At 53.3% G+C, this 140,492-nt stretch overlaps 1 pseudogene; it reads left to right on the forward strand.

Annotated features, from left to right (window-relative positions):
* Window positions 1-16,106: 16,106 nt before the first annotated feature.
* LOC132372478 (E3 ubiquitin-protein ligase KCMF1-like) lies at window positions 16,107-17,256 on the forward strand (annotated as a pseudogene).
* Window positions 17,257-140,492: the final 123,236 nt, after the last annotated feature.

Genomic DNA, 140,492 nt, shown 5'->3' on the forward strand with positions numbered 1-140,492 from the left:
TACTCCCGGAGTCTTACGTGTCTTCATGAAAGGGTCCAGTGTGTCCCACATCACTCCAGTAGTCAGGCAGAGTGCGACGCTATTTGCGCTGTTGGTTCAAGTTGGTAATTGGAGAATGTCGGGAATCCCGCATTTCCCCCTTTGGAAAACGACATGGTCTTAGCTTCCAAGCTGCCTGTAAAACACACTGCCTATCTCCTCTTCACTCCACAAATGGTTCTGTGAGGAACAGTGACTTTTCCTGATAGAAATCAGGTGTTTTCTATTCCTTTCTGTGTGCTCATCCCATAGTATTTTGTAGCTAAAGTGCCAAATAAATGTGACCTCTAGTCTCTAGGTAGGGTGCATATTTTCCCATCACCAAAGATAGGGTTTAGCAGTTTCCAGGAAGTATTACTCAATGGACTGCTTTAGCTCTAGTATGCCTCACAGCACTCAGGTCTCTCGTGTATACACTTCTTTCCATAGAAGTACACTGTGTACCAAAAACGTTCTGAGCATCATCATGGGAAACACAACTCTGGGAACAACACTTTCTATGCAGTTTGAAGGGCCACAACCGGCTTTCTTCATTGTATGGCTAGCATTCCACAGCTTTCAAAGAACCTCAGGAAGATGGTTCTAGGCAGGCTTTCTTTCAATGCAGGTCTGCCAAAGTAAGGAAAGCTGAGCTGCACTGCAGAAAGCCACCGGGCCTCCAATTCATTTTGGTGACTCATGCCTGACATCTCTCTAATTGAAACAGGAACTAAACTTTAGGTCTCACCCAAAATAAAGTAGACATTTACCATGAGAATTGCTAGGCCTATAGAACATCAAAAGTCACCTAGGCCTACCAAGGGCATTCAGCTGGTTATGCATTTCACCACACGCAGAACATGCCGTGTCATAAAGTTTCATCGTGGAAGGGCAAGGTGTGTTCCTAGGTTCTCTTTTAGCTAGTCAGAAAAGATAAGTAAATGTGTGTGACCCTCTTTGTAATTGGGAACACTCAGAAAGATGGTATTTTCCCCATTTGAAAGCTAGATAAAGGAGGCCTCAAGGCTGCCTGATAACCATTGATGTTGCCCATCTTTTATTCACTTATAGGAATGCACCTGTGAAGAAAAGTGAGTTTTCTCGTACGAAGCTGGAAGGTCTCCAGTGCTTGATAGGAGCTCATCCCACAGCCCGCCCTATCTAATGTGAGAAATAAACATGACCCCTAGCATCAAGATAAGCACCAGTGTTTCTCATCAGAATAGTTTGGTGTGCAGCCCTCTTCATGAACCCTGAGACAATCGAGTGCTTAACTCCTCTATTTCTTTTCCTTGGCTTAAGACATTCGAGTATGAATACAATTCCCAGGGAGAACGTGTGTCCTGTGATTCCCTTCTGTGTCTTCCAAGAAGCATCGTGAAATAGACTGTTGGGATCAACTCTTTCTATGCAGCGGGAAGGCTAATGAAGTGCGTTCTTACATAGCTGTCTTTCTACAGCTTAAAACAGCCCCGTGACAAAGTTCTAGCCAGTCTTATGTTCAATGTGGCTCTCCCTTTGTGAGGGCCTCTGAGCTACACTGAAACAATCCCTGTGACTGAAGAACATCTTGGGAAGTATACCTGTTTTCTCTCTACCATGACATGAAGGTATTCTTTTGGCCAAGCCTGAAAAAATGTACCAAAATACCGGTAACACTGCGAGTCATTTGGACAAACGAAAGTCACCTAAGCCTGAATACGTCATTAAATGGGTAATGCTATTCGCCGCATGAAATACTCCCGGCATCCAAGTTGTCATCATGGAATGTGTCTCAAAAGGCTGCAGTAGTCAGGTAGAGAGTGAATGTAAATGCGCGTTGTGATCAAGTTGGTTATTGGAGAATGTCAGGAATCCAGCATTTCTCCTTTTGGAAAGCGACATGGTCTTGGCTTCCAAGCTGCCTATAAAACACACTGTCCATCTACTATTCACTCCACAAATGGCTCTGTGAGGAACAGTGAGTTTTCCCAATAGAAACCAGGTGCTATCCATTCTTTTCTGGATGTTCATCCCACAGAATTTTGTAGCTCAAGTGCCAACTAAATGTGACCTCTACTCTCCAGGTAAGGTGCATATTTTCCCAGAAGCCTTAGTCAAGGGAATGCCTTAGCTCTTTTATGCCTCACAGCACTAAGGAATCTCACATGTGCACTTCTTTCCCTGGAAGTACACTGTGTTCCAAAAGCCTTCTGAGCACCATCATGGAACACACAGCTCTGGGAACAAATTTCTCTATGCAGTTTAAAGAGCCAGGACTGGCTTTCTTCATTAGATGGCTAGTGTTCCACAGCTTTCAAACAATCTCAGGAAGATGGCTCTAGGCAGGCTTTATTTCAATGCAGGTCTGCCAAAGAGAGGACATCTGAGCTGCATTGTAGAAAACCATCACGTCTCCAATTCATTTTGGGTACTTATGCACGACATCTCTCTAATTGAAGCAGAAACTAGATTTTAGGTCCCACCTGAAATAAGTAGAGTTTCATTGCTAGGCATATGGAACATCCATAGTCACCTAGGTCTACTGAGGGCATTCAGCCAATTATGCAACTCACCACACGTAGAACATGCTGCATCATAAAATTTCATCATGGAAGTGCGTAGTGTGTTCCCAGGGTCCCTTTTAGCTAGTCAGAAAATATAGTAAAAGTGCTGCGTGATCCACGTGGTATTTGGGAAGACTCGGAAAGGTGGTATTATCCCAATTTGAAAGCTAGATATAGGAGTCCCCAAGGCTGACTGAAAAACACTGAAGTTTCCCATCTTTTATTCACTTCTCAGAATGCCTAGGTGAAGAAAGTGAGTTTTCTTGTAAGAAACCGGGAGGTGTCCACTGCTGCTAGGAGCTCATCCCATGGCCCGCCCTAGGTAATATGAGAAGTAAAGGTGACCCCTAGCCTCAAGGTAAGCCCCAGTGTTTCCCATATGCAAAGTTTGGTGTACAGCAATCTCCATGAACCTTGAGTCAATCGAGTGCTTTAGCTCCTCTGTGCCTTTTCGTTGGCTTAAGACACTTGGGTATGAATTCACTTCTGAGGTAGAACATGTGTCCTATGAGTCCCTTGTGTGTCCTCCAATCAACATATCGTGTAACACACTTTTGGGATCAACTTCTTCTATGCAGAGAGATGGGCAATGAAGTTCTTACTTGCTTGCACATCTACCTTTCTCCATCTTAAAACAACCCTGGGGACACAGTACTAGCCAGTTTTATGTTCAACTTGCGCTGCCTTTGTGAGGGTCTCTAAGCTGAACTGAAACAGTCCCTGTGACTAACGAACATCCTGGGAACTCATACCGGTCACCTCTCTACCATGAAGGGAAGGTAGTCTTTTGACCCAGCCTGAAAAAATGTACAGAAATACGGGTAACACTGGAAATAATTTGGTCGATACAAAGTCAACTAGGCCTGACTAGGTCATTAAATGGGTAATGCTATTCACCACATGCAGAACTTCTGGCGTCCTAAGTGTTTTCATGAAAGGATCCAGTGTGTCCCCAAAGGCTCCAGTAGTCAGGCAGTGTGTGATGGTAGATGCGCTGTGGGTTCCAGTTGGTAATAGGAGAACGTCGGGAATCCCGCTTTTCCCTATTTGGAAAGCGACATGGTTTTGGCTTCCCAGCTGCCTGTAAAACACACTGCCCATCTACTATTCACTCCACAAATGGCTCTGTGAGGAACAGTGAGTTCTCCCAAAAGAAACCAGGTGCTTTCGATTCCTTTCTGGATGTTCTTCCCACAGAATTCTGTAGTCAAGTGCCAACTAAATGTGACCGCTAGTCTCCAGTTAAGGTGCATATTTTCCCATCACTAAAGATAGGGTGCAGCAGTTTCCCAGAAGCCTTAGTCAATGGAATATTTAGATCTTGTATGTCTCACAGCGCTCAAGACTCTCACATGTGCACTTCTTTCCGTGAAAGTTCACTGTACCAATAGCCTTCTGAGCACCATCATGGGAAACACAGCACTGTAAACGAACTTTTCTATGCAGGTAGATGGGCCAGGACCGGCTTTCTTCATTGGATGGCTAGCATTCCACAGCCTTCAAAAAAAACTCAGGAAGGCGGTTCTATGCAAGCTTTATTTCAATACAGGTCTGCCAATGTGAGGACATCTAAGCTGCTCTGCAGAAAACCACCAGGTCTCCAATTCATTTTTGTGACTCATGCCCAACATCGCTCTAATTGAAGCAGAAGCTAGACTTTAAGTCCTGCCTGAAATAAAGATGATTTTCAACCTGAGCATTGCTAGGCATATGGAACTTCCATAGTCACCTAGGCCTACTGAGAGCATTCAGGCGATTATGCAATTCACCACACACAGAACATTGTAAAATTTCATCATAGAAGTGTGAAGTGTGTTCCAAGGGTCTCTTTTAGCTAGTCAGAAAAGATAGGAAATGTGCTGTGTGATCCACTTTGTATTTGGGAGGACTCGGATAGGTGGTATTATCCCAATTTCAAAGCTAGATAGTGGAGGCCTCAAGGATGCCTGAAAAACATTTAAGTTGCCCGACGTTTATTCACTTCTAGGAATGCTTAGTTGACGAATGGTGAGTTTTCTCTTATGAAGCCAGAAGGTCTCTACTGCTTGCTAAGATCTTATCCCACTGCCCGCCCTAACTAATGTGAGAAGTATATGTGACCCCTAGCATTAAGGTAAACCCCAATGTTTACCATCAGTAAAGTTTGGTGTGCAGCCCTCTCCATGAAACCTAGGACAATCGAGTGCTTAACTCCTCGATTTCTTTTCCTTGGCTTAAGAAAGTCACGTATGAATTCACTTCCAAGGGAGAATGTGTGTACAGTGATTCCCCTGTGTGTCTTCCAAGCAACATAATGTGAAACAGACTGTTGGGATCAACTATTTCTATGCAGACGGAAGGGCAAGGAAGTGCTTTCTGACTTGCATAACTCTCTTTCTAGAGCTTTAAAACAGCCCCAGGACAAAGTTCTAGCCAGTCTTATGTTCAATGTAGCTCTCCCTTTGTGAAGGTCTCTGAGCTGCACAGAAACAATTGCTGTGACTAAAGTACATCCTGGGAAGTTAGACCTGTTGTCTCTCTACTATGACAGGAAGGTAGACTTTCGGCCAAGCCTGAAAAAATGTGCTGAAATACCGGTAACCTTGTGAGTCATTTGGATGATCCAAAGTCATTTAGGCCTGACTAGGTCATTAAATGTGGAATGATATTCATCCCATGAAATAATCCCTGTGTCCAAACTGTCATCATGGCAGGGCCCAGTGTGTCTCAAAAGGCTCCATTAATCAAGTAGAGAGTGAAGATAAAAGCACAGTGAGGTCAAGTGGATAATTGGAGAATGTCGGGAATTCTACATTTCCCTCTTTGGAAAGCGATATAGTCTTGGCTCCCAAGAGGGCTGTAAAACATGCTGCCCATCTACTCCTCACCCCACAAATGGTTTTGTGATGAACAGTGACTTTTCCTGATAGAAACCAGGGGATTTCAATTCCTTTCTGGGTGTTCATCCCACAGCATTCTGTAGCTCAAGTGCCAACTAAATGTGACCTCTGGTCTCGAGGTAAGGTGCACATTTTCCCATAACTAAAGATAGGGTGCAGCAGTTTCTCAGAAGCCTTAGTCAATGGAATGCTTTAGCTCTAGTATGCCTCACAGTGCCCAGGACCTTCACGTGTGCATTTCTTTCCATGGAAGTACACTGTATACCAAAATCCTTCTCAGCACCATCATGGGAAACACAGCTCTGCAAACAAACTTTTCTATCCAGTTTGAAGGGCCAGGACCGGCATTTTTCTTTGGATGGCTAGCATTCCCCAGTTTTCAAACAACCTCAGGAAGACGGTTCTAGACAGGATGTCTTTCAATTGCAGGTCTTCCAAAGTAAGGAAACTTGAACAGCACTGCAGAAAACCACCGGGCCTCCAATTCTTTTGGGGGGTCATGCCCGACATCTCTCTAATTGAAGCAGAAACTAGACTTTAGGTCCCACTCGAAATAAAGAACACATTTACCCTGAGCATTGCTAGGCCTGTGGAACATCCAAAGTCACCTAGGCCTACTGAGGGCATTCAGCCGATTATGCAATTCACCACATGCAGAACGTGCTGCGTGGTAAAGTTTCAGCATGGAAGAGCAAGGTGTGTTTTTAGGGTATCTTTTAGCTAGTCAGAAAAGATAGGTAAATGTGCTGTGTGACCCTCTCTGTAACTGGGAAGACTCGGAAAGGCAGCATTTTCCCCATTTGAAAGCTAGTAAGACGAGGTCTCTAGGCTGCCTAAAAAACATTGATGTTGCCAGTCATTTATTCAGTTCTTGGAATGCATCAGTGAAGCAAACTGAGTTTTCACGTACGGAGCCAAAGGTCTCTACTGCTTGCTAGGAGCTCATCCCACGGCCCCATCCTGCCTAATATGAGAATTAAACGAGAAGCTTAGCCTCCAGGTAAGCCCTAGTGTTTCCCATCAGCAAATTTTAGTGTGCAGTCATCTCCATGAACCCTGAGTCGATCGAGTGCTTAAATCCTAGATTTCTTTTCCTTCACTTAAGACATTTCCAAGGGAGAACGTGTGTCCTGTGATTCTCTTGAGTGTCTTCCAAGCAACATAACGTGAAACAGACTGTTGGCATCAAGTCTTTCTAGGCACAGGGTAGGGCAATGAAGTGCTTTCTTACTGCATATCTCTCTTTCTACAGCTTTAAAACCGCCTGGGGGACATATTTCTAGCCAGTCTTATAGTCAATGTGGCTCTCCCTTTGTGAGGGCCTCTGAGATTCTCTGAAACAATCCCTGTGACTAAAGTACATCCTGGGAAGTTAAACCTGTTGTCTCTCTACCATGACACAAAGGTATACTTTTGGCCAAGCCTGAAAATATTTACCGAAATACCGGTAACTGAGAGGCATTTGGAGGATCCAAAGTCACCTAGGCCTGACTAGGTCATTAAATGGGTAATGCTATTCACTGTCTAAAATACTCCCGGTGTCCAAAGTGTCATCATGGAAGGGCCCAGTGTGTCTCAAAAGGCTCCAGTAGTCAGGTAGAGATGAAGATCAATGTGCGGTGGGGTCAAGTTGGTAATTGGAGTATGTCGGGAATCCCGCATTTCCCCATTTGGAAAGCGACATGGTCTTGGCTTCCAAGCTGCCAGTAAAACACACTGCCCATCGACTCTTCACTCCACAAAAACTTCTGTGATGAACAGTGAGTGTTCCCTATAGAAACCAGGTGTTTTCGATTCATTACTTGGTGCTCATTACACAGTCTTCAGTAGCTAAAGTGACAACTAAATGTGACCTCTAGTCTCCAGGTAAGGTGCACATTTCCCCATCACTAAAGATAGAGTGCAGCAGTTTCCAGGAAGCTTTAGTCAAAGGAATTCTCTAGCTCTAGTATGCCTCACAGCGCTCAGGCCTCTCACGTGTGCACTTCTTTCCGTGGAAGTACACTGTGTAACAAAACCCTTCTGAGCACCATCATGGGAAACATAGCTCTACGAACAAGACTTTCTATGCAGTTTGAAGGGCCAGGACTGGCATTTTTCACTGGATGGCTAGCGTTCCCCAGCTTTCAAACAACCTCAGGAAGACGGTTCTAGACAGGCTTTCTTTCAATGCGGGTCTGCCAAAGTGAGGAAACCTGAGCTGCACTGCAGAAAACCACCGGGCTTCCAATTCTTTTGGGGGGCTCATGCCTGACGTCTCTCTAATTGAAGCAGAAACTAGATTTTAGGTCCCACCCAAAATAAGGTAGACATTTACCTTGAGCAGTGGTAGGCATATGGAACCTCCAAAGTCAACTAGGCCCACTGAGGGCATTCAGCCGATTATGCAATTCCCCACACGCAGAAAATCCTGCATCGTAAAATTTCATCATGGAAGTATGAAGTGTGTTGCAAGGGTATCTTTTAGCTAGTCAGAAAGGATAAGTAAATGTGCTGTGTGACTCACTTTGTAATTGGGAAGACTCGGAAAAGTGGTATTATCCCAATTTGAAAGCTAGATAGTGGAGGACTCAAGGCTGCCTGAAAAACACTGATGTTACCCATCTTTTATTCACTTCTAGGAATGCCTAGGTGAAAAATGTTGAGTTTTCTCGTAAGAAGCCTGGAGGTCTCCACTGCTAGCTGGTAGCCTATCCCACGGCCCACCCTACCTAAAGTGCAAAGTAAACGTGACCCCTAGCCTCAAGGTAAGCCCCAGTGTTTCCCATCTGCACAGTTTGATACGCAGCCACCTCCATGAACCCTGATTTGATCGAGTGCTTTAACTCTTCTATGCCATTTCATAGGCTTATGACAGTTGGGTATGAATTCAATTCTGAGGGAGAACGTGTGTCCTGTGAGTCCTTTGTGTGTCTTCCAAGCAACATAACATGAAACAGACTTTTGGGATCAACTATTTCTATGCAGAGGGAAAGGTAATGAATTTCTTTCTTATTGGCATAGCTACGTTTCTACATCTTAAACAACCCCGGTGACACAGCACTAGCCAGTCTTATGTACAACGTGGTTCTCCTTTTTTGAGGGCCACTAAGCTGAAGTGAAACATTCCCTGTGACTAGCGTACCTCCTGGGAACTCATACCTGTCATCTCGCTACCACAACAGGTAGGTAGACTTTTGGCCCAGCCTAAAAAAATGTACCGAAATACCACTAACATTGCGATCATTTGGACGATTCAAAGTCAACTACACCTGATTAGGTCTTTAAATGGGTAATGCTATTCACCACATACAAAACTCCTGACATCCTAAGTGTCTTCATGAAAGGGCCCAGTGTGTCCCAAAAGGCTCCAGTAATCAGGCACAGTGTGACAGTAAATGGGCTGTTCGTTCAAGACGGTAATTGGAGAATGTCGGGAATCCGGCATTTCCCCTTTGGAAAGTGACATGGTTTGTGCTTTCAAGCTGCCTGTAAAACACACTATCCATCCACTCTTCACTCCACAAATGGTTCTTTGAGGAACAGTGAGTTTTTCCGATAGAAACCAGGTGCTTTCGATTCCTTTCTGGCTGTTGATCCCAAAGAATTCTGTAGCTCAAGTGCCAACAAATGTGACCTCTTGTCCTGAGTTAAGGTGTATATTTTCCCATCTCTAAACATTGGGTGCAGCACTTCCCCAAAAACCTTAGTCAATGGAATGCTTTACCTCAGGTATGCCTCACAGTGCTCATAACTCTCACGTGTGCACTTCTTTCCATGGAAGTATGATGTGTAACAAAAGCCTTTTGAGCACCATCATGGGAAACACAGCACTGGGAACAAACGTTTCTATGCAATTTGAAGGGCCAGAACTGGCTTCCTCATTGGATGGCTAGGGTTCCACAGCTTTCAAACAACCTCAGGAAGACGGTTCTAGGCAGGCTTCCTTTCAATGCAGGTCTGCCAAAGTGTGGAAACAAGAGCTGCACCGCAAAAACCACGGGGCCGCCAATTCTTTTGGGGGACTCATGTCCAACGTCTCTCAAATTGAAGCAGAACCTAGAATTTAGGCCCCACCAGAAATAAAGTAGACATTTACCTGGAGCATTGCTAGTCATATGGAACATCAAATTCCCTTAGGCCTACCGAGGGCATTCAGAAGATTATGCAATTCAACACATGCAGAACACGTTGTGTCGTAAAATTTCATCATGGAAGTGCAAAATGTGTTCCAAGGGTCTCTTTCAGCTAGTCAGAAAAGATAGGTAAATGTGCTGTGTGATCCACTTTGTAATTGGGAAGACTAGGAAAGTCAGTATTTTTTTCCTTTTTAAAGATAGATAGTGGCGACTTCAAGGCTCTCTGACGTTGACCATCTTTTATTCACTTCTAGGAATGCCTCTGAGAATAAAAGTGCATTTTCTCATAAGTAACAGGGAGGTCTTCACTGCTTGCTCAGAGCTCATGCCACTGCCCGCCTTAGTTAAAGTGCAAAGTAAACTTAACCCCTAGTCTGAATGTAAGCCCCCGTGTTGCCCATAAGCAACGTTTGGTGTGCAACAGTCTTCATGAACCCTGAGTTGATCGACTGCTTGAAATCCTCAATGCCTTTTTCCAGGCTTAAAACCGTCATATATGAATTCACGTCTTTGGGAGAAAGTTTTGTCCTGTCAGTTCCTTAGATATCTTGCAAGAAAAATAACACAAGACAGACTGTTGAGATCAACTATTTCTATGAAGTGGGAAGAGAAATTAATTGCATTCTTGCTTACATAGCTCGTTTTCCACAGCTTTAAAACAGACCTGGGGACACAGTTAGACTCATTCTTAAGTTCAACGTTGCTCTCCCTTTTTAAGGGCCACTGAACTGAAATGAACCAATCCCCATGAATAAAGTACATCCTGGAAACTCATACCTGTCATCTCTCTTCCATAACGCTAAGGTAGAACTTGGGTGAAGCCAGATAAACATACCAAAATACCGGTAATGCTGCAAAGCATTTGGAAGATAAAAAGACAACTAGGCTTGCATGGATCATTACATGGGTAATACTATTCACTGTATGCAGGACTCTCAGCGTCCAAAGTGTAAACATAAAAGGTCACAGTGGGTCACAAAAGGCTCCAGTAGTCAGGCAGAGAGTGATGGTAAATGCGCTGTGAGGTCAAGTTTGTAATTGCAGAATGTCAGGAAACCCACATATATATATATATATATATATATATATATATATAAAACAGTCATAAATATATATGCACCCAACATAGGACCACATCAATACATAAGGCAACTGCTAACATATATAAAAGAGGAAATCAACAGTAACACATAATAGTGGGGGAGTTTAACACTTCACTTACACCAATGGACAGATCATCCATACAGAAAATTAATAAGGAAACTCGAGCATTAAATGACACAATAGACCAGATAGATTTAATTGATATTTACAGGACACTCCATCCCAAAACAGCAGATTACACTTTCTTCTCAAGTGCACATGGAACATTCTCTAGGATAGATTACATCTTGGGTCACAAATTAAACCTCAGTAAATTTAAGAAAATTGAAATCACATCAATTATCTTTTGTGACCACAATGCTATGAGATTAGAAATCTATTACAGGGGAAAAAACGTAAGAAACACAAACACATGGAGGCTAAACACTATGTTACTAAATAACCAAGAGATCACTGAAGAAATCAAAGAGGAAATCAAAAAATACCTAGAGACACATGACAAAGAAAACAAGATGATCCTAAAACCATGGGATGCAGCAAAAGCCATTCTAAGAGGAAGTTTATAGCAATAAAAGCCTACCTCAAGAAACAAGAAAAATCACAATAAACAATCTAACCTTACACCTAAAAGAACTAGAGAAAGAAGAACAAATTCCAAAGTGAGTAAAAGGAAAGAAATCATAAAGATCAGAGCAGAAATAAAAGAAATAGAAACAAAGGAAGCAATAACAAAGATCAATAAAACTAAAAGCTGCTTCTTTGCGAAGATAAACAAAATTGATATATCATTAACCAGACTCATCAAGAAAAAGAGAGAGAGGACTCAGATCAATAAAAATAAAAAAGAAAAAGGAGAAATTATGACAGAAAACGCAGAAATACACAGCACCCTAAGAGACTACGATAAGCAAATCTATGCAAATAAAATGGACAACCTGGAAGAAATGGACAAATTCTTAGAAAGCTATCACCTTCCAAGACTGAACCAGTAAGAAACGGAAAACATGAACAGAGAAATCACAAGTAATGAAATTGAAACTGTGATTTAAAAACTTCCAACAAACAAAAGTCCAGGTTCAGATGGCTTCACAGGTGACTTCTATCAAACATTTAGAGAAGACCTAACACCAATCCTTCTCAAACTCTTCCAAAAATTTGCAGAGGAAGGAAGACTCCCAAACACATTCTATGAGGCCACTATCACCCTGATACCAAAACCAGGCAAAGACACAACAAAAAAAGGAAATTACAGACCAATATCACTCCTGAATATAGATGCAAAAATCCTCAACCAAATATTGGCAAACAGAATCCAACAACACATTAATAGGATTATACACCATGATCAAGTGGGATTTATCCCATGGATGCAAGGATTCTTCAATATATGCAAATCAATCAATGTCATACACCAAATTAGCAACTTGAAGAAGAAACATCATATGATCATCTCAGTAGATGTAGAAAAAGCTTTTGACTATTCAACACCCATTTATGAAAAAAACTTTCCAGAGAGTGGGCATAGTGGAAAACTACCTCAACATCATAAACGCCGTATATGAAAAACCCAAAGCAAACATCATTCTCAAAGGTGTAAAACTGAAAGAATTTCCTCTCAGATCAGCAACAAGACAAGGATGTGCACTCTCACCACTATTATTCAACATAATTTTCGAAGTCCCAGCCACGTCCATCAGAGAAGAAAAAGAAATATATGGAGTACAAATTGGAAAAGAAGAAGCAAAACTGTCACTGTTTGCAGACGACATGATACTATACATAGAGAATCCTAAAGATGCCACCAGAAAACTACTAGAGCTAATCAATAAATCTGGTAAAGTTGAAGGATACAAATTTAATGCATAGAAATCTCTTGCATTCCTATATACTACTGATGAAAAATCTGAAAGAGAAATTAAGGAAACACTCCCATTTACCATTGCAACAACAACAAAAAATTACCTAGGAAGAAACCTACATAGGGAGGCAACTATGCAGAAAACTATAAGACACTGATGAAAGAAATTAAAGATGATACCAACAGATGGAGAGATATACCATATTTTTGGATTGGAAGAATCAATATTGTGAAAATGAGTATACTACCCACAGTAATCTAAAGATTCAATGCAATCCCTATCAAATTACCAATGACATTTTATACAGCAGTAGAACAAAAAAATCTTAACATTTCTATGGTGACACAAAAGACCCCAAATAGAGAAAGCAGACTTGTGGGAAAAAATCGGAGGTGGAGGAATCAGACTCCCTGACTTCAGACTATACTACAAAGCTACAGTAATCAAGGCAATATGGTACTGGCAGAAAAACAGAAATAGAGATCAATGGAACATGATAGAAAGACCAGAGATAAACAAACGCACCTGTAGTCAACTAATCTATGACAAAGTAGGCAAGGATATACACTAGAGAAAAGACAGTCTCTTCAATAAGTGGTGCTGGGAAAACTGGACAGCTACATGTAAAAGAAGGAAATTAGAATACTCCATAACACCATACCCAAAAATAAACTCAAATTGGATTAGAGACCTAAATGTAAGACTGGGCAATATCAAAGTCTTAGAGGAAAACATAGGAGAAACACTCTTTGACATAAATCACAGCAAGGTCTTCTTTGATCCACTGCCTAGAGTAATGGAAATAAAACAAAAATAAACAAATGGGACCGAATGAAACATAAAACCTTTTGCACAGCAAAGGAAACCGTAAATAAGACAAAAAGACAACCCTCAGAATGGGAGAAAATATTTCAAATGAATCAGAGGAAAAATGATTAATCTCCAAAACATATAAAAAGCTCATGCAGCTCAATAGTAAAAAAAAAAGAAAACAACCCCAGCAGAAAATGGGCAGAAGAGCTAAATACACATTTTTGGAAAGAAGACATACAGATGGCCAATAAGCACATGAAAAGCTGCTCAACATCACTAATTATTAGACAAGAGCAAATCAAAACTACAATGAGGTATCACCTCACACCACTTACAATGGGGATCATCAGAAAATCTACAAACAACAAATGCTGGAGAGGGTGTGGAGAAAAGGGAACCCGTTTGCACTGTTGGTTGGAATGTAAATTGATACAGCCACTATGGAGAACAGTATGGAGCTTCCTTAAAAAACTAAAAATAGAATTACCATATGACCCAGCAATACCACTAGTGGGCATATACCCTGAGAATACCATAATTCAAAAAGACACATGCACCCCAATATTCCTTGCATCACTACTTACAATAACCAGGTCATGGAAGCAACCTAAATGCCCATCAACAGACGAATAGTTAAAGAAGATGGGGTACATATGTACAATGGGATATTACTCAGCCTTAAAAAGAACGAAATGGTGTCATTTGTAGACAAGTGGATGCATCTAGAGACTGTCATACAGAGTGAAGTAAGTCAGAAAGAGAAAAACAATTATCATATATTAACGCATATATGTGGAACTTAGAAAAATGGTACAGAAGAACGGGTTTTCAGGAGAGAAATAGTGACACAGATGTAGAGAAAAAAAGTATGGACAAAAAGGGGGGAAAGGGGCACGAGGGTGAAGGTGGTGTGATGAATTGGGAGATTGAGATTGACATATATACACTCATATGTATAATTTGGATAACTAATATAATCCTGCTGCATAAAAAAAATTAAAAATTCAAAACTTCAAAAAAAGTAATTAAAATTAAAATTAATGTGACTATTTGAAAAACAAAACAATCAAAAAAACAGCCTCAGGAAGACGGTTCTAGGCAGGCTCTCTTTCCATGTGGGTCTGCCTAAGTGAGGAAAGCGGAGCTGCACTGCAAAAAACCACCGGGCCTCCAATTCATTTTGGGGATTCATGCCAGACGTCTCTCATCTTGATGCAGAGATTAGACTGTAAGACCATCCCGAAATACAGTAGAGATTTACCCTGAGCATTGCTACGCATTTGGAACATCCAATGTCACCTAGGCCTACCGGGGGCATTCAGACGATTATGCAATGCAGCAGACGCAGAACACGCCAAGTCCAAAAGTGGCATCGTGGAAGGGCGAAGTGTGTCCCAAGGGTCATTTTAGCTACTCAGAAAAGATAGGGAAATGTGTTGTGGGATGATTTTGTAATTGGGAAGAATAGGAAGGGCACTGGTTTCCTCGTTTGAAAACTAGATAGTGGCGGCCACAAGGCTGCATGATGTTGCCTATCTTTTTTGCACTTCTAGGAATGAGTCTGTGAAGAAAAATGAGTTTTTTCATAAGAAGCCAGAGATCTCCACTGCTTCCTAGGACTTCATCCTATAGCGCACCTTACCTATACTGCGAAGTAAACGTGACCCATAGCCTCAAGATAAACCCCAGTGTTTCCCATCAGCAAAGTTTGGTGTGCAGCTGTCTCCATGATCCTTGAGTGGATCGAGTGTTTTAAATCCTCTATGCCTTTTCGGAGATTTAAGACAGTGGCATATGAATTCACTTCCGAGGGAGAACGTGTGTCCTGTGGGTCCCTTGTGCGTCTTCCAAGCAACATAAGGCGAAACAGACTTTAGGATGAACTCTTTCTACGCAGAGGGAAGGGCAATTAATTACTTTCTTGCTTGCATAGCTACCTTTCTACAGCTTAAACCAGTCACGGGAACACAGTTCTAGCCAGTCGTGTGTTGCACGTGGCTCTACATTTGTGAGGACCTCTAAACTCCACCGAAACAATCCCTGTGACTAAAGTACATCCTGGGAACTCATACCAGTCATCCCTGTAGCATGGCGGGAAGGTCGACTCTAGGCCAAGCCTGAAAAACAGTACAGAGGTGGTAGTGAGGGGGCGGCCGCCAGGCCGAGGGCGGTTTCGGGCGGTCTCCGGCGCCCGGCGCCCGACCGCTGCCTGCCTGTGGGTGCGCGGAGATGACGTGCCCCGACCCGCTGCCTCCGCGCTGCTCCCACAGTTCCCTCCCGCCCAGGGCACCAGGTGTCTTGACCCGGCACGGCCAGCGAGAGGCGGGGCTGCAGAGCAGGCGGGGGAGTGAGGTGGAGGAGGAGGAAGAAGAGGAGGAGAAGGCGGACGTTGGAGCCCGGGGAGAGTGGCGTTTGGTGGGCCGGATGTAGGGAGGAGCGGGATTTACGGAGCGCGGCGCCACAACCTGGAACCGGCGGGCCCGAGAGTGACCGAGTCAAGGCATGCGCCAGCGGAACCGCGGCGTCGGACCGTCTCCTGGAGGAGCTCAGCCCCGTCCAGGCCCGGCCTCATTCCCAGCCCGCGCTTCCTCCAGCCGCCGCCGCTGCGGTGCCGCCGCCACGGTAGCGCTCTGCTGCCCACCCCGTCCCCGCGGCCGAGCCCTGGATTCCAGTGGAAGAAGGCCGTCCCACGAGTGCAGGACCAGGACACCGCGGGGGACACTGCAGCCTGAGCTCGGTAGGGCCCGCGTCGCCACCCTCTGAAATAGGATGTCCCGACATGACGGTGTCAGCTGTGATGCATGTTTCAAGGGAAATTTTCAAAGTCACAGCTATAAGTGTTTAATATGCAATGGTTACGATTTTTGTGCATTTTGTTATGAGAGTGGTGCAAGAAGAACAAGGCATACAACTGACCATCCAATGCACTGCATGTTAACAAGCAAGTGTAGATGTTGATTTGTACTATGGTTCCTAAGCTTTCTCTGTAGAGCAGCCACAGGGTTTTACTTGTCCCTATTGTGGAAAAATTGGCTATACGGAGACATCTCTTCAAGCACATGTTACTTCTGAACATGCAGAAACATCAACAGAAGTGATGTGCCCAATATTTGCAGCATTACCTGGAGGCAGTCCTAATCATGTCACGGATGACCCTGCAGCTCGTCTTACAGTTGAACACAGAGCCCCTAGAGATTTAGATGAATTGAGCGGTTTTCGACATATACATAGAATGTTTCACCCTGGCTGGGGATTGGGAGGCCCTGGTGTACGTAGATCAAACATTCATTCCAATAGCAGTTCTACTGGCAGACTTTCTTCTTCTCGGACTTCACATTCTCCAAGCAATAGGGAAGCCATGGATCCTCTAGCTGAGCTTTGATCCCAGTTATCAGGAGTGAGACGTTCCGCAGGGGGACAGCTTAATTCCTCTGGCCCTTCCACTTCTCAGTGACAACAACTCCAGATACAGCTGTATCTAGAATGACAGCACGCCCTGGCAGCACGGCCACAACTGGACACTGCACGCAATGCAACCTGGCGTACTAACACAAGGAATGTCACCACTACAATCACACATTCCACAGAAACAAACAACACAACTAACACAGAAAGCAGTCAGCAAACTATCCAGAATTCCCAGTTTCTTCTAACAAGGTTGAACGATCCTAAATTGTTTGAAACAGTGCACCAGTCCATGGAAAGTGAGTGCACAGACCACACTCTCTTTATTTAAGAGCGCCTTCGATCAACTTTAGTTCCTGAAGAGAGCTCGTCCTCAGACGAGGATGAACGGGGCGAATTGGCAGATTTTGGTGCTATGGGCTGTGTAGATATTATGCCTTTAGATGTTGCTTTAGAAAACCTAAATTTAAAAGAGAGTAATATAGGAAATGAACCTCCACCACCTCCTCTTTGATGACACCCCAATTCACAGACCATGTCCTCTGTGCTGTATTTCCCAATGAATGTGGACAACAACTATCTTGGGTTTGATTGGTGATTGTAATTTCAGGTCTGTCACTCTTGTTTTATTGTGTACATTCAAAAGGAAGAGCGAAAATCTATATGAAAATCCTTTCCACTTAACTAATTTTTACCTCTAGCTGGAAAATATAGGTAGCAGTGCAGGGTGATCTCTGCCTCCTGTACCTTGACATGCAAAAGCTTCTCCTAATACTCCACATTCAAACTGAAGAGGAAAATTGAAATATCTAATGAAGCTGCTGTGTATGTTTATGAATATTAATCGATAAAAACTGCTGGGATATTTTACCTCAAAAAAAAAAAAAAAAAAGAGTATCTAAATACCGGTAACACTCCAAGGCATTTGGATAGTCCAAAGTCTCGTAGGCCTGAATAGGTCATTACATGCATAATGCTACTCACCACACGCAGAAATCCCAGCCTCAAACGTGTCATCATGGAAGGGCCCAGTGTGTCCCAAATGTCTCCAGTAGTCAGGAAGCGAGTGCCTGTAAATGACCTGTGGGATCAGGTTGGTAACTGGAGAATGTCGGGAAAGCCCGCATTTCCCCCTTTGGAAAGCGACATGGTTTTGGCGTCCAAGGTGTCTCTAACACACACTGCCCATCTATTCGTCACTCTACAAATATTTATGCGAGGAACAGTGAGTTTTCCCTAAAGAAACCAGGTACTTTCGATTCCTTTCTGGGAGCTCATCCCACAGCATTCTGTAACTAATGTGCCAACCAAATGTGACCTCTAGTTTAGAGGTAAGGTGCACATTTTCCCATCACAAAAGATAGGGTGCAACAGTTTCCAGGAAACCTTAGTCAATGGACTGCTTTAGCTCCAGTATTCCTCACAGCACTCAGGATTCTCGCATGTTTACTTTTCCCGTGGAAGTACACTGTGGCCCAAAAGCCTTCTTAGCACCATCCTGGGAAACACATCTCTGGGCACCATCCTTTCTTTTCAGTTTGAAGGACTAGGACCAGCTTGCTTAATTCAATGGATTGCATTCCTCAGTTTTCAAACAACATCAGGAAGACAGTTCTTGGTAGGCTTTCTTTCAATGTGGGTGTGCCAAAGTGAGGAAACCTGAGCTGCAATGTAAAAACACCGGGTCTCCAATTCATTTTGAGAACTCATGTTGGACGTCTCTCTAATTGAAGAGGAAACCAGACATTAGGTTCAGCCAAAACTAATGTAGAGATTTACTTTGAGCGCTGCTCAGCATTTAGATCATCCAAAGACACCTAGGCCTATTGAGGGCATTTAGAAGATTCTATAGTTAATTGCTCACAGTACACGTAGCATCCAAACGTTTCATCGTGCAAGAGCAATCTTTGTTCCAAGTGTCTCTTTTAGCTAGTCAGAAAAGATAAGTAAATATGCTGTGTGATCTACTTTGTAATTGGGAGGACTAGAAAAGTCAGTATTTTTCCCTTTTAAAGACAGAAAGTGGCGACTTCAAGGCTGTCTGAGGTTAACCATCTTTTATTCACTTCTGGGAATGCCTCTTTGAATAAAAATGCGTTTTCTCATAAGTAGTGGGGAGGTTTCCACTGCTTGCTCAGAGCTCACGTCACTGCCCACTCTAGATGAAGTGCAAAGAGAACGTGACCCCTAGAATCAAGGTAAGCCCCAGTGTTTCCCATAAGCAAAGTTTGGTGTGCAGCAGTATCCATGAACCCTGAGTCGATCGACTGCTTGAACTCCTCGATGCCTTTTCCTAGGCTTAAGACCGTCATGTATGGAAATCATGTGTTTGGGAGACAGTTTTGTCCTGTCAGTTCCTTGGATATCTTCCGAGAAAAATAACACGAGACCGACTGTTGAGATCAACTATTTCTATGCAGTGGGAAGAGCAATTAATTGCTTTTTGGTTGTATATCTCACTTTCTACAGCTTTAAAACAGCCCTGGGGACACAGTTTGACCCATTCTTAAGTTCAACGTTGCTCTCCCTTTCTGAGTGTCACTGAGGTGCAATGAATCAATCCCCATGACTAAAGTACTTCCTGGAAACTCGTTCTTGTCATCTCTCTTCCATGACAGGAAGATAGAACTTGGGTGAAGCCAGATAAACGTAGTTGCCCAGCTTCTAGCCTCCGCAGATACTTTTGAGTAGGAAACGAGCACTTTCCTCCGAGAAAGCTGGCTTCTGTCATGCTGGAGGAGAAATAATCCCGCAGACCTCGTTCCGCCTGGGAAAGCGCAAGTCCACCCTGAGCCTCAGGGTAGTGTCTAAGTTACCACCGGGAAGCTCTGCATGCGTCGGTTTCCATGAGGTCTCCACCGTTGTTGTGCTTCAGTGGAACGCGAGGATAACTTTCAGGACTCCAAGCACTCTGGCCTCCGCACCATTTCCAATGCAAAAACACGGAGACCGCCCACGTCTCCTCTCGGCCTGCTGAGCAACAAGCAGCCATGTAGGCCCTTCGGAACACTTCTTGGCATGCAGACCCAAAGGCGGCACACTGCTCTCTCTCTTCTTGAAAACCTAGGTCACCGAAGCTTTCCCCAACTCACGAGGACGGTCCGAGCCGGTCTCAGGTGCTGGGCAACTTGGACTCAGTGAGGACAAGGGCCCTACCTGCACTGAGACAAACACACTGCTCAGCGTTCCTTCCGGGAGCTCACACCTGCCAGCTCGCTAGGTTAAGCATGACGTCGATGTGAGATCCAAGCTGAGCAAAGAGCACAATTCCTCACTTTACACTGCTAGTCCCCCGGAAGAGGCACTGCCAACTAGGCCTCGCTCAGGCCAGCCCTCCGTCAGGGATCTTGCCACACTTCAATGCCTGCACAGTGAAAGGTATTTAGCGAAGTTCCCAGGGTTTCGCCATGCTCTCCCTCGGCAGCTCCACTACTGCAGGGACTCATGTTTGCTGTGAACTAGGATAGGTGACCCTGCTTCGAAAAGCAGTCTTTTCCCCTTTGGATATCTGGATTCTTGTAGCCTCAGAGCTGTTTGTGAAACCCTATGAAGACCCAGTTTCTACTCACTGCAGGCACGCCCGGGGAGGAAACGAGTATGTTCCCCCAGAGAAAGAGGCTGCTTGCAAGTGTCGAGGGGAGTTTCTCAGGTGCCCAGTGTGTCCCGTTTGTCTCCCTTCGCATCTGCCATACTGCAGGTACTTATGCTGGGTGCTGACAAGCGTAGGTGGCTCTGCTGAAAAAGAGGCCTTTTCCCTTTGGAAGCTTGGATTCTAGTGTTTCAGGGGCTGCCTGCCAAAATCAGGAGTTGCCCAGCTTCTAGCCTCCGCAGGTACGCTTGCGTAGGAAACGAACACTTTCCCCGAGAAAACGGGTTCCTGACACGCTGGAGGAGAGATAATCCCGCAGACCTCGTTTCACCTGGGAAAGCTCAAGGCCACTCTGAGGCTCAGGGTAGTGTCTAAGTTTCCAACGGGCAAGCTCTGCGTGCCTCGGTTTCCATGAGGTCTCCACCTTTGTTGTGCCTCAATGGAACGCGAGGATAGCTTTCAGGACTCCAAGCACTCTGGCCTCCGCACCGTTTCCCATGCAACCTCACGGAGCCCCCCCACGTCTCCTCTCTGCCTGCTTAGCAACAAGCAGCCGTGTAGGCCCTTCAGAACACTTCTTGGCATGCAGAGCCCAAGGCGGCACACTGCTCTCTCTCTTCTTGGAAACCTAGGTTGCTGCAGCTTGCCCCAGATCACGAAGACAGTCCGAGCTGGTCTCATGTGCTGGGCAACTTGGACTCAGTGAGGACAAGGGCCCTACCTGCACTGAGACAAACACTCTGCTCAGCGTTCCTTCCGGGAGCTCACACCTGCCGGCTCGCTATGATAAGCAGGACGTCGATGTGAGATCCAAGCTGAGCAAAGAGCACAATTCCTCACTTTACACTGCTAGGCCCCCGGAAAAGGCACTGCCAACTAGGCCTCTCTCAGGCAAGCCCTCCGTCAGGAATCTTGCCGCACTTCGACACCTGCACAGTGAAAGTTACTTAGCGACGTTCCCAGGGTTTCGCCATGCTCTCCCTTGGCAGCTCCAATACTGCAGGGACTCATGTTTGCTGTGAACTAGGATAGGTGGCCCTGTTTCGAAAAGCAGTCTTTTCCCCTTTGGATATCTGGATTCTTGTAGCCTCGGAGCTGTTTGTGAAACCCTAGGAAGTCACAGCTTCTACTCACTGCAGGCACGCCTTGGGAGGAAACGAGTATGTTTCCCCAGAGCAACAGGCTGCTTGCAGGTGTCGAGGGGAGCCTCTCAGGTGCCCAGTGTGTCCCGTTTGTCTCCCTTCGCAGCTCCCATACTGCAGGTACTTACGGTGGGTGCTCACAAGGCTAGCTGGCTCTGCTGACAAAAGCAACCTTTTCCCTTTAGAAGCTTGCATTCTAGTGTCCCAGGGGCTGCCTGCCAAACCCTGAAGTTGCCCTGATTTTAGCCTCCGCAGGTATGCTTGCGTAGGAAACGAGCACTTTCCCCCGAGAAACCGGGTTCGTGCCACGCTGGAGGAGAAATAAACCTGCAGAATTAGTTCCGCCTGGGAAAGCGCAAGGCCACCCTAAGCCCCAGGCTAGTGTCTAAGTTACCACTGGGGATGGTCTGCGTGCCTCGGTTTCCATGAGGTCTCTACCGTTGTTGTGCTTCAGTGGAACGCGAGGATAGCTTTCAGGACTCCAAGAACTCTGGACACCGCACGGTTTGCCATGCAACTACACGGAGGCACCCCATGTCTCCTCACTGCCTGCTGAGCAAGAAGCAGCCATGTAGGCCCTTGGCAACACTTCATGGCATGCAGAGCCCAAGGCGGCACACTGCTCTCTCTCTTCTTGGAAACCTAGGTTGCCGCAGCTTGCCCCAGCTCACGAAGACAGTCAGAGCCGGTCTCATGTGCTGGGCAGCTTGGACTCAGTGAGGACAAGGGCCTTACCTGCACTGAGACAAACACTCTGCTCAGTGTTCCTTCCGGGAGCTCACACCTTACGGCTCGCTAGGTTAAGCAGGACGTCGATGTGAGATCCAAGCTGAGCAAAGAGCACAATTCCTCACTTTACACTGCTAGGCCCCCGGAAGAGGCACTGCATGCTCGGCCTCGCTCAGGCCAGCCCTCCGTCAGGGATCTTGCCACCACTTCGACGCCTGCACAGTGAAAGGTACTTAGGAAAGTTCCCAGTGTTTCGCCATGCTCTCCCTCGGCAGCTCCACTACTGCAGGGACTCATGTTTGCTGTGAACGAGGATAGGTGGCCCTGCTTCGAAAAGCAGTCTTTTCCCCTTTGGATATCTGGATTCTTGTAGCCTCGGAGCTGTTTGTGAAACTCTAGGAAGGCCCAGCTTCTACTCACTCTAGTCACGCCTGCGGAGGAAACGAGTATGTTACCGCAGAGAAACAGGCTGCTTGCAAGTGTCGAGGGGAGCTTTTCCGGTGCCCAGTGTGTCCCATTTCTCTCCCTTAGCATCTCCCATACTGCAGGTACTTATGCTGGGTGCTGACAAGGGTAGGTGGCTCTGCTGACAAAAGCAGCCTTTTCCCTTTGGAAGCTTGGATTCTAGTGTCCCAGGGGCTGCCTGCCAAACCCTGAAGTTGCCCTGCTTTTAGCCTCTGCAGGTACGCTTGCGTAGGAAACGAGCAATTTCCCCCGAGAAACAGGGTTCCTGTCACGCTGGAGGAGAGATAATCCCGCAAACCTCCTTCCTCCTGGGAAAGCGCAAGGCCACCCTGAGCTTCAGCGTAGTGCCTAAGTTTCCAACGGGCAAGCTCTGCGTGACTCGGTTTCCATGAGGTCTCCACCGTTATTGTGCTTCAGTGGAACGCGAGGATAATTTTAAGAACCTCAAGCACTCTGGCCTCTGCACCGTTTCCCTTGAAAGGAAATGGAGCCCCCCCACGTCTCCTCTCTGCCTGCTGAGCAACAAGCAGCCAGGTAGGCCCTTCGGAACACTTCTTGCATGCAGAGCCCAAGGCGGCACTCTGCTCTCGGTCTTCCTTTGGAAACCTAGGTTGTCGCAGCTTGCCGCAGCCCACGAAGACATTCTGAGCCGGTCTCATTAGCTGGGGAACGTGGACTCAGTGAGGACCAGGGACCTACCTGCACTCAGAAAAACACTCTGCTCAGCCGTCCATCCAGGAGCTCACACCGACTGGCTCGTTGGTTTAGAAGGACGTCGATGTGAGGTCCAAGCTGAGCAAAGAGCACAATTCCTCCTTTACACTGCTAGGCCCTCGGAAGAGGTAGAGCCAACTAGGCCTCGCTCAGGCCAGCCCTCCTTCAGGGATCTTGCCACACTTCGAAGCCTGCACAGTAAAAGATAATTAGCGAAGTTGCCAGGGTTTCGCCATGCTCTCCCTCGGCAGCTCCACTACTGCAGGGACTTATGTTTGCTGTGAACGAAGATAGGTGGCCCTGCTTCCAAAAGCAGTCTTTTCCCCTTTGGAAATGTGGTTTCTTGTAGCTTCGGAGCTGTTTGCGAAACCCTAGGAAGGCCCAGCTTCTGCTCACAGCAGGCACGCCCGGGGAAGAAACGAGTATGTTCCCCCAGAGAACAGGCTGCTTGCAAGTGTCGAGGGGAGCTTCTCAGGTGCCCAGTGTGTCCCGTTTGTTTCCCTTTGCAGCTCCCGCACTGCAGGTACTTATGCTGGGTGCTAACAAGGGTAGGTGGCTCTGCCGACAAAAGCAGCCTTTTCCCTTTGGAAGCTTGGATTGTAGTGTCTCAGGGGCTGCTTGCCAAACCTTGAAGTTACCCACGTTATAGCCTCCGCAGGTACGCTTGCAGAGCAAATGAGCACTTTCACCCGAGGAAGAGGTTCCGGTCACGCTGGAGGAGAGTTAATCCCGCAGAACTCGTTCCTCCTGGGAAAGAGCAAGGCCACCCTGAGCCTCAGGGTAGTGCCTAAGTTTCCTCTGGGCAAGCTCTGCGTGCCTTGTTTTCCATGAGGTCTCCACCGTTTTTGTGCTTCAATGGAACGCGAAAATAGCTTTTAGGACTCCAAGCACTTGGCCTCCGCACCGTGTCCCAAGCCAAATTACGGATCCCCCCCACGTCTCCTCTCTGCCTGCTGAGCAACAAGCAGCCGTTTAGGCCCTTCGGAACCCTTTTTGCATGCAGAGCCCAAGGCGGCACACTGCTCTCTGTCTTCCTTTGGAAACCTAGGTTATCGCAGCTTGCCCCATCTACGAAGACAGCCTGAGCCAGTCTCATGTGCTGAGGAACGTGGACTCAGTGAGGAACAGGGCCCTACCTGCAGTCAGAAAATCACTCTGCTCAGCCTTCCATCCAGGAGCTCACACCGACTGGCTCGTTGGTTTAGCAGGACGTCGATGTGAGATCCAAGCTGAGCAAAGAGCACACTTCCTCCTTTACCCTGCTAGGCCCCCGGAAGAGGTAGAGCCAACTAGACCTCGCTCAGGCCAGCCCTCCTTCAGAGACCTTGCCACAGTTCGAAGCCTGTACAGTAAAAGATACTTAGCGAAGTTGCCAGGGTTTCGCCATGCTCTCCCTCGGCAGCTCCACTACTGCAGGGACTCATGCTTGCTGTGAACTAGGATAGGTGGCCCTGCTTCCAAAAGCAGTCTTTTCCCCTTTAGAAATGTCGTTTCTTGTAGCCTCGGAGCTGTTTGCGAAACCCTAGGAAGGCCCAGCTTCTACACACTGCAGGAACGCCCGGGGAGGAAACGAGTATGTTTCCCCAGAGAAACAGGCTGCTTGCAAGTGTCGAGCGGAACATCTCAGGTGCCCAGTGTGTCCCGTTTTTTTCCCTTCGCAGCTGACATCCTGCAGGTACTTATGCTGGGGGCTAACAAGGGTAGGTGGCCCTTCCGACAAAAGCAGCCTTTTCCTTTTGGAAGCTTGGATTGTAGTGTCTCAGGGGCTGCTTGCCAAACCTTGAAGTTGCCCAGGTTATAGCCTCCAGAGGTACGCTTGAGTAGCAAACGAGCACTTTCTACCGATGAACAGGGTTCCTGTCACGCTGGAGGAGAGTTAATCCCACAGACCTCGTTCCTCCTGGGAAAGCGCAAGGCCACCCTGAGCCTCAGGGTAGTGCCTAAGTTTCCACAGGGCAAGCTCTGCGTGCCTCGGTTTCCATGAGGTCTCCATCGTTGTTGTGCTTCAATGGAACGCGAGGATAGCTTTCAGGACTCCAAGCACTCTGACCTCCGCACCATTTCCCATGCTACCACACAGATCCCCCCACGTCTCCTCTCTGCCTGCTGAGCAACAAGCAGCCGTGTAGGCCCTTCGGAACATTTCTTGCATGCAGAACCCAAGGCGGCACACTGCTCTCTGTCTTCCTTTGGAAACCTAGGTGGTCGCAGCTTGCCCCAGCTCACGAAGACAGTCTCAGCCGTTCTCATGAGCTGGGAGACGTGGACTCAGTGAGGACCAGGGCCCTACCTGCACTCAGAAAATCACTCTGCTCAGCCTTCCATCCAGGAGCTCACACCGACTGGCTCGTTGGTTTAGCAGGAGGTCTAAGTGAGGTCCAAGCTGAGCAAAGAGCACACTTCCTCCTTTACCCTGCTAGGCCCACGGAAGAGGTAGAGCCAACTAGGCCTCGCTCAGGCCAGCCCTCCTTCAGGGATCTTGCCACACTTCGAAGCCTGCACAGTAAAAGATACTTAGCGAAGTTGGCAGGTTTTCGCCATGCTCTCCCTCGGCAGCTCCACTACTGCAGGGACTCATGTTTTCTGTGAACGAGGATAGGTGGCCCTGCTTCCAAAAGCAGTCTTTTCCCCTTTGGAAATGTGGATTTTTTGAGCCTCGGAGCTGTTTGCCAAACCCTAGGAAGGCCCAGCTTCTACTCACTGCAGGCACGCCCGGGCAGGAAACGAGTATGTTTCCCCAGAGAAACAGGCTGCTTGCAAGTGTCGAGAAGAGCTTCTCAGGTGCCCAGTGTGTCCCGTTTGTTTCCCTTCGCAGCTCCCGTACTGCAGGTACTTATGCTGGGTGCTAACAAGAGTTGGTTGGCTCTGCCGACAAAAGCAGCCTTTTCCCTTTGGAAGCTTGGATTGTAGTGTCTCAGGGGCTGCTTGCCAAACCTTGAAGTTGCCCAGGTTATAGCCTCCGCAGGTAGGCTTGCGTAGCAAACGAGCACTTTCTACCGAAGAACTGGGTTCCTGTCACGCTGGAGGAGAGTTAATCCCGCAGACCTCCTTCCTCCTGGGAAAGCGCAAGGCCACCCTGAGCCTCAGGGTAGTGCCTAAGTTTCCAACGGGCAAGCTCTGCGTGCCTCGGTTTCCATGAGGTCTCCACCGTTGTTGTGCCTCAATGAAACGCGAGGATAGCTTTCAGGACTGCAAACACTCTGACCTCCGCACCGTTTCCCATGCTACCACACGGATCCCCCCCACGTCTCCTCTCTGCCTGCTGAGCAACAAGCAGCCATGTAGGCCCTTCAGAACACTTCTGCATGTAGAGCCCAAGGCGGCACACTGCTCTCTGTCTTCCTTTGGAAACCTAGGTTGTCGCAGCTTACCCAGCTCACCAAGACAGTCTGAGCCGGTCTCATGAGCTGGGGAACGTGGACTCAGTGAGGACCAGGGCCCTATCTGCACTCAGAAAATCACTCTGCTCAGCCTTCCATCCAGGAGCTCACACCGACTGGCTCGTTGGTTTAGCAGGACGTCTAAGTGAGGTCCAAGCTGAGCAAAGAGCACACTTCCTCCTTTACCCTGCTAGGCCCACGGAAGAGGTAGAGCCAACTAGGCCTGGCTCAGGCCAGCCCTCCTTCAGGGATCTTGCCACAGTTCGAAGCCTGCACAGTAAAAGATATTTAACGAAGTTGCCAGGGTTTCGCCATTCTCCCTCGGCAGCTCCACTACTGCAGGGACTCATGTTTGCTGTGAACTAGGATAGGTGTCCCTGCTTCCAAAAGCAGTCTTTTCCCCTTTGGAAATGTGGATTCTTGTAGCCTAGGAGCTGTTTGCGAAACCCTAGGAAGGCCCAGCTTTTACTCACCGCAGGCACGCCCGGGGAGGAAACGAGTATGTTTCCCCAGAGAAACAGGCTGCTTGCAAGTGTAGAGGGGAGCTTCTCAGGTGCCCAGTGTGTCCCGTTTGTTTCCCTTCGCAGCTCACGTACTGCCTGTACTTATGCTGGGTGCTAACAAGAGTTGGTTGGCTCTGCCGACAAAAGCAGCCTTTTCCCTTTGGAAGCTTGGATTGTAGTGTCTCAGGGGCTGCTTGCCAAACCATGAAGTTGCCCAGGTTATAGCCTCCGCAGATACGCTTGCGTAGCAAACGAGCACTTTCTACCGATGAACAGGGTTCCTGTCACGCTGGAGGAGAGTTAATCCCGCAGACCTCTTTCCTCCAGGGAAAGCGCAAGTCCACCCTGAGCCTCAGGGTAGTGCCTAAGTTTGCAACGGGCAAGCTCTGCGTGCCTCGGTTTCCATGAGGTCTCACCGTTGTTGTGCCTCAATGGAACGTGAAGATAGCTTTCAGGACTCCAAGCACTCTGGCCTCCGCACCGTTTCCCATGCTACCACACGGATTCCCCCCCGTCTCCTCTCTGCCTGCTGAGCAACAAGCAGCCGTGTAGGCCCTTCAGAACACTTCTTGCATGCAGAGCCCAAGGTGGGACACTGCTCTCTGTCTTCCTTTGGAAACCTAGGTTGTCGGAGCTTACCCACCTCACGAAGACAGTCTGAGCCGGTTTCATGAGCTGGGGAAAGTGGACTCAGTGAGGACCAGGGCCCTACCTGCACTCTGAAAATCACTCTGCTCAGCCTTCCATCCAGGAGCTCACACCGACTAGCTCGTTGGTTTAGCAGGACGTCTAAGTGAGGTCCAAGCTGAGCAAAGAGCACTCTTCCTCCTTTACCCTGCTAGGCCCACGGAAGAGGTAGAGCCAACTAGGCCTCGCTCAGACCAGGCCTCCTTCAGGGATCTTGCCACACTTCGAAGCCTGCACAGTAAAAGATACTTAGCGAAGTTGCCAGGGTTTCGCCATGCTCTCCCTCGGAAGCTCCACTACTGCAGGTACTCATGTTTGCTTTGAACTAGTATAGGTGTCCCTGCTTCCAAAAGCAGTCTCTTCCCCTTTGGAAATGTGGATTCTTGTAGCCTAGGAGCTGTTTGCGAAACCCTAGGAAGGCCCAGCTTCTAATCACTGCAGGCACGCCCGCGGAGGAAACGAGTATGTTTCCCCAGAGAAACAGGCTGCTTGCAAGTGTCAAGGGGAGCTTCTCAGGTGCCCAGTGTGTCCCGTTTGTTTCCCTTCGCAGCTCCCGTACTGCAGGTACTTATGCTGGGTGCTAACAAGAGTTGGTTGGCTCTGCCGACAAAATCAGCCTTTTCCCTTTGGAAGCTTGGATTGTAGTGTCTCAGGGGCTGCTTGCCAAAACTTGAAGTTGCCCAGCTTATAGCCTCCGCAGGTACGCTTGCGTAGCAAACGAGCACTTTCACCCGATGAACAGCGTTCCTATCACGCTGGAGGAGAGTTAATCCTGCAGACCTCGTTCCTCCTGGGAAAGCGCAAGGCCACCGTGAGCCTCAGGGTAGTGCCTAAGTTTACTCCGGGCAAGCTCTGCGTGCCTCGGTTTCCATGAGGTCTCCACCTTTGTTGTGCCTCAATGGAACGCGAGGATAGCTTTCAGGACTCCAAGCACTCTGGCCTCCGCACCGTTTCCCATGCTACAACACGGATCCCCCGCACGTCTCCTCTCTGCCTGCTGAGCAACAAGCAGCCGTGTAGGCCCTTCAGAACCCTTCTTGCATGCAGAGCCCAAGGCGGCACACTGCTCTCTGTCTTCCTTTGGAAACCTAGGTTGTCGCAGCTTACCCAGCTCACCAAGACAGTCTGAGCCGGTCTCATGAGCTGGGGAACGTGGACTCAGTGAGGACCAGGGCCCTACCTGCACTCAGAAAATCACTCTGCTCAGCCTTCCATCCAGGAGCTCACACCGACTGGCTCGTTGGTTTAGCAGGAGGTCTAAGTGAGGTCCAAGCTGAGCAAAGAACACACTTCCTCCTTTACCCTGCTAGGCCCACGGAAGAGGTAGAGCCAACTAGGCCTCGCTCAGACCAGGCCTCCTTCAGGGATCTTGCCACACTTCGAAGCCTGCACAGTAAAAGATACTTAGCGAAGTTGCCAGGGTTTCGCCATTCTCCCTCGGCAGCTCCACTACTGCAGGGACTCATGTTTGCTGTGAACTAGGATAGGTGTCCATGCTTCCAAAAGCAGTCTTTTCCCCTTTGGAAATGTGGATTCTTGTAGCCTAGGAGCTGTTTGCGAAACCCTAGGAAGGCCCAGCTTTTACTCACCGCAGGCACGCCCGGGGAGGAAACGAGTATGTTTCCCCAGAGAAACAGGCTGCTTGCAAGTGTAGAGGGGAGCTTCTCAGGTGCCCAGTGTGTCCCGTTTGTTTCCCTTCGCAGCTCCCGTACTGAAGGTACTTATGCTGGGTGCTAACAAGAGTTGGTTGGCTCTGCCGACAAAAGCAGCCTTTTCCCTTTGGAAGCTTGGATTGTAGTGTCTCAGGGGCTGCTTGCCAAAACTTGAAGTTGCCCAGCTTATAGCCTCCGCAGGTACGCTTGCGTAGCAAACGAGCACTTTCACCCGATGAACAGCGTTCCTATCACGCTGGAGGAGAGTTAATCCTGCAGACCTCGTTCCTCCTGGGAAAGCGCAAGGCCACCGTGAGCCTCAGGGTAGTGCCTAAGTTTACTCCGGGCAAGCTCTGCGTACCTCGGTTTCCATGAGGTCTCCACCTTTGTTGTGCCTCAATGGAACGCGAGGATAGCTTTCAGGACTCCAAGCACTCTGGCCTCCGCACCGTTTCCCATGCTACAACACGGATCCCCCGCACGTCTCCTCTCTGCCTGCTGAGCAACAAGCAGCCGTGTAGGCCCTTCAGAACCCTTCTTGCATGCAGAGCCCAAGGCGGCACACTGCTCTCTGTCTTCCTTTGGAAACCTAGGTTGTCGCAGCTTACCCAGCTCACCAAGACAGTCTGAGCTGGTCTCATGAGCTGGGTAACGTGGACTCAGTGAGGACCAGGGCCCTACCTGCACTCAGAAAATCACTCTGCTCAGCCTTCCATCCAGGAGCTCACACCGACTGGCTCGTTGGTTTAGCAGGAGGTCTAAGTGAGGTCCAAGCTGAGCAAAGAACACACTTCCTCCTTTACCCTGCTAGGCCCACGGAAGAGGTAGAGCCAACTAGGCCTGGCTCAGGACAGCCCTCCTTCAGGGATCTTGCCACAGTTCGAAGCCTGCACAGTAAAAGATATTTAGCGAAGTTGCCAGGGTTTCGCCATTCTCCCTCGGCAGCTCCACTACTGCAGGGACTCATGTTTGCTGTGAACTAGGATAGGTGTCCCTGCTTCAAAAAGCAGTCTTTTCCCCTTTGGAAATGTGGATTCTTGTAGCCTAGGAGCTGTTTGCGAAACCCTAGGAAGGCCCAGCTTTTACTCACCACAGGCACACCCGGGGAGGAATCGAGTATGTTTCCCCAGAGAAACAGGCTGCTTGCAAGTGTCGAGGGGAGCTTCTCAGGTGCCCAGTGTGTCCCGTTTGTTTCCCTTCGCAGCTCCCGTACTGCAGGTACTTATGCTGGGTGCTAACAAGGGTTGGTTGGCTCTGCCGACAAAAGCAGCCTTTTCCCTTTGGAAGCTTGGATTGTAGTGTCTCAGGGGCTGCTTGCCAAACCATGAAGTTGCCCAGGTTATAGCCTCCGCAGGTACGCTTGCGTAGCAAACGAGCACTTTCTACCGATGAACAGGGTTCCTGTCACGCTGGAGGAGAGTTAGTCCCGCAGACCTCGTTCCTCCAGGGAAAGCGCAAGTCCACCCTGAGCCTCAGGGTAGTGCCTAAGTTTCCAACGGGCAAGCTCTGCGTGCCTCGGTTTCCATGAGGTCTCCACCGTTGTTGTGCTTCAATGGAACGTGAAGATAGCTTTCAGGACTCCAAGCACTCTGACCTCCGCACCGTTTCCCATGCTACCACATGGATCCCCCCCACGTCTCCTCTCTGCCTGCTGAGCAACAAGCAGCCGTGTAGGCCCTTCAGAATACTTCTGCATGCAGAGCCCAAGGCGGCACACTGCTCTCTGTCTTCGTTTGGAAACCTAGGTTGTCGCAGCTTACCCAGCTCACGAAGGCAGTCTGAGCCGGTCTCATGAGCTGGGGAACGTGGACTCAGTGAGGACCAGGGCCCTACCTGCACTCAGAAAATCACTCTGCTCAGCCTTCCATCCAGGAGCTCACACCGACTGGCTCGTTGGTTTAGCAGGACGTCTAAGTGAGGTCCAAGCTGAGCAAAGAACACACTTCCTCCTTTACCCTGCTAGGCCCACGGTAGAGGTAGAGCCAACTAGGCCTCGCTCAGGCCAGCCCTCCTTCAGGCATCTTGCCACACTTCGAAGCCTGCACAGTAAAAGATACTTAGCGAAGTTGCCAGGGTTTCGCCATGTTCTCCCTCGGCAGCTCCACTACTGCAGGGACTCATGTTTGCTGTGAACTAGTATAGGTGTCCCTGCTTCCAAAAGCAGTCTCTTCCCCTTTGGAAATGTGGATTCCTGTAGCCTAGGAGCTGTTTGCGAAACCCTAGGAAGGCCCAGCTTCTACTCACTGCAGGCACGTCCGGGGAGGAAACGAGTATGTTTCCCCAGAGAAACAGGCTGCTTGCAAGTGTCGAGGGGAGCTTCTCAGGTGCCCAGTGTGTCCCGTTTGTTTCCCTTCGCAGCTCCCGTACTGCAGGTACTTATGCTGGGTGCTAACAAGGGTTGGTTGGCTCTGCCGACAAAAGCAGCCTTTTCCCTTTGGAAGCTTGGATTGTAGTGTCTCAGGGGCTGCTTGCCAAAACTTGAAGTTGCCCAGGTTATAGCCTCCGCAGGTACGCTTGCGTAGCAAACGAGCACTTTCACCCGATGAACAGCGTTCCTATTACGCTGGAGGAGAGTTAATCCTGCAGACCTCTTCCTCCTGGGAAAGCGCAAGTCCACCCTGAGCCTCAGGGTAGTGCCTGAGTTTATTCCGTGCAAGCTCTGCGTGCCTCGGTTTCCATGAGGTCTCCACCTTTGTTGTGCCTCAATGAAACGCGAGGATAGCTTTCAGGACTCCAAGCACTCTGGCCTCCGCACCGTTTCCCATGCTACCACACGGATTCCCCCCACGTCTCCTCTCTGTCTGCTGAGCAACAAGCAACCGTGTAGGCCTTTCAGAACACTTCTTGAATGCAGAGCCCAAGGCGGGACACTGCTCTCTGTCTTCCTTTGGAAACCTAGGTTGTCGCAGCTTACCCAGCTCACCAAGACAGTCTGAGCCGGTCTCATGAGCTGGGGAACGTGGACTCAGTGAGGACCAGGGCCCTACCTGCACTCAGAAAATCACTCTGCTCAGCCTTCCATCCAGGAGCTCACACCGACTGGCTCGTTGGTTTAGCAGGAGGTCTAAGTGAGGTCCAAGCTGAGCAAAGAACACACTTCCTCCTTTACCCTGCTAGGCCCACGGAAGAAGTAGAGCCAACTAGGCCTGGCTCAGGCCAGCCCTCCTTCAGGGATCTTGCCACACTTCGAAGCCTGCACAGTAAAAGATATTTAGCGAAGTTGCCAGGGTTTCGCCATTCTCCCTCGGCAGCTCCACTACTGCAGGGACTCATGTTTGCTGTGAACTAGGATAGGTGGCCCACTTCAAAAAGCAGTCTTTTCCCCTTTGGAAATGTGGATTCTTGTAGCCTAGGAGCTGTTTGCGAAACCATAGGAAGGCCCAGCTTTTACTCACCGCAGGCACGCCCGGGGAGGAAACGAGTATGTTTCCCCAGAGAAACAGGCTGCTTGCAAGTGTCGAGGGGAGCTTCTCAGGTGCCCAGTGTGTCCCGTTTGTTTCCCTTCGCAGCTCCCGTACTGCAGGTACTTATGCTGGGTGCTAACAAGGGTTCGTTGGCTCTGCCGACAAAAGCAGCCTTTTCCCTTTGGAAGCTTGGATTGTAGTGTCTCAGGGGCTGCTTGCAAAACCTTGAAGTTGACCAGGTTATAGCCTCCGCAGGTACGCTTGCGTAGCAAACGAGCACTTTCACCCGATGAACAGCGTTCTTATCACGCTGGAGGAGAGTTAATCCTGCAGACCTCGTTCCTCCTGGGAAAGCGCAAGGCCACCCTGAGCCTCAGGGTAGTGCCTAAGTTTGCTCCGTGCAAGCTCTGCGTGCCTCGGTTTCCATGAGGTCTCCACCGTTGTTGTGCCTCAATGGAACTAGAGGATAGCTTTCAGGACTCCAAGCACTCTGGCCTCCGCACCGTTTCCCATGCTACCACACGGATTCCCCCCACGTCTCCTCTCTGCCTGCTGAGCAACAAGCAGCCGTGTAGGCCCTTCAGAACACTTCTTGCATGCAGAGCCCAAGGCGGGACACTGCTCTCTGTCTTCCTTTGGAAACCTAGGTTGTCGGAGCTTACCCACCTCACGAAGACAGTCTGAGCCGGTTTCATGAGCCTGGGAACGTGGACTCAGTGAGGACCAGGGCCCTACCTGCACTCTGAAAATCACTCTGCTCAGCCTTCCATCCAGGAGCTCACACCGACTGGCTCGTTGGTTTAGCAGGACGTCTAAGTGAGGTCCAAGCTGAGCAAAGAGCACTCTTCCTCCTTTACCCTGCTAGGCCCACGGAAGAGGTAGAGCCAACTAGGCCTCGCTCAGACCAGGCCTCCTTCAGGGATCTTGCCACACTTTGAAGCCTGCACAGTAAAAGATACTTAGGGAAGTTGTCAGGGTTTCGCCATTCTCCCTCGGCAGCTCCACTACTGCAGGGACTCATGTTTGCTGTGAACTAGGATAGGTGTCCATGCTTCCAAAAGCAGTCTTTTCCCCTTTGGAAATGTGGATTCTTGTAGCCTAGGAGCTGTTTGCGAAACCCTAGGAAGGCCCAGCTTTTACTCACCGCAGGCACGCCCGGGGAGGAAACGAGTATGTTTCCCCAGAGAAACAGGCTGCTTGCAAGTGTCGAGGGGAGCTTCTCAGGTGCCCAGTGTGTCCCGTTTGTTTCCCTTCGCAGCTCCCGTACTGCAGGTACTTATGCTGGGTGCTAACAAGAGTTGGTTGGCTCTGCCGACAAAAGCAGCCTTTTCCCTTTGGAAGCTTGGATTGTAGTGTCTCAGGGGCTGCTTGCCAAAACTTGAAGTTGCCCAGGTTATAGCCTCCGCAGGTACGCTTGCGTAACAAACGAGCACTTTCACCCGATGAACAGCGTTCCTGTCACGCTGGAGGAGAGTTAGTCCCACAGACCTCGTTCCTCCAGGGAAAGCGCAAGTCCACCCTGAGCCTCAGGGTAGTGCCTAAGTTTCCAACGGGCAAGCTCTGCGTGCCTCGGTTTCCATGAGGTCTCCACCGTTGTTGTGCTTCAATGGAACGTGAAGATAGCTTTCAGGACTCCAAGCACTCTGACCTCCGCACCGTTTCCCATGCTACCACACGGATCCCCCCCACGTCTCCTCTCTGCCTGCTGAGCAACAAGCAGCCGTGTAGGCCCTTCAGAACACTTCTGCATGCAGAGCCCAAGGCGGCACACTGCTCTCTGTCTTCCTTTGGAAACCTAGGTTGTCGCAGCTTACCCAGCTCACCAAGACAGTCTGAGCCGGTCTCATGAGCTGGGGAACGTGGACTCAGTGAGGACCAGGGCCCTACCTGCCCTCAGAAAATCACTCTGCTCAGCCTTCCATCCAGGAGCTCACACCGACTGGCTCGTTGGTTTAGCAGGAGGTCTAAGTGAGGTCCAAGCTGAGCAAAGAACACACTTCCTCCTTTACCCTGCTAGGCCCACGGTAGAGGTAGAGCCAACTAGGCCTCGCTCAGGCCAGCCCTCCTTCAGGGATCTTGCCACACTTCGAAGCCTGCACAGTAAAAGATATTTAGCGAAGTTGCCAGGGTTTCGCCATGCTCTCCCTCGGCAGCTCCACTACTGCAGGGACTCATGTTTGCTGTGAACTAGGATAGGTGGCCCACTTCAAAAAGCAGTCTTTTCCCCTTTGGAAATGTGGATTCTTGTAGCCTAGGAGCTGTTTGCGAAACCATAGGAAGGCCCAGCTTTTACTCACTGCAGGCACGCCCGGGGAGGAAACGAGTATGTTTCCCCAGAGAAACAGGCTGCTTGCAAGTGTCGAGGGGAGCTTCTCAGGTGCCCAGTGTGTCCCGTTTGTTTCCCTTCGCAGCTCCCGTACTGCAGGTACTTATGCTGGGTGCTAACAAGGGTTCGTTGGCTCTGCCGACAAAAGCAGCCTTTTCCCTTTGGAAGCTTGGATTGTAGTGTCTCAGGGGCTGCTTGCAAAACCTTGAAGTTGACCAGGTTATAGCCTCCAGAGGTACGCTTGCGTAGCAAACGAGCACTTTCACCCGATGAACAGCGTTCCTATCACGCTGCAGGAGAGTTAATCCTAAAGACCTCGTTCCTCCAGGGAAAGCGCAAGTCCACCCTGAGCCTCAGGGTAGTGCCTAAGTTTGCAACGGGCAAGCTCTGCGTGCCTCGGTTTCCATGAGGTCTCCACCGTTGTTGTGCTTCAATGGAACGTGAAGATAGCTTTCAGGACTCCAAGCACTCTGGCCTCCGCACCGTTTCCCATGCTACCACACGGATTCCCCCCACGTCTCCTCTCTGCCTGCTGAGCAACAAGCAGCCGTGTATGCCCTTCAGAACACTTCTTGCATGCAGAGCCCAAGGCGGGACACTGCTCTCTGTCTTCCTTTGGAAACCTAGTTTGTCAGAGCTTACCCACCTCACGAAGACAGTCTGAGCCGGTTTCATGAGCTGGGGAACGTGGACTCAGTGAGGACCAGGGCCCTACCTGCACTCTGAAAATCACTCTGCTCAGCCTTCCATCCAGGAGCTCACACCGACTGGCTCGTTGGTTTAGCAGGACGTCTAAGTGAGGTCCAAGCTGAGCAAAGAGCACTCTTCCTCCTTTACCCTGCTAGGCCCACGGAAGAGGTAGAGCCAACTAGGCCTCGCTCAGACCAGGCCTCCTTCAGGGATCTTGCCACACTTCGAAGCCTGCACAGTAAAAGATACTTAGCGAAGTTGCCAGGGTTTCGCCATGCTCTCCCTCGGAAGCTCCACTACTGCAGGTACTCATGTTTGCTTTGAACTAGTATAGGTGTCCCTGCTTCCAAAAGCAGTCTCTTCCCCTTTGGAAATGTGGATTCTTGTAGCCTAGGAGCTGTTTGCGAAACCCTAGGAAGGCCCAGCTTCTAATCACTGCAGGCACGCCCGCGGAGGAAACGAGTATGTTTCCCCAGAGAAACAGGCTGCTTGCAAGTGTCGAGGGGAGCTTCTCAGGTGCCCAGTGTGTCCCGTTTGTTTCCCTTCGCAGCTCCCGTACTGCAGGTACTTATGCTGGGTGCTAACAAGGGTTGGTTGGCTCTGCCGACAAAATCAGCCTTTTCCCTTTGGAAGCTTGGATTGTAGTGTCTCAGGGGCTGCTTGCCAAAACTTGAAGTTGCCCAGCTTATAGCCTCCGCAGGTACGCTTGCGTAGCAAACGAGCACTTTCACCCGATGAACAGCGTTCCTATCACGCTGGAGGAGAGTTAATCCTGCAGACCTCGTTCCTCCTGGGAAAGCGCAAGGCCACCGTGAGCCTCAGGGTAGTGCCTAAGTTTACTCCGGGCAAGCTCTGCGTGCCTCGGTTTCCATGAGGTCTCCACCTTTGTTGTGCCTCAATGGAACGCGAGGATAGCTTTCAGGACTCCAAGCACTCTGGCCTCCGCACCGTTTCCCATGCTACAACACGGATCCCCCGCACGTCTCCTCTCTGCCTGCTGAGCAACAAGCAGCCGTGTAGGCCCTTCAGAACCCTTCTTGCATGCAGAGCCCAAGGCAGCACACTGCTCTCTGTCTTCCTTTGGAAACCTAGGTTGTCGCAGCTTACCCAGCTCACCAAGACAGTCTGAGCCGGTCTCATGAGCTGGGGAACGTGGACTCAGTGAGGACCAGGGCCCTACCTGCACTCAGAAAATCACTCTGCTCAGCCTTCCATCCAGGAGCTCACACCGACTGGCTCGTTGGTTTAGCAGGAGGTCTAAGTGAGGTCCAAGCTGAGCAAAGAGCACACTTCCTCCTTTACCCTGCTAGGCCCACGGAAGAGGTAGAGCCAACTAGGCCTCGCTCAGGCCAGCCCTCCTTCAGGGATCTTGCCACAGTTCGAAGCCTGCACAGTAAAAGATATTTAGCGAAGTTGCCAGGGTTTCGCCATTCTCCCTCGGCAGCTCCACTACTGCAGGGACTCATGTTTGCTGTGAACTAGGATAGGTGTCCATGCTTCCAAAAGCAGTCTTTTCCCCTTTGGAAATGTGGATTCTTGTAGCCTAGGAGCTGTTTGCGAAACCCTAGGAAGGCCCAGCTTTATTCACCGCAGGCACGCCCGGGGAGGAAACGAGTATGTTTCCCCAGAGAAACAGGCTGCTTGCAAGTGTAGAGGGGAGCTTCTCAGGTGCCCAGTGTGTCCCGTTTGTTTCCCTTCGCAGCTCCCGTACTGCAGGTACTTATGCTGGGTGCTAACAAGAGTTGGTTGGCTCTGCCGACAAAAGCAGCCTTTTCCCTTTGGAAGCTAGGATTGTAGTGTCTCAGGGGCTGCTTGCCAAACCATGAAGTTCCCCAGGTTATAGCTTCCGCAGGTACGCTTGCGTAGCAAACGAGCACTTTCTACCGATGAACAGGGTTCCTGTCACGCTGGAGGAGAGTTAATCCCGCAGACCTCGTTCCTCCTGGGAAAGCGCAAGTCCACCCTGAGCCTCAGGGTAGTGCCTAAGTTTCCAACGGGCAAGCTCTGCGTTCCTCGGTTTCCATGAGGTCTCCACCGTTGTTGTGCTTCAATGGAACGAGAAGATAGCTTTCAGGACTCCAAGCACTCTGACCTCTGCACCGTTTCCCATGCTACCACACGGATTCCCCCCACGTCTCCTCTCTGCCTGCTGAGCAACAAGCAGCCGTGTAGGCCCTTCAGAACACTTCTTGCATGCAGAGCCAAAGGCGGGACACTGCTCTCTGTCTTCCTTTGGAAACCTAGGTTGTCGGAGCTTACCCACCTCACGAAGACAGTCTGAGCCGGTTACATGAGCTGGGGAACGTGGACTCAGTGAGGACCAGGGCCCTACCTGCACTCTGAAAATCACTCTGCTCAGCCTTCCATCCAGGAGCTCACACCGACTGGCTCGTTGGTTTAGCAGGAGGTCTAAGTGAGGTCCAAGCTGAGCAAAGAACACACTTCCTCCTTTACCCTGCTAGGCCCACGGTAGAGGTAGAGCCAACTAGGCCTCGCTCAGGTCAGCCCTCCTTCAGGGATCTTGCCACACTTCGAAGCCTGCACAGTAAAAGATACTTAGCGAAGTTGCCAAGGTTTCGCCATGCTCTCCCTCGGCAGCTCCACTACTGCAGGGACTCATGTTTGCTGTGAACTAGGATAGGTGGCCCACTTCAAAAAGCAGTCTTTTCCCCTTTGGAAATGTGGATTCTTGTAGCCTAGGAGCTGTTTGCGAAACCATAGGAAGGCCCAGCTTTTACTCACTGCAGGCACGCCCGGGGAGGAAACGAGTATGTTTCCCCAGAGAAACAGGCTGCTTGCAAGTGTCGAGGGGAGCTTCTCAGGTGCCCAGTGTGTCCCGTTTGTTTCCCTTCGCAGCTCCCGTACTGCAGGTACTTATGCTGGGTGCTAACAAGGGTTCGTTGGCTCTGCCGACAAAAGCAGCCTTTTCCCTTTGGAAGCTTGGATTGTAGTGTCTCAGGGGCTGCTTGCAAAACCTTGAAGTTGACCAGGTTATAGCCTCCAGAGGTACGCTTGCGTAGCAAACGAGCACTTTCACCCGATGAACAGCGTTCCTATCACGCTGCAGGAGAGTTAATCCTGCAGACCTCGTTCCTCGAGGGAAAGCGCAAGTCCACCCTGAGCCTCAGGGTAGTGCCTAAGTTTGCAACGGGCAAGCTCTGCGTGCCTCGGTTTCCATGAGGTCTCCACCGTTGTTGTGCTTCAATGGAACGTGAAGATAGCTTTCAGGACTCCAAGCACTCTGGCCTCCGCACCGTTTCCCATGCTACCACACGGATTCCCCCCACGTCTCCTCTCTGCCTGCTGAGCAACAAGCAGCCGTGTAGGCCCTTCAGAACACTTCTTGCATGCAGAGCCCAAGGCGGGACACTGCTCTCTGTCTTCCTTTGGAAACCTAGGTTGTCAGAGCTTACCCACCTCACGAAGACAGTCTGAGCCGGTTTCATGAGCTGGGGAACGTGGACTCAGTGAGGACCAGGGCCCTACCTGCACTCTGAAAATCACTCTGCTCAGCCTTCCATCCAGGAGCTCACACCGACTGGCTCGTTGGTTTAGCAGGACGTCTAAGTGAGGTCCAAGCTGAGCAAAGAGCACTCTTCCTCCTTTACCCTGCTAGGCCCACGGAAGAGGTAGAGCCAACTAGGCCTCGCTCAGACCAGGCCTCCTTCAGGGATCTTGCCACACTTCGAAGCCTGCACAGTAAAAGATACTTAGCGAAGTTGCCAGGGTTTCGCCATGCTCTCCCTCGGAAGCTCCACTACTGCAGGTACTCATGTTTGCTTTGAACTAGTATAGGTGTCCCTGCTTCCAAAAGCAGTCTCTTCCCCTTTGGAAATGTGGATTCTTGTAGCCTAGGAGCTGTTTGCGAAACCCTAGGAAGGCCCAGCTTCTAATCACTGCAGGCACGCCCGCGGAGGAAACGAGTATGTTTCCCCAGAGAAACAGGCTGCTTGCAAGTGTCGAGGGGAGCTTCTCAGGTGCCCAGTGTGTCCCGTTTGTTTCCCTTCGCAGCTCCCGTACTGCAGGTACTTATGCTGGGTGCTAACAAGAGTTGGTTGGCTCTGCCGACAAAAGCAGCCTTTTCCCTTTGGAAGCTAGGATTGTAGTGTCTCAGGGGCTGCTTGCCAAACCATGAAGTTGCCCAGGTTATAGCCTCCGCAGGTACGCTTGCGTAGCAAACGAGCACTTTCTACCGATGAACAGGGTTCCTGTCACGCTGGAGGAGAGTTAATCCCGCAGACCTCGTTCCTCCTGGGAAAGCGCAAGTCCACCCTGAGCCTCAGGGTAGTGCCTAAGTTTCCAACGGGCAAGCTCTGCGTTCCTCGGTTTCCATGAGGTCTCCACCGTTGTTGTGCTTCAATGGAACGCGAAGATAGCTTTCAGGACTCCAAGCACTCTGACCTCTGCACCGTTTCCCATGCTACCACACGGATTCCCCCCACGTCTCCTCTCTGCCTGCTGAGCAACAAGCAGCCGTGTAGGCCCTTCAGAACACTTCTTGCATGCAGAGCCAAAGGCGGGACACTGCTCTCTGTCTTCCTTTGGAAACCTAGGTTGTCGGAGCTTACCCACCTCACGAAGACAGTCTGAGCCGGTTTCATGAGCTGGGGAACGTGGACTCAGTGAGGACCAGGGCCCTACCTGCACTCTGAAAATCACTCTGCTCAGCCTTCCATCCAGGAGCTCACACCGACTGGCTCGTTGGTTTAGCAGGAGGTCTAAGTGAGGTCCAAGCTGAGCAAAGAACACACTTCCTCCTTTACCCTGCTAGGCCCACGGTAGAGGTAGAGCCAACTAGGCCTCGCTCAGGCCAGCCCTCCTTCAGGGATCTTGCCACACTTCGAAGCCTGCACAGTAAAAGATACTTAGCGAAGTTGCCAAGGTTTCGCCATGCTCTCCCTCGGCAGCTCCACTACTGCAGGGACTCATGTTTGCTGTGAACTAGGATAGGTGGCCCACTTCAAAAAGCAGTCTTTTCCCCTTTGGAAATGTGGATTCTTGTAGCCTAGGAGCTGTTTGCGAAACCATAGGAAGGCCCAGCTTTTACTCACTGCAGGCACGCCCGGGGAGGAAACGAGTATGTTTCCCCAGAGAAACAGGCTGCTTGCAAGTGTCGAGGGGAGCTTCTCAGGTGCCCAGTGTGTCCCGTTTGTTTCCCTTCGCAGCTCCCGTACTGCAGGTACTTATGCTGGGTGCTAACAAGGGTTCTTTGGCTCTGCCGACAAAAGCAGCCTTTTCCCTTTGGAAGCTTGGATTGTAGTGTCTCAGGGGCTGCTTGCAAAACCTTGAAGTTGACCAGGTTATAGCCTCCGCAGGTACGCTTGCGTAGCAAACGAGCACTTTCACCCGATGAACAGCGTTCCTATCACGCTGCAGGAGAGTTAATCCTGCAGACCTCGTTCCTCCAGGGAAAGCGCAAGTCCACCCTGAGCCTCAGGGTAGTGCCTAAGTTTGCAACGGGCGAGCTCTGCGTGCCTCGGTTTCCATGAGGTCTCCACCGTTGTTGTGCTTCAATGGAACGTGAAGATAGCTTTCAGGACTCCAAGCACTCTGGCCTCCGCACCGTTTCCCATGCTACCACACGGATTCCCCCCACGTCTCCTCTCTGCCTGCTGAGCAACAAGCAGCCGTGTAGGCCCTTCAGAACACTTCTTGCATGCAGAGCCCAAGGCGGGACACTGCTCTCTGTCTTCCTTTGGAAACCTAGGTTGTCGGAGCTTACCCACCTCACGAAGACAGTCTGAGCCGGTTTCATGAGCTGGGGAACGTGGACTCAGTGAGGACCAGGGCCCTACCTGCACTCTGAAAATCACTCTGCTCAGCCTTCCATCCAGGAGCTCACACCGACTGGCTCGTTGGTTTAGCAGGACGTCTAAGTGAGGTCCAAGCTGAGCAAAGAGCACTCTTCCTCCTTTACCCTGCTAGGCCCACGGAAGAGGTAGAGCCAACTAGGCCTCGCTCAGATCAGGCCTCCTTCAGGGATCTTGCCACACTTCGAAGCCTGCACAGTAAAAGATACTTAGCGAAGTTGCCAGGGTTTCGCCATGCTCTCCCTCGGAAGCTCCACTACTGCAGGTACTCATGTTTGCTTTGAACTAGTATAGGTGTCCCTGCTTCCAAAAGCAGTCTCTTCCCCTTTGGAAATGTGGATTCTTGTAGCCTAGGAGCTGTTTGCGAAACCCTAGGAAGGCCCAGCTTCTAATCACTGCAGGCACGCCCGCGGAGGAAACGAGTATGTTTCCCCAGAGAAACAGGCTGCTTGCAAGTGTCGAGGGGAGCTTCTCAGGTGCCCAGTGTGTCCCGTTTGTTTCCCTTCGCAGCTCCCGTACTGCAGGTACTTATGCTGGGTGCTAACAAGGGTTGGTTGGCTCTGCCGACAAAAGCAGCCTTTTCCCTTTGGAAGCTTGGATTGTAGTGTCTCAGGGGCTGCTTGCCAAAACTTGAAGTTGCCCAGCTTATAGCCTCCGCAGGTACGCTTGCGTAGCAAACGAGCACTTTCACCCGATGAACAGCGTTCCTATCACGCTGGAGGAGAGTTAATCCTGCAGACCTCGTTCCTCCTGGGAAAGCGCAAGGCCACCGTGAGCCTCAGGGTAGTGCCTAAGTTTACTCCGGGCAAGCTCTGCGTGCCTCGGTTTCCATGAGGTCTCCACCTTTGTTGTGCCTCAATGGAACGCGAGGATAGCTTTCAGGACTCCAAGCACTCTGGCCTCCGCACCGTTTCCCATGCTACAACACGGATCCCCCGCACGTCTCCTCTCTGCCTGCTGAGCAACAAGCAGCCGTGTAGGCCCTTCAGAACCCTTCTTGCATGCAGAGCCCAAGGCAGCACAATGCTCTCTGTCTTCCTTTGGAAACCTAGGTTGTCGCAGCTTACCCAGCTCACCAAGACAGTCTGAGCCGGTCTCATGAGCTGGGGAACGTGGACTCAGTGAGGACCAGGGCCCTACCTGCACTCAGAAAATCACTCTGCTCAGCCTTCCATCCAGGAGCTCACACCGACTGGCTCGTTGGTTTAGCAGGACGTCTAAGTGAGGTCCAAGCTGAGCAAAGAGCACTCTTCCTCCTTTACCCTGCTAGGCCCACGGAAGAGGTAGAGCCAACTAGGCCTCGATCAGGCGAGCCCTCCTTCAGGGATCTTGCCACAGTTCGAAGCCTGCACAGTAAAAGATACTTAGCGAAGTTGCCAGGGTTTCGCCATGCTCTCCCTCGGCAGCTCCACTACTGCAGGGACTCATGTTTGCTGTGAACGAGGATATGTGTCCATGCTTCCAAAAGCAGTCTTTTCCCCTTTGGAAATGTGGATTCTTGTAGCCTAGGAGCTGTTTGCGAAACCCTAGGAAAGCCGAGCTTTTACTCACGGCAGGCACGCCCGGGGAGGAAACGAGTATGTTTCCCCAGAGAAACAGGCTGCTTGCAAGTGTAGAGGGGAGCTTCTCCGGTGCCCAGTGTGTCCCGTTTGTTTCCCTTCGCAGCTCCCGTACTGCAGGTACTTATGCTGGGTGCTAACAAGGGTTGGTTGGCTCTGCCGACAAAAGCAGCCTTTTCCCTTTGGAAGCTTGGATTGTAGTGTCTCAGGGGCTGCTTGCCAAAACTTGAAGTTGCCCAGCTTATAGCCTCCGCAGGTACGCTTGCGTAGCAAACGAGCACTTTCACCCGATGAACAGCGTTCCTATCACGCTGGAGGAGAGTTAATCCTGCAGACCTCGTTCCTCCTGGGAAAGCGCAAGGCCACCGTGAGCCTCAGGGTAGTGCCTAAGTTTACTCCGGGCAAGCTCTGCGTGCCTCGGTTTCCATGAGGTCTCCACCTTTGTTGTGCCTCAATGGAACGCGAGGATAGCTTTCAGGACTCCAAGCACTCTGGCCTCCGCACCGTTTCCCATGCTACAACACGGATCCCCCGCACGTCTCCTCTCTGCCTGCTGAGCAACAAGCAGCCGTGTAGGCCCTTCAGAACCCTTCTTGCATGCAGAGCCCAAGGCAGCACACTGCTCTCTGTCTTCCTTTGGAAACCTAGGTTGTCGCAGCTTACCCAGCTCACCAAGACAGTCTGAGCCGGTCTCATGAGCTGGGGAACGTGGACTCAGTGAGGACCAGGGCCCTACCTGCACTCAGAAAATCACTCTGCTCAGCCTTCCATCCAGGAGCTCACACCGACTGGCTCGTTGGTTTAGCAGGAGGTCTAAGTGAGGTCCAAGCTGAGCAAAGAGCACACTTCCTCCTTTACCCTGCTAGGCCCACGGAAGAGGTAGAGCCAACTAGGCCTCGCTCAGGCCAGCCCTCCTTCAGGGATCTTGCCACAGTTCGAAGCCTGCACAGTAAAAGATATTTAGCGAAGTTGCCAGGGTTTCGCCATTCTCCCTCGGCAGCTCCACTAGTGCAGGGACTCATGTTTGCTGTGAACTAGGATAGGTGTCCATGCTTCCAAAAGCAGTCTTTTCCCCTTTGGAAATGTGGATTCTTGTAGCCTAGGAGCTGTTTGCGAAACCCTAGGAAGGCCCAGCTTTATTCACCGCAGGCACGCCCGGGGAGGAAACGAGTATGTTTCCCCAGAGAAACAGGCTGCTTGCAAGTGTAGAGGGGAGCTTCTCAGGTGCCCAGTGTGTCCCGTTTGTTTCCCTTCGCAGCTCCCGTACTGCAGGTACTTATGCTGGGTGCTAACAAGAGTTGGTTGGCTCTGCCGACAAAAGCAGCCTTTTCCCTTTGGAAGCTAGGATTGTAGTGTCTCAGGGGCTGCTTGCCAAACCATGAAGTTGCCCAGGTTATAGCCTCCGCAGGTACGCTTGCGTAGCAAACGAGCACTTTCTACCGATGAACAGGGTTCCTGTCACGCTGGAGGAGAGTTAATCCCGCAGACCTCGTTCCTCCTGGGAAAGCGCAAGTCCACCCTGAGCCTCAGGGTAGTGCCTAAGTTTCCAACGGGCAAGCTCTGCGTGCCTCGGTTTCCATGAGGTCTCCACCGTTGTTGTGCTTCAATGGAACGCGAAGATAGCTTTCAGGACTCCAAGCACTCTGACCTCTGCACCGTTTCCCATGCTACCACACGGATTCCCCCCACGTCTCCTCTCTGCCTGCTGAGCAACAAGCAGCCGTGTAGGCCCTTCAGAACACTTCTTGCATGCAGAGCCCAAGGCGGGACACTGCTCTCTGTCTTCCTTTGGAAACCTAGGTTGTCGGAGCTTACCCACCTCACGAAGACAGTCTGAGCCGGTTTCATGAGCTGGGGAACGTGGACTCAGTGAGGACCAGGGCCCTACCTGCACTCTGAAAATCACTCTGCTCAGCCTTCCATCCAGGAGCTCACACCGACTGGCTCGTTGGTTTAGCAGGACGTCTAAGTGAGGTCCAAGCTGAGCAAAGAGCACTCTTCCTCCTTTACCCTGCTAGGCCCACGGAAGAGGTAGAGCCAACTAGGCCTCGCTCAGACCAGGCCTCCTTCAGGGATCTTGCCACACTTTGAAGCCTGCACAGTAAAAGATACTTAGCGAAGTTGCCAGGGTTTCGCCATGCTCTCCCTCGGAAGCTCCACTACTGCAGGTACTCATGTTTGCTTTGAACTAGTATAGGTGTCCCTGCTTCCAAAAGCAGTCTCTTCCCCTTTGGAAATGTGGATTCTTGTAGCCTAGGAGCTGTTTGCGAAACCCTAGGAAGGCCCAGCTTCTAATCACTGCAGGCACGCCCGCGGAGGAAACGAGTATGTTTCCCCAGAGAAACAGGCTGCTTGCAAGTGTCGAGGGGAGCTTCTCAGGTGCCCAGTGTGTCCCGTTTGTTTCCCTTCGCAGCTCCCGTACTGCAGGTACTTATGCTGGGTGCTAACAAGGGTTGGTTGGCTCTGCCGACAAAATCAGCCTTTTCCCTTTCGAAGCTAGGATTGTAGTGTCTCAGGGGCTGCTTGCCAAACCATGAAGTTGCCCAGGTTATAGCCTCCGCAGGTACGCTTGCGTAGCAAACGAGCACTTTCTACCGATGAACAGGGTTCCTGTCACGCTGGAGGAGAGTTAATCCCGCAGACCTCGTTCCTCCTGGGAAAGCGCAAGTCCACCCTGAGCCTCAGGGTAGTGCCTAAGTTTCCAACGGGCAAGCTCTGCGTGCCTCGGTTTCCATGAGGTCTCCACCGTTGTTGTGCTTCAATGGAACGTGAAGATAGCTTTCAGGACTCCAAGCACTCTGACCTCTGCACCGTTTCCCATGCTACCACACGGATCCCCACCACGTCTCCTCTCTGCCTGCTGAGCCACAAGCAGCCATGTAGGCCCTTCAGAACACTTCTGCATGCAGAGCCCAAGGAGGCACACTGCTCTCTGTCTTCCTTTGGAAACCTAGGTTGTCGCAGCTTACCCAGCTCACGAAGACAGTCTGAGCCGGTCTCATGAGCTGGGGAACGTGGACTCAGTGAGGACCAGGGCCCTACCTGCACTCAGAAAATCACTCTGCTCAGCCTTCCATCCAGGAGCTCACATCGACTGGCTCGTTGGTTTAGCAGGACGTCTAAGTGAGGTCCAAGCTGAGCAAAGAGCACTCTTCCTCCTTTACCCTGCTAGGCCCACGGAAGAGGTAGAGCCAACTAGGCCTCGATCAGGCCAGCCCTCCTTCAGGGATCTTGCCACAGTTCGAAGCCTGCACAGTAAAAGATACTTAGCGAAGTTGCCAGGGTTTCGCCATGCTCTCCCTCGGCAGCTCCACTACTGCAGGGACTCATGTTTGCTGTGAACTAGGATCGGTGGCCCACTTCAAAAAGCAGTCTTTTCCCCTTTGGAAATGTGGATTCTTGTAGCCTAGGAGCTGTTTGCGAAACCCTAGGAAGGCCCAGCTTCTAATCACTGCAGGCACGCCCGCGGAGGAAACGAGTATGTTTCCCCAGAGAAACAGGCTGCTTGCAAGTGTCGAGGGGGGCTTCTCAGGTGCCCAGTGTGTCCCGTTTGTTTCCCTTCGCAGCTCCCGTACTGCAGGTACTTATGCTGGGTGCTAACAAGGGTTGGTTGGCTCTGCCGACAAAAGCAGCCTTTTCCCTTTGGAAGCTTGGATTGTAGTGTCTCAGGGGCTGCTTGCCAAAACTTGAAGTTGCCCAGCTTATAGCCTCCGCAGGTACGCTTGCGTAGCAAACGAGCACTTTCACCCGATGAACAGCGTTCCTATCACGCTGGAGGAGAGTTAATCCTGCAGACCTCGTTCCTCCTGGGAAAGCGCAAGGCCACCGTGAGCCTCAGGGTAGTGCCTAAGTTTACTCCGGGCAAGCTCTGCGTGCCTCGGTTTCCATGAGGTCTCCACCTTTGTTGTGCCTCAATGGAACGCGAGGATAGCTTTCAGGACTCCAAGCACTCTGGCCTCCGCACCGTTTCCCATGCTACAACACGGATCCCCCGCACGTCTCCTCTCTGCCTGCTGAGCAACAAGCAGCCGTGTAGGCCCTTCAGAACACTTCTTGCATGCAGAGCCCAAGGCGGCACACTGCTCTCTGTCTTCCTTTGGAAACCTAGGTTGTCGCAGCTTACCCAGCTCACCAAGACAGTCTGAGCCGGTCTCATGAGCTGGGGAACGTGGACTCAGTGAGGACCAGGGACCTACCTGCACTCAGAAAATCACTCTGCTCAGCCTTCCATCCAGGAGCTCACACCGACTGGCTCGTTGGTTTAGCAGGAGGTCTAAGTGAGGTCCAAGCTGAGCAAAGAACACACTTCCTCCTTTACCCTGCTAGGCCCACGGAAGAGGTAGAGCCAACTAGGCCTCGCTCAGGCCAGCCCTCCTTCAGGGATCTTGCCACAGTTCGAAGCCTGCACAGTAAAAGATATTTAGCGAAGTTGCCAGGGTTTCGCCATTCTCCCTCGGCAGCTCCACTACTGCAGGGACTCATGTTTGCTGTGAACGAGGATAGGTGTCCATGCTTCCAAAAGCAGTCTTTTCCCCTTTGGAAATGTGGATTCTTGTAGCCTAGGAGCTGTTTGCGAAACCCTAGGAAGGCCCAGCTTTTACTCACCGCAGGCACGCCCGGGGAGGAAACGAGTATGTTTCCCCAGAGAAACAGGCTGCTTGCAAGTGTAGAGGGGAGCTTCTCAGGTGCCCAGTGTGTCCCGTTTGTTTCCCTTCGCAGCTCCCGTACTGCAGGTACTTATGCTGGGTGCTAACAAGAGTTGGTTGGCTCTGCCGACAAAAGCAGCCTTTTCCCTTTGGAAGCTTGGATTGTAGTGTCTCAGGGGCTGCTTGCCAAAACTTGAAGTTGCCCAGCTTATAGCCTCTGCAGGTACGCTTGCGTAGCAAACGAGCACTTTCTACCGATGAACAGGGTTCCTGTCACGCTGGAGGAGAGTTAATCCCGCAGACCTCGTTCCTCCTGGGAAAGCGCAAGTCCACCCTGAGCCTCAGGGTAGTGCCTAAGTTTCCAACGGGCAAGCTCTGCGTGCCTCGGTTTCCATGAGGTCTCCACCGTTGTTGTGCTTCAATGGAACGCGAAGATAGCTTTCAGGACTCCAAGCACTCTGGCCTCCGCACCGTTTCCCATGCTACCACACGGATCCCCCCCACGTCTCCTCTCTGCCTGCTGAGCAACAAGCAGCCATGTAGGCCCTTCAGAACACTTCTTCATGCAGAGCCCAAGGCGGCACACTGCTCTCTGTCTTCCTTTGGAAACCTAGGTTGTCGCAGCTTACCCAGCTCACCAAGACAGTCTGAGCCGGTCTCATGAGCTGGGGAACGTGGACTCAGTGAGGACCAGGGCCCTACCTGCACTCAGAAAATCACTCTGCTCAGCCTTACATCCAGGAGCTCACACCGACTGGCTCGTTGGTTTAGCAGGACGTCTAAGTGAGGTCCAAGCTGAGCAAAGAGCACTCTTCCTCCTTTACCCTGCTAGGCCCACGGAAGAGGTAGAGCCAACTAGGCCTCGCTCAGACCAGGCCTCCTTCAGGGATCTTGCCACACTTCGAAGCCTGCACAGTAAAAGATACTTAGCGAAGTTGCCAGGGTTTCGCCATGCTCTCCCTCGGAAGCTCCACTACTGCAGGTACTCATGTTTGCTTTGAACTAGTATAGGTGTCCCTGCTTCCAAAAGCAGTCTCTTCCCCTTTGGAAATGTGGATTCTTGTAGCCTAGGAGCTGTTTGCGAAACCCTAGGAAGGCCCAGCTTCTAATCACTGCAGGCATGCCCGCGGAGGAAACGAGTATGTTTCCCCAGAGAAACAGGCTGCTTGCAAGTGTCGAGGGGAGCTTCTCAGGTGCCCAGTGTGTCCCGTTTGTTTCCCTTCGCAGCTCCCGTACTGCAGGTACTTATGCTGGGTGCTAACAAGGGTTGGTTGGCTCTGCCGACAAAATCACCCTTTTCTCTTTGGAAGCTTGGATTGTAGTGTCTCAGGGGCTGCTTGCCAAAACTTGAAGTTGCCCAGCTTATAGCCTCCGCAGGTACGCTTGCGTAGCAAACGAGCACTTTCACCCGATGAACAGCGTTCCTATCACGCTGGAGGAGAGTTAATCCTGCAGACCTCGTTCCTCCTGGGAAAGCGCAAGGCCACCGTGAGCCTCAGGGTAGTGCCTAAGTTTACTCCGGGCAAGCTCTGCGTGCCTCGGTTTCCATGAGGTCTCCACCTTTGTTGTGCCTCAATGGAACGCGAGGATAGCTTTCAGGACTCCAAGCACTCTGGCCTCCGCACCGTTTCCCATGCTACAACACGGATCCCCCGCACGTCTCCTCTCTGCCTGCTGAGCAACAAGCAGCCGTGTAGGCCCTTCAGAACACTTCTTGCATGCAGAGCCCAAGGCGGCACACTGCTCTCTGTCTTCCTTTGGAAACCTAGGTTGTCGCAGCTTACCCAGCTCACCAAGACAGTCTGAGCCGGTCTCATGAGCTGGGGAACGTGGACTCAGTGAGGACCAGGGCCCTACCTGCACTCAGAAAATCACTCTGCTCAGCCTTCCATCCAGGAGCTCACACCGACTGGCTCGTTGGTTTAGCAGGAGGTCTAAGTGAGGTCCAAGCTGAGCAAAGAACACACTTCCTCCTTTACCCTGCTAGGCCCACGGAAGAGGTAGAGCCAACTAGGCCTGGCTCAGGCCAGCCCTCCTTCAGGGATCTTGCCACACTTCGAAGCCTGCACAGTAAAAGATATTTAGCGAAGTTGCCAGGGTTTCGCCATTCTCCCTCGGCAGCTCCACTACTGCAGGGACTCATGTTTGCTGTGAACTAGGATAGGTGGCCCACTTCAAAAAGCAGTCTTTTCCCCTTTGGAAATGTGGATTCTTGTAGCCTAGGAGCTGTTTGCGAAACCATAGGAAGGCCCAGCTTTTACTCACTGCAGGCACGCCCGGGGAGGAAACGAGTATGTTTCCCCAGAGAAACAGGCTGCTTGCAAGTGTCGAGGGGAGCTTCTCAGGTGCCCAGTGTGTCCCGTTTGTTTCCCTTCGCAGCTCCCGTACTGCAGGTACTTATGCTGGGTGCTAACAAGGGTTCGTTGGCTCTGCCGACAAAAGCAGCCTTTTCCCTTTGGAAGCTTGGATTGTAGTGTCTCAGGGGCTGCTTGCAAAACCTTGAAGTTGACCAGGTTATAGCCTCCGCAGGTACGCTTGCGTAGCAAACGAGCACTTTCACCCGATGAACAGCGTTCCTATCACGCTGCAGGAGAGTTAATCCTGCAGACCTCGTTCCTCCAGGGAAAGCGCAAGTCCACCCTGAGCCTCAGGGTAGTGCCTAAGTTTGCAACGGGCAAGCTCTGCGTGCCTCGGTTTCCATGAGGTCTCCACCGTTGTTGTGCTTCAATGGAACGTGAAGATAGCTTTCAGGACTCCAAGCACTCTGGCCTCCGCACCGTTTCCCATGCTACCACACGGATTCCCCCCACGTCTCCTCTCTGCCTGCTGAGCAACAAGCAGCCGTGTAGGCCCTTCAGAACACTTCTTGCATGCAGAGCCCAAGGCGGGACACTGCTCTCTGTCTTCCTTTGGAAACCTAGGTTGTCGGAGCTTACCCACCTCACGAAGACAGTCTGAGCCGGTTTCATGAGCTGGGGAACGTGGACTCAGTGAGGACCAGGGCCCTACCTGCACTCTGAAAATCACTCTGCTCAGCCTTCCATCCAGGAGCTCACACCGACTGGCTCGTTGGTTTAGCAGGACGTCTAAGTGAGGTCCAAGCTGAGCAAAGAGCACTCTTCCTCCTTTACCCTGCTAGGCCCACGGAAGAGGTAGAGCCAACTAGGCCTCGCTCAGACCAGGCCTCCTTCAGGGATCTTGCCACACTTCGAAGCCTGCACAGTAAAAGATACTTAGCGAAGTTGCCAGGGTTTCGCCATGCTCTCCCTCGGAAGCTCCACTACTGCAGGTACTCATGTTTGCTTTGAACTAGTATAGGTGTCCCTGCTTCCAAAAGCAGTCTCTTCCCCTTTGGAAATGTGGATTCTTGTAGCCTAGGAGCTGTTTGCGAAACCCTAGGAAGGCCCAGCTTCTAATCACTGCAGGCATGCCCGCGGAGGAAACGAGTATGTTTCCCCAGAGAAACAGGCTGCTTGCAAGTGTCGAGGGGAGGTTCTCAGGTGCCCAGTGTGTCCCGTTTGTTTCCCTTCGCAGCTCCCGTACTGCAGGTACTTATGCTGGGTGCTAACAAGGGTTGGTTGGCTCTGCCGACAAAATCAGCCTTTTCCCTTTGGAAGCTTGGATTGTAGTGTCTCAGGGGCTGCTTGCCAAAACTTGAAGTTGCCCAGCTTATAGCCTCCGCAGGTACGCTTGCGTAGCAAACGAGCACTTTCACCCGATGAACAGCGTTCCTATCACGCTGGAGGAGAGTTAATCCTGCAGACCTCGTTCCTCCTGGGAAAGCGCAAGGCCACCGTGAGCCTCAGGGTAGTGCCTAAGTTTACTCCGGGCAAGCTCTGCGTGCCTCGGTTTCCATGAGGTCTCCACCTTTGTTGTGCCTCAATGGAACGCGAGGATAGCTTTCAGGACTCCAAGCACTCTGGCCTCCGCACCGTTTCCCATGCTACAACACGGATCCCCCGCACGTCTCCTCTCTGCCTGCTGAGCAACAAGCAGCCGTGTAGGCCCTTCAGAACACTTCTTGCATGCAGAGCCCAAGGCGGCACACTGCTCTCTGTCTTCCTTTGGAAACCTAGGTTGTCGCAGCTTACCCAGCTCACCAAGACAGTCTGAGCCGGTCTCATGAGCTGGGGAACGTGGACTCAGTGAGGACCAGGGCCCTACCTGCACTCAGAAAATCACTCTGCTCAGCCTTCCATCCAGGAGCTCACACCGACTGGCTCGTTGGTTTAGCAGGAGGTCTAAGTGAGGTCCAAGCTGAGCAAAGAGCACACTTCCTCCTTTACCCTGCTAGGCCCACGGAAGAGGTAGAGCCAACTAGGCCTGGCTCAGGCCAGCCCTCCTTCAGGGATCTTGCCACAGTTCGAAGCCTGCACAGTAAAAGATATTTAGCGAAGTTGCCAGGGTTTCGCCATTCTCCCTCGGCAGCTCCACTACTGCAGGGACTCATGTTTGCTGTGAACTAGGATAGGTGTCCATGCTTCCAAAAGCAGTCTTTTCCCCTTTGGAAATGTGGATTCTTGTAGCCTAGGAGCTGTTTGCGAAACCATAGGAAGGCCCAGCTTTTACTCACCGCAGGCACGCCCGGGGAGGAAACGAGTATGTTTCCCCAGAGAAACAGGCTGCTTGCAAGTGTCGAGGGGAGCTTCTCAGTTGCCCAGTGTGTCCCGTTTGTTTCCCTTCGCAGCTCCCGTACTGCAGGTACTTATGCTGGGTGCTAACAAGAGTTGGTTGGCTCTGCCGACAAAAGCAGCCTTTTCCCTTTGGAAGCTAGGATTGTAGTGTCTCAGGGGCTGCTTGCCAAACCATGAAGTTGCCCAGGTTATAGCCTCCGCAGGTACGCTTGCGTAGCAAACGAGCACTTTCTACCGATGAACAGGATTCCTGTCACGCTGGAGGAGAGTTAATCCCGCAGACCTCGTTCCTCCTGGGAAAGCGCAAGTCCACCCTGAGCCTCAGGGTAGTGCCTAAGTTTCCAACGGGCAAGCTCTGCGTGCCTCGGTTTCCATGAGGTCTCCACCGTTGTTGTGCTTCAATGGAACGCGAAGATAGCTTTCAGGACTCCAAGCACTCTGACCTCTGCACCGTTTCCCATGCTACCACACGGATTCCCCCCACGTCTCCTCTCTGCCTGCTGAGCCACAAGCAGCCATGTAGGCCCTTCAGAACACTTCTTCATGCAGAGCCCAAGGCGGCACACTGCTCTCTGTCTTCCTTTGGAAACCTAGGTTGTCGCAGCTTACCCAGCTCACGAAGACAGTCTGAGCCGGTCTCATGAGCTGGGGAACGTGGACTCAGTGAGGACCAGGGCCCTACCTGCACTCTGAAAATCACTCTGCTCAGCCTTCCATCCAGGAGCTCACACCGACTGGCTCGTTGGTTTAGCAGGACGTCTAAGTGAGGTCCAAGCTGAGCAAAGAGCACTCTTCCTCCTTTACCCTGCTAGGCCCACGGAAGAGGTAGAGCCAACTAGGCCTCGCTCAGACCAGGCCTCCTTCAGGGATCTTGCCACACTTCGAAGCCTGCACAGTAAAAGATACTTAGCGAAGTTGCCAGGGTTTCGCCATGCTCTCCCTCGGAAGCTCCACTACTGCAGGTACTCATGTTTGCTTTGAACTAGTATAGGTGTCCCTGCTTCCAAAAGCAGTCTCTTCCCCTTTGGAAATGTGGATTCTTGTAGCCTAGGAGCTGTTTGCGAAACCCTAGGAAGGCCCAGCTTCTAATCACTGCAGGCATGCCCGCGGAGGAAACGAGTATGTTTCCCCAGAGAAACAGGCTGCTTGCAAGTGTCGAGGGGAGGTTCTCAGGTGCCCAGTGTGTCCCGTTTGTTTCCCTTCGCAGCTCCCGTACTGCAGGTACTTATGCTGGGTGCTAACAAGGGTTGGTTGGCTCTGCCGACAAAATCAGCCTTTTCCCTTTGGAAGCTTGGATTGTAGTGTCTCAGGGGCTGCTTGCCAAAACTTGAAGTTGCCCAGCTTATAGCCTCCGCAGGTACGCTTGCGTAGCAAACGAGCACTTTCACCCGATGAACAGCGTTCCTATCACGCTGGAGGAGAGTTAATCCTGCAGACCTCGTTCCTCCTGGGAAAGCGCAAGGCCACCGTGAGCCTCAGGGTAGTGCCTAAGTTTACCCCGGGCAAGCTCTGCGTGCCTCGGTTTCCATGAGGTCTCCACCTTTGTTGTGCCTCAATGGAACGCGAGGATAGCTTTCAGGACTCCAAGCACTCTGGCCTCCGCACCGTTTCCCATGCTACAACACGGATCCCCCGCACGTCTCCTCTCTGCCTGCTGAGCAACAAGCAGCCGTGTAGGCCCTTCAGAACACTTCTTGCATGCAGAGCCCAAGGCGGCACACTGCTCTCTGTCTTCCTTTGGAAACCTAGGTTGTCGCAGCTTACCCAGCTCACCAAGACAGTCTGAGCCGGTCTCATGAGCTGGGGAACGTGGACTCAGTGAGGACCAGGGCCCTACCTGCACTCAGAAAATCACTCTGCTCAGCCTTCCATCCAGGAGCTCACACCGACTGGCTCGTTGGTTTAGCAGGAGGTCTAAGTGAGGTCCAAGCTGAGCAAAGAGCACACTTCCTCCTTTACCCTGCTAGGCCCACGGAAGAGGTAGAGCCAACTAGGCCTGGCTCAGGCCAGCCCTCCTTCAGGGATCTTGCCACACTTCGAAGCCTGCACAGTAAAAGATATTTAGCGAAGTTGCCAGGGTTTCGCCATTCTCCCTCGGCAGCTCCACTACTGCAGGGACTCATGTTTGCTGTGAACTAGGATAGGTGGCCCACTTCAAAAAGCAGTCTTTTCCCCTTTGGAAATGTGGATTCTTGTAGCCTAGGAGCTGTTTGCGAAACCATAGGAAGGCCCAGCTTTTACTCACCGCAGGCACGCCCGGGGAGGAAACGAGTATGTTTCCCCAGAGAAACAGGCTGCTTGCAAGTGTCGAGGGGAGCTTCTCAGGTGCCCAGTGTGTCCCGTTTGTTTCCCTTCGCAGCTCCCGTACTGCAGGTACTTATGCTGGGTGCTAACAAGGGTTCGTTGGCTCTGCTGACAAAAGCAGCCTTTTCTCTTTGGAAGCTTGGATTGTAGTGTCTCAGGGGCTGCTTGCAAAACCTTGAAGTTGACCAGGTTATAGCCTCCGCAGGTACGCTTGCGTAGCAAACGAGCACTTTCACCCGATGAACAGCGTTCCTATCACGCTGCAGGAGAGTTAATCCTGCAGACCTCGTTCCTCCAGGGAAAGCGCAAGTCCACCCTGAGCCTCAGGGTAGTGCCTAAGTTTGCAACGGGCAAGCTCTGCGTGCCTCGGTTTCCATGAGGTCTCCACCGTTGTTGTGCTTCAATGGAACGCGAAGATAGCTTTCAGGACTCCAAGCACTCTGGCCTCCGCACCATTTCCCATGCTACCACACGGATTCCCCCCACGTCTCCTCTCTGCCTGCTGAGCAACAAGCAGCCGTGTAGGCCCTTCAGAACACTTCTTGCATGCAGAGCCCAAGGCGGGACACTGCTCTCTGTCTTCCTTTGGAAACCTAGGTTGTCGGAGCTTACCCACCTCACGAAGACAGTCTGAGCCGGTTTCATGAGCTGGGGAACGTGGACTCAGTGAGGACCAGGGCCCTACCTGCACTCTGAAAATCACTCTGCTCAGCCTTCCATCCAGGAGCTCACACCGACTGGCTCGTTGGTTTAGCAGGACGTCTAAGTGAGGTCCAAGCTGAGCAAAGAGCACTCTTCCTCCTTTACCCTGCTAGGCCCACGGAAGAGGTAGAGCCAACTAGGCCTCGCTCAGACCAGGCCTCCTTCAGGGATCTTGCCACACTTCGAAGCCTGCACAGTAAAAGATACTTAGCGAAGTTGCCAGGGTTTCGCCATGCTCTCCCTCGGAAGCTCCACTACTGCAGGTACTCATGTTTGCTTTGAACTAGTATAGGTGTCCCTGCTTCCAAAAGCAGTCTCTTCCCCTTTGGAAATGTGGATTCTTGTAGCCTAGGAGCTGTTTGCGAAACCCTAGGAAGGCCCAGCTTCTAATCACTGCAGGCACGCCCGCGGAGGAAACGAGTATGTTTCCCCAGAGAAACAGGCTGCTTGCAAGTGTCGAGGGGAGCTTCTCAGGTGCCCAGTGTGTCCCGTTTGTTTCCCTTCGCAGCTCCCGTACTGCAGGTACTTATGCTGGGTGCTAACAAGGGTTGGTTGGCTCTGCCGACAAAAGCAGCCTTTTCCCTTTGGAAGCTTGGATTGTAGTGTCTCAGGGGCTGCTTGCCAAAACTTGAAGTTGCCCAGCTTATAGCCTCCGCAGGTACGCTTGCGTAGCAAACGAGCACTTTCACCCGATGAACAGCGTTCCTATCACGCTGGAGGAGAGTTACTCCTGCAGACCTCGTTCCTCCTGGGAAAGCGCAAGGCCACCGTGAGCCTCAGGGTAGTGCCTAAGTTTACTCCGGGCAAGCTCTGCGTGCCTCGGTTTCCATGAGGTCTCCACCTTTGTTGTGCCTCAATGGAACGCGAGGATAGCTTTCAGGACTCCAAGCACTCTGGCCTCCGCACCGTTTCCCATGCTACAACACGGATCCCCCGCACGTCTCCTCTCTGCCTGCTGAGCAACAAGCAGCCGTGTAGGCCCTTCAGAACACTTCTTGCATGCAGAGCCCAAGGCGGCACACTGCTCTCTGTCTTCCTTTGGAAACCTAGGTTGTCGCAGCTTACCCAGCTCACCAAGACAGTCTGAGCCGGTCTCATGAGCTGGGGAACGTGGACTCAGTGAGGACCAGGGACCTACCTGCACTCAGAAAATCACTCTGCTCAGCCTTCCATCCAGGAGCTCACACCGACTGGCTCGTTGGTTTAGCAGGAGGTCTAAGTGAGGTCCAAGCTGAGCAAAGAACACACTTCCTCCTTTACCCTGCTAGGCCCACGGAAGAGGTAGAGCCAACTAGGCCTCGCTCAGGCCAGCCCTCCTTCAGGGATCTTGCCACACTTCGAAGCCTGCACAGTAAAAGATATTTAGCGAAGTTGCCAGGGTTTCGCCATTCTCCCTCGGCAGCTCCACTACTGCAGGGACTCATGTTTGCTGTGAACGAGGATAGGTGTCCATGCTTCCAAAAGCAGTCTTTTCCCCTTTGGAAATGTGGATTCTTGTAGCCTAGGAGCTGTTTGCGAAACCCTAGGAAGGCGCAGCTTTTACTCACCGCAGGCACGCCCGGGGAGGAAACGAGTATGTTTCCCCAGAGAAACAGGCTGCTTGCAAGTGTCGAGGGGAGCTTCTCAGGTGCCCAGTGTGTCCCGTTTGTTTCCCTTCGCAGCTCCCGTACTGCAGGTACTTATGCTGGGTGCTAACAAGGGTTCGTTGGCTCTGCCGACAAAAGCAGCCTTTTCTCTTTGGAAGCTTGGATTGTAGTGTCTCAGGGGCTGCTTGCAAAACCTTGAAGTTGACCAGGTTATAGCCTCCGCAGGTACGCTTGCGTAGCAAACGAGCACTTTCACCCGATGAACAGCGTTCCTATCACGCTGCAGGAGAGTTAATCCTGCAGACCTCGTTCCTCCAGGGAAAGCGCAAGTCCACCCTGAGCCTCAGGGTAGTGCCTAAGTTTGCAACGGGCAAGCTCTGCGTGCCTCGGTTTCCATGAGGTCTCCACCGTTGTTGTGCTTCAATGGAACGTGAAGATAGCTTTCAGGACTCCAAGCACTCTGGCCTCCGCACCGTTTCCCATGCTACCACACGGATTCCCCCCACGTCTCCTCTCTGCCTGCTGAGCAACAAGCAGCCGTGTAGGCCCTTCAGAACACTTCTTGCATGCAGAGCCCAAGGCGGGACACTGCTCTCTGTCTTCCTTTGGAAACCTAGGTTGTCGGAGCTTACCCACCTCACGAAGACAGTCTGAGCCGGTTTCATGAGCTGGGGAACGTGGACTCAGTGAGGACCAGGGCCCTACCTGCACTCTGAAAATCACTCTGCTCAGCCTTCCATCCAGGAGCTCACACCGACTGGCTCGTTGGTTTAGCAGGACGTCTAAGTGAGGTCCAAGCTGAGCAAAGAGCACTCTTCCTCCTTTACCCTGCTAGGCCCACGGAAGAGGTAGAGCCAACTAGGCCTCGCTCAGACCAGGCCTCCTTCAGGGATCTTGCCACACTTCGAAGCCTGCACAGTAAAAGATACTTAGCGAAGTTGCCAGGGTTTCGCCATGCTCTCCCTCGGAAGCTCCACTACTGCAGGTACTCATGTTTGCTTTGAACTAGTATAGGTGTCCCTGCTTCCAAAAGCAGTCTCTTCCCCTTTGGAAATGTGGATTCTTGTAGCCTAGGAGCTGTTTGCGAAACCCTAGGAAGGCCCAGCTTCTAATCACTGCAGGCATGCCCGCGGAGGAAACGAGTATGTTTCCCCAGAGAAACAGGCTGCTTGCAAGTGTCGAGGGGAGCTTCTCAGGTGCCCAGTGTGTCCCGTTTGTTTCCCTTCGCAGCTCCCGTACTGCAGGTACTTATGCTGGGTGCTAACAAGGGTTGGTTGGCTCTGCCGACAAAATCAGCCTTTTCCCTTTGGAAGCTTGGATTGTAGTGTCTCAGGGGCTGCTTGCCAAAACTTGAAGTTGCCCAGCTTATAGCCTCCGCAGGTACGCTTGCGTAGCAAACGAGCACTTTCACCCGATGAACAGCGTTCCTATCACGCTGGAGGAGAGTTAATCCTGCAGACCTCGTTCCTCCTGGGAAAGCGCAAGGCCACCGTGAGCCTCAGGGTAGTGCCTAAGTTTACTCCGGGCAAGCTCTGCGTGCCTCGGTTTCCATGAGGTCTCCACCTTTGTTGTGCCTCAATGGAACGCGAGGATAGCTTTCAGGACTCCAAGCACTCTGGCCTCCGCACCGTTTCCCATGCTACAACACGGATCCCCCGCACGTCTCCTCTCTGCCTGCTGAGCAACAAGCAGCCGTGTAGGCCCTTCAGAACCCTTCTTGCATGCAGAGCCCAAGGCGGCACACTGCTGTCTTCCTTTGGAAACCTAGGTTGTCGCAGCTTACCCAGCTCACCAAGACAGTCTGAGCCGGTCTCATGAGCTGGGGAACGTGGACTCAGTGAGGACCAGGGCCCTACCTGCACTCAGAAAATCACTCTGCTCAGCCTTCCATCCAGGAGCTCACACCGACTGGCTCGTTGGTTTAGCAGGAGGTCTAAGTGAGGTCCAAGCTGAGCAAAGAGCACACTTCCTCCTTTACCCTGCTAGGCCCACGGAAGAGGTAGAGCCAACTAGGCCTGGCTCAGGCCAGCCCTCCTTCAGGGATCTTGCCACACTTCGAAGCCTGCACAGTAAAAGATATTTAGCGAAGTTGCCAGGGTTTCGCCATTCTCCCTCGGCAGCTCCACTACTGCAGGGACTCATGTTTGCTGTGAACTAGGATAGGTGTCCATGCTTCCAAAAGCAGTCTTTTCCCCTTTGGAAATGTGGATTCTTGTAGCCTAGGAGCTGTTTGCGAAACCCTAGGAAGGCCCAGCTTTTACTCACCGCAGGCACGCCCGGGGAGGAAACGAGTATGTTTCCCCAGAGAAACAGGCTGCTTGCAAGTGTCGAGGGGAGCTTCTCAGGTGCCCAGTGTGTCCCGTTTGTTTCCCCTCGCAGCTCCCGTACTGCAGGTACTTATGCTGGGTGCTAACAAGAGTTGGTTGGCTCTGCCGACAAAAGCAGCCTTTTCCCTTTGGAAGCTTGGATTGTAGTGTCTCAGGGGCTGCTTGCCAAAACTTGAAGTTGCCCAGCTTATAGCCTCCGCAGGTACGCTTGCGTAGCAAACGAGCACTTTCTACCGATGAACAGGGTTCCTGTCACGCTGGAGGAGAGTTAATCCCGCAGACCTCGTTCCTCCTGGGAAAGCCGAAGTCCACCCTGAGCCTCAGGGTAGTGCCTAAGTTTCCAACGGGCAAGCTCTGCGTGCCTCGCTTTCCATGAGGTCTCCACCGTTGTTGTGCTTCAATGGAACGCGAAGATAGCTTTCAGGACTCCAAGCACTCTGGCCTCCGCACCGTTTCCCATGCTACCACACGGATCCCCCCCACGTCTCCTCTCTGCCTGCTGAGCAACAAGCAGCCATGTAGGCCCTTCAGAACACTTCTGCATGCAGAGCCCAAGGCGGCACACTGCTCTCTGTCTTCCTTTGGAAACCTAGGTTGTCGCAGCTTACCCACCTCACGAAGACAGTCTGAGCCGGTCTCATGAGCTGGGGAACGTGGACTCAGTGAGGACCAGGGCCCTACCTGCACTCAGAAAATCACTCTGCTCAGCCTTCCATCCAGGAGCTCACACCGACTGGCTCGTTGGTTTAGCAGGACGTCTAAGTGAGGTCCAAGCTGAGCAAAGAGCACTCTTCCTCCTTTACCCTGCTAGGCCCACGGAAGAGGTAGAGCCAACTAGGCCTCGATCAGGCCAGCCCTCCTTCAGGGATCTTGCCACAGTTCGAAGCCTGCACAGTAAAAGATACTTAGCGAAGTTGCCAGGGTTTCGCCATGCTCTCCCTCGGCAGCTCCACTACTGCAGGGACTCATGTTTGCTGTGAACGAGGATAGGTGTCCATGCTTCCAAAAGCAGTCTTTTCCCCTTTGGAAATGTGGATTCTTGTAGCCTAGGAGCTGTTTGCGAAACCCTAGTAAAGCCCAGCTTTTACTCACGGCAGGCACGCCCGGGGAGGAAACGAGTATGTTTCCCCAGAGAAACAGGCTGCTTGCAAGTGTCGAGGGGAGCTTCTCAGGTGCCCAGTGTGTCCCGTTTGTTTCCCTTCGCAGCTCCCGTACTGCAGGTACTTATGCTGGGTGCTAACAAGGGTTCGTTGGCTCTGCTGACAAAAGCAGCCTTTTCTCTTTGGAAGCTTGGATTGTAGTGTCTCAGGGGCTGCTTGCAAAACCTTGAAGTTGACCAGGTTATAGCCTCCGCAGGTACGCTTGCGTAGCAAACGAGCACTTTCACCCGATGAACAGCGTTCCTATCACGCTGCAGGAGAGTTAATCCTGCAGACCTCGTTCCTCCAGGGAAAGCGCAAGTCCACCCTGAGCCTCAGGGTAGTGCCTAAGTTTGCAACGGGCAAGCTCTGCGTGCCTCGGTTTCCATGAGGTCTCCACCGTTGTTGTGCTTCAATGGAACGCGAAGATAGCTTTCAGGACTCCAAGCACTCTGGCCTCCGCACCATTTCCCATGCTACCACACGGATTCCCCCCACGTCTCCTCTCTGCCTGCTGAGCAACAAGCAGCCGTGTAGGCCCTTCAGAACACTTCTTGCATGCAGAGCCCAAGGCGGGACACTGCTCTCTGTCTTCCTTTGGAAACCTAGGTTGTCGGAGCTTACCCACCTCACGAAGACAGTCTGAGCCGGTTTCATGAGCTGGGGAACGTGGACTCAGTGAGGACCAGGGCCCTACCTGCACTCTGAAAATCACTCTGCTCAGCCTTCCATCCAGGAGCTCACACCGACTGGCTCGTTGGTTTAGCAGGACGTCTAAGTGAGGTCCAAGCTGAGCAAAGAGCACTCTTCCTCCTTTACCCTGCTAGGCCCACGGAAGAGGTAGAGCCAACTAGGCCTCGCTCAGACCAGGCCTCCTTCAGGGATCTTGCCACACTTCGAAGCCTGCACAGTAAAAGATACTTAGCGAAGTTGCCAGGGTTTCGCCATGCTCTCCCTCGGAAGCTCCACTACTGCAGGTACTCATGTTTGCTTTGAACTAGTATAGGTGTCCCTGCTTCCAAAAGCAGTCTCTTCCCCTTTGGAAATGTGGATTCTTGTAGCCTAGGAGCTGTTTGCGAAACCCTAGGAAGGCCCAGCTTCTAATCACTGCAGGCACGCCCGCGGAGGAAACGAGTATGTTTCCCCAGAGAAACAGGCTGCTTGCAAGTGTCGAGGGGAGCTTCTCAGGTGCCCAGTGTGTCCCGTTTGTTTCCCTTCGCAGCTCCCGTACTGCAGGTACTTATGCTGGGTGCTAACAAGGGTTGGTTGGCTCTGCCGACAAAAGCAGCCTTTTCCCTTTGGAAGCTTGGATTGTAGTGTCTCAGGGGCTGCTTGCCAAAACTTGAAGTTGCCCAGCTTATAGCCTCCGCAGGTACGCTTGCGTAGCAAACGAGCACTTTCACCCGATGAACAGCGTTCCTATCACGCTGGAGGAGAGTTACTCCTGCAGACCTCGTTCCTCCTGGGAAAGCGCAAGGCCACCGTGAGCCTCAGGGTAGTGCCTAAGTTTACTCCGGGCAAGCTCTGCGTGCCTCGGTTTCCATGAGGTCTCCACCTTTGTTGTGCCTCAATGGAACGCGAGGATAGCTTTCAGGACTCCAAGCACTCTGGCCTCCGCACCGTTTCCCATGCTACAACACGGATCCCCCGCACGTCTCCTCTCTGCCTGCTGAGCAACAAGCAGCCGTGTAGGCCCTTCAGAACACTTCTTGCATGCAGAGCCCAAGGCGGCACACTGCTCTCTGTCTTCCTTTGGAAACCTAGGTTGTCGCAGCTTACCCAGCTCACCAAGACAGTCTGAGCCGGTCTCATGAGCTGGGGAACGTGGACTCAGTGAGGACCAGGGACCTACCTGCACTCAGAAAATCACTCTGCTCAGCCTTCCATCCAGGAGCTCACACCGACTGGCTCGTTGGTTTAGCAGGAGGTCTAAGTGAGGTCCAAGCTGAGCAAAGAACACACTTCCTCCTTTACCCTGCTAGGCCCACGGAAGAGGTAGAGCCAACTAGGCCTCGCTCAGGCCAGCCCTCCTTCAGGGATCTTGCCACACTTCGAAGCCTGCACAGTAAAAGATATTTAGCGAAGTTGCCAGGGTTTCGCCATTCTCCCTCGGCAGCTCCACTACTGCAGGGACTCATGTTTGCTGTGAACGAGGATAGGTGTCCATGCTTCCAAAAGCAGTCTTTTCCCCTTTGGAAATGTGGATTCTTGTAGCCTAGGAGCTGTTTGCGAAACCCTAGGAAGGCGCAGCTTTTACTCACCGCAGGCACGCCCGGGGAGGAAACGAGTATGTTTCCCCAGAGAAACAGGCTGCTTGCAAGTGTCGAGGGGAGCTTCTCAGGTGCCCAGTGTGTCCCGTTTGTTTCCCTTCGCAGCTCCCGTACTGCAGGTACTTATGCTGGGTGCTAACAAGGGTTCGTTGGCTCTGCCGACAAAAGCAGCCTTTTCTCTTTGGAAGCTTGGATTGTAGTGTCTCAGGGGCTGCTTGCAAAACCTTGAAGTTGACCAGGTTATAGCCTCCGCAGGTACGCTTGCGTAGCAAACGAGCACTTTCACCCGATGAACAGCGTTCCTATCACGCTGCAGGAGAGTTAATCCTGCAGACCTCGTTCCTCCAGGGAAAGCGCAAGTCCACCCTGAGCCTCAGGGTAGTGCCTAAGTTTGCAACGGGCAAGCTCTGCGTGCCTCGGTTTCCATGAGGTCTCCACCGTTGTTGTGCTTCAATGGAACGTGAAGATAGCTTTCAGGACTCCAAGCACTCTGGCCTCCGCACCGTTTCCCATGCTACCACACGGATTCCCCCCACGTCTCCTCTCTGCCTGCTGAGCAACAAGCAGCCGTGTAGGCCCTTCAGAACACTTCTTGCATGCAGAGCCCAAGGCGGGACACTGCTCTCTGTCTTCCTTTGGAAACCTAGGTTGTCGGAGCTTACCCACCTCACGAAGACAGTCTGAGCCGGTTTCATGAGCTGGGGAACGTGGACTCAGTGAGGACCAGGGCCCTACCTGCACTCTGAAAATCACTCTGCTCAGCCTTCCATCCAGGAGCTCACACCGACTGGCTCGTTGGTTTAGCAGGACGTCTAAGTGAGGTCCAAGCTGAGCAAAGAGCACTCTTCCTCCTTTACCCTGCTAGGCCCACGGAAGAGGTAGAGCCAACTAGGCCTCGCTCAGACCAGGCCTCCTTCAGGGATCTTGCCACACTTCGAAGCCTGCACAGTAAAAGATACTTAGCGAAGTTGCCAGGGTTTCGCCATGCTCTCCCTCGGAAGCTCCACTACTGCAGGTACTCATGTTTGCTTTGAACTAGTATAGGTGTCCCTGCTTCCAAAAGCAGTCTCTTCCCCTTTGGAAATGTGGATTCTTGTAGCCTAGGAGCTGTTTGCGAAACCCTAGGAAGGCCCAGCTTCTAATCACTGCAGGCATGCCCGCGGAGGAAACGAGTATGTTTCCCCAGAGAAACAGGCTGCTTGCAAGTGTCGAGGGGAGCTTCTCAGGTGCCCAGTGTGTCCCGTTTGTTTCCCTTCGCAGCTCCCGTACTGCAGGTACTTATGCTGGGTGCTAACAAGGGTTGGTTGGCTCTGCCGACAAAATCAGCCTTTTCCCTTTGGAAGCTTGGATTGTAGTGTCTCAGGGGCTGCTTGCCAAAACTTGAAGTTGCCCAGCTTATAGCCTCCGCAGGTACGCTTGCGTAGCAAACGAGCACTTTCACCCGATGAACAGCGTTCCTATCACGCTGGAGGAGAGTTAATCCTGCAGACCTCGTTCCTCCTGGGAAAGCGCAAGGCCACCGTGAGCCTCAGGGTAGTGCCTAAGTTTACTCCGGGCAAGCTCTGCGTGCCTCGGTTTCCATGAGGTCTCCACCTTTGTTGTGCCTCAATGGAACGCGAGGATAGCTTTCAGGACTCCAAGCACTCTGGCCTCCGCACCGTTTCCCATGCTACAACACGGATCCCCCGCACGTCTCCTCTCTGCCTGCTGAGCAACAAGCAGCCGTGTAGGCCCTTCAGAACCCTTCTTGCATGCAGAGCCCAAGGCGGCACACTGCTGTCTTCCTTTGGAAACCTAGGTTGTCGCAGCTTACCCAGCTCACCAAGACAGTCTGAGCCGGTCTCATGAGCTGGGGAACGTGGACTCAGTGAGGACCAGGGCCCTACCTGCACTCAGAAAATCACTCTGCTCAGCCTTCCATCCAGGAGCTCACACCGACTGGCTCGTTGGTTTAGCAGGAGGTCTAAGTGAGGTCCAAGCTGAGCAAAGAGCACACTTCCTCCTTTACCCTGCTAGGCCCACGGAAGAGGTAGAGCCAACTAGGCCTGGCTCAGGCCAGCCCTCCTTCAGGGATCTTGCCACACTTCGAAGCCTGCACAGTAAAAGATATTTAGCGAAGTTGCCAGGGTTTCGCCATTCTCCCTCGGCAGCTCCACTACTGCAGGGACTCATGTTTGCTGTGAACTAGGATAGGTGTCCATGCTTCCAAAAGCAGTCTTTTCCCCTTTGGAAATGTGGATTCTTGTAGCCTAGGAGCTGTTTGCGAAACCCTAGGAAGGCCCAGCTTTTACTCACCGCAGGCACGCCCGGGGAGGAAACGAGTATGTTTCCCCAGAGAAACAGGCTGCTTGCAAGTGTCGAGGGGAGCTTCTCAGGTGCCCAGTGTGTCCCGTTTGTTTCCCCTCGCAGCTCCCGTACTGCAGGTACTTATGCTGGGTGCTAACAAGAGTTGGTTGGCTCTGCCGACAAAAGCAGCCTTTTCCCTTTGGAAGCTTGGATTGTAGTGTCTCAGGGGCTGCTTGCCAAAACTTGAAGTTGCCCAGCTTATAGCCTCCGCAGGTACGCTTGCGTAGCAAACGAGCACTTTCTACCGATGAACAGGGTTCCTGTCACGCTGGAGGAGAGTTAATCCCGCAGACCTCGTTCCTCCTGGGAAAGCCGAAGTCCACCCTGAGCCTCAGGGTAGTGCCTAAGTTTCCAACGGGCAAGCTCTGCGTGCCTCGCTTTCCATGAGGTCTCCACCGTTGTTGTGCTTCAATGGAACGCGAAGATAGCTTTCAGGACTCCAAGCACTCTGGCCTCCGCACCGTTTCCCATGCTACCACACGGATCCCCCCCACGTCTCCTCTCTGCCTGCTGAGCAACAAGCAGCCATGTAGGCCCTTCAGAACACTTCTGCATGCAGAGCCCAAGGCGGCACACTGCTCTCTGTCTTCCTTTGGAAACCTAGGTTGTCGCAGCTTACCCACCTCACGAAGACAGTCTGAGCCGGTCTCATGAGCTGGGGAACGTGGACTCAGTGAGGACCAGGGCCCTACCTGCACTCAGAAAATCACTCTGCTCAGCCTTCCATCCAGGAGCTCACACCGACTGGCTCGTTGGTTTAGCAGGACGTCTAAGTGAGGTCCAAGCTGAGCAAAGAGCACTCTTCCTCCTTTACCCTGCTAGGCCCACGGAAGAGGTAGAGCCAACTAGGCCTCGATCAGGCCAGCCCTCCTTCAGGGATCTTGCCACAGTTCGAAGCCTGCACAGTAAAAGATACTTAGCGAAGTTGCCAGGGTTTCGCCATGCTCTCCCTCGGCAGCTCCACTACTGCAGGGACTCATGTTTGCTGTGAACGAGGATAGGTGTCCATGCTTCCAAAAGCAGTCTTTTCCCCTTTGGAAATGTGGATTCTTGTAGCCTAGGAGCTGTTTGCGAAACCCTAGTAAAGCCCAGCTTTTACTCACGGCAGGCACGCCCGGGGAGGAAACGAGTATGTTTCCCCAGAGAAACAGGCTGCTTGCAAGTGTAGAGGGGAGCTTCTCCGGTGCCCAGTGTGTCCCGTTTGTTTCCCTTCGCAGCTCCCGTACTGCAGGTACTTATGCTGGGTGCTAACAAGGGTTGGTTGGCTCTGCCGACAAAAGCAGCCTTTTCCCTTTGGAAGCTTGGATTGTAGTGTCTAAGGGGCTGCTTGCCAAAACTTGAAGTTGCCCAGCTTATAGCCTCCGCAGGTACGCTTGCGTAGCAAACGAGCACTTTCACCCGATGAACAGCGTTCCTATCACGCTGGAGGAGAGTTACTCCTGCAGACCTCGTTCCTCCTGGGAAAGCGCAAGGCCACCGTGAGCCTCAGGGTAGTGCCTAAGTTTACTCCGGGCAAGCTCTGCGTGCCTCGGTTTCCATGAGGTCTCCACCTTTGTTGTGCCTCAATGGAACGCGAGGATAGCTTTCAGGACTCCAAGCACTCTGGCCTCCGCACCGTTTCCCATGCTACAACACGGATCCCCCGCACGTCTCCTCTCTGCCTGCTGAGCAACAAGCAGCCGTGTAGGCCCTTCAGAACACTTCTTGCATGCAGAGCCCAAGGCGGCACACTGCTCTCTGTCTTCCTTTGGAAACCTAGGTTGTCGCAGCTTACCCAGCTCACCAAGACAGTCTGAGCCGCTCTCATGAGCTGGGGAACGTGGACTCAGTGAGGACCAGGGCCCTACCTGCACTCAGAAAATCACTCTGCTCAGCCTTCCATCCAGGAGCTCACACCGACTGGCTCGTTGGTTTAGCAGGAGGTCTAAGTGAGGTCCAAGCTGAGCAAAGAACACACTTCCTCCTTTACCCTGCTAGGCCCACGGAAGAGGTAGAGCCAACTAGGCCTGGCTCAGGCCAGCCCTCCTTCAGGGATCTTGCCACACTTCGAAGCCTGCACAGTAAAAGATATTTAGCGAAGTTGCCAGGGTTTCGCCATTCTCCCTCGGCAGCTCCACTACTGCAGGGACTCATGTTTGCTGTGAACTAGGATAGGTGGCCCACTTCAAAAAGCAGTCTTTTCCCCTTTGGAAATGTGGATTCTTGTAGCCTAGGAGCTGTTTGCGAAACCATAGGAAGGCCCAGCTTTTACTCACTGCAGGCACGCCCGGGGAGGAAACGAGTATGTTTCCCCAGAGAAACAGGCTGCTTGCAAGTGTCGAGGGGAGCTTCTCAGGTGCCCAGTGTGTCCCGTTTGTTTCCCTTCGCAGCTCCCGTACTGCAGGTACTTATGCTGGGTGCTAACAAGGGTTCGTTGGCTCTGCCGACAAAAGCAGCCTTTTCCCTTTGGAAGCTTGGATTGTAGTGTCTCAGGGGCTGCTTGCAAAACCTTGAAGTTGACCAGGTTATAGCCTCCAGAGGTACGCTTGCGTAGCAAACGAGCACTTTCACCCGATGAACAGCGTTCCTATCACGCTGCAGGAGAGTTAATCCTGCAGACCTCGTTCCTCCAGGGAAAGCGCAAGTCCACCCTGAGCCTCAGGGTAGTGCCTAAGTTTGCAACGGGCAAGCTCTGCGTGCCTCGGTTTCCATGAGGTCTCCACCGTTGTTGTGCTTCAATGGAACGTGAAGATAGCTTTCAGGACTCCAAGCACTCTGGCCTCCGCACCGTTTCCCATGCTACCACACGGATTCCCCCCACGTCTCCTCTCTGCCTGCTGAGCAACAAGCAGCCGTGTAGGCCCTTCAGAACACTTCTTGCATGCAGAGCCCAAGGCGGGACACTGCTCTCTGTCTTCCTTTGGAAACCTAGTTTGTCAGAGCTTACCCACCTCACGAAGACAGTCTGAGCCGGTTTCATGAGCTGGGGAACGTGGACTCAGTGAGGACCAGGGCCCTACCTGCACTCTGAAAATCACTCTGCTCAGCCTTCCATCCAGGAGCTCACACCGACTGGCTCGTTGGTTTAGCAGGACCTCTAAGTGAGGTCCAAGCTGAGCAAAGAGCACTCTTCCTCCTTTACCCTGCTAGGCCCACGGAAGAGGTAGAGCCAACTAGGCCTCGCTCAGACCAGGCCTCCTTCAGGGATCTTGCCACACTTCGAAGCCTGCACAGTAAAAGATACTTAGCGAAGTTGCCAGGGTTTCGCCATGCTCTCCCTCGGAAGCTCCACTACTGCAGGTACTCATGTTTGCTTTGAACTAGTATAGGTGTCCCTGCTTCCAAAAGCAGTCTCTTCCCCTTTGGAAATGTGGATTCTTGTAGCCTAGGAGCTGTTTGCGAAACCCTAGGAAGGCCCAGCTTCTAATCACTGCAGGCACGCCCGCGGAGGAAACGAGTATGTTTCCCCAGAGAAACAGGCTGCTTGCAAGTGTCGAGGGGAGCTTCTCAGGTGCCCAGTGTGTCCCGTTTGTTTCCCTTCGCAGCTCCCGTACTGCAGGTACTTATGCTGGGTGCTAACAAGGGTTGGTTGGCTCTGCCGACAAAATCAGCCTTTTCCCTTTGGAAGCTTGGATTGTAGTGTCTCAGGGGCTGCTTGCCAAAACTTGAAGTTGCCCAGCTTATAGCCTCCGCAGGTACGCTTGCGTAGCAAACGAGCACTTTCACCCGATGAACAGCGTTCCTATCACGCTGGAGGAGAGTTAATCCTGCAGACCTCGTTCCTCCTGGGAAAGCGCAAGGCCACCGTGAGCCTCAGGGTAGTGCCTAAGTTTACTCCGGGCAAGCTCTGCGTGCCTCGGTTTCCATGAGGTCTCCACCTTTGTTGTGCCTCAATGGAACGCGAGGATAGCTTTCAGGACTCCAAGCACTCTGGCCTCCGCACCGTTTCCCATGCTACAACACGGATCCCCCGCACGTCTCCTCTCTGCCTGCTGAGCAACAAGCAGCCGTGTAGGCCCTTCAGAACCCTTCTTGCATGCAGAGCCCAAGGCAGCACACTGCTCTCTGTCTTCCTTTGGAAACCTAGGTTGTCGCAGCTTACCCAGCTCACCAAGACAGTCTGAGCCGGTCTCATGAGCTGGGGAACGTGGACTCAGTGAGGACCAGGGCCCTACCTGCACTCAGAAAATCACTCTGCTCAGCCTTCCATCCAGGAGCTCACACCGACTGGCTCGTTGGTTTAGCAGGAGGTCTAAGTGAGGTCCAAGCTGAGCAAAGAGCACACTTCCTCCTTTACCCTGCTAGGCCCACGGAAGAGGTAGAGCCAACTAGGCCTCGCTCAGGCCAGCCCTCCTTCAGGGATCTTGCCACAGTTCGAAGCCTGCACAGTAAAAGATATTTAGCGAAGTTGCCAGGGTTTCGCCATGTTCTCCCTCGGCAGCTCCACTACTGCAGGGACTCATGTTTGCTGTGAACTAGGATAGGTGTCCATGCTTCCAAAAGCAGTCTTTTCCCCTTTGGAAATGTGGATTCTTGTAGCCTAGGAGCTGTTTGCGAAACCCTAGGAAGGCCCAGCTTTATTCACCGCAGGCACGCCCGGGGAGGAAACGAGTATGTTTCCCCAGAGAAACAGGCTGCTTGCAAGTGTAGAGGGGAGCTTCTCAGGTGCCCAGTGTGTCCCGTTTGTTTCCCTTCGCAGCTCCCGTACTGCAGGTACTTATGCTGGGTGCTAACAAGAGTTGGTTGGCTCTGCCGACAAAAGCAGCCTTTTCCCTTTGGAAGCTAGGATTGTAGTGTCTCAGGGGCTGCTTGCCAAACCATGAAGTTGCCCAGGTTATAGCCTCCGCAGGTACGCTTGCGTAGCAAACGAGCACTTTCTACCGATGAACAGGGTTCCTGTCACGCTGGAGGAGAGTTAATCCCGCAGACCTCGTTCCTCCTGGGAAAGCGCAAGTCCACCCTGAGCCTCAGGGTAGTGCCTAAGTTTCCAACGGGCAAGCTCTGCGTGCCTCGGTTTCCATGAGGTCTCCACCGTTGTTGTGCTTCAATGGAACGCGAAGATAGCTTTCAGGACTCCAAGCACTCTGACCTCTGCACCGTTTCCCATGCTACCACACGGATTCCCCCCACGTCTCCTCTCTGCCTGCTGAGCAACAAGCAGCCGTGTAGGCCCTTCAGAACACTTCTTGCATGCAGAGCCAAAGGCGGGACACTGCTCTCTGTCTTCCTTTGGAAACCTAGGTTGTCGGAGCTTACCCAACTCACGAAGACAGTCTGAGCCGGTTTCATGAGCTGGGGAACGTGGACTCAGTGAGGACCAGGGCCCTACCTGCACTCTGAAAATCACTCTGCTCAGCCTTCCATCCAGGAGCTCACACCGACTGGCTCGTTGGTTTAGCAGGAGGTCTAAGTGAGGTCCAAGCTGAGCAAAGAACACACTTCCTCCTTTACCCTGCTAGGCCCACGGTAGAGGTAGAGCCAACTAGGCCTCGCTCAGGCCAGCCCTCCTTCAGGGATCTTGCCACACTTCGAAGCCTGCACAGTAAAAGATACTTAGCGAAGTTGCCAAGGTTTCGCCATGCTCTCCCTCGGCAGCTCCACTACTGCAGGGACTCATGTTTGCTGTGAACTAGGATAGGTGGCCCACTTCAAAAAGCAGTCTTTTCCCCTTTGGAAATGTGGATTCTTGTAGCCTAGGAGCTGTTTGCGAAACCATAGGAAGGCCCAGCTTTTACTCACTGCAGGCACGCCCGGGGAGGAAACGAGTATGTTTCCCCAGAGAAACAGGCTGCTTGCAAGTGTTGAGGGGAGCTTCTCAGGTGCCCAGTGTGTCCCGTTTGTTTCCCTTCGCAGCTCCCGTACTGCAGGTACTTATGCTGGGTGCTAACAAGGGTTCGTTGGCTCTGCCGACAAAAGCAGCCTTTTCCCTTTGGAAGCTTGGATTGTAGTGTCTCAGGGGCTGCTTGCAAAACCTTGAAGTTGACCAGGTTATAGCCTCCGCAGGTACGCTTGCGTAGCAAACGAGCACTTTCACCCAATGAACAGCGTTCCTATCACGCTGCAGGAGAGTTAATCCTGCAGACCTCGTTCCTCGAGGGAAAGCGCAAGTCCACCCTGAGCCTCAGGGTAGTGCCTAAGTTTGCAACGGGCAAGCTCTGCGTGCCTCGGTTTCCATGAGGTCTCCACCGTTGTTGTGCTTCAATGGAACGTGAAGATAGCTTTCAGGACTCCAAGCACTCTGGCCTCCGCACCGTTTCCCATGCTACCACACGGATTCCCCCCACGTCTCCTCTCTGCCTGCTGAGCAACAAGCAGCCGTGTAGGCCCTTCAGAACACTTCTTGCATGCAGAGCCCAAGGCGGGACACTGCTCTCTGTCTTCCTTTGGAAACCTAGGTTGTCGGAGCTTACCCACCTCACGAAGACAGTCTGAGCCGGTTTCATGAGCTGGGGAACGTGGACTCAGTGAGGACCAGGGCCCTACCTGCACTCTGAAAATCACTCTGCTCAGCCTTCCATCCAGGAGCTCACACCGACTGGCTCGTTGGTTTAGCAGGACCTCTAAGTGAGGTCCAAGCTGAGCAAAGAGCACTCTTCCTCCTTTACCCTGCTAGGCCCACGGAAGAGGTAGAGCCAACTAGGCCTCGCTCAGACCAGGCCTCCTTCAGGGATCTTGCCACACTTCGAAGCCTGCACAGTAAAAGATACTTAGCGAAGTTGCCAGGGTTTCGCCATGCTCTCCCTCGGAAGCTCCACTACTGCAGGTACTCATGTTTGCTTTGAACTAGTATAGGTGTCCCTGCTTCCAAAAGCAGTCTCTTCCCCTTTGGAAATGTGGATTCTTGTAGCCTAGGAGCTGTTTGCGAAACCCTAGGAAGGCCCAGCTTCTAATCACTGCAGGCACGCCCGCGGAGGAAACGAGTATGTTTCCCCAGAGAAACAGGCTGCTTGCAAGTGTCGAGGGGAGCTTCTCAGGTGCCCAGTGTGTCCCGTTTGTTTCCCTTCGCAGCTCCCGTACTGCAGGTACTTATGCTGGGTGCTAACAAGGGTTGGTTGGCTCTGCCGACAAAATCAGCCTTTTCCCTTTGGAAGCTTGGATTGTAGTGTCTCAGGGGCTGCTTGCCAAAACTTGAAGTTGCCCAGCTTATAGCCTCCGCAGGTACGCTTGCGTAGCAAACGAGCACTTTCACCCGATGAACAGCGTTCCTATCACGCTGGAGGAGAGTTAATCCTGCAGACCTCGTTCCTCCTGGGAAAGCGCAAGGCCACCGTGAGCCTCAGGGTAGTGCCTAAGTTTACTCCGGGCAAGCTCTGCGTGCCTCGGTTTCCATGAGGTCTCCACCTTTGTTGTGCCTCAATGGAACGCGAGGATAGCTTTCAGGACTCCAAGCACTCTGGCCTCCGCACCGTTTCCCATGCTACAACACGGATCCCCCGCACGTCTCCTCTCTGCCTGCTGAGCAACAAGCAGCCGTGTAGGCCCTTCAGAACCCTTCTTGCATGCAGAGCCCAAGGCAGCACACTGCTCTCTGTCTTCCTTTGGAAACCTAGGTTGTCGCAGCTTACCCAGCTCACCAAGACAGTCTGAGCCTGTCTCATGAGCTGGGGAACGTGGACTCAGTGAGGACCAGGGCCCTACCTGCACTCAGAAAATCACTCTGCTCAGCCTTCCATCCAGGAGCTCACACCGACTGGCTCGTTGGTTTAGCAGGAGGTCTAAGTGAGGTCCAAGCTGAGCAAAGAGCACACTTCCTCCTTTACCCTGCTAGGCCCACGGAAGAGGTAGAGCCAACTAGGCCTCGCTCAGGCCAGCCCTCCTTCAGGGATCTTGCCACAGTTCGAAGCCTGCACAGTAAAAGATATTTAGCGAAGTTGCCAGGGTTTCGCCATGCTCTCCCTCGGCAGCTCCACTACTGCAGGGACTCATGTTTGCTGTGAACTAGGATAGGTGTCCATGCTTCCAAAAGCAGTCTTTTCCCCTTTGGAAATGTGGATTCTTGTAGCCTAGGAGCTGTTTGCGAAACCCTAGGAAGGCCCAGCTTTATTCACCGCAGGCACGCCCGGGGAGGAAACGAGTATGTTTCCCCAGAGAAACAGGCTGCTTGCAAGTGTAGAGGGGAGCTTCTCAGGTGCCCAGTGTGTCCCGTTTGTTTCCCTTCGCAGCTCCCGTACTGCAGGTACTTATGCTGGGTGCTAACAAGAGTTGGTTGGCTCTGCCGACAAAAGCAGCCTTTTCCCTTTGGAAGCTAGGATTGTAGTGTCTCAGGGGCTGCTTGCCAAACCATGAAGTTGCCCAGGTTATAGCCTCCGCAGGTACGCTTGCGTAGCAAACGAGCACTTTCTACCGATGAACAGGGTTCCTGTCACGCTGGAGGAGAGTTAATCCTGCAGACCTCGTTCCTCCTGGGAAAGCGCAAGTCCACCCTGAGCCTCAGGGTAGTGCCTAAGTTTCCAACGGGCAAGCTCTGCGTTCCTCGGTTTCCATGAGGTCTCCACCGTTGTTGTGCTTCAATGGAACGCGAAGATAGCTTTCAGGACTCCAAGCACTCTGACCTCTGCACCGTTTCCCATGCTACCACACGGATTCCCCCCACGTCTCCTCTCTGCCTGCTGAGCAACAAGCAGCCGTGTAGGCCCTTCAGAACACTTCTTGCATGCAGAGCCAAAGGCGGGACACTGCTCTCTGTCTTCCTTTGGAAACCTAGGTTGTCGGAGCTTACCCACCTCACGAAGACAGTCTGAGCCGGTTTCATGAGCTGGGGAACGTGGACTCAGTGAGGACCAGGGCCCTACCTGCACTCTGAAAATCACTCTGCTCAGCCTTCCATCCAGGAGCTCACACCGACTGGCTCGTTGGTTTAGCAGGAGGTCTAAGTGAGGTCCAAGCTGAGCAAAGAACACACTTCCTCCTTTACCCTGCTAGGCCCACGGTAGAGGTAGAGCCAACTAGGCCTCGCTCAGGCCAGCCCTCCTTCAGGGATCTTGCCACACTTCGAAGCCTGCACAGTAAAAGATACTTAGCGAAGTTGCCAAGGTTTCGCCATGCTCTCCCTCGGCAGCTCCACTACTGCAGGGACTCATGTTTGCTGTGAACTAGGATAGGTGGCCCACTTCCAAAAGCAGTCTTTTCCCCTTTGGAAATGTGGATTCTTGTAGCCTAGGAGCTGTTTGCGAAACCATAGGAAGGCCCAGCTTTTACTCACTGCAGGCACGCCCGGGGAGGAAACGAGTATGTTTCCCCAGAGAAACAGGCTGCTTGCAAGTGTCGAGGGGAGCTTCTCAGGTGCCCAGTGTGTCCCGTTTGTTTCCCTTCGCAGCTCCCGTACTGCAGGTACTTATGCTGGGTGCTAACAAGGGTTCGTTGGCTCTGCCGACAAAAGCAGCCTTTTCCCTTTGGAAGCTTGGATTGTAGTGTCTCAGGGGCTGCTTGCAAAACCTTGAAGTTGACCAGGTTATAGCCTCCGCAGGTACGCTTGCGTAGCAAACGAGCACTTTCACCCAATCAACAGCGTTCCTATCACGCTGCAGGAGAGTTAATCCTGCAGACCTCGTTCCTCGAGGGAAAGCGCAAGTCCACCCTGAGCCTCAGGGTAGTGCCTAAGTTTGCAACGGGCAAGCTCTGCGTGCCTCGGTTTCCATGAGGTCTCCACCGTTGTTGTGCTTCAATGGAACGTGAAGATAGCTTTCAGGACTCCAAGCACTCTGGCCTCCGCACCGTTTCCCAGGCTACCACACGGATTCCCCCCACGTCTCCTCTCTGCCTGCTGAGCAACAAGCAGCCGTGTAGGCCCTTCAGAACACTTCTTGCATGCAGAGCCCAAGGCGGGACACTGCTCTCTGTCTTCCTTTGGAAACCTAGGTTGTCGGAGCTTACCCACCTCACGAAGACAGTCTGAGCCGGTTTCATGAGCTGGGGAACGTGGACTCAGTGAGGACCAGGGCCCTACCTGCACTCTGAAAATCACTCTGCTCAGCCTTCCATCCAGGAGCTCACACCGACTGGCTCGTTGGTTTAGCAGGACGTCTAAGTGAGGTCCAAGCTGAGCAAAGAGCACTCTTCCTCCTTTACCCTGCTAGGCCCACGGAAGAGGTAGAGCCAACTAGGCCTCGCTCAGACCAGGCCTCCTTCAGGGATCTTGCCACACTTCGAAGCCTGCACAGTAAAAGATACTTAGCGAAGTTGCCAGGGTTTCGCCATGCTCTCCCTCGGAAGCTCCACTACTGCAGGTACTCATGTTTGCTTTGAACTAGTATAGGTGTCCCTGCTTCCAAAAGCAGTCTCTTCCCCTTTGGAAATGTGGATTCTTGTAGCCTAGGAGCTGTTTGCGAAACCCTAGGAAGGCCCAGCTTCTAATCACTGCAGGCACGCCCGCGGAGGAAACGAGTATGTTTCCCCAGAGAAACAGGCTGCTTGCAAGTGTCGAGGGGAGCTTCTCAGGTGCCCAGTGTGTCCCGTTTGTTTCCCTTCGCAGCTCCCGTACTGCAGGTACTTATGCTGGGTGCTAACAAGGGTTGGTTGGCTCTGCCGACAAAATCAGCCTTTTCCCTTTGGAAGCTTGGATTGTAGTGTCTCAGGGGCTGCTTGCCAAAACTTGAAGTTGCCCAGCTTATAGCCTCCGCAGGTACGCTTGCGTAGCAAACGAGCACTTTCACCCGATGAACAGCGTTCCTATCACGCTGGAGGAGAGTTAATCCTGCAGACCTCGTTCCTCCTGGGAAAGCGCAAGGCCACCGTGAGCCTCAGGGTAGTGCCTAAGTTTACTCCGGGCAAGCTCTGCGTGCCTCGGTTTCCATGAGGTCTCCACCTTTGTTGTGCCTCAATGGAACGCGAGGATAGCTTTCAGGACTCCAAGCACTCTGGCCTCCGCACCGTTTCCCATGCTACAACACGGATCCCCCGCACGTCTCCTCTCTGCCTGCTGAGCAACAAGCAGCCGTGTAGGCCCTTCAGAACCCTTCTTGCATGCAGAGCCCAAGGCAGCACACTGCTCTCTGTCTTCCTTTGGAAACCTAGGTTGTCGCAGCTTACCCAGCTCACCAAGACAGTCTGAGCCGGTCTCATGAGCTGGGGAACGTGGACTCAGTGAGGACCAGGGCCCTACCTGCACTCAGAAAATCACTCTGCTCAGCCTTCCATCCAGGAGCTCACACCGACTGGCTCGTTGGTTTAGCAGGAGGTCTAAGTGAGGTCCAAGCTGAGCAAAGAGCACACTTCCTCCTTTACCCTGCTAGGCCCACGGAAGAGGTAGAGCCAACTAGGCCTCGCTCAGGCCAGCCCTCCTTCAGGGATCTTGCCACAGTTCGAAGCCTGCACAGTAAAAGATATTTAGCGAAGTTGCCAGGGTTTCGCCATGCTCTCCCTCGGCAGCTCCACTACTGCAGGGACTCATGTTTGCTGTGAACTAGGATAGGTGTCCATGCTTCCAAAAGCAGTCTTTTCCCCTTTGGAAATGTGGATTCTTGTAGCCTAGGAGCTGTTTGCGAAACCCTAGGAAGGCCCAGCTTTATTCACCGCAGGCACGCCCGGGGAGGAAACGAGTATGTTTCCCCAGAGAAACAGGCTGCTTGCAAGTGTAGAGGGGAGCTTCTCAGGTGCCCAGTGTGTCCCGTTTGTTTCCCTTCGCAGCTCCCGTACTGCAGGTACTTATGCTGCGTGCTAACAAGAGTTGGTTGGCTCTGCCGACAAAAGCAGCCTTTTCCCTTTGGAAGCTAGGATTGTAGTGTCTCAGGGGCTGCTTGCCAAACCATGAAGTTGCCCAGGTTATAGCCTCCGCAGGTACGCTTGCGTAGCAAACGAGCACTTTCTACCGATGAACAGGGTTCCTGTCACGCTGGAGGAGAGTTAATCCCGCAGACCTCGTTCCTCCTGGGAAAGCGCAAGTCCACCCTGAGCCTCAGGGTAGTGCCTAAGTTTCCAACGGGCAAGCTCTGCGTTCCTCGGTTTCCATGAGGTCTCCACCGTTGTTGTGCTTCAATGGAACGCGAAGATAGCTTTCAGGACTCCAAGCACTCTGACCTCTGCACCGTTTCCCATGCTACCACACGGATTCCCCCCACGTCTCCTCTCTGCCTGCTGAGCAACAAGCAGCCGTGTAGGCCCTTCAGAACACTTCTTGCATGCAGAGCCAAAGGCGGGACACTGCTCTCTGTCTTCCTTTGGAAACCTAGGTTGTCGGAGCTTACCCACCTCACGAAGACAGTCTGAGCCGGTTTCATGAGCTGGGGAACGTGGACTCAGTGAGGACCAGGGCCCTACCTGCACTCTGAAAATCACTCTGCTCAGCCTTCCATCCAGGAGCTCACACCGACTGGCTCGTTGGTTTAGCAGGAGGTCTAAGTGAGGTCCAAGCTGAGCAAAGAACACACTTCCTCCTTTACCCTGCTAGGCCCACGGTAGAGGTAGAGCCAACTAGGCCTCGCTCAGGCCAGCCCTCCTTCAGGGATCTTGCCACACTTCGAAGCCTGCACAGTAAAAGATACTTAGCGAAGTTGCCAAGGTTTCGCCATGCTCTCCCTCGGCAGCTCCACTACTGCAGGGACTCATGTTTGCTGTGAACTAGGATAGGTGGCCCACTTCAAAAAGCAGTCTTTTCCCCTTTGGAAATGTGGATTCTTGTAGCCTAGGAGCTGTTTGCGAAACCCTAGGAAGGCCCAGCTTTTACTCACCGCAGGCACGCCCGGGGAGGAAACGAGTATGTTTCCCCAGAGAAACAGGCTGCTTGCAAGTGTAGAGGGGAGCTTCTCAGGTGCCCAGTGTGTCCCGTTTGTTTCCCTTCGCAGCTCCCGTACTGCAGGTACTTATGCTGGGTGCTAACAAGAGTTGGTTGGCTCTGCCGACAAAAGCAGCCTTTTCCCTTTGGAAGCTTGGATTGTAGTGTCTCAGGGGCTGCTTGCCAAAACTTGAAGTTGCCCAGCTTATAGCCTCCGCAGGTACGCTTGCGTAGCAAACGAGCACTTTCTACCGATGAACAGGGTTCCTGTCACGCTGGAGGAGAGTTAATCCCGCAGACCTCGTTCCTCCTGGGAAAGCGCAAGTCCACCCTGAGCCTCAGGGTAGTGCCTAAGTTTCCAACGGGCAAGCTCTGCGTGCCTCGGTTTCCATGAGGTCTCCACCGTTGTTGTGCTTCAATGGAACGCGAAGATAGCTTTCAGGACTCCAAGCACTCTGGCCTCCGCACCGTTTCCCATGCTACCACACGGATCCCCCCCACGTCTCCTCTCTGCCTGCTGAGCAACAAGCAGCCATGTAGGCCCTTCAGAACACTTCTGCATGCAGAGCCCAAGGCGGCACACTGCTCTCTGTCTTCCTTTGGAAACCTAGGTTGTCGCAGCTTACCCACCTCACGAAGACAGTCTGAGCCGGTCTCATGAGCTGGGGAACGTGGACTCAGTGAGGACCAGGGCCCTACCTGCACTCAGAAAATCACTCTGCTCAGCCTTCCATCCAGGAGCTCACACCGACTGGCTCGTTGGTTTAGCAGGACGTCTAAGTGAGGTCCAAGCTGAGCAAAGAGCACTCTTCCTCCTTTACCCTGCTAGGCCCACGGAAGAGGTAGAGCCAACTAGGCCTCGATCAGGCCAGCCCTCCTTCAGGGATCTTGCCACAGTTCGAAGCCTGCACAGTAAAAGATACTTAGCGAAGTTGCCAGGGTTTCGCCATGCTCTCCCTCGGCAGCTCCACTACTGCAGGGACTCATGTTTGCTGTGAACGAGGATAGGTGTCCATGCTTCCAAAAGCAGTCTTTTCCCCTTTGGAAATGTGGATTCTTGTAGCCTAGGAGCTGTTTGCGAAACCCTAGTAAAGCCCAGCTTTTACTCACGGCAGGCACGCCCGGGGAGGAAACGAGTATGTTTCCCCAGAGAAACAGGCTGCTTGCAAGTGTAGAGGGGAGCTTCTCCGGTGCCCAGTGTGTCCCGTTTGTTTCCCTTCGCAGCTCCCGTACTGCAGGTACTTATGCTGGGTGCTAACAAGGGTTGGTTGGCTCTGCCGACAAAAGCAGCCTTTTCCCTTTGGAAGCTTGGATTGTAGTGTCTCAGGGGCTGCTTGCCAAAACTTGAAGTTGCCCAGCTTATAGCCTCCGCAGGTACGCTTGCGTAGCAAACGAGCACTTTCACCCGATGAACAGCGTTCCTATCACGCTGGAGGAGAGTTAATCCTGCAGACCTCGTTCCTCCTGGGAAAGCGCAAGGCCACCGTGAGCCTCAGGGTAGTGCCTAAGTTTACTCCGGGCAAGCTCTGCGTGCCTCGGTTTCCATGAGGTCTCCACCTTTGTTGTGCCTCAATGGAACGCGAGGATAGCTTTCAGGACTCCAAGCACTCTGGCCTCCGCACCGTTTCCCATGCTACAACACGGATCCCCCGCACGTCTCCTCTCTGCCTGCTGAGCAACAAGCAGCCGTGTAGGCCCTTCAGAACACTTCTTGCATGCAGAGCCCAAGGCGGCACACTGCTCTCTGTCTTCCTTTGGAAACCTAGGTTGTCGCAGCTTACCCAGCTCACCAAGACAGTCTGAGCCGGTCTCATGAGCTGGGGAACGTGGACTCAGTGAGGACCAGGGCCCTACCTGCACTCAGAAAATCACTCTGCTCAGCCTTCCATCCAGGAGCTCACACCGACTGGCTCGTTGGTTTAGCAGGAGGTCTAAGTGAGGTCCAAGCTGAGCAAAGAACACACTTCCTCCTTTACCCTGCTAGGCCCACGGAAGAGGTAGAGCCAACTAGGCCTGGCTCAGGCCAGCCCTCCTTCAGGGATCTTGCCACACTTCGAAGCCTGCACAGTAAAAGATATTTAGCGAAGTTGCCAGGGTTTCGCCATTCTCCCTCGGCAGCTCCACTACTGCAGGGACTCATGTTTGCTGTGAACTAGGATAGGTGGCCCACTTCAAAAAGCAGTCTTTTCCCCTTTGGAAATGTGGATTCTTGTAGCCTAGGAGCTGTTTGCGAAACCATAGGAAGGCCCAGCTTTTACTCACTGCAGGCACGCCCGGGGAGGAAACGAGTATGTTTCCCCAGAGAAACAGGCTGCTTGCAAGTGTCGAGGGGAGCTTCTCAGGTGCCCAGTGTGTCCCGTTTGTTTCCCTTCGCAGCTCCCGTACTGCAGGTACTTATGCTGGGTGCTAACAAGGGTTCGTTGGCTCTGCCGACAAAAGCAGCCTTTTCCCTTTGGAAGCTTGGATTGTAGTGTCTCAGGGGCTGCTTGCAAAACCTTGAAGTTGACCAGGTTATAGCCTCCAGAGGTACGCTTGCGTAGCAAACGAGCACTTTCACCCGATGAACAGCGTTCCTATCACGCTGCAGGAGAGTTAATCCTGCAGACCTCGTTCCTCCAGGGAAAGCGCAAGTCCACCCTGAGCCTCAGGGTAGTGCCTAAGTTTGCAACGGGCAAGCTCTGCGTGCCTCGGTTTCCATGAGGTCTCCACCGTTGTTGTGCTTCAATGGAACGTGAAGATAGCTTTCAGGACTCCAAGCACTCTGGCCTCCGCACCGTTTCCCATGCTACCACACGGATTCCCCCCACGTCTCCTCTCTGCCTGCTGAGCAACAAGCAGCCGTGTAGGCCCTTCAGAACACTTCTTGCATGCAGAGCCCAAGGCGGGACACTGCTCTCTGTCTTCCTTTGGAAACCTAGTTTGTCAGAGCTTACCCACCTCACGAAGACAGTCTGAGCCGGTTTCATGAGCTGGGGAACGTGGACTCAGTGAGGACCAGGGCCCTACCTGCACTCTGAAAATCACTCTGCTCAGCCTTCCATCCAGGAGCTCACACCGACTGGCTCGTTGGTTTAGCAGGACGTCTAAGTGAGGTCCAAGCTGAGCAAAGAGCACTCTTCCTCCTTTACCCTGCTAGGCCCACGGAAGAGGTAGAGCCAACTAGGCCTCGCTCAGACCAGGCCTCCTTCAGGGATCTTGCCACACTTCGAAGCCTGCACAGTAAAAGATACTTAGCGAAGTTGCCAGGGTTTCGCCATGCTCTCCCTCGGAAGCTCCACTACTGCAGGTACTCATGTTTGCTTTGAACTAGTATAGGTGTCCCTGCTTCCAAAAGCAGTCTCTTCCCCTTTGGAAATGTGGATTCTTGTAGCCTAGGAGCTGTTTGCGAAACCCTAGGAAGGCCCAGCTTCTAATCACTGCAGGCACGCCCGCGGAGGAAACGAGTATGTTTCCCCAGAGAAACAGGCTGCTTGCAAGTGTCGAGGGGAGCTTCTCAGGTGCCCAGTGTGTCCCGTTTGTTTCCCTTCGCAGCTCCCGTACTGCAGGTACTTATGCTGGGTGCTAACAAGGGTTGGTTGGCTCTGCCGACAAAAGCAGCCTTTTCCCTTTGGAAGCTTGGATTGTAGTGTCTCAGGGGCTGCTTGCCAAAACTTGAAGTTGCCCAGCTTATAGCCTCCGCAGGTACGCTTGCGTAGCAAACGAGCACTTTCACCCGATGAACAGCGTTCCTATCACGCTGGAGGAGAGTTAATCCTGCAGACCTCGTTCCTCCTGGGAAAGCGCAAGGCCACCGTGAGCCTCAGGGTAGTGCCTAAGTTTACTCCGGGCAAGCTCTGCGTGCCTCGGTTTCCATGAGGTCTCCACCTTTGTTGTGCCTCAATGGAACGCGAGGATAGCTTTCAGGACTCCAAGCACTCTGGCCTCCGCACCGTTTCCCATGCTACAACACGGATCCCCCGCACGTCTCCTCTCTGCCTGCTGAGCAACAAGCAGCCGTGTAGGCCCTTCAGAACCCTTCTTGCATGCAGAGCCCAAGGCAGCACACTGCTCTCTGTCTTCCTTTGGAAACCTAGGTTGTCGCAGCTTACCCAGCTCACCAAGACAGTCTGAGCCGGTCTCATGAGCTGGGGAACGTGGACTCAGTGAGGACCAGGGCCCTACCTGCACTCAGAAAATCACTCTGCTCAGCCTTCCATCCAGGAGCTCACACCGACTGGCTCGTTGGTTTAGCAGGAGGTCTAAGTGAGGTCCAAGCTGAGCAAAGAGCACACTTCCTCCTTTACCCTGCTAGGCCCACGGAAGAGGTAGAGCCAACTAGGCCTCGCTCAGGCCAGCCCTCCTTCAGGGATCTTGCCACAGTTCGAAGCCTGCACAGTAAAAGATATTTAGCGAAGTTGCCAGGGTTTCGCCATTCTCCCTCGGCAGCTCCACTACTGCAGGGACTCATGTTTGCTGTGAACTAGGATAGGTGTCCATGCTTCCAAAAGCAGTCTTTTCCCCTTTGGAAATGTGGATTCTTGTAGCCTAGGAGCTGTTTGCGAAACCCTAGGAAGGCCCAGCTTTATTCACCGCAGGCACGCCCGGGGAGGAAACGAGTATGTTTCCCCAGAGAAACAGGCTGCTTGCAAGTGTAGAGGGGAGCTTCTCAGGTGCCCAGTGTGTCCCGTTTGTTTCCCTTCGCAGCTCCCGTACTGCAGGTACTTATGCTGGGTGCTAACAAGAGTTGGTTGGCTCTGCCGACAAAAGCAGCCTTTTCCCTTTGGAAGCTAGGATTGTAGTGTCTCAGGGGCTGCTTGCCAAACCATGAAGTTTCCCAGGTTATAGCCTCCGCAGGTACGCTTGCGTAGCAAACGAGCACTTTCTACCGATGAACAGGGTTCCTGTCACGCTGGAGGAGAGTTAATCCCGCAGACCTCGTTCCTCCTGGGAAAGCGCAAGTCCACCCTGAGCCTCAGGGTAGTGCCTAAGTTTCCAACGGGCAAGCTCTGCGTTCCTCGGTTTCCATGAGGTCTCCACCGTTGTTGTGCTTCAATGGAACGAGAAGATAGCTTTCAGGACTCCAAGCACTCTGACCTCTGCACCGTTTCCCATGCTACCACACGGATTCCCCCCACGTCTCCTCTCTGCCTGCTGAGCAACAAGCAGCCGTGTAGGCCCTTCAGAACACTTCTTGCATGCAGAGCCAAAGGCGGGACACTGCTCTCTGTCTTCCTTTGGAAACCTAGGTTGTCGGAGCTTACCCACCTCACGAAGACAGTCTGAGCCGGTTACATGAGCTGGGGAACGTGGACTCAGTGAGGACCAGGGCCCTACCTGCACTCTGAAAATCACTCTGCTCAGCCTTCCATCCAGGAGCTCACACCGACTGGCTCGTTGGTTTAGCAGGAGGTCTAAGTGAGGTCCAAGCTGAGCAAAGAACACACTTCCTCCTTTACCCTGCTAGGCCCACGGTAGAGGTAGAGCCAACTAGGCCTCGCTCAGGCCAGCCCTCCTTCAGGGATCTTGCCACACTTCGAAGCCTGCACAGTAAAAGATACTTAGCGAAGTTGCCAAGGTTTCGCCATGCTCTCCCTCGGCAGCTCCACTACTGCAGGGACTCATGTTTGCTGTGAACTAGGATAGGTGGCCCACTTCAAAAAGCAGTCTTTTCCCCTTTGGAAATGTGGATTCTTGTAGCCTAGGAGCTGTTTGCGAAACCATAGGAAGGCCCAGCTTTTACTCACTGCAGGCACGCCCGGGGAGGAAACGAGTATGTTTCCCCAGAGAAACAGGCTGCTTGCAAGTGTCGAGGGGAGCTTCTCAGGTGCCCAGTGTGTCCCGTTTGTTTCCCTTCGCAGCTCCCGTACTGCAGGTACTTATGCTGGGTGCTAACAAGGGTTCGTTGGCTCTGCCGACAAAAGCAGCCTTTTCCCTTTGGAAGCTTGGATTGTAGTGTCTCAGGGGCTGCTTGCAAAACCTTGAAGTTGACCAGGTTATAGCCTCCGCAGGTACGCTTGCGTAGCAAACGAGCACTTTCACCCGATGAACAGCGTTCCTATCACGCTGCAGGAGAGTTAATCCTGCAGACCTCGTTCCTCCAGGGAAAGCGCAAGTCCACCCTGAGCCTCAGGGTAGTGCCTAAGTTTGCAACGGGCAAGCTCTGCGTGCCTCGGTTTCCATGAGGTCTCCACCGTTGTTGTGCTTCAATGGAACGTGAAGATAGCTTTCAGGACTCCAAGCACTCTGGCCTCCGCACCGTTTCCCATGCTACCACACGGATTCCCCCCACGTCTCCTCTTTGCCTGCTGAGCAACAAGCAGCCGTGTAGGCCCTTCAGAACACTTCTTGCATGCAGAGCCCAAGGCGGGACACTGCTCTCTGTCTTCCTTTGGAAACCTAGGTTGTCGGAGCTTACCCACCTCACGAAGACAGTCTGAGCCGGTTTCATGAGCTGGGGAACGTGGACTCAGTGAGGACCAGGGCCCTACCTGCACTCTGAAAATCACTCTGCTCAGCCTTCCATCCAGGAGCTCACACCGACTGGCTCGTTGGTTTAGCAGGACGTCTAAGTGAGGTCCAAGCTGAGCAAAGAGCACTCTTCCTCCTTTACCCTGCTAGGCCCACGGAAGAGGTAGAGCCAAATAGGCCTCGCTCAGACCAGGCCTCCTTCAGGGATCTTGCCACACTTCGAAGCCTGCACAGTAAAAGATACTTAGCGAAGTTGCCAGGGTTTCGCCATGCTCTTCCTCGGAAGCTCCACTACTGCAGGTACTCATGTTTGCTTTGAACTAGTATAGGTGTCCCTGCTTCCAAAAGCAGTCTCTTCCCCTTTGGAAATGTGGATTCTTGTAGCCTAGGAGCTGTTTGCGAAACCCTAGGAAGGCCCAGCTTCTAATCACTGCAGGCATGCCCGCGGAGGAAACGAGTATGTTTCCCCAGAGAAACAGGCTGCTTGCAAGTGTCGAGGGGAGCTTCTCAGGTGCCCAGTGTGTCCCGTTTGTTTCCCTTCGCAGCTCCCGTACTGCAGGTACTTATGCTGGGTGCTAACAAGGGTTGGTTGGCTCTGCCGACAAAAGCAGCCTTTTCCCTTTGGAAGCTTGGATTGTAGTGTCTCAGGGGCTGCTTGCCAAACCTTGAAGTTGCCCAGCTTATAGCCTCCGCAGGTACGCTTGCGTAGCAAACGAGCACTTTCACCCGATGAACAGCGTTCCTATCACGCTGGAGGAGAGTTAATCCTGCAGACCTCGTTCCTCCTGGGAAAGCGCAAGGCCACCGTGAGCCTCAGGGTAGTGCCTAAGTTTACTCCGGGCAAGCTCTGCGTGCCTCGGTTTCCATGAGGTCTCCACCTTTGTTGTGCCTCAATGGAACGCGAGGATAGCTTTCAGGACTCCAAGCACTCTGGCCTCCGCACCGTTTCCCATGCTACAACACGGATCCCCCGCACGTCTCCTCTCTGCCTGCTGAGCAACAAGCAGCCGTGTAGGCCCTTCAGAACCCTTCTTGCATGCAGAGCCCAAGGCGGCACACTGCTCTCTGTCTTCCTTTGGAAACCTAGGTTGTCGCAGCTTACCCAGCTCACGAAGACAGTCTGAGCCGGTCTCATGAGCTGGGGAACGTGGACTCAGTGAGGACCAGGGCCCTACCTGCACTCAGAAAATCACTCTGCTCAGCCTTCCATCCAGGAGCTCACACCGACTGGCTCGTTGGTTTAGCAGGAGGTCTAAGTGAGGTCCAAGCTGAGCAAAGAGCACACTTCCTCCTTTACCCTGCTAGGCCCACGGAAGAGGTAGAGCCAACTAGGCCTCGATCAGGCCAGCCCTCCTTCAGGGATCTTGCCACAGTTCGAAGCCTGCACAGTAAAAGATATTTAGCGAAGTTGCCAGGGTTTCGCCATTCTCCCTCGGCAGCTCCACTACTGCAGGGACTCATGTTTGCTGTGAACTAGGATAGGTGTCCATGCTTCCAAAAGCAGTCTTTTCCCCTTTGGAAATGTGGATTCTTGTAGCCTAGGAGCTGTTTGCGAAACCCTAGGAAGGCCCAGCTTTTACTCACCGCAGGCACGCCCGGGGAGGAAACGAGTATGTTTCCCCAGAGAAACAGGCTGCTTGCAAGTGTCGAGGGGAGCTTCTCAGGTGCCCAGTGTGTCCTGTTTGTTTCCCTTCGCAGCTCCCGTACTGCAGGTACTTATGCTGGGTGCTAACAAGAGTTGGTTGGCTCTGCCGACAAAAGCAGCCTTTTCCCTTTGGAAGCTAGGATTGTAGTGTCTCAGGGGCTGCTTGCCAAACCATGAAGTTGCCCAGGTTATAGCCTCCGCAGGTACGCTTGCGTAGCAAACGAGCACTTTCTACCGATGAACAGGATTCCTATCACGCTGGAGGAGAGTTAATCCCGCAGACCTCGTTCCTCCTGGGAAAGCGCAAGTCCACCCTGAGCCTCAGGGTAGTGCCTAAGTTTCCAACGGGCAAGCTCTGCGTGCCTCGGTTTCCATGAGGTCTCCACCGTTGTTGTGCTTCAATGGAACGCGAAGATAGCTTTCAGGACTCCAAGCACTCTGACCTCTGCACCGTTTCCCATGCTACCACACGGATCCCCCCCACGTCTCCTCTCTGCCTGCTGAGCAACAAGCAGCCATGTAGGCCCTTCAGAACACTTCTTCATGCAGAGCCCAAGGCGGCACACTGCTCTCTGTCTTCCTTTGGAAACCTAGGTTGTCGCAGCTTACCCAGCTCACCAAGACAGTCTGAGCCGGTCTCATGAGCTGGGGAACGTGGACTCAGTGAGGACCAGGGCCCTACCTGCACTCAGAAAATCACTCTGCTCAGCCTTCCATCCAGGAGCTCACACCGACTGGCTCGTTGGTTTAGCAGGACGTCTAAGTGAGGTCCAAGCTGAGCAAAGAGCACTCTTCCTCCTTTACCCTGCTAGGCCCACGGAAGAGGTAGAGCCAACTAGGCCTCGATCAGGCCAGCCCTCCTTCAGGGATCTTGCCACAGTTCGAAGCCTGCACAGTAAAAGATACTTAGCGAAGTTGCCAGGGTTTCGCCATGCTCTCCCTCGGCAGCTCCACTACTGCAGGGACTCATGTTTGCTGTGAACGAGGATAGGTGTCCATGCTTCCAAAAGCAGTCTTTTCCCCTTTGGAAATGTGGATTCTTGTAGCCTAGGAGATGTTTGCGAAACCCTAGGAAAGCCCAGCTTTTACTCACGGCAGGCACGCCCGGGGAGGAAACGAGTATGTTTCCCCAGAGAAACAGGCTGCTTGCAAGTGTAGAGGGGAGCTTCTCCGGTGCCCAGTGTGTCCCGTTTGTTTCCCTTCGCAGCTCCCGTACTGCAGGTACTTATGCTGGGTGCTAACAAGGGTTGGTTGGCTCTGCCGACAAAAGCAGCCTTTTCCCTTTGGAAGCTAGGATTGTAGTGTCTCAGGGGCTGCTTGCCAAAACTTGAAGTTGCCCAGCTTATAGCCTCCGCAGGTACGCTTGCGTAGCAAACGAGCACTTTCACCCGATGAACAGCGTTCCTATCACGCTGGAGGAGAGTTAATCCTGCAGACCTCGTTCCTCCTGGGAAAGCGCAAGGCCACCGTGAGCCTCAGGGTAGTGCCTAAGTTTACTCCGGGCAAGCTCTGCGTGCCTCGGTTTCCATGAGGTCTCCACCTTTGTTGTGCCTCAATGGAACGCGAGGATAGCTTTCAGGACTCCAAGCACTCTGGCCTCCGCACCGTTTCCCATGCTACAACACGGATCCCCCGCACGTCTCCTCTCTGCCTGCTGAGCAACAAGCAGCCGTGTAGGCCCTTCAGAACACTTCTTGCATGCAGAGCCCAAGGCGGCACACTGCTCTCTGTCTTCCTTTGGAAACCTAGGTTGTCGCAGCTTACCCAGCTCACCAAGACAGTCTGAGCCGGTCTCATGAGCTGGGGAACGTGGACTCAGTGAGGACCAGGGCCCTACCTGCACTCAGAAAATCACTCTGCTCAGCCTTCCATCCAGGAGCTCACACCGACTGGCTCGTTGGTTTAGCAGGAGGTCTAAGTGAGGTCCAAGCTGAGCAAAGAACACACTTCCTCCTTTACCCTGCTAGGCCCACGGAAGAGGTAGAGCCAACTAGGCCTGGCTCAGGCCAGCCCTCCTTCAGGGATCTTGCCACACTTCGAAGCCTGCACAGTAAAAGATATTTAGCGAAGTTGCCAGGGTTTCGCCATTCTCCCTCGGCAGCTCCACTACTGCAGGGACTCATGTTTGCTGTGAACTAGGATAGGTGGCCCACTTCAAAAAGCAGTCTTTTCCCCTTTGGAAATGTGGATTCTTGTAGCCTAGGAGCTGTTTGCGAAACCATAGGAAGGCCCAGCTTTTACTCACTGCAGGCACGCCCGGGGAGGAAACGAGTATGTTTCCCCAGAGAAACAGGCTGCTTGCAAGTGTCGAGGGGAGCTTCTCAGGTGCCCAGTGTGTCCCGTTTGTTTCCCTTCGCAGCTCCCGTACTGCAGGTACTTATGCTGGGTGCTAACAAGGGTTCGTTGGCTCTGCCGACAAAAGCAGCCTTTTCCCTTTGGAAGCTTGGATTGTAGTGTCTCAGGGGCTGCTTGCAAAACCTTGAAGTTGACCAGGTTATAGCCTCCGCAGGTACGCTTGCGTAGCAAACGAGCACTTTCACCCGATGAACAGCGTTCCTATCACGCTGCAGGAGAGTTAATCCTGCAGACCTCGTTCCTCCAGGGAAAGCGCAAGTCCACCCTGAGCCTCAGGGTAGTGCCTAAGTTTGCAACGGGCAAGCTCTGCGTGCCTCGGTTTCCATGAGGTCTCCACCGTTGTTGTGCTTCAATGGAACGTGAAGATAGCTTTCAGGACTCCAAGCACTCTGGCCTCCGCACCGTTTCCCATGCTACCACACGGATTCCCCCCACGTCTCCTCTCTGCCTGCTGAGCAACAAGCAGCCGTGTAGGCCCTTCAGAACACTTCTTGCATGCAGAGCCCAAGGCGGGACACTGCTCTCTGTCTTCCTTTGGAAACCTAGGTTGTCGGAGCTTACCCACCTCACGAAGACAGTCTGAGCCGGTTTCATGAGCTGGGGAACGTGGACTCAGTGAGGACCAGGGCCCTACCTGCACTCTGAAAATCACTCTGCTCAGCCTTCCATCCAGGAGCTCACACCGACTGGCTCGTTGGTTTAGCAGGACGTCTAAGTGAGGTCCAAGCTGAGCAAAGAGCACTCTTCCTCCTTTACCCTGCTAGGCCCACGGAAGAGGTAGAGCCAACTAGGCCTCGCTCAGACCAGGCCTCCTTCAGGGATCTTGCCACACTTCGAAGCCTGCACAGTAAAAGATACTTAGCGAAGTTGCCAGGGTTTCGCCATGCTCTCCCTCGGAAGCTCCACTACTGCAGGTACTCATGTTTGCTTTGAACTAGTATAGGTGTCCCTGCTTCCAAAAGCAGTCTCTTCCCCTTTGGAAATGTGGATTCTTGTAGCCTAGGAGCTGTTTGCGAAACCCTAGGAAGGCCCAGCTTCTAATCACTGCAGGCATGCCCGCGGAGGAAACGAGTATGTTTCCCCAGAGAAACAGGCTGCTTGCAAGTGTCGAGGGGAGGTTCTCAGGTGCCCAGTGTGTCCCGTTTGTTTCCCTTCGCAGCTCCCGTACTGCAGGTACTTATGCTGGGTGCTAACAAGGGTTGGTTGGCTCTGCCGACAAAAGCAGCCTTTTCCCTTTGGAAGCTAGGATTGTAGTGTCTCAGGGGCTGCTTGCCAAAACTTGAAGTTGCCCAGCTTATAGCCTCCGCAGGTACGCTTGCGTAGCAAACGAGCACTTTCACCCGATGAACAGCGTTCCTATCACGCTGGAGGAGAGTTACTCCTGCAGACCTCGTTCCTCCTGGGAAAGCGCAAGGCCACCGTGAGCCTCAGGGTAGTGCCTAAGTTTACCCCGGGCAAGCTCTGCGTGCCTCGGTTTCCATGAGGTCTCCACCTTTGTTGTGCCTCAATGGAACGCGAGGATAGCTTTCAGGACTCCAAGCACTCTGGCCTCCGCACCGTTTCCCATGCTACAACACGGATCCCCCGCACGTCTCCTCTCTGCCTGCTGAGCAACAAGCAGCCGTGTAGGCCCTTCAGAACCCTTCTTGCATGCAGAGCCCAAGGCGGCACACTGCTCTCTGTCTTCCTTTGGAAACCTAGGTTGTCGCAGCTTACCCAGCTCACGAAGACAGTCTGAGCCGGTCTCATGAGCTGGGGAACGTGGACTCAGTGAGGACCAGGGCCCTACCTGCACTCAGAAAATCACTCTGCTCAGCCTTCCATCCAGGAGCTCACACCGACTGGCTCGTTGGTTTAGCAGGAGGTCTAAGTGAGGTCCAAGCTGAGCAAAGAGCACACTTCCTCCTTTACCCTGCTAGGCCCACGGAAGAGGTAGAGCCAACTAGGCCTGGCTCAGGCCAGCCCTCCTTCAGGGATCTTGCCACAGTTCGAAGCCTGCACAGTAAAAGATATTTAGCGAAGTTGCCAGGGTTTCGCCATTCTCCCTCGGCAGCTCCACTACTGCAGGGACTCATGTTTGCTGTGAACTAGGATAGGTGGCCCACTTCAAAAAGCAGTCTTTTCCCCTTTGGAAATGTGGATTCTTGTAGCCTAGGAGCTGTTTGCGAAACCCTAGGAAGGCCCAGCTTTTACTCACCGCAGGCACGCCCGGGGAGGAAACGAGTATGTTTCCCCAGAGAAACAGGCTGCTTGCAAGTGTAGAGGGGAGCTTCTCAGGTGCCCAGTGTGTCCCGTTTGTTTCCCTTCGCAGCTCCCGTACTGCAGGTACTTATGCTGGGTGCTAACAAGAGTTGGTTGGCTCTGCCGACAAAAGCAGCCTTTTCCCTTTGGAAGCTAGGATTGTAGTGTCTCAGGGGCTGCTTGCCAAACCATGAAGTTGTCCAGGTTATAGCCTCCGCAGGTACGCTTGCGTAGCAAACGAGCACTTTCTACCGATGAACAGGATTCCTGTCACGCTGGAGGAGAGTTAATCCCGCAGACCTCGTTCCTCCTGGGAAAGCGCAAGTCCACCCTGAGCCTCAGGGTAGTGCCTAAGTTTCCAACGGGCAAGCTCTGCGTGCTTCGGTTTCCATGAGGTCTCCACCGTTGTTGTGCTTCAATGGAACGCGAAGATAGCTTTCAGGACTCCAAGCACTCTGACCTCTGCACCGTTTCCCATGCTACCACACGGATCCCCCCCACGTCTCCTCTCTGCCTGCTGAGCAACAAGCAGCCATGTAGGCCCTTCAGAACACTTCTTCATGCAGAGCCCAAGGCGGCACACTGCTCTCTGTCTTCCTTTGGAAACCTAGGTTGTCGCAGCTTACCCAGCTCACCAAGACAGTCTGAGCCGGTCTCATGAGCTGAGGAACGTGGACTCAGTGAGGACCAGGGCCCTACCTGCACTCAGAAAATCACTCTGCTCAGCCTTCCATCCAGGAGCTCACACCGACTGGCTCGTTGGTTTAGCAGGACGTCTAAGTGAGGTCCAAGCTGAGCAAAGAGCACTCTTCCTCCTTTACCCTGCTAGGCCCACGGAAGAGGTAGAGCCAACTAGGCCTCGATCAGGCCAGCCCTCCTTCAGGGATCTTGCCACAGTTCGAAGCCTGCACAGTAAAAGATACTTAGCGAAGTTGCCAGGGTTTCGCCATGCTCTCCCTCGGCAGCTCCACTACTGCAGGGACTCATGTTTGCTGTGAACGAGGATAGGTGTCCATGCTTCCAAAAGCAGTCTTTTCCCCTTTGGAAATGTGGATTCTTGTAGCCTAGGAGCTGTTTGCGAAACCATAGGAAGGCCCAGCTTTTACTCACTGCAGGCACGCCCGGGGAGGAAACGAGTATGTTTCCCCAGAGAAACAGGCTGCTTGCAAGTGTCGAGGGGAGCTTCTCAGGTGCCCAGTGTGTCCCGTTTGTTTCCCTTCGCAGCTCCCGTACTGCAGGTACTTATGCTGGGTGCTAACAAGGGTTCGTTGGCTCTGCCGACAAAAGCAGCCTTTTCCCTTTGGAAGCTTGGATTGTAGTGTCTCAGGGGCTGCTTGCAAAACCTTGAAGTTGACCAGGTTATAGCCTCCGCAGGTACGCTTGCGTAGCAAACGAGCACTTTCACCCGATGAACAGCGTTCCTATCACGCTGCAGGAGAGTTAATCCTGCAGACCTCGTTCCTCCAGGGAAAGCGCAAGTCCACCCTGAGCCTCAGGGTAGTGCCTAAGTTTGCAACGGGCAAGCTCTGCGTGCCTCGGTTTCCATGAGGTCTCCACCGTTGTTGTGCTTCAATGGAACGTGAAGATAGCTTTCAGGACTCCAAGCACTCTGGCCTCCGCACCGTTTCCCATGCTACCACACGGATTCCCCCCACGTCTCCTCTCTGCCTGCTGAGCAACAAGCAGCCGTGTAGGCCCTTCAGAACACTTCTTGCATGCAGAGCCCAAGGCGGGACACTGCTCTCTGTCTTCCTTTGGAAACCTAGGTTGTCGGAGCTTACCCACCTCACGAAGACAGTCTGAGCCGGTTTCATGAGCTGGGGAACGTGGACTCAGTGAGGACCAGGGCCCTACCTGCACTCTGAAAATCACTCTGCTCAGCCTTCCATCCAGGAGCTCACACCGACTGGCTCGTTGGTTTAGCAGGACGTCTAAGTGAGGTCCAAGCTGAGCAAAGAGCACTCTTCCTCCTTTACCCTGCTAGGCCCACGGAAGAGGTAGAGCCAACTAGGCCTCGCTCAGACCAGGCCTCCTTCAGGGATCTTGCCACACTTCGAAGCCTGCACAGTAAAAGATACTTAGCGAAGTTGCCAGGGTTTCGCCATGCTCTCCCTCGGAAGCTCCACTACTGCAGGTACTCATGTTTGCTTTGAACTAGTATAGGTGTCCCTGCTTCCAAAAGCAGTCTCTTCCCCTTTGGAAATGTGGATTCTTGTAGCCTAGGAGCTGTTTGCGAAACCCTAGGAAGGCCCAGCTTCTAATCACTGCAGGCATGCCCGCGGAGGAAACGAGTATGTTTCCCCAGAGAAACAGGCTGCTTGCAAGTGTCGAGGGGAGCTTCTCCGGTGCCCAGTGTGTCCCGTTTGTTTCCCTTCGCAGCTCCCGTACTGCAGGTACTTATGCTGGGTGCTAACAAGGGTTGGTTGGCTCTGCCGACAAAAGCAGCCTTTTCCCTTTGGAAGCTTGGATTGTAGTGTCTCAGGGGCTGCTTGCCAAAACTTGAAGTTGCCCAGCTTATAGCCTCCGCAGGTACGCTTGCGTAGCAAACGAGCACTTTCACCCGATGAACAGCGTTCCTATCACGCTGGAGGAGAGTTAATCCTGCAGACCTCGTTCCTCCTGGGAAAGCGCAAGGCCACCGTGAGCCTCAGGGTAGTGCCTAAGTTTACTCCGGGCAAGCTCTGCGTGCCTCGGTTTCCATGAGGTCTCCACCTTTGTTGTGCCTCAATGGAACGCGAGGATAGCTTTCAGGACTCCAAGCACTCTGGCCTCCGCACCGTTTCCCATGCTACAACACGGATCCCCCGCACGTCTCCTCTCTGCCTGCTGAGCAACAAGCAGCCGTGTAGGCCCTTCAGAACACTTCTTGCATGCAGAGCCCAAGGCGGCACACTGCTCTCTGTCTTCCTTTGGAAACCTAGGTTGTCGCAGCTTACCCAGCTCACCAAGACAGTCTGAGCCGGTCTCATGAGCTGGGGAACGTGGACTCAGTGAGGACCAGGGCCCTACCTGCACTCAGAAAATCACTCTGCTCAGCCTTCCATCCAGGAGCTCACACCGACTGGCTCGTTGGTTTAGCAGGAGGTCTAAGTGAGGTCCAAGCTGAGCAAAGAACACACTTCCTCCTTTACCCTGCTAGGCCCACGGAAGAAGTAGAGCCAACTAGGCCTGGCTCAGGCCAGCCCTCCTTCAGGGATCTTGCCACACTTCGAAGCCTGCACAGTAAAAGATATTTAGCGAAGTTGCCAGGGTTTCGCCATTCTCCCTCGGCAGCTCCACTACTGCAGGGACTCATGTTTGCTTTGAACTAGTATAGGTGTCCCTGCTTCCAAAAGCAGTCTCTTCCCCTTTGGAAATGTGGATTCTTGTAGCCTAGGAGCTGTTTGCGAAACCCTAGGAAGGCCCAGCTTCTAATCACTGCAGGCATGCCCGCGGAGGAAACGAGTATGTTTCCCCAGAGAAACAGGCTGCTTGCAAGTGTCGAGGGGAGCTTCTCAGGTGCCCAGTGTGTCCCGTTTGTTTCCCTTCGCAGCTCCCGTACTGCAGGTACTTATGCTGGGTGCTAACAAGGGTTGGTTGGCTCTGCCGACAAAATCAGCCTTTTCCCTTTGGAAGCTTGGATTGTAGTGTCTCAGGGGCTGCTTGCCAAAACTTGAAGTTGCCCAGCTTATAGCCTCCGCAGGTACGCTTGCGTAGCAAACGAGCACTTTCACCCGATGAACAGCGTTCCTATCACGCTGGAGGAGAGTTAATCCTGCAGACCTCGTTCCTCCTGGGAAAGCGCAAGGCCACCGTGAGCCTCAGGGTAGTGCCTAAGTTTACTCCGGGCAAGCTCTGCGTGCCTCGGTTTCCATGAGGTCTCCACCTTTGTTGTGCCTCAATGGAACGCGAGGATAGCTTTCAGGACTCCAAGCACTCTGGCCTCCGCACCGTTTCCCATGCTACAACACGGATCCCCCGCACGTCTCCTCTCTGCCTGCTGAGCAACAAGCAGCCGTGTAGGCCCTTCAGAACCCTTCTTGCATGCAGAGCCCAAGGCGGCACACTGCTCTCTGTCTTCCTTTGGAAACCTAGGTTGTCGCAGCTTACCCAGCTCACGAAGACAGTCTGAGCCGGTCTCATGAGCTGGGGAACGTGGACTCAGTGAGGACCAGGGCCCTACCTGCACTCAGAAAATCACTCTGCTCAGCCTTCCATCCAGGAGCTCACACCGACTGGCTCGTTGGTTTAGCAGGAGGTCTAAGTGAGGTCCAAGCTGAGCAAAGAGCACACTTCCTCCTTTACCCTGCTAGGCCCACGGAAGAGGTAGAGCCAACTAGGCCTGGCTCAGGCCAGCCCTCCTTCAGGGATCTTGCCACAGTTCGAAGCCTGCACAGTAAAAGATATTTAGCGAAGTTGCCAGGGTTTCGCCATTCTCCCTCGGCAGCTCCACTACTGCAGGGACTCATGTTTGCTGTGAACTAGGATAGGTGTCCATGCTTCCAAAAGCAGTCTTTTCCCCTTTGGAAATGTGGATTCTTGTAGCCTAGGAGCTGTTTGCGAAACCCTAGGAAGGCCCAGCTTTTACTCACCGCAGGCACGCCCGGGGAGGAAACGAGTATGTTTCCCCAGAGAAACAGGCTGCTTGCAAGTGTAGAGGGGAGCTTCTCAGGTGCCCAGTGTGTCCCGTTTGTTTCCCTTCGCAGCTCCCGTACTGCAGGTACTTATGCTGGGTGCTAACAAGAGTTGGTTGGCTCTGCCGACAAAAGCAGCCTTTTCCCTTTGGAAGCTAGGATTGTAGTGTCTCAGGGGCTGCTTGCCAAACCATGAAGTTGCCCAGGTTATAGCCTCCGCAGGTACGCTTGCGTAGCAAACGAGCACTTTCTACCGATGAACAGGATTCCTGTCACGCTGGAGGAGAGTTAATCCCGCAGACCTCGTTCCTCCTGGGAAAGCGCAAGTCCACCCTGAGCCTCAGGGTAGTGCCTAAGTTTCCAACGGGCAAGCTCTGCGTGCCTCGGTTTCCATGAGGTCTCCACCGTTGTTGTGCTTCAATGGAACGCGAAGATAGCTTTCAGGACTCCAAGCACTCTGACCTCTGCACCGTTTCCCATGCTACCACACGGATCCCCCCCACGTCTCCTCTCTGCCTGCTGAGCAACAAGCAGCCATGTAGGCCCTTCAGAACACTTCTTCATGCAGAGCCCAAGGCGGCACACTGCTCTCTGTCTTCCTTTGGAAACCTAGGTTGTCGCAGCTTACCCAGCTCACCAAGACAGTCTGAGCCGGTCTCATGAGCTGGGGAACGTGGACTCAGTGAGGACCAGGGCCCTACCTGCACTCAGAAAATCACTCTGCTCAGCCTTCCATCCAGGAGCTCACACCGACTGGCTCGTTGGTTTAGCAGGACGTCTAAGTGAGGTCCAAGCTGAGCAAAGAGCACTCTTCCTCCTTTACCCTGCTAGGCCCACGGAAGAGGTAGAGCCAACTAGGCCTCGATCAGGCCAGCCCTCCTTCAGGGATCTTGCCACAGTTCGAAGCCTGCACAGTAAAAGATACTTAGCGAAGTTGCCAGGGTTTCGCCATGCTCTCCCTCGGCAGCTCCACTACTGCAGGGACTCATGTTTGCTGTGAACGAGGATAGGTGTCCATGCTTCCAAAAGCAGTCTTTTCCCCTTTGGAAATGTGGATTCTTGTAGCCTAGGAGCTGTTTGCGAAACCCTAGGAAAGCCCAGCTTTTACTCACGGCAGGCACGCCCGGGGAGGAAACGAGTATGTTTCCCCAGAGAAACAGGCTGCTTGCAAGTGTAGAGGGGAGCTTCTCCGGTGCCCAGTGTGTCCCGTTTGTTTCCCTTCGCAGCTCCCGTACTGCAGGTACTTATGCTGGGTGCTAACAAGGGTTGGTTGGCTCTGCCGACAAAAGCAGCCTTTTCCCTTTGGAAGCTAGGATTGTAGTGTCTCAGGGGCTGCTTGCCAAAACTTGAAGTTGCCCAGCTTATAGCCTCCGCAGGTACGCTTGCGTAGCAAACGAGCACTTTCACCCGATGAACAGCGTTCCTATCACGCTGGAGGAGAGTTAATCCTGCAGACCTCGTTCCTCCTGGGAAAGCGCAAGGCCACCGTGAGCCTCAGGGTAGTGCCTAAGTTTACTCCGGGCAAGCTCTGCGTGCCTCGGTTTCCATGAGGTCTCCACCTTTGTTGTGCCTCAATGGAACGCGAGGATAGCTTTCAGGACTCCAAGCACTCTGGCCTCCGCACCGTTTCCCATGCTACAACACGGATCCCCCGCACGTCTCCTCTCTGCCTGCTGAGCAACAAGCAGCCGTGTAGGCCCTTCAGAACACTTCTTGCATGCAGAGCCCAAGGCGGCACACTGCTCTCTGTCTTCCTTTGGAAACCTAGGTTGTCGCAGCTTACCCAGCTCACCAAGACAGTCTGAGCCGGTCTCATGAGCTGGGGAACGTGGACTCAGTGAGGACCAGGGCCCTACCTGCACTCAGAAAATCACTCTGCTCAGCCTTCCATCCAGGAGCTCACACCGACTGGCTCGTTGGTTTAGCAGGAGGTCTAAGTGAGGTCCAAGCTGAGCAAAGAACACACTTCCTCCTTTACCCTGCTAGGCCCACGGAAGAAGTAGAGCCAACTAGGCCTGGCTCAGGCCAGCCCTCCTTCAGGGATCTTGCCACACTTCGAAGCCTGCACAGTAAAAGATATTTAGCGAAGTTGCCAGGGTTTCGCCATTCTCCCTCGGCAGCTCCACTACTGCAGGGACTCATGTTTGCTGTGAACTAGGATAGGTGGCCCACTTCAAAAAGCAGTCTTTTCCCCTTTGGAAATGTGGATTCTTGTAGCCTAGGAGCTGTTTGCGAAACCATAGGAAGGCCCAGCTTTTACTCACTGCAGGCACGCCCGGGGAGGAAACGAGTATGTTTCCCCAGAGAAACAGGCTGCTTGCAAGTGTCGAGGGGAGCTTCTCAGGTGCCCAGTGTGTCCCGTTTGTTTCCCTTCGCAGCTCCCGTACTGCAGGTACTTATGCTGGGTGCTAACAAGGGTTCGTTGGCTCTGCCGACAAAAGCAGCCTTTTCCCTTTGGAAGCTTGGATTGTAGTGTCTCAGGGGCTGCTTGCAAAACCTTGAAGTTGACCAGGTTATAGCCTCCGCAGGTACGCTTGCGTAGCAAACGAGCACTTTCACCCGATGAACAGCGTTCCTATCACGCTGCAGGAGAGTTAATCCTGCAGACCTCGTTCCTCCAGGGAAAGCGCAAGTCCACCCTGAGCCTCAGGGTAGTGCCTAAGTTTGCAACGGGCAAGCTCTGCGTGCCTCGGTTTCCATGAGGTCTCCACCGTTGTTGTGCTTCAATGGAACGTGAAGATAGCTTTCAGGACTCCAAGCACTCTGGCCTCCGCACCGTTTCCCATGCTACCACACGGATTCCCCCCACGTCTCCTCTCTGCCTGCTGAGCAACAAGCAGCCGTGTAGGCCCTTCAGAACACTTCTTGCATGCAGAGCCCAAGGCGGGACACTGCTCTCTGTCTTCCTTTGGAAACCTAGGTTGTCGGAGCTTACCCACCTCACGAAGACAGTCTGAGCCGGTTTCATGAGCTGGGGAACGTGGACTCAGTGAGGACCAGGGCCCTACCTGCACTCTGAAAATCACTCTGCTCAGCCTTCCATCCAGGAGCTCACACCGACTGGCTCGTTGGTTTAGCAGGACGTCTAAGTGAGGTCCAAGCTGAGCAAAGAGCACTCTTCCTCCTTTACCCTGCTAGGCCCACGGAAGAGGTAGAGCCAACTAGGCCTCGCTCAGACCAGGCCTCCTTCAGGGATCTTGCCACACTTCGAAGCCTGCACAGTAAAAGATACTTAGCGAAGTTGCCAGGGTTTCGCCATGCTCTCCCTCGGAAGCTCCACTACTGCAGGTACTCATGTTTGCTTTGAACTAGTATAGGTGTCCCTGCTTCCAAAAGCAGTCTCTTCCCCTTTGGAAATGTGGATTCTTGTAGCCTAGGAGCTGTTTGCGAAACCATAGGAAGGCCCAGCTTCTAATCACTGCAGGCATGCCCGCGGAGGAAACGAGTATGTTTCCCCAGAGAAACAGGCTGCTTGCAAGTGTCGAGGGGAGCTTCTCAGGTGCCCAGTGTGTCCCGTTTGTTTCCCTTCGCAGCTCCCGTACTGCAGGTACTTATGCTGGGTGCTAACAAGGGTTGGTTGGCTCTGCCGACAAAAGCAGCTTTTTCCCTTTGGAAGCTTGGATTGTAGTGTCTCAGGGGCTGCTTGCCAAAACTTGAAGTTGCCCAGCTTATAGCCTCCGCAGGTACGCTTGCGTAGCAAACGAGCACTTTCACCCGATGAACAGCGTTCCTATCACGCTGGAGGAGAGTTAATCCTGCAGACCTCGTTCCTCCTGGGAAAGCGCAAGGCCACCGTGAGCCTCAGGGTAGTGCCTAAGTTTACTCCGGGCAAGCTCTGCGTGCCTCGGTTTCCATGAGGTCTCCACCTTTGTTGTGCCTCAATGGAACGCGAGGATAGCTTTCAGGACTCCAAGCACTCTGGCCTCCGCACCGTTTCCCATGCTACAACACGGATCCCCCGCACGTCTCCTCTCTGCCTGCTGAGCAACAAGCAGCCGTGTAGGCCCTTCAGAACCCTTCTTGCATGCAGAGCCCAAGGCGGCACACTGCTCTCTGTCTTCCTTTGGAAACCTAGGTTGTCGCAGCTTACCCAGCTCACGAAGACAGTCTGAGCCGGTCTCATGAGCTGGGGAACGTGGACTCAGTGAGGACCAGGGCCCTACCTGCACTCAGAAAATCACTCTGCTCAGCCTTCCATCCAGGAGCTCACACCGACTGGCTCGTTGGTTTAGCAGGAGGTCTAAGTGAGGTCCAAGCTGAGCAAAGAGCACACTTCCTCCTTTACCCTGCTAGGCCCACGGAAGAGGTAGAGCCAACTAGGCCTGGCTCAGGCCAGCCCTCCTTCAGGGATCTTGCCACAGTTCGAAGCCTGCACAGTAAAAGATATTTAGCGAAGTTGCCAGGGTTTCGCCATTCTCCCTCGGCAGCTCCACTACTGCAGGGACTCATGTTTGCTGTGAACTAGGATAGGTGTCCATGCTTCCAAAAGCAGTCTTTTCCCCTTTGGAAATGTGGATTCTTGTAGCCTAGGAGCTGTTTGCGAAACCCTAGGAAGGCCCAGCTTTTACTCACCGCAGGCACGCCCGGGGAGGAAACGAGTATGTTTCCCCAGAGAAACAGGCTGCTTGCAAGTGTAGAGGGGAGCTTCTCAGGTGCCCAGTGTGTCCCGTTTGTTTCCCTTCGCAGCTCCCGTACTGCAGGTACTTATGCTGGGTGCTAACAAGAGTTGGTTGGCTCTGCCGACAAAAGCAGCCTTTTCCCTTTGGAAGCTAGGATTGTAGTGTCTCAGGGGCTGCTTGCCAAACCATGAAGTTGCCCAGGTTATAGCCTCCGCAGGTACGCTTGCGTAGCAAACGAGCACTTTCTACCGATGAACAGGATTCCTGTCACGCTGGAGGAGAGTTAATCCCGCAGACCTCGTTCCTCCTGGGAAAGCGCAAGTCCACCCTGAGCCTCAGGGTAGTGCCTAAGTTTCCAACGGGCAAGCTCTGCGTGCCTCGGTTTCCATGAGGTCTCCACCGTTGTTGTGCTTCAATGGAACGCGAAGATAGCTTTCAGGACTCCAAGCACTCTGACCTCTGCACCGTTTCCCATGCTACCACACGGATCCCCCCCACGTCTCCTCTCTGCCTGCTGAGCAACAAGCAGCCATGTAGGCCCTTCAGAACACTTCTTCATGCAGAGCCCAAGGCGGCACACTGCTCTCTGTCTTCCTTTGGAAACCTAGGTTGTCGCAGCTTACCCAGCTCACCAAGACAGTCTGAGCCGGTCTCATGAGCTGGGGAACGTGGACTCAGTGAGGACCAGGGCCCTACCTGCACTCAGAAAATCACTCTGCTCAGCCTTCCATCCAGGAGCTCACACCGACTGGCTCGTTGGTTTAGCAGGACGTCTAAGTGAGGTCCAAGCTGAGCAAAGAGCACTCTTCCTCCTTTACCCTGCTAGGCCCACGGAAGAGGTAGAGCCAACTAGGCCTCGATCAGGCCAGCCCTCCTTCAGGGATCTTGCCACAGTTCGAAGCCTGCACAGTAAAAGATACTTAGCGAAGTTGCCAGGGTTTCGCCATGCTCTCCCTCGGCAGCTCCACTACTGCAGGGACTCATGTTTGCTGTGAACGAGGATAGGTGTCCATGCTTCCAAAAGCAGTCTTTTCCCCTTTGGAAATGTGGATTCTTGTAGCCTAGGAGCTGTTTGCGAAACCCTAGGAAAGCCCAGCTTTTACTCACGGCAGGCACGCCCGGGGAGGAAACGAGTATGTTTCCCCAGAGAAACAGGCTGCTTGCAAGTGTAGAGGGGAGCTTCTCCGGTGCCCAGTGTGTCCCGTTTGTTTCCCTTCGCAGCTCCCGTACTGCAGGTACTTATGCTGGGTGCTAACAAGGGTTGGTTGGCTCTGCCGACAAAAGCAGCCTTTTCCCTTTGGAAGCTAGGATTGTAGTGTCTCAGGGGCTGCTTGCCAAAACTTGAAGTTGCCCAGCTTATAGCCTCCGCAGGTACGCTTGCGTAGCAAACGAGCACTTTCACCCGATGAACAGCGTTCCTATCACGCTGGAGGAGAGTTAATCCTGCAGACCTCGTTCCTCCTGGGAAAGCGCAAGGCCACCGTGAGCCTCAGGGTAGTGCCTAAGTTTACCCCGGGCAAGCTCTGCGTGCCTCGGTTTCCATGAGGTCTCCACCTTTGTTGTGCCTCAATGGAACGCGAGGATAGCTTTCAGGACTCCAAGCACTCTGGCCTCCGCACCGTTTCCCATGCTACAACACGGATCCCCCGCACGTCTCCTCTCTGCCTGCTGAGCAACAAGCAGCCGTGTAGGCCCTTCAGAACACTTCTTGCATGCAGAGCCCAAGGCGGCACACTGCTCTCTGTCTTCCTTTGGAAACCTAGGTTGTCGCAGCTTACCCAGCTCACCAAGACAGTCTGAGCCGGTCTCATGAGCTGGGGAACGTGGACTCAGTGAGGACCAGGGCCCTACCTGCACTCAGAAAATCACTCTGCTCAGCCTTCCATCCAGGAGCTCACACCGACTGGCTCGTTGGTTTAGCAGGAGGTCTAAGTGAGGTCCAAGCTGAGCAAAGAGCACACTTCCTCCTTTACCCTGCTAGGCCCACGGAAGAGGTAGAGCCAACTAGGCCTGGCTCAGGCCAGCCCTCCTTCAGGGATCTTGCCACACTTCGAAGCCTGCACAGTAAAAGATATTTAGCGAAGTTGCCAGGGTTTCGCCATTCTCCCTCGGCAGCTCCACTACTGCAGGGACTCATGTTTGCTGTGAACTAGGATAGGTGGCCCACTTCAAAAAGCAGTCTTTTCCCCTTTGGAAATTTGGATTCTTGTAGCCTAGGAGCTGTTTGCGAAACCATAGGAAGGCCCAGCTTTTACTCACTGCAGGCACGCCCGGGGAGGAAACGAGTATGTTTCCCCAGAGAAACAGGCTGCTTGCAAGTGTCGAGGGGAGCTTCTCAGGTGCCCAGTGTGTCCCGTTTGTTTCCCTTCGCAGCTCCCGTACTGCAGGTACTTATGCTGGGTGCTAACAAGGGTTCGTTGGCTCTGCCGACAAAAGCAGCCTTTTCCCTTTGGAAGCTTGGATTGTAGTGTCTCAGGGGCTGCTTGCAAAACCTTGAAGTTGACCAGGTTATAGCCTCCGCAGGTACGCTTGCGTAGCAAACGAGCACTTTCACCCGATGAACAGCGTTCCTATCACGCTGCAGGAGAGTTAATCCTGCAGACCTCGTTCCTCCAGGGAAAGCGCAAGTCCACCCTGAGCCTCAGGGTAGTGCCTAAGTTTGCAACGGGCAAGCTCTGCGTGCCTCGGTTTCCATGAGGTCTCCACCGTTGTTGTGCTTCAATGGAACGTGAAGATAGCTTTCAGGACTCCAAGCACTCTGGCCTCCGCACCGTTTCCCATGCTACCACACGGATTCCCCCCACGTCTCCTCTCTGCCTGCTGAGCAACAAGCAGCCGTGTAGGCCCTTCAGAACACTTCTTGCATGCAGAGCCCAAGGCGGGACACTGCTCTCTGTCTTCCTTTGGAAACCTAGGTTGTCGGAGCTTACCCACCTCACGAAGACAGTCTGAGCCGGTTTCATGAGCTGGGGAACGTGGACTCAGTGAGGACCAGGGCCCTACCTGCACTCTGAAAATCACTCTGCTCAGCCTTCCATCCAGGAGCTCACACCGACTGGCTCGTTGGTTTAGCAGGACGTCTAAGTGAGGTCCAAGCTGAGCAAAGAGCACTCTTCCTCCTTTACCCTGCTAGGCCCACGGAAGAGGTAGAGCCAACTAGGCCTCGCTCAGACCAGGCCTCCTTCAGGGATCTTGCCACACTTCGAAGCCTGCACAGTAAAAGATACTTACCGAAGTTGCCAGGGTTTCGCCATGCTCTCCCTCGGAAGCTCCACTACTGCAGGTACTCATGTTTGCTTTGAACTAGTATAGGTGTCCCTGCTTCCAAAAGCAGTCTCTTCCCCTTTGGAAATGTGGATTCTTGTAGCCTAGGAGCTGTTTGCGAAACCCTAGGAAGGCCCAGCTTCTAATCACTGCAGGCATGCCCGCGGAGGAAACGAGTATGTTTCCCCAGAGAAACAGGCTGCTTGCAAGTGTCGAGGGGAGCTTCTCAGGTGCCCAGTGTGTCCCGTTTGTTTCCCTTCGCAGCTCCCGTACTGCAGGTACTTATGCTGGGTGCTAACAAGGGTTGGTTGGCTCTGCCGACAAAAGCAGCCTTTTCCCTTTGGAAGCTTGGATTGTAGTGTCTCAGGGGCTGCTTGCCAAAACTTGAAGTTGCCCAGCTTATAGCCTCCGCAGGTACGCTTGCGTAGCAAACGAGCACTTTCACCCGATGAACAGCGTTCCTATCACGCTGGAGGAGAGTTACTCCTGCAGACCTCGTTCCTCCTGGGAAAGCGCAAGGCCACCGTGAGCCTCAGGGTAGTGCCTAAGTTTACTCCGGGCAAGCTCTGCGTGCCTCGGTTTCCATGAGGTCTCCACCTTTGTTGTGCCTCAATGGAACGCGAGGATAGCTTTCAGGACTCCAAGCACTCTGGCCTCCGCACCGTTTCCCATGCTACAACACGGATCCCCCGCACGTCTCCTCTCTGCCTGCTGAGCAACAAGCAGCCGTGTAGGCCCTTCAGAACACTTCTTGCATGCAGAGCCCAAGGCGGCACACTGCTCTCTGTCTTCCTTTGGAAACCTAGGTTGTCGCAGCTTACCCAGCTCACCAAGACAGTCTGAGCCGGTCTCATGAGCTGGGGAACGTGGACTCAGTGAGGACCAGGGCCCTACCTGCACTCAGAAAATCACTCTGCTCAGCCTTCCATCCAGGAGCTCACACCGACTGGCTCGTTGGTTTAGCAGGACGTCTAAGTGAGGTCCAAGCTGAGCAAAGAGCACTCTTCCTCCTTTACCCTGCTAGGCCCACGGAAGAGGTAGAGCCAACTAGGCCTCGATCAGGCCAGCCCTCCTTCAGGGATCTTGCCACAGTTCGAAGCCTGCACAGTAAAAGATACTTAGCGAAGTTGCCAGGGTTTCGCCACGCTCTCCCTCGGCAGCTCCACTACTGCAGGGACTCATGTTTGCTGTGAACGATGATAGGTGTCCATGCTTCCAAAAGCAGTCTTTTCCCCTTTGGAAATGTGGATTCTTGTAGCCTAGGAGCTGTTTGCGAAACCCTAGGAAAGCCCAGCTTTTACTCACGGCAGGCACGCCCGGGGAGGAAACGAGTATGTTTCCCCAGAGAAACAGGCTGCTTGCAAGTGTAGAGGGGAGCTTCTCCGGTGCCCAGTGTGTCCCGTTTGTTTCCCTTCGCAGCTCCCGTACTGCAGGTACTTATGCTGGGTGCTAACAAGGGTTGGTTGGCTCTGCCGACAAAAGCAGCCTTTTCCCTTTGGAAGCTAGGATTGTAGTGTCTCAGGGGCTGCTTGCCAAAACTTGAAGTTGCCCAGCTTATAGCCTCCGCAGGTACGCTTGCGTAGCAAACGAGCACTTTCACCCGATGAACAGCGTTCCTATCACGCTGGAGGAGAGTTAATCCTGCAGACCTCGTTCCTCCTGGGAAAGCGCAAGGCCACCGTGAGCCTCAGGGTAGTGCCTAAGTTTACCCCGGGCAAGCTCTGCGTGCCTCGGTTTCCATGAGGTCTCCACCTTTGTTGTGCCTCAATGGAACGCGAGGATAGCTTTCAGGACTCCAAGCACTCTGGCCTCCGCACCGTTTCCCATGCTACAACACGGATCCCCCGCACGTCTCCTCTCTGCCTGCTGAGCAACAAGCAGCCGTGTAGGCCCTTCAGAACACTTCTTGCATGCAGAGCCCAAGGCGGCACACTGCTCTCTGTCTTCCTTTGGAAACCTAGGTTGTCGCAGCTTACCCAGCTCACCAAGACAGTCTGAGCCGGTCTCATGAGCTGGGGAACGTGGACTCAGTGAGGACCAGGGCCCTACCTGCACTCAGAAAATCACTCTGCTCAGCCTTCCATCCAGGAGCTCACACCGACTGGCTCGTTGGTTTAGCAGGAGGTCTAAGTGAGGTCCAAGCTGAGCAAAGAACACACTTCCTCCTTTACCCTGCTAGGCCCACGGAAGAAGTAGAGCCAACTAGGCCTGGCTCAGGCCAGCCCTCCTTCAGGGATCTTGCCACACTTCGAAGCCTGCACAGTAAAAGATATTTAGCGAAGTTGCCAGGGTTTCGCCATTCTCCCTCGGCAGCTCCACTACTGCAGGGACTCATGTTTGCTGTGAACGAGGATAGGTGTCCATGCTTCCAAAAGCAGTCTTTTCCCCTTTGGAAATGTGGATTCTTGTAGCCTAGGAGCTGTTTGCGAAACCCTAGGAAAGCCCAGCTTTTACTCACGGCAGGCACGCCCGGGGAGGAAACGAGTATGTTTCCCCAGAGAAACAGGCTGCTTGCAAGTGTAGAGGGGAGCTTCTCCGGTGCCCAGTGTGTCCCGTTTGTTTCCCTTCGCAGCTCCCGTACTGCAGGTACTTATGCTGGGTGCTAACAAGGGTTGGTTGGCTCTGCCGACAAAAGCAGCCTTTTCCCTTTGGAAGCTAGGATTGTAGTGTCTCAGGGGCTGCTTGCCAAAACTTGAAGTTGCCCAGCTTATAGCCTCCGCAGGTACGCTTGCGTAGCAAACGAGCACTTTCACCCGATGAACAGCGTTCCTATCACGCTGGAGGAGAGTTAATCCTGCAGACCTCGTTCCTCCTGGGAAAGCGCAAGGCCACCGTGAGCCTCAGGGTAGTGCCTAAGTTTACCCCGGGCAAGCTCTGCGTGCCTCGGTTTCCATGAGGTCTCCACCTTTGTTGTGCCTCAATGGAACGCGAGGATAGCTTTCAGGACTCCAAGCACTCTGGCCTCCGCACCGTTTCCCATGCTACAACACGGATCCCCCGCACGTCTCCTCTCTGCCTGCTGAGCAACAAGCAGCCGTGTAGGCCCTTCAGAACACTTCTTGCATGCAGAGCCCAAGGCGGCACACTGCTCTCTGTCTTCCTTTGGAAACCTAGGTTGTCGCAGCTTACCCAGCTCACCAAGACAGTCAGAGCCGGTCTCATGAGCTGGGGAACGTGGACTCAGTGAGGACCAGGGCCCTACCTGCACTCAGAAAATCACTCTGCTCAGCCTTCCATCCAGGAGCTCACACCGACTGGCTCGCTGGTTTAGCAGGAGGTCTAAGTGAGGTCCAAGCTGAGCAAAGAGCACACTTCCTCCTTTACCCTGCTAGGCCCACGGAAGAGGTAGAGCCAACTAGGCCTGGCTCAGGCCAGCCCTCCTTCAGGGATCTTGCCACAGTTCGAAGCCTGCACAGTAAAAGATATTTAGCGAAGTTGCCAGGGTTTCGCCATTCTCCCTCGGCAGCTCCACTACTGCAGGGACTCATGTTTGCTGTGAACTAGGATAGGTGGCCCACTTCAAAAAGCAGTCTTTTCCCCTTTGGAAATGTGGATTCTTGTAGCCTAGGAGCTGTTTGCGAAACCATAGGAAGGCCCAGCTTTTACTCACTGCAGGCACGCCCGGGGAGGAAACGAGTATGTTTCCCCAGAGAAACAGGCTGCTTGCAAGTGTCGAGGGGAGCTTCTCAGGTGCCCAGTGTGTCCCGTTTGTTTCCCTTCGCAGCTCCCGTACTGCAGGTACTTATGCTGGGTGCTAACAAGGGTTCGTTGGCTCTGCCGACAAAAGCAGCCTTTTCTCTTTGGAAGCTTGGATTGTAGTGTCTCAGGGGCTGCTTGCAAAACCTTGAAGTTGACCAGGTTATAGCCTCCGCAGGTACGCTTGCGTAGCAAACGAGCACTTTCACCCGATGAACAGCGTTCCTATCACGCTGCAGGAGAGTTAATCCTGCAGACCTCGTTCCTCCAGGGAAAGCGCAAGTCCACCCTGAGCCTCAGGGTAGTGCCTAAGTTTGCAATGGGCAAGCTCTGCGTGCCTCGGTTTCCATGAGGTCTCCACCGTTGTTGTGCTTCAATGGAACGTGAAGATAGCTTTCAGGACTCCAAGCACTCTGGCCTCCGCACCGTTTCCCATGCTACCACACGGATTCCCCCCACGTCTCCTCTCTGCCTGCTGAGCAACAAGCAGCCGTGTAGGCCCTTCAGAACACTTCTTGCATGCAGAGCCCAAGGCGGGACACTGCTCTCTGTCTTCCTTTGGAAACCTAGGTTGTCGGAGCTTACCCACCTCACGAAGACAGTCTGAGCCGGTTTCATGAGCTGGGGAACGTGGACTCAGTGAGGACCAGGGCCCTACCTGCACTCTGAAAATCACTCTGCTCAGCCTTCCATCCAGGAGCTCACACCGACTGGCTCGTTGGTTTAGCAGGACGTCTAAGTGAGGTCCAAGCTGAGCAAAGAGCACTCTTCCTCCTTTACCCTGCTAGGCCCACGGAAGAGGTAGAGCCAACTAGGCCTCGCTCAGACCAGGCCTCCTTCAGGGATCTTGCCACACTTCGAAGCCTGCACAGTAAAAGATACTTAGCGAAGTTGCCAGGGTTTCGCCATGCTCTCCCTCGGAAGCTCCACTACTGCAGGTACTCATGTTTGCTTTGAACTAGTATAGGTGTCCCTGCTTCCAAAAGCAGTCTCTTCCCCTTTGGAAATGTGGATTCTTGTAGCCTAGGAGCTGTTTGCGAAACCCTAGGAAGGCCCAGCTTCTAATCACTGCAGGCATGCCCGCGGAGGAAACGAGTATGTTTCCCCAGAGAAACAGGCTGCTTGCAAGTGTCGAGGGGAGCTTCTCAGGTGCCCAGTGTGTCCCGTTTGTTTCCCTTCGCAGCTCCCGTACTGCAGGTACTTATGCTGGGTGCTAACAAGGGTTGGTTGGCTCTGCCGACAAAAGCAGCCTTTTCCCTTTGGAAGCTTGGATTGTAGTGTCTCAGGGGCTGCTTGCCAAAACTTGAAGTTGCCCAGCTTATAGCCTCCGCAGGTACGCTTGCGTAGCAAACGAGCACTTTCACCCGATGAACAGCGTTCCTATCACGCTGGAGGAGAGTTACTCCTGCAGACCTCGTTCCTCCTGGGAAAGCGCAAGGCCACCGTGAGCCTCAGGGTAGTGCCTAAGTTTACTCCGGGCAAGCTCTGCGTGCCTCGGTTTCCATGAGGTCTCCACCTTTGTTGTGCCTCAATGGAACGCGAGGATAGCTTTCAGGACTCCAAGCACTCTGGCTTCCGCACCGTTTCCCATGCTACAACACGGATTCCCCGCACGTCTCCTCTCTGCCTGCTGAGCAACAAGCAGCCGTGTAGGCCCTTCAGAACACTTCTTGCATGCAGAGCCCAAGGCGGCACACTGCTCTCTGTCTTCCTTTGGAAACCTAGGTTGTCGCAGCTTACCCAGCTCACCAAGACAGTCTGAGCCGGTCTCATGAGCTGGGGAACGTGGACTCAGTGAGGACCAGGGACCTACCTGCACTCAGAAAATCACTCTGCTCAGCCTTCCATCCAGGAGCTCACACCGACTGGCTCGTTGGTTTAGCAGGAGGTCTAAGTGAGGTCCAAGCTGAGCAAAGAACACACTTCCTCCTTTACCCTGCTAGGCCCACGGAAGAGGTAGAGCCAACTAGGCCTCGCTCAGGCCAGCCCTCCTTCAGGGATCTTGCCACAGTTCGAAGCCTGCACAGTAAAAGATATTTAGCGAAGTTGCCAGGGTTTCGCCATTCTCCCTCGGCAGCTCCACTACTGCAGGGACTCATGTTTGCTGTGAACGAGGATAGGTGTCCATGCTTCCAAAAGCAGTCTTTTCCCCTTTGGAAATGTGGATTCTTGTAGCCTAGGAGCTGTTTGCGAAACCCTAGGAAGGCCCAGCTTTTACTCACCGCAGGCACGCCCGGGGAGGAAACGAGTATGTTTCCCCAGAGAAACAGGCTGCTTGCAAGTGTCGAGGGGAGCTTCTCAGGTGCCCAGTGTGTCCCGTTTGTTTCCCTTCGCAGCTCCCGTACTGCAGGTACTTATGCTGGGTGCTAACAAGAGTTGGTTGGCTCTGCCGACAAAAGCAGCCTTTTCCCTTTGGAAGCTTGGATTGTAGTGTCTCAGGGGCTGCTTGCCAAAACTTGAAGTTGCCCAGCTTATAGCCTCCGCAGGTACGCTTGCGTAGCAAACGAGCACTTTCTACCGATGAACAGGGTTCCTGTCACGCTGGAGGAGAGTTAATCCCGCAGACCTCGTTCCTCCTGGGAAAGCGCAAGTCCACCCTGAGCCTCAGGGTAGTGCCTAAGTTTCCAACGGGCAAGCTCTGCGTGCCTCGGTTTCCATGAGGTCTCCACCGTTGTTGTGCTTCAATGGAACGCGAAGATAGCTTTCAGGACTCCAAGCACTCTGGCCTCCGCACCGTTTCCCATGCTACCACACGGATCCCCCCCACGTCTCCTCTCTGCCTGCTGAGCAACAAGCAGCCATGTAGGCCCTTCAGAACACTTCTGCATGCAGAGCCCAAGGAGGCACACTGCTCTCTGTCTTCCTTTGGAAACCTAGGTTGTCGCAGCTTACCCAGCTCACGAAGACAGTCTGAGCCGGTCTCATGAGCTGGGGAACGTGGACTCAGTGAGGACCAGGGCCCTACCTGCACTCAGAAAATCACTCTGCTCAGCCTTCCATCCAGGAGCTCACACCGACTGGCTCGTTGGTTTAGCAGGACGTCTAAGTGAGGTCCAAGCTGAGCAAAGAGCACTCTTCCTCCTTTACCCTGCTAGGCCCACGGAAGAGGTAGAGCCAACTAGGCCTCGATCAGGCCAGCCCTCCTTCAGGGATCTTGCCACAGTTCGAAGCCTGCACAGTAAAAGATACTTAGCGAAGTTGCCAGGGTTTCGCCATGCTCTCCCTCGGCAGCTCCACTACTGCAGGGACTCATGTTTGCTGTGAACGAGGATAGGTGTCCATGCTTCCAAAAGCAGTCTTTTCCCCTTTGGAAATGTGGATTCTTGTAGCCTAGGAGCTGTTTGCGAAACCCTAGGAAAGCCCAGCTTTTACTCACGGCAGGCACGCCCGGGGAGGAAACGAGTATGTTTCCCCAGAGAAACAGGCTGCTTGCAAGTGTCGAGGGGAGCTTCTCCGGTGCCCAGTGTGTCCCGTTTGTTTCCCTTCGCAGCTCCCGTACTGCAGGTACTTATGCTGGGTGCTAACAAGGGTTGGTTGGCTCTGCCGACAAAAGCAGCCTTTTCCCTTTGGAAGCTTGGATTGTAGTGTCTCAGGGGCTGCTTGCCAAAACTTGAAGTTGCCCAGCTTATAGCCTCCGCAGGTACGCTTGCGTAGCAAACGAGCACTTTCACCCGATGAACAGCGTTCCTATCACGCTGGAGGAGAGTTACTCCTGCAGACCTCGTTCCTCCTGGGAAAGCGCAAGGCCACCGTGAGCCTCAGGGTAGTGCCTAAGTTTACTCCGGGCAAGCTCTGCGTGCCTCGGTTTCCATGAGGTCTCCACCTTTGTTGTGCCTCAATGGAACGCGAGGATAGCTTTCAGGACTCCAAGCACTCTGGCCTCCGCACCGTTTCCCATGCTACAACACGGATCCCCCGCACGTCTCCTCTCTGCCTGCTGAGCAACAAGCAGCCGTGTAGGCCCTTCAGAACACTTCTTGCATGCAGAGCCCAAGGCGGCACACTGCTCTCTGTCTTCCTTTGGAAACCTAGGTTGTCGCAGCTTACCCAGCTCACCAAGACAGTCTGAGCCGGTCTCATGAGCTGGGGAACGTGGACTCAGTGAGGACCAGGGCCCTACCTGCACTCAGAAAATCACTCTGCTCAGCCTTCCATCCAGGAGCTCACACCGACTGGCTCGTTGGTTTAGCAGGAGGTCTAAGTGAGGTCCAAGCTGAGCAAAGAACACACTTCCTCCTTTACCCTGCTAGGCCCACGGAAGAGGTAGAGCCAACTAGGCCTGGCTCAGGCCAGCCCTCCTTCAGGGATCTTGCCACACTTCGAAGCCTGCACAGTAAAAGATATTTAGCGAAGTTGCCAGGGTTTCGCCATTCTCCCTCGGCAGCTCCACTACTGCAGGGACTCATGTTTGCTGTGAACTAGGATAGGTGGCCCACTTCAAAAAGCAGTCTTTTCCCCTTTGGAAATGTGGATTCTTGTAGCCTAGGAGCTGTTTGCGAAACCATAGGAAGGCCCAGCTTTTACTCACTGCAGGCACGCCCGGGGAGGAAACGAGTATGTTTCCCCAGAGAAACAGGCTGCTTGCAAGTGTCGAGGGGAGCTTCTCAGGTGCCCAGTGTGTCCCGTTTGTTTCCCTTCGCAGCTCCCGTACTGCAGGTACTTATGCTGGGTGCTAACAAGGGTTCGTTGGCTCTGCCGACAAAAGCAGCCTTTTCTCTTTGGAAGCTTGGATTGTAGTGTCTCAGGGGCTGCTTGCAAAACCTTGAAGTTGACCAGGTTATAGCCTCCGCAGGTACGCTTGCGTAGCAAACGAGCACTTTCACCCGATGAACAGCGTTCCTATCACGCTGCAGGAGAGTTAATCCTGCAGACCTCGTTCCTCCAGGGAAAGCGCAAGTCCACCCTGAGCCTCAGGGTAGTGCCTAAGTTTGCAACGGGCAAGCTCTGCGTGCCTCGGTTTCCATGAGGTCTCCACCGTTGTTGTGCTTCAATGGAACGTGAAGATAGCTTTCAGGACTCCAAGCACTCTGGCCTCCGCACCGTTTCCCATGCTACCACACGGATTCCCCCCACGTCTCCTCTCTGCCTGCTGAGCAACAAGCAGCCGTGTAGGCCCTTCAGAACACTTCTTGCATGCAGAGCCCAAGGCGGGACACTGCTCTCTGTCTTCCTTTGGAAACCTAGGTTGTCGGAGCTTACCCACCTCACGAAGACAGTCTGAGCCGGTTTCATGAGCTGGGGAACGTGGACTCAGTGAGGACCAGGGCCCTACCTGCACTCTGAAAATCACTCTGCTCAGCCTTCCATCCAGGAGCTCACACCGACTGGCTCGTTGGTTTAGCAGGACGTCTAAGTGAGGTCCAAGCTGAGCAAAGAGCACTCTTCCTCCTTTACCCTGCTAGGCCCACGGAAGAGGTAGAGCCAACTAGGCCTCGCTCAGACCAGGCCTCCTTCAGGGATCTTGCCACACTTCGAAGCCTGCACAGTAAAAGATACTTAGCGAAGTTGCCAGGGTTTCGCCATGCTCTCCCTCGGAAGCTCCACTACTGCAGGTACTCATGTTTGCTTTGAACTAGTATAGGTGTCCCTGCTTCCAAAAGCAGTCTCTTCCCCTTTGGAAATGTGGATTCTTGTAGCCTAGGAGCTGTTTGCGAAACCCTAGGAAGGCCCAGCTTCTAATCACTGCAGGCATGCCCGCGGAGGAAACGAGTATGTTTCCCCAGAGAAACAGGCTGCTTGCAAGTGTCGAGGGGAGCTTCTCAGGTGCCCAGTGTGTCCCGTTTGTTTCCCTTCGCAGCTCCCGTACTGCAGGTACTTATGCTGGGTGCTAACAAGGGTTGGTTGGCTCTGCCGACAAAATCAGCCTTTTCCCTTTGGAAGCTTGGATTGTAGTGTCTCAGGGGCTGCTTGCCAAAACTTGAAGTTGCCCAGCTTATAGCCTCCGCAGGTACGCTTGCGTAGCAAACGAGCACTTTCACCCGATGAACAGCGTTCCTATCACGCTGGAGGAGAGTTAATCCTGCAGACCTCGTTCCTCCTGGGAAAGCGCAAGGCCACCGTGAGCCTCAGGGTAGTGCCTAAGTTTACTCCGGGCAAGCTCTGCGTGCCTCGGTTTCCATGAGGTCTCCACCTTTGTTGTGCCTCAATGGAACGTGAGGATAGCTTTCAGGACTCCAAGCACTCTGGCCTCCGCACCGTTTCCCATGCTACCACACGGATCCCCCGCACGTCTCCTCTCTGCCTGCTGAGCAACAAGCAGCCGTGTAGGCCCTTCAGAACCCTTCTTGCATGCAGAGCCCAAGGCGGCACACTGCTCTCTGTCTTCCTTTGGAAACCTAGGTTGTCGGAGCTTACCCACCTCACGAAGACAGTCTGAGCCGGTTTCATGAGCTGGGGAACGTGGACTCAGTGAGGACCAGGGCCCTACCTGCACTCTGAAAATCACTCTGCTCAGCCTTCCATCCAGGAGCTCACACCGACTGGCTCGTTGGTTTAGCAGGACGTCTAAGTGAGGTCCAAGCTGAGCAAAGAGCACTCTTCCTCCTTTACCCTGCTAGGCCCACGGAAGAGGTAGAGCCAACTAGGCCTCGCTCAGACCAGGCCTCCTTCAGGGATCTTGCCACACTTCGAAGCCTGCACAGTAAAAGATACTTAGCGAAGTTGCCAGGGTTTCGCCATGCTCTCCCTCGGAAGCTCCACTACTGCAGGTACTCATGTTTGCTTTGAACTAGTATAGGTGTCCCTGCTTCCAAAAGCAGTCTCTTCCCCTTTGGAAATGTGGATTCTTGTAGCCTAGGAGCTGTTTGCGAAACCCTAGGAAGGCCCAGCTTCTAATCACTGCAGGCATGCCCGCGGAGGAAACGAGTATGTTTCCCCAGAGAAACAGGCTGCTTGCAAGTGTCGAGGGGAGCTTCTCAGGTGCCCAGTGTGTCCCGTTTGTTTCCCTTCGCAGCTCCCGTACTGCAGGTACTTATGCTGGGTGCTAACAAGGGTTGGTTGGCTCTGCCGACAAAATCAGCCTTTTCCCTTTGGAAGCTTGGATTGTAGTGTCTCAGGGGCTGCTTGCCAAAACTTGAAGTTGCCCAGCTTATAGCCTCCGCAGGTACGCTTGCGTAGCAAACGAGCACTTTCACCCGATGAACAGCGTTCCTATCACGCTGGAGGAGAGTTAATCCTGCAGACCTCGTTCCTCCTGGGAAAGCGCAAGGCCACCGTGAGCCTCAGGGTAGTGCCTAAGTTTACTCCGGGCAAGCTCTGCGTGCCTCGGTTTCCATGAGGTCTCCACCTTTGTTGTGCCTCAATGGAACGCGAGGATAGCTTTCAGGACTCCAAGCACTCTGGCCTCCGCACCGTTTCCCATGCTACAACACGGATCCCCCGCACGTCTCCTCTCTGCCTGCTGAGCAACAAGCAGCCGTGTAGGCCCTTCAGAACCCTTCTTGCATGCAGAGCCCAAGGTGGCACACTGCTCTCTGTCTTCCTTTGGAAACCTAGGTTGTCGCAGCTTACCCAGCTCACCAAGACAGTCTGAGCCGGTCTCATGAGCTGGGGAACGTGGACTCAGTGAGGACCAGGGCCCTACCTGCACTCAGAAAATCACTCTGCTCAGCCTTCCATCCAGGAGCTCACACCGACTGGCTCGTTGGTTTAGCAGGAGGTCTAAGTGAGGTCCAAGCTGAGCAAAGAGCACACTTCCTCCTTTACCCTGCTAGGCCCACGGAAGAGGTAGAGCCAACTAGGCCTGGCTCAGGCCAGCCCTCCTTCAGGGATCTTGCCACAGTTCGAAGCCTGCACAGTAAAAGATATTTAGCGAAGTTGCCAGGGTTTCGCCATTCTCCCTCGGCAGCTCCACTACTGCAGGGACTCATGTTTGCTGTGAACGAGGATAGGTGTCCATGCTTCCAAAAGCAGTCTTTTCCCCTTTGGAAATGTGGATTCTTGTAGCCTAGGAGCTGTTTGCGAAACCCTAGGAAGGCCCAGCTTTTACTCACCGCAGGCACGCCCGGGGAGGAAACGAGTATGTTTCCCCAGAGAAACAGGCTGCTTGCAAGTGTAGAGGGGAGCTTCTCAGGTGCCCAGTGTGTCCCGTTTGTTTCCCTTCGCAGCTCCCGTACTGCAGGTACTTATGCTGGGTGCTAACAAGAGTTGGTTGGCTCTGCCGACAAAAGCAGCCTTTTCCCTTTGGAAGCTAGGATTGTAGTGTCTCAGGGGCTGCTTGCCAAACCATGAAGTTGCCCAGGTTATAGCCTCCGCAGGTACGCTTGCGTAGCAAACGAGCACTTTCTACCGATGAACAGGATTCCTGTCACGCTGGAGGAGAGTTAATCCCGCAGACCTCGTTCCTCCTGGGAAAGCGCAAGTCCACCCTGAGCCTCAGGGTAGTGCCTAAGTTTCCAACGGGCAAGCTCTGCGTGCCTCGGTTTCCATGAGGTCTCCACCGTTGTTGTGCTTCAATGGAACGCGAAGATAGCTTTCAGGACTCCAAGCACTCTGACCTCTGCACCGTTTCCCATGCTACCACACGGATCCCCCCCACGTCTCCTCTCTGCCTGCTGAGCAACAAGCAGCCATGTAGGCCCTTCAGAACACTTCTTCATGCAGAGCCCAAGGCGGCACACTGCTCTCTGTCTTCCTTTGGAAACCTAGGTTGTCGCAGCTTACCCAGCTCACCAAGACAGTCTGTGCCGGTCTCATGAGCTGGGGAACGTGGACTCAGTGAGGACCAGGGCCCTACCTGCACTCAGAAAATCACTCTGCTCAGCCTTCCATCCAGGAGCTCACACCGACTGGCTCGTTGGTTTAGCAGGACGTCTAAGTGAGGTCCAAGCTGAGCAAAGAGCACTCTTCCTCCTTTACCCTGCTAGGCCCACGGAAGAGGTAGAGCCAACTAGGCCTCGATCAGGCCAGCCCTCCTTCAGGGATCTTGCCACAGTTCGAAGCCTGCACAGTAAAAGATACTTAGCGAAGTTGCCAGGGTTTCGCCATGCTCTCCCTCGGCAGCTCCACTACTGCAGGGACTCATGTTTGCTGTGAACGAGGATAGGTGTCCATGCTTCCAAAAGCAGTCTTTTCCCCTTTGGAAATGTGGATTCTTGTAGCCTAGGAGCTGTTTGCGAAACCCTAGGAAAGCCCAGCTTTTACTCACGGCAGGCACGCCCGGGGAGGAAACGAGTATGTTTCCCCAGAGAAACAGGCTGCTTGCAAGTGTCGAGGGGAGCTTCTCAGGTGCCCAGTGTGTCCCGTTTGTTTCCCTTCGCAGCTCCCGTACTGCAGGTACTTATGCTGGGTGCTAACAAGGGTTGGTTGGCTCTGCCGACAAAAGCAGCCTTTTCCCTTTGGAAGCTAGGATTGTAGTGTCTCAGGGGCTGCTTGCCAAAACTTGAAGTTGCCCAGCTTATAGCCTCCGCAGGTACGCTTGCGTAGCAAGCGAGCACTTTCACCCGATGAACAGCGTTTCTATCACGCTGGAGGAGAGTTAATCCTGCAGACCTCGTTCCTCCTGGGAAAGCGCAAGGCCACCGTGAGCCTCAGGGTAGTGCCTAAGTTTACTCCGGGCAAGCTCTGCGTGCCTCGGTTTCCATGAGGTCTCCACCTTTGTTGTGCCTCAATGGAACGCGAGGATAGCTTTCAGGACTCCAAGCACTCTGGCCTCCGCACCGTTTCCCATGCTACAACACGGATCCCCCGCACGTCTCCTCTCTGCCTGCTGAGCAACAAGCAGCCGTGTAGGCCCTTCAGAACACTTCTTGCATGCAGAGCCCAAGGCGGCACACTGCTCTCTGTCTTCCTTTGGAAACCTAGGTTGTCGCAGCTTACCCAGCTCACGAAGACAGTCTGAGCCGGTCTCATGAGCTGGGGAACGTGGACTCAGTGAGGACCAGGGCCCTACCTGCACTCAGAAAATCACTCTGCTCAGCCTTCCATCCAGGAGCTCACACCGACTGGCTCGTTGGTTTAGCAGGAGGTCTAAGTGAGGTCCAAGCTGAGCAAAGAGCACACTTCCTCCTTTACCCTGCTAGGCCCACGGAAGAGGTAGAGCCAACTAGGCCTGGCTCAGGCCAGCCCTCCTTCAGGGATCTTGCCACACTTCGAAGCCTGCACAGTAAAAGATATTTAGCGAAGTTGCCAGGGTTTCGCCATTCTCCCTCGGCAGCTCCACTACTGCAGGGACTCATGTTTGCTGTGAACTAGGATAGGTGGCCCACTTCAAAAAGCAGTCTTTTCCCCTTTGGAAATGTGGATTCTTGTAGCCTAGGAGCTGTTTGCGAAACCATAGGAAGGCCCAGCTTTTACTCACTGCAGGCACGCCCGGGGAGGAAACGAGTATGTTTCCCCAGAGAAACAGGCTGCTTGCAAGTGTCGAGGGGAGCTTCTCAGGTGCCCAGTGTGTCCCGTTTGTTTCCCTTCGCAGCTCCCGTACTGCAGGTACTTATGCTGGGTGCTAACAAGGGTTCGTTGGCTCTGCCGACAAAAGCAGCCTTTTCCCTTTGGAAGCTTGGATTGTAGTGTCTCAGGGGCTGCTTGCAAAACCTTGAAGTTGACCAGTTTATAGCCTCCGCAGGTACGCTTGCGTAGCAAACGAGCACTTTCACCCGATGAACAGCGTTCCTATCACGCTGCAGGAGAGTTAATCCTGCAGACCTCGTTCCTCCAGGGAAAGCGCAAGTCCACCCTGAGCCTCAGGGTAGTGCCTAAGTTTGCAACGGGCAAGCTCTGCGTGCCTCGGTTTCCATGAGGTCTCCACCGTTGTTGTGCTTCAATGGAACGTGAAGATAGCTTTCAGGACTCCAAGCACTCTGGCCTCCGCACCGTTTCCCATGCTACCACACGGATTCCCCCCACGTCTCCTCTCTGCCTGCTGAGCAACAAGCAGCCGTGTAGGCCCTTCAGAACACTTCTTGCATGCAGAGCCCAAGGCGGGACACTGCTCTCTGTCTTCCTTTGGAAACCTAGGTTGTCGGAGCTTACCCACCTCACGAAGACAGTCTGAGCCGGTTTCATGAGCTGGGGAACGTGGACTCAGTGAGGACCAGGGCCCTACCTGCACTCTGAAAATCACTCTGCTCAGCCTTCCATCCAGGAGCTCACACCGACTGGCTCGTTGGTTTAGCAGGACGTCTAAGTGAGGTCCAAGCTGAGCAAAGAGCACTCTTCCTCCTTTACCCTGCTAGGCCCACGGAAGAGGTAGAGCCAACTAGGCCTCGCTCAGACCAGGCCTCCTTCAGGGATCTTGCCACACTTCGAAGCCTGCACAGTAAAAGATACTTAGCGAAGTTGCCAGGGTTTCGCCATGCTCTCCCTCGGAAGCTCCACTACTGCAGGTACTCATGTTTGCTTTGAACTAGTATAGGTGTCCCTGCTTCCAAAAGCAGTCTCTTCCCCTTTGGAAATGTGGATTCTTGTAGCCTAGGAGCTGTTTGCGAAACCCTAGGAAGGCCCAGCTTCTAATCACTGCAGGCATGCCCGCGGAGGAAACGAGTATGTTTCCCCAGAGAAACAGGCTGCTTGCAAGTGTCGAGGGGAGCTTCTCAGGTGCCCAGTGTGTCCCGTTTGTTTCCCTTCGCAGCTCCCGTACTGCAGGTACTTATGCTGGGTGCTAACAAGGGTTGGTTGGCTCTGCCGACAAAATCAGCCTGTTCCCTTTGGAAGCTTGGATTGTAGTGTCTCAGGGGCTGCTTGCCAAAACTTGAAGTTGCCCAGCTTATAGCCTCCGCAGGTACGCTTGCGTAGCAAACGAGCACTTTCACCCGATGAACAGCGTTCCTATCACGCTGGAGGAGAGTTAATCCTGCAGACCTCGTTCCTCCTGGGAAAGCGCAAGGCCACCGTGAGCCTCAGGGTAGTGCCTAAGGTTACTCCGGGCAAGCTCTGCGTGCCTCGGTTTCCATGAGGTCTCCACCTTTGTTGTGCCTCAATGGAACGCGAGGATAGCTTTCAGGACTCCAAGCACTCTGGCCTCCGCACCGTTTCCCATGCTACAACACGGATCCCCCGCACGTCTCCTCTCTGCCTGCTGAGCAACAAGCAGCCGTGTAGGCCCTTCAGAACACTTCTTGCATGCAGAGCCCAAGGCGGCACACTGCTCTCTGTCTTCCTTTGGAAACCTAGGTTGTCGCAGCTTACCCAGCTCACCAAGACAGTCTGAGCCGGTCTCATGAGCTGGGGAACGTGGACTCAGTGAGGACCAGGGCCCTACCTGCACTCAGAAAATCACTCTGCTCAGCCTTCCATCCAGGAGCTCACACCGACTGGCTCGTTGGTTTAGCAGGAGGTCTAAGTGAGGTCCAAGCTGAGCAAAGAGCACACTTCCTCCTTTACCCTGCTAGGCCCACGGAAGAGGTAGAGCCAACTAGGCCTGGCTCAGGCCAGCCCTCCTTCAGGGATCTTGCCACAGTTCGAAGCCTGCACAGTAAAAGATATTTAGCGAAGTTGCCAGGGTTTCGCCATTCTCCCTCGGCAGCTCCACTACTGCAGGGACTCATGTTTGCTGTGAACTAGGATAGGTGTCCATGCTTCCAAAAGCAGTCTTTTCCCCTTTGGAAATGTGGATTCTTGTAGCCTAGGAGCTGTTTGCGAAACCCTAGGAAAGCCCAGCTTTTACTCACGGCAGGCACGCCCGGGGAGGAAACGAGTATGTTTCCCCAGAGAAACAGGCTGCTTGCAAGTGTAGAGGGGAGCTTCTCCGGTGCCCAGTGTGTCCCGTTCGTTTCCCTTCGCAGCTCCCGTACTGCAGGTACTTATGCTGGGTGCTAACAAGGGTTGGTTGGCTCTGCCAACAAAAGCAGCCTTTTCCCTTTGGAAGCTAGGATTGTAGTGTCTCAGGGGCTGCTTGCCAAAACTTGAAGTTGCCCAGCTTATAGCCTCCGCAGGTACGCTTGCGTAGCAAACGAGCACTTTCACCCGATGAACAGCGTTCCTATCACGCTGGAGGAGAGTTACTCCTGCAGACCTCGTTCCTCCTGGGAAAGCGCAAGGCCACCGTGAGCCTCAGGGTAGTGCCTAAGTTTACTCCGGGCAAGCTCTGCGTGCCTCGGTTTCCATGAGGTCTCCACCTTTGTTGTGCCTCAATGGAACGCGAGGATAGCTTTCAGGACTCCAAGCACTCTGGCCTCCGCACCGTTTCCCATGCTACAACACGGATCCCCCGCACGTCTCCTCTCTGCCTGCTGAGCAACAAGCAGCCGTGTAGGCCCTTCAGAACCCTTCTTGCATGCAGAGCCCAAGGCGGCACACTGCTCTCTGTCTTCCTTTGGAAACCTAGGTTGTCGCAGCTTACCCAGGTCACGAAGACAGTCTGAGCCGGTCTCATGAGCTGGGGAACGTGGACTCAGTGAGGACCAGGGCCCTACCTGCACTCAGAAAATCACTCTGCTCAGCCTTCCATCCAGGAGCTCACACCGACTGGCTCGTTGGTTTAGCAGGAGGTCTAAGTGAGGTCCAAGCTGAGCAAAGAACACACTTCCTCCTTTACCCTGCTAGGCCCACGGAAGAGGTAGAGCCAACTAGGCCTGGCTCAGGCCAGCCCTCCTTCAGGGATCTTGCCACACTTCGAAGCCTGCACAGTAAAAGATATTTAGCGAAGTTGCCAGGGTTTCGCCATTCTCCCTCGGCAGCTCCACTACTGCAGGGACTCATGTTTGCTGTGAACTAGGATAGGTGGCCCACTTCAAAAAGCAGTCTTTTCCCCTTTGGAAATGTGGATTCTTGTAGCCTAGGAGCTGTTTGCGAAACCATAGGAAGGCCCAGCTTTTACTCACTGCAGGCACGCCCGGGGAGGAAACGAGTGTTTCCCCAGAGAAACAGGCTGCTTGCAAGTGTCGAGGGGAGCTTCTCAGGTGCCCAGTGTGTCCCGTTTGTTTCCCTTCGCAGCTCCCGTACTGCAGGTACTTATGCTGGGTGCTAACAAGGGTTCGTTGGCTCTGCCGACAAAAGCAGCCTTTTCCCTTTGGAAGCTTGGATTGTAGTGTCTCAGGGGCTGCTTGCAAAACCTTGAAGTTGACCAGGTTATAGCCTCCGCAGGTACGCTTGCGTAGCAAACGAGCACTTTCACCCGATGAACAGCGTTCCTATCACGCTGCAGGAGAGTTAATCCTGCAGACCTCGTTCCTCCAGGGAAAGCGCAAGTCCACCCTGAGCCTCAGGGTAGTGCCTAAGTTTGCAACGGGCAAGCTCTGCGTGCCTCGGTTTCCATGAGGTCTCCACCGTTGTTGTGCTTCAATGGAACGTGAAGATAGCTTTCAGGACTCCAAGCACTCTGGCCTCCGCACCGTTTCCCATGCTACCACACGGATTCCCCCCACGTCTCCTCTCTGCCTGCTGAGCAACAAGCAGCCGTGTAGGCCCTTCAGAACACTTCTTGCATGCAGAGCCCAAGGCGGGACACTGCTCTCTGTCTTCCTTTGGAAACCTAGGTTGTCGGAGCTTACCCACCTCACGAAGACAGTCTGAGCCGGTTTCATGAGCTGGGGAACGTGGACTCAGTGAGGACCAGGGCCCTACCTGCACTCTGAAAATCACTCTGCTCAGCCTTCCATCCAGGAGCTCACACCGACTGGCTCGTTGGTTTAGCAGGACGTCTAAGTGAGGTCCAAGCTGAGCAAAGAGCACTCTTCCTCCTTTACCCTGCTAGGCCCACGGATGAGGTAGAGCCAACTAGGCCTCGCTCAGACCAGGCCTCCTTCAGGGATCTTGCCACACTTCGAAGCCTGCACAGTAAAAGATACTTAGCGAAGTTGCCAGGGTTTCGCCATGCTCTCCCTCGGAAGCTCCACTACTGCAGGTACTCATGTTTGCTTTGAACTAGTATAGGTGTCCCTGCTTCCAAAAGCAGTCTCTTCCCCTTTGGAAATGTGGATTCTTGTAGCCTAGGAGCTGTTTGCGAAACCCTAGGAAGGCCCAGCTTCTAATCACTGCAGGCATGCCCGCGGAGGAAACGAGTATGTTTCCCCAGAGAAACAGGCTGCTTGCAAGTGTCGAGGGGAGCTTCTCAGGTGCCCAGTGTGTCCCGTTTGTTTCCCTTCGCAGCTCCCGTACTGCAGGTACTTATGCTGGGTGCTAACAAGGGTTGGTTGGCTCTGCCGACAAAATCAGCCTTTTCCCTTTGGAAGCTTGGATTGTAGTGTCTCAGGGGCTGCTTGCCAAAACTTGAAGTTGCCCAGCTTATAGCCTCCGCAGGTACGCTTGCGTAGCAAACGAGCACTTTCACCCGATGAACAGCGTTCCTATCACGCTGGAGGAGAGTTAATCCTGCAGACCTCGTTCCTCCTGGGAAAGCGCAAGGCCACCGTGAGCCTCAGGGTAGTGCCTAAGTTTACTCCGGGCAAGCTCTGCGTGCCTCGGTTTCCATGAGGTCTCCACCTTTGTTGTGCCTCAATGGAACGCGAGGATAGCTTTCAGGACTCCAAGCACTCTGGCCTCCGCACCGTTTCCCATGCTACAACACGGATCCCCCGCACGTCTCCTCTCTGCCTGCTGAGCAACAAGCAGCCGTGTAGGCCCTTCAGAACACTTCTTGCATGCAGAGCCCAAGGCGGCACACTGCTCTCTGTCTTCCTTTGGAAACCTAGGTTGTCGCAGCTTACCCAGCTCACCAAGACAGTCTGAGCCGGTCTCATGAGCTGGGGAACGTGGACTCAGTGAGGACCAGGGCCCTACCTGCACTCAGAAAATCACTCTGCTCAGCCTTCCATCCAGGAGCTCACACCGACTGGCTCGTTGGTTTAGCAGGAGGTCTAAGTGAGGTCCAAGCTGAGCAAAGAACACACTTCCTCCTTTACCCTGCTAGGCCCACGGAAGAGGTAGAGCCAACTAGGCCTGGCTCAGGCCAGCCCTCCTTCAGGGATCTTGCCACACTTCGAAGCCTGCACAGTAAAAGATATTTAGCGAAGTTGCCAGGGTTTCGCCATTCTCCCTCGGCAGCTCCACTACTGCAGGGACTCATGTTTGCTGTGAACTAGGATAGGTGGCCCACTTCAAAAAGCAGTCTTTTCCCCTTTGGAAATGTGGATTCTTGTAGCCTAGGAGCTGTTTGCGAAACCATAGGAAGGCCCAGCTTTTACTCACTGCAGGCACGCCCGGGGAGGAAACGAGTATGTTTCCCCAGAGAAACAGGCTGCTTGCAAGTGTCGAGGGGAGCTTCTCAGGTGCCCAGTGTGTCCCGTTTGTTTCCCTTCGCAGCTCCCGTACTGCAGGTACTTATGCTGGGTGCTAACAAGGGTTCGTTGGCTCTGCCGACAAAAGCAGCCTTTTCCCTTTGGAAGCTTGGATTGTAGTGTCTCAGGGGCTGCTTGCAAAACCTTGAAGTTGACCAGGTTATAGCCTCCGCAGGTACGCTTGCGTAGCAAACGAGCACTTTCACCCGATGAACAGCGTTCCTATCACGCTGCAGGAGAGTTAATCCTGCAGACCTCGTTCCTCCAGGGAAAGCGCAAGTCCACCCTGAGCCTCAGGGTAGTGCCTAAGTTTGCAACGGGCAAGCTCTGCGTGCCTCGGTTTCCATGAGGTCTCCACCGTTGTTGTGCTTCAATGGAACGTGAAGATAGCTTTCAGGACTCCAAGCACTCTGGCCTCCGCACCGTTTCCCATGCTACCACACGGATTCCCCCCACGTCTCCTCTCTGCCTGCTGAGCAACAAGCAGCCGTGTAGGCCCTTCAGAACACTTCTTGCATGCAGAGCCCAAGGCGGGACACTGCTCTCTGTCTTCCTTTGGAAACCTAGGTTGTCGGAGCTTACCCACCTCACGAAGACAGTCTGAGCCGGTTTCATGAGCTGGGGAACGTGGACTCAGTGAGGACCAGGGCCCTACCTGCACTCTGAAAATCACTCTGCTCAGCCTTCCATCCAGGAGCTCACACCGACTGGCTCGTTGGTTTAGCAGGACGTCTAAGTGAGGTCCAAGCTGAGCAAAGAGCACTCTTCCTCCTTTACCCTGCTAGGCCCACGGAAGAGGTAGAGCCAACTAGGCCTCGCTCAGACCAGGCCTCCTTCAGGGATCTTGCCACACTTCGAAGCCTGCACAGTAAAAGATATTTAGCGAAGTTGCCAGGGTTTCGCCATTCTCCCTCGGCAGCTCCACTACTGCAGGGACTCATGTTTGCTGTGAACTAGGATAGGTGGCCCACTTCAAAAAGCAGTCTTTTCCCCTTTGGAAATGTGGATTCTTGTAGCCTAGGAGCTGTTTGCGAAACCATAGGAAGGCCCAGCTTTTACTCACTGCAGGCACGCCCGGGGAGGAAACGAGTATGTTTCCCCAGAGAAACAGGCTGCTTGCAAGTGTCGAGGGGAGCTTCTCAGGTGCCCAGTGTGTCCCGTTTGTTTCCCTTCGCAGCTCCCGTACTGCAGGTACTTATGCTGGGTGCTAACAAGGGTTCGTTGGCTCTGCCGACAAAAGCAGCCTTTTCCCTTTGGAAGCTTGGATTGTAGTGTCTCAGGGGCTGCTTGCAAAACCTTGAAGTTGACCAGGTTATAGCCTCCGCAGGTACGCTTGCGTAGCAAACGAGCACTTTCTACCGATGAACAGGATTCCTGTCACGCTGGAGGAGAGTTAATCCCGCAGACCTCGTTCCTCCTGGGAAAGCGCAAGTCCACCCTGAGCCTCAGGGTAGTGCCTAAGTTTCCAACGGGCAAGCTCTGCGTGCCTCGGTTTCCATGAGGTCTCCACCGTTGTTGTGCTTCAATGGAACGCGAAGATAGCTTTCAGGACTCCAAGCACTCTGACCTCTGCACCGTTTCCCATGCTACCACACGGATCCCCCCCACGTCTCCTCTCTGCCTGCTGAGCAACAAGCAGCCATGTAGGCCCTTCAGAACACTTCTTGCATGCAGAGCCCAAGGCGGCACACTGCTCTCTGTCTTCCTTTGGAAACCTAGGTTGTCGCAGCTTACCCAGCTCACCAAGACAGTCTGAGCCGGTCTCATGAGCTGGGGAACGTGGACTCAGTGAGGACCAGGGCCCTACCTGCACTCAGAAAATCACTCTGCTCAGCCTTCCATCCAGGAGCTCACACCGACTGGCTCGTTGGTTTAGCAGGACGTCTAAGTGAGGTCCAAGCTGAGCAAAGAGCACTCTTCCTCCTTTACCCTGCTAGGCCCACGGAAGAGGTAGAGCCAACTAGGCCTCGATCAGGCCAGCCCTCCTTCAGGGATCTTGCCACAGTTCGAAGCCTGCACAGTAAAAGATACTTAGCGAAGTTGCCAGGGTTTCGCCATGCTCTCCCTCGGCAGCTCCACTACTGCAGGGACTCATGTTTGCTGTGAACGAGGATAGGTGTCCATGCTTCCAAAAGCAGTCTTTTCCCCTTTGGAAATGTGGATTCTTGTAGCCTAGGAGCTGTTTGCGAAACCCTAGGAAAGCCCAGCTTTTACTCACGGCAGGCACGCCCGGGGAGGAAACGAGTATGTTTCCCCAGAGAAACAGGCTGCTTGCAAGTGTAGAGGGGAGCTTCTCCGGTGCCCAGTGTGTCCCGTTTGTTTCCCTTCGCAGCTCCCGTACTGCAGGTACTTATGCTGGGTGCTAACAAGGGTTGGTTGGCTCTGCCGACAAAAGCAGCCTTCTCCCTTTGGAAGCTAGGATTGTAGTGTCTCAGGGGCTGCTTGCCAAAACTTGAAGTTGCCCAGCTTATAGCCTCCGCAGGTACGCTTGCGTAGCAAACGAGCACTTTCACCCGATGAACAGCGTTCCTATCACGCTGGAGGAGAGTTACTCCTGCAGACCTCGTTCCTCCTGGGAAAGCGCAAGGCCACCGTGAGCCTCAGGGTAGTGCCTAAGTTTACCCCGGGCAAGCTCTGCGTGCCTCGGTTTCCATGAGGTCTCCACCTTTGTTGTGCCTCAATGGAACGCGAGGATAGCTTTCAGGACTCCAAGCACTCTGGCCTCCGCACCGTTTCCCATGCTACAACACGGATCCCCCGCACGTCTCCTCTCTGCCTGCTGAGCAACAAGCAGCCGTGTAGGCCCTTCAGAACACTTCTTGCATGCAGAGCCCAAGGCGGCACACTGCTCTCTGTCTTCCTTTGGAAACCTAGGTTGTCGCAGCTTACCCAGCTCACCAAGACAGTCTGAGCCGGTCTCATGAGCTGGGGAACGTGGACTCAGTGAGGACCAGGGCCCTACCTGCACTCAGAAAATCACTCTGCTCAGCCTTCCATCCAGGAGCTCACACCGACTGGCTCGTTGGTTTAGCAGGAGGTCTAAGTGAGGTCCAAGCTGAGCAAAGAACACACTTCCTCCTTTACCCTGCTAGGCCCACGGAAGAGGTAGAGCCAACTAGGCCTGGCTCAGGCCAGCCCTCCTTCAGGGATCTTGCCACACTTCGAAGCCTGCACAGTAAAAGATATTTAGCGAAGTTGCCAGGGTTTCGCCATTCTCCCTCGGCAGCTCCACTACTGCAGGGACTCATGTTTGCTGTGAACTAGGATAGGTGGCCCACTTCAAAAAGCAGTCTTTTCCCCTTTGGAAATGTGGATTCTTGTAGCCTAGGAGCTGTTTGCGAAACCATAGGAAGGCCCAGCTTTTACTCACTGCAGGCACGCCCGGGGAGGAAACGAGTATGTTTCCCCAGAGAAACAGGCTGCTTGCAAGTGTCGAGGGGAGCTTCTCAGGTGCCCAGTGTGTCCCGTTTGTTTCCCTTCGCAGCTCCCGTACTGCAGGTACTTATGCTGGGTGCTAACAAGGGTTCGTTGGCTCTGCCGACAAAAGCAGCCTTTTCCCTTTGGAAGCTTGGATTGTAGTGTCTCAGGGGCTGCTTGCAAAACCTTGAAGTTGACCAGGTTATAGCCTCCGCAGGTACGCTTGCGTAGCAAACGAGCACTTTCACCCGATGAACAGCGTTCCTATCACGCTGCAGGAGAGTTAATCCCGCAGACCTCGTTCCTCCAGGGAAAGCGCAAGTCCACCCTGAGCCTCAGGGTAGTGCCTAAGTTTGCAACGGGCAAGCTGTGCGTGCCTCGGTTTCCATGAGGTCTCCACCGTTGTTGTGCTTCAATGGAACGTGAAGATAGCTTTCAGGACTCCAAGCACTCTGGCCTCCGCACCGTTTCCCATGCTACCACACGGATTCCCCCCACGTCTCCTCTCTGCCTGCTGAGCAACAAGCAGCCGTGTAGGCCCTTCAGAACACTTCTTGCATGCAGAGCCCAAGGCGGGACACTGCTCTCTGTCTTCCTTTGGAAACCTAGGTTGTCGGAGCTTACCCACCTCACGAAGACAGTCTGAGCCGGTTTCATGAGCTGGGGAACGTGGACTCAGTGAGGACCAGGGCCCTACCTGCACTCTGAAAATCACTCTGCTCAGCCTTCCATCCAGGAGCTCACACCGACTGGCTCGTTGGTTTAGCAGGACGTCTAAGTGAGGTCCAAGCTGAGCAAAGAGCACTCTTCCTCCTTTACCCTGCTAGGCCCACGGAAGAGGTAGAGCCAACTAGGCCTCGCTCAGACCAGGCCTCCTTCAGGGATCTTGCCACACTTCGAAGCCTGCACAGTAAAAGATACTTAGCGAAGTTGCCAGGGTTTCGCCATGCTCTCCCTCGGAAGCTCCACTACTGCAGGTACTCATGTTTGCTTTGAACTAGTATAGGTGTCCCTGCTTCCAAAAGCATTCTTTTCCCCTTTGGAAATGTGGATTCTTGTAGCCTAGGAGCTGTTTGCGAAACCCTAGGAAGGCCCAGCTTTTACTCACTGCAGGCACGCCCGGGCAGGAAACGAGTATGTTTCCCCAGAGAAACAGGCTGCTTGCAAGTGTAGAGGGGAGCTTCTCAGGTGCCCAGTGTGTCCCGTTTCTTTCCCTTCGCAGCTCCCGTACTGCAGGTACTTATGCTGGGTGCTAACAGGGTTGGTTGGCTCTGCCGACAAAAGCAGCCTTTTCTCTTTGGAAGCTTGGATTGTAGTGTCTCAGGGGCTGCTTGCCAAAACTTGAAGTTGCCCAGGTTATAGCCTCCGCAGGTACGCTTGCGTAGCAAGCGAGCACTTTCACCCGATGAACAGCGTTCCTATCACGCTGGAGGAGAGTTAATCCTGCAGACCTCGTTCCTCCTGGGAAAGAGCAAGGCCACCCTGAGCCTCAGGGTAGTGCCTGAGTTTACTCCGGGCAAGCTCTGCGTGCCTCGGTTTCCATGAGGTCTCCACCGTTGTTGTGCTTCAATGGAACGCGAAGATAGCTTTCAGGACTCCAAGCACTCTGACCTCCGCACCGTTTCCCATGCTACCACACGGATCCCCCGCACGTCTCCTCTCTGCCTGCTGAGCAACAAGCAGCCGTGTAGGCCCTTCAGAACACTTCTGCATGCAGAACCCAAGGCGGCACACTGCTCTCTGTCTGCCTTTGGAAACCTAGGTTGTCGCAGCTTACCCAGCTCACCAAGACAGTCTGAGCCGGTCTCATGAGCTGGGGAACGTGGACTCAGTGAGGACCAGGGCCCTACCTGCACTCAGAAAATCACTCTGCTCAGCCTTCCATCCAGGAGCTCACACCGACTGGCTCGTTGGTTTAGCAGGAGTTCTAAGTGAGGTCCAAGCTGAGCAAAGAACACACTTCCTCCTTTACCCTGCTAGGCCCACGGAAGAGGTAGAGCCAACTAGGCCTCGCTCAGGCCAGCCCTCCTTCAGGGATCTTGCCACACTTCGAAGCCTGCACAGTAAAAGATATTTAGCGAAGTTGCCAGGGTTTCGCCATTCTCCCTCGGCAGCTCCACTACTGCAGGGACTCATGTTTGCTGTGAACTAGGATAGGTGGCCCACTTCCAAAAGCAGTCTTTTCCCCTTTGGAAATGTGGATTCTTGTAGCCTAGGAGCTGTTTGCGAAACCATAGGAAGGCCCAGCTTTTACTCACTGCAGGCACGCCCGGGGAGGAAACGAGTATGTTTCCCCAGAGAAACAGGCTGCTTGCAAGTGTCGAGGGGAGCTTCTCAGGTGCCCAGTGTGTCCCGTTTGTTTCCCTTCGCAGCTCCCGTACTGCAGGTACTTATGCTGGGTGCTAACAAGGGTTCGTTGGCTCTGCCGACAAAAGCAGCCTTTTCCCTTTGGAAGCTTGGATTGTAGTGTCTCAGGGGCTGCTTGCCAAACCTTGAAGTTGCCCAGGTTATAGCCTCCGCAGGTACGCTTGCGTAGCAAACGAGCACTTTCACCCGATGAACAGCGTTCCTATCACGCTGCAGGAGAGTTAATCCTGCAGACCTCGTTCCTCCTGGGAAAGCGCAAGGCCACCCTGAGCCTCAGGGTAGTGCCTAAGTTTGCTCCGTGCAAGCTCTGCGTGCCTCGGTTTCCATGAGGTCTCCACCGTTGTTGTGCCTCAATGGAACTAGAGGATAGCTTTCAGGACTCCAAGCACTCTGACCTCCGCACCATTTCCCATGCTACCACACAGATCCCCCCACGTCTCCTCTCTGCCTGCTGAGCAACAAGCAGCCGTGTAGGCCCTTCGGAACACTTCTTGCATGCAGAACCCAAGGCGGCACATTGCTCTCTGTCTACCTTTGGAAACCTAGGTGGTCGCAGCTTGCCCCAGCTCACGAAGACAGTCTGAGCCGTTCTCATGAGCTGGGAGACATGGACTCAGTGAGGACCAGGGCCCTACCTGCACTCAGAAAATCACTCTGCTCAGCCTTCCATCCAGGAGCTCACACCGACTGGCTCGTTGGTTTAGCAGGACGTCTAAGTGATGTCCAAGCTGAGCAAAGAGCACACTTTCTCCTTTACCCTGCTAGGCCCACGGAAGAGGTAGAGCCAACTAGGCCTCGCTCAGGCCAGCCCTCCTTCAGGGATCTTGCCACACTTCGAAGCCTGCACAGTAAAAGATATTTAGCGAAGTTGCCAGGGTTTCGCCATTCTCCCTCGGCAGCTCCACTACTGCAGGGACTCATGTTTGCTGTGAACTAGGATAGGTGGCCCACTTCAAAAAGCAGTCTTTTCCCCTTTGGAAATGTGGATTCTTGTAGCCTCGGAGCTGTTTGCAAAACCCTAGGAAGGCCCAGCTTCTACTCACGGCAGGCACGCCCGGGGAGGAAACGAGTATGTTTCCCCAGAGAAACAGGCTGCTTGCAAGTGTCGAGGGGAGCTTCTCAGGTGCCCAGTGTGTCCCGTTTGTTTCCCTTCGCAGCTCCCGTACTGCAGGTACTTATGCTGGGTGCTAACAAGGGTTCGTTGGCTCTGCCGACAAAAGCAGCCTTTTCTCTTTGGAAGCTTGGATTGTAGTGTCTCAGGGGCTGCTTGCAAAACCTTGAAGTTGACCAGGTTATAGCCTCCGCAGGTACGCTTGCGTAGCAAACGAGCACTTTCACCCGATGAACAGCGTTCCTATCACGCTGCAGGAGAGTTAATCCTGCAGACCTCGTTCCTCCTGGGAAAGCGCAAGTCCACCCTGAGCCTCAGGGTAGTGCCTAAGTTTGCAACGGGCAAGCTGTGCGTGCCTCGGTTTCCATGAGGTCTCCACCGTTGTTGTGCTTCAATGGAACGTGAAGATAGCTTTCAGGACTCCAAGCACTCTGGCCTCCGCACCGTTTCCCATGCTACCACACGGATTCCCCCCACGTCTCCTCTCTGCCTGCTGAGCAACAAGCAGCCGTGTAGGCCCTTCAGAACACTTCTTGCATGCAGAGCCCAAGGCGGGACACTGCTCTCTGTCTTCCTTTGGAAACCTAGGTTGTCGGAGCTTACCCACCTCACGAAGACAGTCTGAGCCGGTTTCATGAGCTGGGGAACGTGGACTCAGTGAGGACCAGGGCCCTACCTGCACTCTGAAAATCACTCTGCTCAGCCTTCCATCCAGGAGCTCACACCGACTGGCTCGTTGGTTTAGCAGGACGTCTAAGTGAGGTCCAAGCTGAGCAAAGAGCACTCTTCCTCCTTTACCCTGCTAGGCCCACGGAAGAGGTAGAGCCAACTAGGCCTCGCTCAGACCAGGCCTCCTTCAGGGATCTTGCCACACTTCGAAGCCTGCACAGTAAAAGATACTTAGCGAAGTTGCCAGGGTTTCGCCATGCTCTCCCTCGGAAGCTCCACTACTGCAGGTACTCATGTTTGCTTTGAACTAGTATAGGTGTCCCTGCTTCCAAAAGCAGTCTCTTCCCCTTTGGAAATGTGGATTCTTGTAGCCTAGGAGCTGTTTGCGAAACCCTAGGAAGGCCCAGCTTCTAATCACTGCAGGCATGCCCGCGGAGGAAACGAGTATGTTTCCCCAGAGAAACAGGCTGCTTGCAAGTGTCGAGGGGAGCTTCTCAGGTGCCCAGTGTGTCCCGTTTGTTTCCCTTCGCAGCTCCCGTACTGCAGGTACTTATGCTGGGTGCTAACAGGGTTGGTTGGCTCTGCCGACAAAATCAGCCTTTTCCCTTTGGAAGCTTGGATTGTAGTGTCTCAGGGGCTGCTTGCCAAAACTTGAAGTTGCCCAGCTTATAGCCTCCGCAGGTACGCTTGCGTAGCAAACGAGCACTTTCACCCGATGAACAGCGTTCCTATCACGCTGGAGGAGAGTTAATCCTGCAGACCTCGTTCCTCCTGGGAAAGCGCAAGGCCACCGTGAGCCTCAGGGTAGTGCCTAAGTTTACTCCGGGCAAGCTCTGCGTGCCTCGGTTTCCATGAGGTCTCCACCTTTGTTGTGCCTCAATGGAACGCGAGGATAGCTTTCAGGACTCCAAGCACTCTGGCCTCCGCACCGTTTCCCATGCTACAACACGGATCCCCCGCACTTCTCCTCTCTGCCTGCTGAGCAACAAGCAGCCGTGTAGGCCCTTCAGAACCCTTCTTGCATGCAGAGCCCAAGGCGGCACACTGCTCTCTGTCTTCCTTTGGAAACCTAGGTTGTCGCAGCTTACCCAGCTCACGAAGACAGTCTGAGCCGGTCTCATGAGCTGGGGAACGTGGACTCAGTGAGGACCAGGGCCCTACCTGCACTCAGAAAATCACTCTGCTCAGCCTTCCATCCAGGAGCTCACACCGACTGGCTCGTTGGTTTAGCACGAGGTCTAAGTGAGGTCCAAGCTGAGCAAAGAGCACACTTCCTCCTTTACCCTGCTAGGCCCACGGAAGAGGTAGAGCCAACTAGGCCTGGCTCAGGCCAGCCCTCCTTCAGGGATCTTGCCACAGTTCGAAGCCTGCACAGTAAAAGATATTTAGCGAAGTTGCCAGGGTTTCGCCATTCTCCCTCGGCAGCTCCACTACTGCAGGGACTCATGTTTGCTGTGAACTAGGATAGGTGTCCATGCTTCCAAAAGCAGTCTTTTCCCCTTTGGAAATGTGGATTCTTGTAGCCTAGGAGCTGTTTGCGAAACCCTAGGAAGGCCCAGCTTTTACTCACGGCAGGCACGCCCGGGGAGGAAACGAGTATGTTTCCCCAGAGAAACAGGCTGCTTGCAAGTGTAGAGGGGAGCTTCTCAGGTGCCCAGTGTGTCCCGTTTGTTTCCCTTCGCAGCTCCCGTACTGCAGGTACTTATGCTGGGTGCTAACAAGAGTTGGTTGGCTCTGCCGACAAAAGCAGCCTTTTCCCTTTGGAAGCTAGGATTGTAGTGTCTCAGGGGCTGCTTGCCAAACCATGAAGTTGCCCAGGTTATAGCCTCCGCAGGTACGCTTGCGTAGCAAACGAGCACTTTCTACCGATGAACAGGATTCCTGTCACGCTGGAGGAGAGTTAATCCCGCAGACCTCGTTCCTCCTGGGAAAGCGCAAGTCCACCCTGAGCCTCAGGGTAGTGCCTAAGTTTCCAACGGGCAAGCTCTGCGTGCCTCGGTTTCCATGAGGTCTCCACCGTTGTTGTGCTTCAATGGAACGCGAAGATAGCTTTCAGGACTCCAAGCACTCTGACCTCTGCACCGTTTCCCATGCTACCACACGGATCCCCCCCACGTCTCCTCTCTGCCTGCTGAGCAACAAGCAGCCATGTAGGCCCTTCAGAACACTTCTTCATGCAGAGCCCAAGGCGGCACACTGCTCTCTGTCTTCCTTTGGAAACCTAGGTTGTCGCAGCTTACCCAGCTCACCAAGACAGTCTGAGCCGGTCTCATGAGCTGGGGAACGTGGACTCAGTGAGGACCAGGGCCCTACCTGCACTCAGAAAATCACTCTGCTCAGCCTTCCATCCAGGAGCTCACACCGACTGGCTCGTTGGTTTAGCAGGACGTCTAAGTGAGGTCCAAGCTGAGCAAAGAGCACTCTTCCTCCTTTACCCTGCTAGGCCCACGGAAGAGGTAGAGCCAACTAGGCCTCGATCAGGCCAGCCCTCCTTCAGGGATCTTGCCACAGTTCGAAGCCTGCACAGTAAAAGATACTTAGCGAAGTTGCCAGGGTTTCGCCATGCTCTCCCTCGGCAGCTCCACTACTGCAGGGACTCATGTTTGCTGTGAACGAGGATAGGTGTCCATGCTTCCAAAAGCAGTCTTTTCCCCTTTGGAAATGTGGATTCTTGTAGCCTAGGAGCTGTTTGCGAAACCCTAGGAAAGCCCAGCTTTTACTCACGGCAGGCACGCCCGGGGAGGAAACGAGTATGTTTCCCCAGAGAAACAGGCTGCTTGCAAGTGTAGAGGGGAGCTTCTCCGGTGCCCAGTGTGTCCCGTTTGTTTCCCTTCGCAGCTCCCGTACTGCAGGTACTTATGCTGGGTGCTAACAAGGGTTGGTTGGCTCTGCCGACAAAAGAAGCCTTTTCCCTTTGGAAGCTAGGATTGTAGTGTCTCAGGGGCTGCTTGCCAAACGTTGAAGTTGCCCAGCTTATAGCCTCCGCAGGTACGCTTGCGTAGCAAACGAGCACTTTCACCCGATGAACAGCGTTCCTATCACGCTGGAGGAGAGTTAATCCTGCAGACCACGTTCCTCCTGGAAAAGCGCAAGGCCACCGTGAGCCTCAGGGTAGTGCCTAAGTTTGCTCCGTGCAAGCTCTGCGTGCCTCGGTTTCCATGAGGTCTCCACCGTTGTTGTGCCTCAATGGAACTAGAGGATAGCTTTCAGGACTCCAAGCACTCTGACCTCCGCACCATTTCCCATGCTACCACACAGATCCCCCCACGTCTCCTCTCTGCCTGCTGAGCAACAAGCAGCCGTGTAGGCCCTTCGGAACACTTCTTGCATGCAGAACCCAAGGCGGCACATTGCTCTCTGTCTACCTTTGGAAACCTAGGTGGTCGCAGCTTGCCCCAGCTCACGAAGACAGTCTGAGCCGTTCTCCTGAGCTGGGAGACATGGACTCAGTGAGGACCAGGGCCCTACCTGCACTCAGAAAATCACTCTGCTCAGCCTTCCATCCAGGAGCTCACACCGACTGGCTCGTTGGTTTAGCAGGACGTCTAAGTGAGGTCCAAGCTGAGCAAAGAGCACACTTCCTCCTTTACCCTGCTAGGCCCACGGAAGAGGTAGAGCCAACTAGGCCTCGCTCAGGCCAGCCCTCCTTCAGGGATCTTGCCACACTTCGAAGCCTGCACAGTAAAAGATATTTAGCGAAGTTGCCAGGGTTTCGCCATTCTCCCTCGGCAGCTCCACTACTGCAGGGACTCATGTTTGCTGTGAACTAGGATAGGTGGCCCACTTCAAAAAGCAGTCTTTTCCCCTTTGGAAATGTGGATTCTTGTAGCCTCGGAGCTGTTTGCAAAAACCCTAGGAAGGCCCAGCTTCTACTCACGGCAGGCACGCCCGGGGAGGAAACGAGTATGTTTCCCCAGAGAAACAGGCTGCTTGCAAGTGTCGAGCGGAGCTTCTCAGGTGCCCAGTGTGTCCCGTTTGTTTCCCTTCGCAGCTCCCATACTGCAGGTACTTATGCTGGGGGCTAACAAGGGTAGGTGGCTCTTCCGACAAAAGCAGCCTTTTCCCTTTGGAAGCTTGGATTGTAGTGTCTCAGGGGCTGCTTGCCAAACCTTGAAGTTGCCCAGGTTATAGCCTCCAGAGGTACGCTTGAGTAGCAAACGAGCACTTTCACCTGAGGAACAGGGTTCCTGTCACGCTGGAGGAGGGTTAATCCCGCAGACCTCGTTCCTCCTGGGAAAGCACAAGGCCACCCTGAGCCTCAGGGTAGTGCCTAAGTTTCCACAGGGCAAACTCTGCGTGCCTCGGTTTCCATGAGGTCTCCATCGTTGTTGTGCTTCAATGGAACGCGAAGATAGCTTTCAGGACTCCAAGCACTCTGACCTCCGCACCATTTCCCATGCTACCACACAGATCCCCCCACGTCTCCTCTCTGCCTGCTGAGCAACAAGCAGCCGTGTAGGCCCTTCGGAACACTTCTTGCATGCAGAACCCAAGGCGGGACACTGCTCTCTGTCTTCCTTTGGAAAGCTAGGTGGTCGCAGCTTGCCCCAGCTCACGAAGACAGTCCGAGCCGTTCTCATGAGCTGGGAGACGTGGACTCAGTGAGGACCAGGGCCCTACCTGCACTCAGAAAATCACTCTGCTCAGCCTTCCATCCAGGAGCTCACACCGACTGGCTCGTTGGTTTAGCAGGACGTCTAAGTGAGGTCCAAGCTGAGCAAAGAGCACTCTTCCTCCTTTACCCTGCTAGGCCCACGGAAGAGGTAGAGCCAACTAGGCCTCGATCAGACCAGGCCTCCTTCAGGGATCTTGCCACACTTCGAAGCCTGCACAGTAAAAGATACTTAGCGAAGTTGCCAGGATTTCGCCATGCTCTCCCTCGGCAGCTCCACTACTGCAGGTACTCATGTTTGCTTTGAACTAGTATAGGTGTCCCTGCTTCCAAAAGCAGTCTTTTCCCCTTTGGAAATGTGGATTCTTGTAGCCTAGGAGCTGTTTGCGAAACCATAGGAAGGCCCAGCTTTTACTCACTGCAGGCACGCCCGGGGAGGAAACGAGTATGTTTCCCCAGAGAAACAGGCTGCTTGCAAGTGTCGAGGGGAGCTTCTCAGGTGCCCAGTGTGTCCCGTTTGTTTCCCTTCGCAGCTCCCGTACTGCAGGTACTTATGCTGGGTGCTAACAAGGGTTGGTTGGCTCTGCCGACAAAAGCAGCCTTTTCCCTTTGGAAGCTAGGATTGTAGTGTCTCAGGGGCTGCTTGCCAAAACTTGAAGTTGCCCAGCTTATAGCCTCCGCAGGTACGCTTGCGTAGCAAACGAGCACTTTCACCCGATGAACAGCGTTCCTATCACGCTGGAGGAGAGTTAATCCTGCAGACCTCGTTCCTCCTGGGAAAGCGCAAGGCCACCGTGAGCCTCAGGGTAGTGCCTAAGTTTACCCCGGGCAAGCTCTGCGTGCCTCGGTTTCCATGAGGTCTCCACCTTTGTTGTGCCTCAATGGAACGCGAGGATAGCTTTCAGGACTCCAAGCACTCTGGCCTCCGCACCGTTTCCCATGCTACAACACGGATCCCCCGCACGTCTCCTCTCTGCCTGCTGAGCAACAAGCAGCCGTGTAGGCCCTTCAGAACACTTCTTGCATGCAGAGCCCAAGGCGGCACACTGCTCTCTGTCTTCCTTTGGAAACCTAGGTTGTCGCAGCTTACCCAGCTCACCAAGACAGTCTGAGCCGGTCTCATGAGCTGGGGAACGTGGACTCAGTGAGGACCAGGGCCCTACCTGCACTCAGAAAATCACTCTGCTCAGCCTTCCATCCAGGAGCTCACACCGACTGGCTCGTTGGTTTAGCAGGAGGTCTAAGTGAGGTCCAAGCTGAGCAAAGAACACACTTCCTCCTTTACCCTGCTAGGCCCACGGAAGAGGTAGAGCCAACTAGGCCTGGCTCAGGCCAGCCCTCCTTCAGGGATCTTGCCACACTTCGAAGCCTGCACAGTAAAAGATATTTAGCGAAGTTGCCAGGGTTTCGCCATTCTCCCTCGGCAGCTCCACTACTGCAGGGACTCATGTTTGCTGTGAACTAGGATAGGTGGCCCACTTCAAAAAGCAGTCTTTTCCCCTTTGGAAATGTGGATTCTTGTAGCCTAGGAGCTGTTTGCGAAACCATAGGAAGGCCCAGCTTTTACTCACTGCAGGCACGCCCGGGGAGGAAACGAGTATGTTTCCCCAGAGAAACAGGCTGCTTGCAAGTGTCGAGGGGAGCTTCTCAGGTGCCCAGTGTGTCCCGTTTGTTTCCCTTCGCAGCTCCCGTACTGCAGGTACTTATGCTGGGTGCTAACAAGGGTTCGTTGGCTCTGCCGACAAAAGCAGCCTTTTCCCTTTGGAAGCTTGGATTGTAGTGTCTCAGGGGCTGCTTGCAAAACCTTGAAGTTGACCAGGTTATAGCCTCCGCAGGTACGCTTGCGTAGCAAACGAGCACTTTCACCCGATGAACAGCGTTCCTATCACGCTGCAGGAGAGTTAATCCCGCAGACCTCGTTCCTCCAGGGAAAGCGCAAGTCCACCCTGAGCCTCAGGGTAGTGCCTAAGTTTGCAACGGGCAAGCTGTGCGTGCCTCGGTTTCCATGAGGTCTCCACCGTTGTTGTGCTTCAATGGAACGTGAAGATAGCTTTCAGGACTCCAAGCACTCTGGCCTCCGCACCGTTTCCCATGCTACAACACGGATCCCCCGCACGTCTCCTCTCTGCCTGCTGAGCAACAAGCAGCCGTGTAGGCCCTTCAGAACACTTCTTGCATGCAGAGCCCAAGGCGGGACACTGCTCTCTGTCTTCCTTTGGAAACCTAGGTTGTCGGAGCTTACCCACCTCACGAAGACAGTCTGAGCCGGTTTCATGAGCTGGGGAACGTGGACTCAGTGAGGACCAGGGCCCTACCTGCACTCTGAAAATCACTCTGCTCAGCCTTCCATCCAGGAGCTCACACCGACTGGCTCGTTGGTTTAGCAGGACGTCTAAGTGAGGTCCAAGCTGAGCAAAGAGCACTCTTCCTCCTTTACCCTGCTAGGCCCACGGAAGAGGTAGAGCCAACTAGGCCTCGCTCAGACCAGGCCTCCTTCAGGGATCTTGCCACACTTCGAAGCCTGCACAGTAAAAGATACTTAGCGAAGTTGCCAGGGTTTCGCCATGCTCTCCCTCGGAAGCTCCACTACTGCAGGTACTCATGTTTGCTTTGAACTAGTATAGGTGTCCCTGCTTCCAAAAGCATTCTTTTCCCCTTTGGAAATGTGGATTCTTGTAGCCTAGGAGCTGTTTGCGAAACCCTAGGAAGGCCCAGCTTTTACTCACTGCAGGCACGCCCGGGCAGGAAAAGAGTATGTTTCCCCAGAGAAACAGGCTGCTTGCAAGTGTAGAGGGGAGCTTCTCCGGTGCCCAGTGTGTCCCGTTTCTTTCCCTTCGCAGCTCCCGTACTGCAGGTACTTATGCTGGGTGCTAACAAGGGTTGGTTGGCTCTGCCGACAAAAGCAGCCTTTTCCCTTTGGAAGCTTGGATTGTAGTGTCTCAGGGGCTGCTTGCCAAAACTTGAAGTTGCCCAGCTTATAGCCTCCGCAGGTACGCTTGCGTAGCAAACGAGCACTTTCACCCGATGAACAGCGTTCCTATCACGCTGGAGGAGAGTTAATCCTGCAGACCTCGTTCCTCCTGGGAAAGCGCAAGGCCACCGTGAGCCTCAGGGTAGTGCCTAAGTTTACTCCGGGCAAGCTCTGCGTGCCTCGGTTTCCATGAGGTCTCCACCTTTGTTGTGCCTCAATGGAACGCGAGGATAGCTTTCAGGACTCCAAGCACTCTGGCCTCCGCACCGTTTCCCATGCTACAACACGGATCCCCCGCACTTCTCCTCTCTGCCTGCTGAGCAACAAGCAGCCGTGTAGGCCCTTCAGAACCCTTCTTGCATGCAGAGCCCAAGGCGGCACACTGCTCTCTGTCTTCCTTTGGAAACCTAGGTTGTCGCAGCTTACCCAGCTCACGAAGACAGTCTGAGCCGGTCTCATGAGCTGGGGAACGTGGACTCAGTGAGGACCAGGGCCCTACCTGCACTCAGAAAATCACTCTGCTCAGCCTTCCATCCAGGAGCTCACACCGACTGGCTCGTTGGTTTAGCACGAGGTCTAAGTGAGGTCCAAGCTGAGCAAAGAGCACACTTCCTCCTTTACCCTGCTAGGCCCACGGAAGAGGTAGAGCCAACTAGGCCTCGCTCAGGCCAGCCCTCCTTCAGGGATCTTGCCACACTTCGAAGCCTGCACAGTAAAAGATATTTAGCGAAGTTGCCAGGGTTTCGCCATTCTCCCTCGGCAGCTCCACTACTGCAGGGACTCATGTTTGCTGTGAACTAGGATAGGTGTCCATGCTTCCAAAAGCAGTCTTTTCCCCTTTGGAAATGTGGATTCTTGTAGCCTAGGAGCTGTTTGCGAAACCCTAGGAAGGCCCAGCTTTTACTCACGGCAGGCACGCCCGGGGAGGAAACGAGTATGTTTCCCCAGAGAAACAGGCTGCTTGCAAGTGTCGAGGGGAGCTTCTCAGGTGCCCAGTGTGTCCCGTTTGTTTCCCTTCGCAGCTCCCGTACTGCAGGTACTTATGCTGGGTGCTAACAAGAGTTGGTTGGCTCTGCCGACAAAAGCAGCCTTTTCCCTTTGGAAGCTAGGATTGTAGTGTCTCAGGGGCTGCTTGCCAAACCATGAAGTTGCCCAGGTTATAGCCTCCGCAGGTACGCTTGCGTAGCAAACGAGCACTTTCTACCGATGAACAGGATTCCTGTCACGCTGGAGGAGAGTTAATCCCGCAGACCTCGTTCCTCCTGGGAAAGCGCAAGTCCACCCTGAGCCTCAGGGTAGTGCCTAAGTTTCCAACGGGCAAGCTCTGCGTGCCTCGGTTTCCATGAGGTCTCCACCGTTGTTGTGCTTCAATGGAACGCGAAGATAGCTTTCAGGACTCCAAGCACTCTGACCTCTGCACCGTTTCCCATGCTACCACACGGATCCCCCCCCCACGTCTCCTCTCTGCCTGCTGAGCAACAAGCAGCCATGTAGGCCCTTCAGAACACTTCTTCATGCAGAGCCCAAGGCGGCACACTGCTCTCTGTCTTCCTTTGGAAACCTAGGTTGTCGCAGCTTACCCAGCTCACCAAGACAGTCTGAGCCGGTCTCATGAGCTGGGGAACGTGGACTCAGTGAGGACCAGGGCCCTACCTGCACTCAGAAAATCACTCTGCTCAGCCTTCCATCCAGGAGCTCACACCGACTGGCTCGTTGGTTTAGCAGGACGTCTAAGTGAGGTCCAAGCTGAGCAAAGAGCACTCTTCCTCCTTTACCCTGCTAGGCCAACGGAAGAGGTAGAGCCAACTAGGCCTCGATCAGGCCAGCCCTCCTTCAGGGATCTTGCCACAGTTCGAAGCCTGCACAGTAAAAGATACTTAGCGAAGTTGCCAGGGTTTCGCCATTCTCCCTCGGCAGCTCCACTACTGCAGGGACTCATGTTTGCTGTGAACGAGGATAGGTGTCCATGCTTCCAAAAGCAGTCTTTTCCCCTTTGGAAATGTGGATTCTTGTAGCCTAGGAGCTGTTTGCGAAACCCTAGGAAAGCCCAGCTTTTACTCACGGCAGGCACGCCCGGGGAGGAAACGAGTATGTTTCCCCAGAGAAACAGGCTGCTTGCAAGTGTAGAGGGGAGCTTCTCCGGTGCCCAGTGTGTCCCGTTTGTTTCCCTTCGCAGCTCCCGTACTGCAGGTACTTATGCTGGGTGCTAACAAGGGTTGGTTGGCTCTGCCGACAAAAGCAGCCTTTTCCCTTTGGAAGCTAGGATTGTAGTGTCTCAGG

The sequence above is a fragment of the Balaenoptera ricei genome, chromosome 10, assembly GCF_028023285.1.
Source record: "Balaenoptera ricei isolate mBalRic1 chromosome 10, mBalRic1.hap2, whole genome shotgun sequence".
Classification (NCBI taxonomy): domain Eukaryota; kingdom Metazoa; phylum Chordata; class Mammalia; order Artiodactyla; family Balaenopteridae; genus Balaenoptera; species Balaenoptera ricei.